At 39.5% G+C, this 144,179-nt stretch overlaps 1 protein-coding gene, 1 non-coding gene and 1 pseudogene across 5 annotated transcripts; 1 reads left to right on the top strand and 2 right to left on the bottom strand.

The window, feature by feature from the left end:
• Positions 1-15,971: 15,971 nt before the first annotated feature.
• Positions 15,972-16,044, bottom strand: Trnak-cuu. Its single transcript has one exon. It is a non-coding gene; the product is annotated as a tRNA-Lys (tRNA).
• A 10,927-nt stretch (positions 16,045-26,971) lies between these two features.
• Usp25 (ubiquitin specific peptidase 25) lies at positions 26,972-134,306 on the top strand. Of its 4 annotated transcripts, XM_037209660.1 has the most exons (27): positions 26,972-27,418; positions 49,814-49,891; positions 53,425-53,569; positions 57,684-57,767; positions 65,931-66,054; positions 69,231-69,393; positions 73,864-73,950; positions 79,193-79,330; positions 82,669-82,745; positions 89,542-89,615; positions 93,434-93,582; positions 95,591-95,718; positions 96,032-96,127; positions 97,241-97,402; positions 97,965-98,191; positions 101,244-101,314; positions 102,225-102,453; positions 103,907-104,107; positions 108,052-108,191; positions 112,717-112,833; positions 114,878-114,973; positions 122,948-123,126; positions 124,212-124,290; positions 128,250-128,329; positions 131,366-131,489; positions 132,445-132,640; positions 132,937-134,306. In XM_037209660.1, exons 1-27 carry the CDS (start codon positions 27,374-27,376, stop codon positions 133,107-133,109), a joined length of 3,462 nt encoding a protein of 1,153 aa, XP_037065555.1. In that variant the 5' UTR covers positions 26,972-27,373; the 3' UTR covers positions 133,110-134,306. The 4 variants fall into 4 exon arrangements, with proteins under 4 accessions (XP_037065555.1, XP_028730614.1, XP_028730615.1 ...); XM_028874781.2 differs by lacking the exon at positions 57,684-57,767; XM_037209661.1 differs by lacking the exons at positions 112,717-112,833; positions 114,878-114,973 and having other exon boundaries at positions 26,974-27,418.
• LOC114696831 lies at positions 41,469-42,058 on the bottom strand (annotated as a pseudogene).
• Positions 134,307-144,179: the final 9,873 nt, after the last annotated feature.

Below are 144,179 nucleotides of genomic sequence, written 5' to 3'. Positions count from 1 at the left end.
CACTCATAGCCACAGCAAACAATACAACCAGATTAACCTAAATTTCCATATTCCAAGTCTATTTTAAATCAATCCCTACCCTTTATATATATATATATATATCATGTCCATCTTTCAACAACAACAAAAACCTACAAGGCCTGCTAAAAGTTAAGAAAAGACAGTCTGAAGAGACAAAGAAGCATTAGGACCAGGATCAGATATGGCAATTACTTTGATACTATCAGATCAAAATTTTAATGGGGAATAATGTGCTGAAGGTTGTGATGGAAAAAAATCAGGTAATCAAGGATAAGCAGAGTGATGGGAAATCTAAGAAGGCATCAAAATGAAATGTCAAGAATGGAATCAACATTAAAAGAAATAATGGATGAAGAAATTGAACTTAATAGATCCAACATCTATGGAAAGACTCAACGAGCTTGAAGGTAGATCAATAGTCATAATTTAATTAAAGAATCAATGGCTAGAAGAGACGTTAAAGGTTGCCTACTTATTTCCTTTTTGAAAAATGGCATTGACTCTCTCTCATTCATTCATTCTCTCTCTTTCCCTCCCTATGGAAATGTTGCTTACCAAAATCACTGCATCCTAGTTTTAAGGCCATACAACATACAAATCCTATATAATTATTGAATTGGGATAATTAGTAAGATGAGCTTAGAAGATTGCTCAGTGGGAAGAGTTCTACACAAGCTTGAGGACTCGAATCTGGATCCCCAGTGAACATGAAAAGCCAGATGTGACACTGCTCACCTATAAGCCAGTGCTGAGGACCAGAGACAAGCAAATCCTTGGGGTTTTCTGACCAGCCAGTCTAGCCAAAATGTTGAGGCCCAGCTTCAGTGAGAAAAATACTCAAAAATATTTCAAAAAACAAGTAGAGAAGTGATTGAGAAATATATCTAATGTCAACTTCTGGTCTCCATATGCCCACATGGAAAAATGCACCCACATATACAAGTGCACATTTGCATGCACGCACACATGTATAAGCGCGTGAGCACTCACTCACTCACACACACACACACACACACACACACACACACACACACACACACACACGCGCACACACACACACACACACAGAGGGAGAGAGACAGACAGATAGGGAGACAGAGACAGGGAGACACACACACACAAAGAGAAATTGTGTAATTCCCCCAGTGTCCACATAGACTTGGAAAATAACTTTTTAAATATTTTGTAGTGTTTTACTTTAATGAATGCTCCATATTCTTTCTGCTGTGTGCTTTTCCCAGATCTATGACTGCTTCAGTCTTTTCTGGGGTTGGGATCAGTTGTCAAGCATTGGAATGAAGAGCTCTAGCTACGGCCTTTCCTCCTTGGACTCTAGTATTTTGTGTCACTCCTGGCAGTGTCTATTTCAGCTCAGCTGTTCGTGTTTGAACATTTAGGTAACTTGCTTCCAAATATTCATGGCACTGAGCTATTGAAGGTCAAGTTACTGCTAAGTGGCTCTTTTGTAGTGGTATGCTATTGGAACAAGAGGTCATCAGTTTCTACTTATTGACATTTAAGCTAATTGGTATTTAGGCACCTAATCATATATTTTTCCATGCTTATCACTACCATATCATGAATGAAGTTTTATACTGCTGTAGACATGAACAAGAAGTGGTACCTGCCAATCTAGTGTCGTCAAACTGTACCTGTCATATTGGAGTCACCTTGAAAACTGTATCAAATTCTGCCAGTGAAGTCATCTGAGTCAGGGCCAAGACCCCTACATCTTTAAAGGTTTTCTCAGTTAATCTTAACTGAAAGCAAGGCTAGAACCACTGAACTATATACCAAGAACAATATCCCGCAAATAACTTTTGAAGAGATAGACAAGAATGTCACACATACACACACACACACACACACTAATGAGAGTTCAGAGGACAGATAGATCATATCATATCCAATAAAAACAAGCAATGATGTTCTGTGAGCTGAAAGGGTTGGAAAATATTTGGAGAGGAAAACCTGACTGAACAGACATGCATTCCTAGCCGGACAACAAACACTATGATGAAAGAAAGGAAGAAAGGCAAACATACATTCTTGCCAAAGACCTTTGTGGACATTGTAAACAGAGACCCAGAAGTGGACACAATTAGGGCTGATGAGTAAGAAGATAAGAAAGAGATCAAGGTCCAAGTGAAAAGACCTTAAACACCTGGATTTCAGGATATTGTTGGTATGAAGTAGATCTGATTCAGATTTTATTTTATTTAAATATCCAGAAATACAAGGGCTGTTGTTCCCCAATTTAAAAAGTGAGCATTTTTAATATATTGAAAATATTTTGCAGCTCCTTCTGTGATTGCCACTGTTTGTCCTTTAGCAGAAGTGATCTTCATCATAAATGTGGGTCTGTTATTCTTGGGCATTTATTCATCCTCAATCATATAGACATAGTTCAAATGGCTATAGATGTTTATCTTCCTAAACAAAATGTATTTTCCATGTTAAAGGTGTGTTGTCACCTATTGAATGAAGCAAATACATATGGCATAGTGGAGAACGGGCATCAGGAAGTTATTCTTAGAGAAAAATGTGTCAGCTAGGACTATTTGAAACTGGCCAAATAGAAAGAAGAATAAATATCAAAGAACAGGAGGGAAATCTTAGTGTCTTAAGACTCAAAAATGAGGACTCAAGATGAGTCAAGACAAGGCACAGACTTTGGTCCAGAGATTAGAAGAACTATGTGGTGTTGACAAAGACAGTGAGTCATGGAGGAATGACTGATTTCCAGGAGTGGAGCTCTTTGTGGAATGTCGTGTCCTGGAGGCCACTGTCTCACAGTTGAGGCAACCTGCTCCATAGCCTCGGCTTTGCCTCTGTCATTCCTAATTCTCTCTTTGTATTTTCAGCAGCTTCTTCACAGCCTCTAGCTTGGGTTAGCTTTTGCAAAGCATGCTCCTCTCTGAATGTTTTCATTCCCTTTTGGAGTAGAAGCACACAAACACTCTAGCTTTCAAACACATGTGAGAGCTGTGTCTTAAGCTCTCAAGGTAACTCTCTTATTGTCTACGATTCTCTACCTCTCCAGCCAACATGTCCAAAATTAGACCTACCAGATGAGTTCATTCTCTTTTGCTTGTCATCTTTGTTACTTATTCCTTCAGCTTTACTTTCTATGAAAATGGTCTTCTGTCTTTTTTTTTTTACCTACTATAGAAATACAGGAACATTACTCAGCCTCCTCCCTAAACTTCAGCTGTGGGTAATGAGAACAACGTACCAAGCAAGCCTCCACTATTGTACATTCATTTTCTCCCTTCCATTTTATTTCTTTCTGTCCCAGTATAATAATTTCTGAATTCTTTACTTCTCCATCCATAGTCTTTGGAACTCTATTTGATACTTTTTATCTATATGTTCTAAGTGATTCTAAAACAAACAAATGAACAAAAAACAAAACTAAAAAACAAAAACTAACAAACAAACAAAAAAACCCAAACCTCTATCTGATGTTCTTTGCCTGTGGATAAAACAAAACAAAACAAAAGCTCTTAGGACTCTTCATTATCTTCTGCAGAAACATTCTTTGTTACTTTTAGCTTTTATTAGGATTCTACAGAGTTGTCTCAAAGTCAACTAGTGATAAGTTAGAAGTTAAAATTGCAGGTGGATCCTTTGGGCAGACATCAGAGTGAGTTGATAAGCAAAAGATCTCTTCTTTTACCCCTATTTCTGAGTTAATTTAATTCAGCAAATATTTACTGTGCAATCACCATGAGCTAGACATTCTTTTCCATGCTATTACCTACCAATTCTACTAATTCTTCTAAGTCGCGCATGCTCGCCATACCATCATTGACAATCTACACGCGGGAGACTGCTCTAGAGATACTGTGTTATTTAAGACACATGATGTGATCAAATGCAGAACTAGAGCTTGCGCTCATGTCATTTGACTCCCCAAGTTTTCCCAATCCAAGTGGATTGGATGGGCTTGCGGGAGTGTAAGCCTCATCACCCTGTGAGACACAGAAGGCATCTGCCTCCACTCTGCACCTACTTGGGCAAAATCCAGTTCCTTCTTTAAAGTTAACTGGTGATTTGAGGGTTGATAATGCATTTGACAAGCTTTGCTTACAAGTCTGGGTTGTGGTCCATTGTATTGGCTTATGTCTTTACTGAACACACACACCAATGATCCTTTTTATGGACCTGTTAGAAATGGAAATAACTAACACTAAACCTTACTTGTTCACTTTTTACTAAAGAGATAAAATTAAAAGGAACCTCAAAGGTGTGTTCTGAAGGCCCCAGTAGGTGAGCTGAAATCCCCTGCCAATTTTTCTCCCTGTGTGATTGCTTCATCACTTGTCTTACATCTAATGTCTGATATTCTAAGCAAGAATCAGATAAGAAAGGAAAACTTTCCTGATTAGGGGAAATGTGAACCTGTATCTCTAATCACCTTTATTATGAACAGTTACTGGTGTAGATGAGTATGATAGCTCCTGAAGAACTAGGAAGTTTATTTTCAAAATATCCCCCGTCACCTGATGGTTGTCTAAACAACTCACATGTGGAACTAGCATCTATACAGGCGGAATGAGCAAGGAAGCTAACTGATGTTGCCTTGGAGTCCAAGTAGCAGTGAGCACCCCAGTCAGGTACCACAACCTCAAAAGTGATTTGAATTACCTTGTGTCTACTCAGTTCATGGGGGATGAGAAGTGATTTGGGGATTAACAGTAAATCATTCATCCTCTAGAAACTTATTCTTGGAAGTTTCTGGGTCAGCCTCAGCCATGGCTCCCTACTTCCTTGGGAAGTTGTCTCAAGTACTTTGTGGAGTCTCTTTAACAGCATACAAAACACAAAACTCCATCAAGCAGTAACAAGAATCCCATGATTTACTGCAGATGTCTAAAAGGCAGGGAGAAAAATCATATAGCATACTACCCACAGAGATTTATGTAAAATCCTGTTTACACCAAGCAGTTCTCGCTTTCTTCCCAAATAAAGAGCTTTTCTCTCCTCTTTCTGTCTCTCTATTTATTCTTGTCTTTTATTCATGCCATATTTAACCAATTCAATTCATAGCAATTCCAATTCTAAACGTATAATGTATATAAGAAATAAACGTTGGAATAAAAAAAAATCTCCTAGTAGGTTTTATTGTCTGCCATATCCAACCACATTCATAAGACCCTGTCAAACAAAATCAGGTCACTTCCAGTCAAGAGAGGGGACAGATGGTAAATTCTTCAGAAAATATGTTCCTTCATAGTGTCACATTTTTCTCTCACGGTGGTACTTAATAGTTTCTATAGAAGCAAAAACAAAATCCTTTCTAGCCAAAGGCTGAGTGAATATGTCACTTGTCAATCAATTTTCAGTTACTACAGCAAATACTTGAGAAGACGCAAAGGCAAGAAATGACTGCATTTCTATATAAAAAAGAAATGGAAGTATTTTTTTTATCACTGTAAGTATAGAGTTCATTTACAAAAAAATAAGGCATGGAAATGTGAGTAGCCATTAGCTTGTTATTTTGTCCAAAACATAGAAGATAAACACTAACCTTTGCAAACACAATGAATATAGTTTTTAAATGCACTCTTTTTAGTAAAGAATAAAGCATTACACAGACAATAACAACAGTCACTTCCACAAAGAGAAGGCAGTGTTTTCCGTCTATGAACAGCTTACTTTCATTTTACAGCTATTAGCTCAAACCTGGGCAATCACACTACTGAGCTTTTATTGATTTGAGCACGGACATAAGAACACATCAAATTTCCTGCACTTTTAGTTCTCAAATACAATATGTATACTCAATTTCTAGCTTTATGGTCCTCCCTAGGTGGAAGTCTTGTCATTAAGTTTTGTTTTGTTTCTCTCTGTTGTTTCTAAAGGAGAGAATAGTAACATTGAAACACTGAAACTCAGAAACCCATGCCAAGTTGTTTTAGTTTATGTGTAGCATCAAAGAGCTTTTCTATTTAATATTTAAATACATTGATTAATATTTAAACACTAAGCTACTTTTGCTGAGCAAATTCTATCTAAAGTAAAGTAGTGAAGTGTAAAACTAGTTTTCTTTTACCATATTTTTAAACTACAATTTGGTAATTCTCAGACACAAAGCTTTGATGTGTGCATGTGCCAAATTGTATGGAAGTATGTGGGTGTCCAATCATTTTCAGTCTGTTCGATGTAAAATCATTTTCAGATTTATTTTTTGTCCTAGTTCAACAGGCAGTAAAACTAGAGGAAATACTAAAATGACTCTAACCTTTTTCTTAGTTCCATGTTCTTCAATAAAATAAAATTCACCAGGGGAAAATATCATCCTCGTCAAATTTGAATTGTTAGCCATGAGTTATATTGGCTTTCTGTTTCCTTCTGCTTGTCTTACAAAACATATTAATGTTTTACTGTAAACGGGCATACAGTTCAGAATCTTCAGAGTACCAACATTTGCAAACAGAGTTTTATGATTCTGTTAAGTGTATGTCTGGCAGACTCTAAAGATATAATAAGTAAGAAGATTAAAGTTTTCTGAGGAAGGGTTACTTAGATTGTCCTTAGATTTGTATCTTTTATGATCAAAGTTCCCATGTATTAGGTGCAACTCATAAGAACTGTGCATTTTAATTAAAAAATTGCTAAATTGTGATACAAATTGTGTTGGTGGGTAAGGATAAAGAGAATGTAGCTGGAATGGAATGTTCTGAAAGCAAAGAGATCATAGCACAAGACTACCTCTATGGGATACTGGAAGAGCTAAATACATGCTGCAAATATTTTGACTAGTGTCTTCAACTTGTGAAAATATTTTGAGTGTTTTAATGAATATAAAATGACCCCATTTGTTTCATACTTAAAAATGTGTGACATTATCTTTTGGAGAAAAATGGGGGAATTAGATAAAAGATATATTTTTATTCTTATATCCTCTTTAATTAAAGAAATTATTCTAATGTACATGTATCATGTATTATACACAACATGCAATATATAATACATACAATATGAGTATTAAATGAAGAGGATAAAATGTACAAGAGGCCATATTTTTCTTCTAGTCACTATAGCTTTATATACAACTGGAGTACAGCATTACAAATAGGAAGAAAAGGTACTTGCGGTTAGCATTGCCCCTTAGAAAGAAAAAGGGTAGGATGAGAGAATATTTTCATCCTTTTGAATTTTCAAAATGTGTTTCTGTATATAATTTATCTAAACATTTAAAAATAAATCTTAAATAAATAAAGTTTGAAATAATCACACCAATGATGGAGCCCAATCTGCACTAAATGACGATGCCTGGGTTCCAGCTAAAGCAATGAACGTATAGAAAGTTAACTCGCATTTGGCCCTTGCTAACTTCTTGTAAGTGATGTGCACAAGAAAGAATACCCTCCATCGTCTACTAGCGAAGTTCACACAGGGAGAAGATTCCATGCTTCCACTGACAGGGTGGTATGGTGGCATTGACTTCCCCTCCTATCTCCTCACACTGCTGTGTAGAAAGTGTTGGGAGGTAAATTTCAACATAAAGAGATTATAAGAGCGTTCCAATTCATGTCTGCTTTAATTTTGTTGGGCCAGTTACAATAATGGCCAACAATATGATAATCTTGCCAATTTCTCAACAGGGCAGAAAGATAAATTAATAATAGTCTAGCTACCCACCAAGCTAAACTTTCAAAACCCAAAGCTAGGAGACTGGGGTTTAGGGATATATTTTTCTCATCTTCTTTTCTTCCATCAGTATGTTTTTTTCTTTCAGGATGCACGTGTTTAGGGGATGTATAGATCATCTATGAAGCTTCGACATCCTACCACTTTATTCTTCGGGCCAGTGCTATAACTTAGATTGTTTTCCATCTCAAGGTCAACCTACATTGTACACAGCTTGACATCTGGCTTCCTGTTTCTTCTGTTTATGTTCACTGAATGAGCAAGTGAATGAATGAAGTTCCTTTTGTAATGCTCTCTTTTTTTTTTGTATTTAAGCCTTTTTGCTATTAAACTTCCCTCTCTAGCTTATTCCAAATAGGAAGAAGTTGTATTAACTTACCCAGCCATATTTTCCTTATAAGTGATGGTAGCATTGAATAGTCTAGTGAAAGGGTACTTCTTTGTGACTGGAGAGGAATATTTGTGTTAGTTATTCTTCTCATTGCTATGACAAAATACCAAATAAAGTGACCTAAGCAAAGAAGGGTGTATATGGGCTGGGAGTTAGAGAGTATTTTCTGTCAAGAGAAGGGATGGCAGTAAGAGTGACTAGCTGTGGCACCAGGACCATGAACAAGCTGGTCACATTGCATTTGCAGCCAGGAAGCAGGGATAAAGGTTGGTCCTTTACTTCCTTTCTCTTTTTCATTCAGTCTGGAACCTCAGTCCATAGCATGTGCCACTCACATGCAAGGTAGGTTTTCTTCTATCCTCAATTTGATGTCTTTAGAAATAATCTCATATATATGCCCAAATGTGAGTCTCCCAGATGATTCTATATCCCATCAAGTTCAAAGTCAAGACACCATCATGGAGTCCATATGACCCATTCAAATTAATCTATCTTCCTTCATAAAGCATTATAAAGACAGTCTTCATTTGGGATCCATTACCTGTTACTTGGAAATTTTTAGAGTATAAATTGAATGAATTTTCCATAGAAACTGTCCATATTGCAGGTACTAAAGAAACAATTGTAGTATACATTATAATCCTTAGGAAATCTTGGCTTCATTGCTATGAACAACAGAAATCAGTTGTAATTGAGAAAGTATGTTGGTAACTGACAGAGGAAAAGAAATAAAGGGAAAGTGGGTAGGAACCTAGAACTCCAGCCAAAGAGATAGTTAACTGTCAGTCACCAGTGCCCTGTGTTACTGTATCTCTGTCTAGATGAAGGAGACCACACTGGAAATCCTCATTCCCTCATTACCACGGCGTTCTAACTCCCTACTATTCCCACTCCTATAATGAAATTAAAACAATCTGTTTTTGCCTCACAGGCTATAGATTCAGTATATTCCGAAGAGCAGCTGATTAGTGGAATTCATGCAGGATTCTCAGAGAGCAAGTACCTGGCATTTTTGTTTTCCAAGGCAGCAGAGCCCTGTCTGTCACCACACATAAGATAATGATCAGTTACCCAAACTTGATGTTTGGATATTGGACTGCCACCATTAACCAAACATTATCCTTGACACAGGAGCTAGAGAATGTGGTCATCTTTCAGAACTAGGCTAAATTTGGGGTATTGTGGACATAAATTGTATAGTAGATATGAATTTTGGGAAGGATGTCAAAGACAGAGAAAGCAAGAACATCAAAGTAATTTTTTAAGGCTAAGTATAGGATCTATTTTAGCAATGATTATATATAAAGAAAAAGGTGGAAAATGGTTCTGGAGACTTTGTGGCTTCAGAGAAACCACACTGGTATTCATAGCTGTGCTTGCTACCATCCTAACAGAGTGAGGGGTATGCAGCGTTCATGAAGTGTGGCCGCCATTCTCCAGAATGCCTTTAACATGAAAGCAGGGGAAAGAAAACCCATTCCTTAACCTGAGTATCGGAAAGGCTGTAGCAAATGGCTTCCTCCTCAACACATGGATGTAATTCAATTAAAAAAAAAAAGAGAGAGAGACAACGTTATTGCCTTTTCGTTTCTACAATGAAAAGATAAAGGAAAAATAAAAACGTTAACATTTTCACTGAGCAGGCTGTGCCCTGAGGATTGTACCATCAATTGGATTAGTTCATTCTTTCTTGACCAAAGTGCATGTCAGACGTCTTCCTTCTGTGAAATCATGCTTTCTCGCAAGACCCCAAACCTGCTTGAGCCTGTGTCTCCTGCTTCTGGGAATTTGTAAACAACTTACATCGTGCATTCTGTTGCCCTTAGTCCTGAACTGCCAGGACAAGAACCCTGCTGAAAGAAAATACTGTACATTCTGGCAGAGTCACGTACTCCTGCTTCCTCACCGCTGCCTCATGTCATACTTTGATTCCATAGCATTGATTCTATAGCAGAGTTCCCTTTAGAGCTCTTGGGGGTATTTTTAGACTTTGTCCATGGTACTGAAATGTGAAGTGCCAACCTTGCCATATGTACAAGTAGATAGGGTTTCCTTTTGTTTTTGTCGAATTTGTTTGAAGTACTAGTGAAGATAATTCGTATTTGTCTTGTTTGGGGAATAATTACGGCATTCCATGTGGGAAAAAGTTAGCGTTTCATTATCTGCTCTTTGAAAACAGAAAACACAGGGGCTGGAGAGATGACTCCATGGTTAAGAGCATTTGCTGCTCTTCCACAGGACTGAGTTTAGTTCCCAACACCCATAATGGACAGCTCACAACACCCAACCATGTCTAAATCAATCTCCAGATCATGTGACTTCCTCTTCTCACTTCTGTGCACAGATGTGAAATCACCTTCAGAGGAAAAAAGACAGAAACAGAGAGATATTTTCAATGACTTTTTGGGATTATATTGCATTATTTCCCCCTTCCTTTCCCTCCCTCTAAATCCTCTCATATATCCTTCCTTCTACTCTTTCAAATTCATGGCCTCTTTTTGCCTTAATTGTTGTTATATAATATATGTATAGACATTTATATTCTTAAATAAAAATATTGAAAATGTAAAACACATTTGAAGATCCAATAGGAGGGAGAATAGAAAACTTTAGTGTAAGAATGTGTATCATCTTGCTATGTACTGCTCTGCATAAACAAACTCTAAATCAATACTACAACATGTCTGTTCAGTTTTCTTTCAAATAATCATTGCAGGTGAGACACTGTTGGAAAACCTATGCTTCCCCTTAAGTCAGCCTATGCCAACTCTAGATATTACATTAGGAATACTTATTTTCTTATTCAGTAAGTATTTACTGAAGCATTATGATAGGTATAAGTTTTAATGTGACTATACGTTTGCTGTGTGGTGTTGACAAGTCATTGAGCTACTGTGAAGACTAGATATTCATGTTTGTAGGACAGAGATAGATAGAGTATGTCCCGCCTTTTCTCCTAGCTTGGTTAGAGACAGTGAAATAAGATACACTCTACGTTCAAGTGAATTTTATATGGTACAGAATGGCAATGTGAAGTTATTCAGTTGGTACATTAGAGTAATACAGTTCTAACAAATGCATTTTTATTATATGTATTAACCATAACTGTCTTATTATTTATCAAGCAATATGCTGATTACTTGTCAGAGTTAACTCCTAACTTCCATAATTTGAGTACTATGAGTGTGACAACTTAAAATAACATCATCATACACTTAATTTGTCCTCTTGCTTGCAGAATATTTGCTAATAGTTCATCTTTGATCCTTTCAAAAGTAGAAAAAGCAGAGTGACATTCTCTATTCATTTTCCCGTGGATCCATTTCAAAGTCTCCACTTTTCTAGAGCTATGAGATGGTCCTTAAGCTTAGAGCTCAACTACTTTCTGGTTGGTGTGAATAAGAATAAGGATAACACTTGATGCAACTTCTTTCAGAATGTCTTTTATGTATTCTTTCACAACTTCACACACATAGACAATGAATGTGGGTCATATCCACTTTCAGTCCCCCTCTCACTTCCTTATGACCTCCTAAGTCTTGCTCTCTTACTTTCATGTTCTCTCTCTCTCTCTCTCTCTCTCTCTCTCTCTCTCTCTCTCATTTTTTAGATTTATTTATCACATATACAATGTTCTGCATGCAAGTATGCCTGCATGTTAGAAGAGGGCATCATATTTCATTATAGATAGATGGTTGTGAGCTACCATGTGATTATTGGGAATTGAACACAGGACCTCTGGAAGAGCAGGTAATGCTCTTAACCCCTGAGCCATCTCTCCGGCCACTCTCCCCCTTTTTAAAATTAACTCGAGTCCAATTAGAGCTTTCGCGAACATCTAAGTGGGGCTATTCATTAGAATATGAGCAATCTATGAGTAATCATTCTCCTGAACAAAAATGGTTTCCTCTTCTCTGAGCAACCATACATTGCCAGTAGCTGTTCACCTATGAGTAGAGCCCCAGGAGCCCTCTCCACTCTCTCTAGACTATTGACTGGCTTGACCTTATGCAAGCCTTGTGCAAGTAACTACAGCTCATGTGAATTCAGTATTTCACTGACCATGTCATGTCCAGGAGACAGAATTTCACCGAATCCTCCCCATCTTCTGGCTTTTTCTGCCAGGATCAGATGTTCTCTGAGTGTTCTACTTAGGACTGAGCACTTAATCTCAACACTTTGAACTGTCAGGAGTGTTTTCCTTGACCACTGCCCACTTCAAAAGGAAATTTCTCTGACCAAGGTTGGGAGCAGCACTAATTTGTGGGTGTATTTAGAAGGCAGTTTAATAACATTTCTACTTAGTGAAACAACAGTAGCACCCTACCCTGCCTTCAGGACCTATGATCTCCCCAGCCATGAGCTTTTGGGCCAGGTTTACAATATTAGACACTAACATCCTGCTGTGAAACAGTCCTTGAATCCAACAAGTACACTTTGTGTTGTCTATATACTCTCTGGGGGCATGATCAAACTCTCACAGTAGCCTCCCTCTTAAATAGAAATGAGTCCTTTCCTCCCATATACCTACCAGAAGCCATCAATCATGGAGAGCTACACTCCAACATCTCTGTCACACTTAAGAGTTGTCTTCAGTGGCTTCCTATACTATTACTTTTTATGGGGGGCATTGGGGGGGATTTTCACAAATCCTTTCATATGCCTCCCTCTCAACTGTGTGTCTGTTGTCATCCATATTGATAGGAATTCTAGCCACGCCCTCATGATTGCGCATGCCCTGGTGAGACACTTAGTCATTTTGTCCTAGTCATTTTCAGGTCGTTCATCCTACACAATCCATGTGTGGCATGATCACATAATTTTCGTGCAGCGTGATCACGTAATCTATACACATGCATGGAGTAGCCACGTGGGCCCATGTGCACATGTGCAGGGTAGTCCTTCAAAGGCGGCTCCCATGTACCCTCCCCCTCTTCAGCATATGTCTTTTCAGCAGGCCTGACCGTGCATTCTGTCCTGTCCGCTCCCTCTTCCTAATAAAATTCTGTGAGTGGGTAGATCATGAGCCTTCACCCCACCGTTTCTTGAGACAGAACAGACTACAGACAAGGCTGCCGGCTACAGTAGGACCGTAGGCCCAGACAAGGCCTTTGGAGGCCTCTGGGACCTGGACATCAACAGGGCTTCAGGTGGCACCGGAGGCCACTCAAATCAGTCTGTTCTCTGGAAGCAGCAAGGTCTACAGGCCTCCACATGGCCTTCTGTGGTAACACAAGACATGGACATCGACATAGACCCTGGTTATAGTAGGGCCATGGACCCACACATGGCCCTTGACTGCAGCAAAGACACAAATATGACTATAGCCTCAGCTGGTCGATGTCCACATGGCCCTCAGTGGCAACACGTGCCATGGATGTCATCCTGGCCTCCATTAGCCAGGCTGCTGGATCTACTACCTGAGTGCCTGCCCGGTGCTTTACTTCATTTTAATATAAGTATACTTTATGAAAAACACTTGTATTTTATTTAAAAAAAAAACTGAGAAGAATGATACTGTTCCACATTCTTGCAAATTTCTATGGAATTCTCCAATCTGCCTCTCCCTTTGATTGTTTTGGGCTGAAATCTGGTATCACATAGATATTCGGAATGCTTGCATCTTGCTAACCTGGGAAGAGTTTGAAGATCTCCAAGAATCCATCCATCCTATTTTTAGAATGTCTGCTGACAGTATAGAGTGTTGAAAAGTTTGAATTCACAGAGACCTCCTACCTGTGGTCAAACTGACCTAACAGGTTGTAGGTGTGTGCCTGGGGGCAATTTCCTTCAGTCCAACCCAAGGCAGTCTTTCTTCTGTGCAGTGTTTTTAAGTCCAACTTCATAGGATGGCTATAAAGGTTAAATAAAAAAAATAAAGGACTTAGCACATGTCCCAGAAAATCATAAGTACACTAAAGGCTGTATCTCATTCTCAATGTATCACAGCCTGTTTACTGTATTACCTTGAAATGAAAACCTACAATAGCTTTCCTAATTCACAAAGCAGCAAGGCCAATCTTAGAGAGGAGATTCTGAAAAGTTGGGCGGTCTAATTTTAAAATATGTTCTACTGTATGTAGATTGGGTTTGTTAAGTGTATGTTCTCATACACTCAAAAGTGTCTATACCACTATTGCTGGAAAGTTTGGGGAGTCCTGTCACAGTTACCAAATGTTCCTTGAGAAATTCGGGTTCCCTCTTAAGGTTAAAGTTCTTGCTCTCATTAATACGAACACACACACACACACACACACACACACACACACACACACACACACACACAACCCTATAAGAATGAACTCAAAAGGCAGCCTAAGGACAATTTTATTGGAGCTTAAAGGCAAAGCTCCAAAGCAGGCAATCTCTAAATACTGGCAGCCTGGAGGGGAAAGATGGTGAGGAAGAAGAATGAATGCCCTAGTATTTGGTACACAATGGCATGGAGGTCAGTCATAGGACAGACAAATAGCCACATGGTTAGGCAGGGAGCTAGAGAAAGGGAAAGGGAGCCAGAAGTACCAGAAAGAGCATCCTTGGGCCCTGACAATGTCAAAATGAAACAGAAACTTGTACCAGGCAGGCAGACCCGACAGAATCTTATGGCAGTTTATAAGGACTAAGGGGTTGGGATTCTGGTAAAGAAAAGTACAGCACCTCATTAAAGGAAAATATTTCTTCTGCCTCTTTAGTGTGGCTTAAGGTGAACCTGCCTTCCTGAGGCATGGTACCTCAGTCAAATCATTGACTTGCCCAAGTGGAATGCTATGTTCCCTCCTGCCTAGGCCAGAGATTTCATTCTCTCAAACCATAAAGAAATCCCTCTGATGGGATTTCAATGCTATTTGAACAGCATGGTTGAGATGTCTATGTTTTCAATTACCTACAGTTGGTTATAGTCTGAAAATATTAAGCAAAATGCTCTGAGTATTGTGGTAATGTATATTACTATATGGTTTTGTCTTGCACAGGAGGTGAGTCATTTATTGTTCTAATGTATCCATACTGTATATGCTACCTCCCTGTTAGTCTCTGAGTAGATATCCTACTTGTCAATCTACACCACCCTGGTATCACAGTACTTGTGTTCAAGGGCCACAAAGAGCAAAAGTAATGATGGGGAGAATTCAGTCATTTAAAAGAGTCTAAATGAGTTTTTTTTTTTTTTTTTTTTTTTTTTTTTGGTTTTTTGAGACAGGATTTCTCTGTAGCTTTGGAGCCTATCCTGGACTAGCTCTGTAGACCAGGCTGGCCTCGAACTCACAGAGATCCACCTGCCTCTGCCTCCCGAGTGCTGGGATTACAGGCATGAGCCACCACCACCCAGCACAATGAGATATTTTGAGAGAGTTATTTACATAATTTGTATTATAACATTTTATTTCTATTTCCTTAAGATTATTATCAATCATTTACTTACTTTACTTACTCTACATAAAAGGAGACTAGTGTAACATGATAGTCCAAGCTAAAAGTTATGGTGGATTTGAGTAGAACTATCAAACTAAACTTTACATTAACAAATTCTGTGTAATTTTAATATAAAAACATTAGACCAAATTAATAAGCATAGACATGTAGTGGGTAGCCATTCCAACTTGGTTCTGGAAGTTCCAACCCCCATTGAGACTCTGGCAACTGTCACGCCTACGAGGCGGGGCGAGGGGAGGCGCCTGGGGACCCGAGAGCTGATGGGCCAGCGCTCGCTCTGGGCGCTCTCTCGTGCCGGGACGCTGACCAGTGCAGATTGACTGTGTAGAGCTCCGGAGAACACCGTTGGACTGCATTACACCTTCCCCAGACCCTGCGACCTACCCATTACTTAATTTGTGAGTTTCGCCATTAAATAAATATCCTTTTAACTACGTGGAGTGGCCAAAATAATTTCTCCAATATCTGGCGCCCAACGTGGGGCCCGAACCCACGACCCTGAGATTAAGAGTCTCATGCTCTACCGACTGAGCTAGCCGGGCTACCCACTACATAGACATTAGTGTATTGTCAGATTCATATCTACTTTTATAAAATGATACAAGGTTTACCCACTAAACAGTTTCTGGAGGCTAGAAAATAGGAATGTAAATTTTCTTATAATTTGCATTATTTTATTTATAAAGTCATTTAAATTATGTTTAATGATCACTCAATGTGGTATAAATGTCATTATTCTAAATGAGAAGCTACATAGCATTTCTAACTAATATTCAAGGCTCTTTTGCCTACATGGTCCTATATCTTCATAATTCTATAACCTTAACATGTAGTTTTAAAATTTTTATGAGATTTACATACTAGTTTTATGCCTCTTCTTCTTATCCAAGGTACAAATACTCACCAAGGGTCTGAAGGAGGAGCTGCCCAAGAATTTCTAGGCAAGGTCATTTGTACATGATCTGACTTATTAAACTATTACAGGAATTTCAATGGCACAATCCCCTCTTAGACTGCCAAGCTTTTCAACTGACCTCACTTAACCCCCATCATCTCTTGTTTTCCTGGAATTGTGGTAGTCAATACCAGCTGCCTAGGTCTTCTTACTGCCCATCTGCAGGTTTTATCTACCAGAGAAGGTGCAAAATATGCCTTACTTACACCTTTCTGGGCTTCAGAATAAATTGACAAAAGACAGATCAACAAGAGGGAAACTATATTTAATTAAGTACATGGGAAAGATAGTCCCAACAATCAGGAGAACCTAATCCTGTACTGTGTCTGATTTAAGCTGACCCAGATGATAGTTACTCACACAGCATTTAGAGCCAGGAAAGAAATAAGGACACAGGTCTTTGGAGGTGGCGTGTAGTGATACAGACAGAATCCAGGAAGGCCATGTAAGGTGGATGAAGATTATCATAAGCCAAGCACGGTGCTACATACTTAGAATTCCAACACTTGCGAAGGTGAAGCAGGAGGATTTCAAGACACCCAGGTCAGCCTATTCTGGGCAACATTGTGGGTACAAGGCCAGCCTGGGCTATAGTAACACCCTGCTTCAAAATCAAAACCCACCACTGCCACCACCAACAATTTATAAAATGGTTGTCTTGTTCATATAAACTCTCTGCCATGGGTTGAATATGAAGCATCTGCCACAAGGAGAAGCGTTTGATCTATTGATCCCTGGTTGGTTGCACCATTTTGGGAGCATATGGAGCCTTTAGAAGATGGTACCTTGGTGGAGGAAGTAGGTAGCTGAAGATAGGCGTGTGGGTTATAGTCGCCCTGGTTCCAGCAGCCTGGCATCCCTCCTGCTGTATGAGCTCTGCCATGCCATCCCTGCTGTGAGAGGCTGTCATCTCTGGAGCTGTGAGACCAAGTAAGCCATTTGTCTCCTTTATGAGGATGGTAACTAATAGACTCCCAGAGCATCCCTCATTCTGACACAGCTTCCTGACTACCGTAGATTCCCCGCATAGGCGTCCATCTCTTCTACAAAAGGAAAGCTTCACAGAGAGACTCCTGTGTCTGCAGTTTCTCAGAATAGCCGGTGCAAACCGTGCCAGCAATGTATTTTGAGGAGCATTCTCTAGTCTCTTACATCCAGATTTGGAAATGGTTTATTTCATGCCTAAACATTTATGAACTTTAATATACCAAGAAAATCTTAGAAATAACTTCAAAGGGGCCAATTAGCAAGGGGTTCGATCATGTTTGTGAAGAACCAAATAGGACAAATCATGATGAAAAGCAAATGTTGAAAGAGATTTTGAAAATATTTGAAGGGCATGAGGGTGGAACCTCTGCCTGACTCCATCTTCTGCCCATGAATGTGAATTTCGGTGCAAACGATAGTTTGTTAGACATTAGGAAGACATAATTACATTGTGTTCAAGATGTAAGGCTCATATCAAGAAGCTGTTAGACTCTTGTTTATCAGTTATTTTATTTCTGAATCATCTGTTGGTCTGTCAACTAAAAACCAAGCATTATTTTATTTTCATTAAAAGTTTTTACCACAATAGATCTTTTATTGCCATAATGAATCAAGATTGTTAGCTTAATATAAGCTCCCATTTTCCCTGATTTCTCTGAAACACTGAGTTCCAAATCTGTGTTCTCTGAATTACAATTTTAAAAACTTCAAATAAAGAATATTTTTATGCTTTATATTTTTTCAGTTTCTGAGTTTGTATTGATTGATTAATGTATTAGTCATGTACTTATTTCATGTCTGTGTAAATCAGGTTTCAGTGGCTATAACAAATACTTAATGCATATATATAATCCCAGTATTTGGGAGATACAAGATCATGAGTTCAAGATCAGCTTAAGTTATATAGAAAGAACCAATAAAAAGGTGAGGAAGTTTGAATGTGATTGGCCCCCATAATCTCATAGGGAGTAACACTATGAGGAGGTGTGGCTTTGTTAAAGTGGATATGGCCTTCTCAAAGGAAGTGTGTCAGTGTGGGGGTGAGCTTTGAAGTTTGCTATGCTCAAGATACTTCCCAGTGTCTCAGTGGACTTCCTATTTTCTGCACGATGGAGGACTCTCAGCTACTACTTCATCACTGCATCTGCCTGCACACCATCATGCTCCCTACCATGATGATGATGGACTGAATCTCTGAAACTGTTAGCAAGGCATCCCAATTAAATGCTTTTCTTTATAAGAGTTGCTGTGGCCATGCTCCTCTTCACAGCAATAGAAATCCTAACTAAGATGAAAGGTAAGGTTTATTTTTGCTCATTGTTTTGGAGGTGTCCATCCATGATCAGGAAGTCTCACTGCTTTTGAATATCTATCATGGCAGGACATCTTGCTGTGAATGTGTGGCAGAGGAAAGTGGTCACCTCACAGCAACTGGAAGAGGGAAGAATGAAGACATATTAGCCCCTTTGATAGCATGTCCTCAATGACCTATCATGGTCCATTAGAACCTGCTATTAAATGTTTGCACTACCACTCAAGAATGCAAAGACTAAACCTTCAAATCAGGATCCTTGAATGTCATTCCTGATCCATGCTGTAGAATGTCTTACAGTTTCTGAGCATCTTGCATATATGGTCAGTTACTAGCTCAGAAGATAACCTACTTTATATTATTATTTTCATTTTATAAATAATGTTTGGCAGTAGTAGTCATGCTTCAAAACACAGTTCTATTCCAGTAGCTGAAACAGGATAACCTGATCCAAAGAATTGTGGATACTTTTTCTTTAGGAATGGATGGATGATGGCAGTTAAGTTTGCTATTCAACATTCCATCACGGGGACAAAAATTCAGAAGTAAGCAATTTATAAGTAGGAAAAATTATTTTGGCTCATGGCTTCACACCACAGACAGTTGGCTTGTTGTTGCGAAACACATATGGTAAGATAGCAATCATGCTGGAGGAGAAAGCATATGGTAATACAGCAATCATGCTGGAGGAGAAAGCATATGGTAAGGTAGCAATCATGCTGGAGGAGAAAGCATATGGTAAGGTAGCAATCATGCTGGAGGAGAAAAGCATATGGTAATACAGCAATGATGGCTGGAGGAGAAAGCATATGGTAAGGTAGCAATGATGTCTGGAGGAGAAAGCATATGGTAAGGTAGCAATCATGCTGGAGGAGAAAGCATATGGTAAGGTAGCAATGATGCTGGAGGAGAAAGCATATGGTAAGACAGCAATGATGCTGGAGGAGAAAGCATATGGTAAGGTAGCAATGATGCTGGAGGAGAAAGCATATGGTAAGGCAGCAATGATGCTGGAGGAGAAAGCATATGGTAAGATAGCAATCATGCTGGAGGAGAAAGCATATGGTAATACAGCAATGATGGCTGGAGGAGAAAGCATATGGTAAGATAGCAATCATGCTGGAGGAGAAAGCATATGGTAATACTGCAATGATGGCTGGAGGAGAAAGCATATGGTAAGGTAGCAATCATGCTGGAGGAGAAAGCATATGGTAAGATAGCAATCATGCTGGAGGAGAAAGCATATGGTTATACTGCAATGATGGCTGGAGGAGAAAGCATATGGTAAGGTAGCAATCATGCTGGAGGAGAAAGCATATGGTAAGGTAGCAATGATGCTGGAGGAGAAAGCATATGGTAATACAGCAATGATGGCTGGAGGAGAAAGCATATGGTAAGGTAGCAATGATGCTGGAGGAGAAAGCATATGGTAATACAGCAATGATGGCTGGAGGAGAAAGCATATGGTAAGGTAGCAATCATGCTGGAGGAGAAAGCATATGGTAATACAGCAATGATGCTGGAGGAGAAAGCATATGGTAAGGTAGCAATGATGCTGGAGGAGAAAGCATATGGTAAGGCAGCAATGATGCTGGAGGAGAAAGCATATGGTAAGATAGCAATCATGCTGGAGGAGAAAGCATATGGTAATACAGCAATCATGCTGGAGGAGAAAGCATATGGTAATACAGCAATCATGCTGGAGGAGAAAGCATATGGTAAGGTAGCAATGATGGCTGGAGGAGAAAGCATATGGTAAGGTAGCAATGATGCTGGAGGAGAAAGCATATGGTAAGATAGCAATCATGCTAGAGGCATGTACTGGAGAAACATGCTCCACTACAGTAGCCAGGAAGCAAAGCGAGAATTGAGTCAGTATCCTGTCACCCCTTCCAGCGCATACATCTTTGATAGAATGATAACTACTTCCCAACAGTAAGCCATAGAAACTCTACCACCTCTCAATAATATCACAGAATAGGGGACAAGCCTTCCACAGGCGGAGAACATTCAAGATCCAAATTACAACAATAAGTTAATATAGAATTTATAGCATGATGTATCAATCCAATTAATCTTATCAGTAAAAACCAGGAGTCAAATATTGGGGTAAAAACCTAAAAGATCAGAAAATCAGGAGTGCAGCCAGAGTTGCTTCCTTCCTCTTCCTTTCCTCCAGTCAAAAAGGGCCAAGATCCTGTCTCAGCCTCACCTTACCACTTCCTGTCCCTCTCTCTACAGTCCTCCAAACCTCTGTGGTTGACTGGTGGCTAGCTCCACCCTCTGGCTCCAAGCAAGCTTCATTTGTCAAAACAAAAACAAAATATCACACAACATTAGCAAGAAGGCATTGCAATGGTTCAAACATGACTACCGAGTTGTGTCCTCAGCACCCTCTTGAAAAGCCAGGCATGGTGACACATGCTTGTAATTCCAGGACTAGGGATCTAGAGATAGAGGGATGCCTGGGGCTTGTTTGCAACAATTCTGGCCAAATTTGTGAGTTCCAGATTCAGGGAGAGAATCTTTCTAAAGAAAAATATTAGAGAGCAATAGAGAAGACCCTGATATCTATGTTTGACTTCCACACGTGTGTGCATACACATGAGCAAAATAACACACACACACACACACACACACACACACACACACACACACACACACACTAATTATCACCCTTAATATGGAAGTATGAAGAGTAGAGATAAAGTTTGTGTGACTCAAGATCCCAACTTACCAGGAAAAGCCAACAGAGGGAGAATGAGTTGGCTTATTAGACGATACAAGAAACGCAGTCTGAGGGGGTGCCACACAGTAAAGTTAGAGATGAAAGAAGAATAGCTTAACCTTTCCACTTTTCCCACTCAGCAGTGCACCACCTACCCTCTCATTGCTGAATTCAATCTGAAGTCACATGACTTGAGGGCATGTATGTGCAGGTGTATAGTCTCCACACTTTAAAGCAGAGTAAATATCAAGGAATGTGAAAAGCCTCAGAATGGTGTAGAAGGTTTACAGAACTTGGCCAAGATCACAGAGCTAAAGTTCTCATGTCCATATTCAAGATTTTTCTCTTTGTACACACACACACACACACACACACACACACACACACACACACACACACACGTTTACTCTGAAAATGGAGAAAGAAGTGTTGCAAAGTGGAATTACTTTCTTATGTAATTTTCTAAGCTCATGTATATCAGAGGATAATTTTAGAAGACTTGTCTTCCATTTTTTAATATATCCAGAAGAAAGGTAATGAGGATGGGTCTAAGGACTGTAAGCCATCATCACTGTGAAAGAACCACTTGGATGTTGTTCAAGATGAGGGAAACCAAATGATCCAGGGAAGAACCACCTACTTTTGTGTTATCAACCAATAAGACGCAGCCTTTCCTCCATCCAGAGCTTGCTTTAAGCGAACACTTTGTAGAGCAATAGTTTATATTAGGTTATAGTCATTCGTAGAAATTGTATGTGTTTATTTGTCAGGGCAGGTATGTTGGTGTGTAGGGATGGAGTCTAAAACAAATTGTTAGGTGCTTAGTTTTCTCCTTTTACCATGTGGGTCCTGGGGATTGAACTCAGGGCAACAGGCTTGTGGACAGGCATCTTTTTCCACTGAGCCATGTGGCCAGTCCAGGATATATTCGTTTTCAATACACAGAACATTTTCTCTGGCAAAACTATTTCAGTGAAAATGTCAATACTGGTGAAAAGAAAAAACAGGCATAGAGTGACTACCCCTTTATGTGGCAATGTAACTCTTAGCAATCTAAGAGATTATGAGTTGGGCAGACAAAGGATATGTGAAGGCACAAGGGGATGGTGTATAGTAATGTAGTATACTGAACATGACTCTTCTGGAAGGGAGTGAATTCCCAGAAGAGTTATATATTGAACTGCTAGACCTTCTTACTTCAGGATCAAAATGTCTGAGATAAATTCTGTAAAGAAGTTCAAATGTGTGACTGCTCATCAAGGACCATTCAATATAACTGATGTTCTTAGGGAAACGTGTAGGCATAGTAGGGTTATGTGAACACATGGACAAAGAAAGTGGCCATTGAGAAGCTAAGGGAAGAAGCAGCAAGACAAACCCATACCAAGTCTGACCTCTGCTCTTAGATTTTTACCCCCCAAGACAGTAAAAACATTCATTCCCGCTGTCTAGGAATCTCAGTCTGTGGTCATTTGTTGTGAAAATCTTGTAGAATAACACAGTAGCAATGGAGATACTGGTACAGTGTCACAGTAGCAATGGAGGAACTAGTATACTAACACAGTAGAAACGGAGGAACTGGTATAGTGATACAGTAGCATCGGAGGAACTAGTATTGCGATATAGTAGAAACGGAGGAACTAGTATAGTGATATAGTAGAAACGGAAGAACTAGTATAGTGATAGAGTAGAAACGAAGGAACTAGTATAGTGAGAGTAGAAACGGAAGAACTAGTATAGTGAGAGTAGAAACGGAACAACTAGTATAGTGATAGAGTAGAAATGGAGGAACTAGTATAGTGATACAGTAGAAATGGAACAACTAGTATAGTGATACAGTAGAAACGGAGGCACTAGTATAGTGATACAGTAGAAACGGAAGAACTAGTATAGTGATGCAGTAGAAATGGAACAACTAGTATAGTGATACAGTAGAAACGGAGGAACTAGTATAGTGATACAGTAGAAATGGTACAACTAGTACAGTGATACAGTAGAAACGGAAGAACTAGTATATTGATACAGTGACATCGGAAGAACTAGTATAGTGATACAGTAGAAACGGAGGAACTAGTATAGTGATACAGTAGAAACGGAAGAACTAGTATAGTGATACAGTGACATCGGAAGAACTAGTATAGTGATAGAGTAGAAACGGAGGAACTAGTATAGCGACAGGGTAACAACCGAGGTACTGGTATAGTAACACAGTACTGATGGCGGCACTATTGATAGCTAGAGACACTAGCAGCGACATGATTCGTCAGACTGACGGGCATAACTAGGCTGTCAGGACCACAGACCGGTCAGTAAATAAGCTCCCTAGCTGCTCCTTGAGTTAATAAGCCTTCAGGTCTGTGTTAGGTGGACTGTTCTCCTTCAGGTCCTGGTCTACGAGTATTCGATCTCCCGACCGCGTCATGGTGACATCATGTCTGCTTATCGCTTTCTTTAGGTGGGGAGGAAACTGCTCTACATTAGTGTATCTAAAGCAGGAAAAGAATTCTAACGCTTTTAAGGTAGACTTGAGACTCTCATTCTTCAAATTTACATCATGAACTGAGCTGTTCTTTCTTATGTCTTATAAATATCCCTGCAAACATAGTAGGCCTCTCCGTATCCAGAAATTGATCTCAAACCTTGCCTAAACAAAAAGAAACGTATAGTTAAGCTAGAAGAACAATTTCTTGGTTCACACATGTATACACAAAATACAATAATGAATGTTGTTAGAACGAACTATTGTTCGTTTCTCAATAGAAAAAGTAGACTTGGCGTTTATCCTTAGTTTATTTTGTGCTTATGTGATAGAGCACCTGAGACTGGTAAATTAATTATATATCCAACAGAAAGTACTGGCTTATAGGCCCAGAGTCTAAGAAGTCTAGGACAGAGGCTCATCTTACTTCTCCCAAGGACCTTCTTGCTGTATCATCCCATGGCAGAAAGTGTGTGTGAGTGTGTGCGTGTTTGCGCATGCACGTGCATGTGTGATATGTCAGAAAAGGGGCATCTTGTTCTTTCATAATAATCACAATAATAATTTGTTCCCCTAGTAACAATATTAACTCACAATAGTAGAACCTTTTTGTCTTAGGTCCTGCTTTCCAATCATGTTGTCCTGGACATTACGTCTGTACACCTTTGCTGAGAAATATTCAAACTACAGCATGATTAGAGGCTGTATTTTCATTTCATATGTTATCTACCATATTATCTTTTCAACAGAATATCAATAATGCAGAGCAATGCAGGCGCGTAGGAGTGCTTACGTACTGTTCCGTGAACCCACAGGTCCAGCGAACCATGCCTAGTCAAGCAAATGTGTGAAGAGCAGAACTGCCAGGCACACACATTTTGAAGATGAGTCAGTCCTCAAGTGGGTTTTTAAACCAATTTATCTTAATTCTTAAATTTCTGTTTGCCATTTGTTACAACTGCAGGCTTTCTAAAAGGTAACACATATACATTAACCTGAAATTTTTACCGCAAAATCTTATAGTTGGACAATTGACAGTGTGTTTAAAAACAACAACAAAAACACTAAGACACTTTCAGAAATGACCTGGAAATGAATGTTCTAAGTCGGTCATCAAACTTTTATTTATCTATTTAGAGTTAGGGATTTTAAAAATGATTACTAAAGAATGGAACTTTGAGGGTCATTGTACTGTCAAGTCCCTGAAATTAAAGTTTTTGGCAATATTTTTGTTTTGTATTGCTTTTCGAGACAGGGTTTCTCAGTGTAGCTTTGCGCCTTTCCTGGAACTCACTCTGTAGCCCATGCTGGCCTCGAACTCACAGAGATCAGCCTGGCTCTGCCTCCCGAGTGCTGGGATTAAAGGCATGCACCACCACCGCCCAGCATCTGGCAATATCTTTAAAAAATATTTTAATAGTTTTTTTATCGTTAACTTTAACTTTTTTGGTATAGTGATTCTGAAGATCAAATCTAGAGACCTGTGCTTCCATGCTCTCTACTGTTGAGATGTAGCTTCGTCTCAGTTATATTTCTAATTTCAGAAGGAAGAACCCGACTTTCTAAAACTGTCTATGGAGAAACACGAAGCTGCACTGTGAACGAGGAGAAACCAAACTGTGGTCTCCAACCATGGAGAAGTTCAAGAGCATTCTTAGACCCACACTCGCTGGGTCTCAGTGGTCTCAGAAACAACCCATGCTCTGGAATTCTTGCATCATCCCTAAAATTCTTTGCTTCCAACCATTTCACAACTTTTATATTCTAGCAAGGGTGTAGGATCATTAATGAGGTAAAAAAAAATTGTAATTTGTCAAACTAACATGACAAATACAAGGAGTCAAGGGAAAAAAATCACAGGAGATGGTTGAAAACATATGAAAGACAGATTAAATATGAATATGAAGCACACAGAGTTATTACAAGGCCTTTTCGAGTTACTATGATTATACAAAACCTGGCATTTCATGGATCCTTTACCAAGCTTGCTTCCCGTGCCATGGATTAAATTCTACCCCGGTTTGTATGTGCGTTGTGTGGTTGTATTTGGGACCATGGACTCATTCGTTTGCCCTTCTCTGGGCTGCACCCTCACCTCTGTCCCTAGGCTAGCTGGTGAAGTTGAAGATATTTGTCTCCAGATTGCTTTCCCATTGTTCGGTTTTTCTTACAGTTCCGTTTACAGTAGACTCTTCCACACATGGTAGTTAATCGTTTGTTTAATTTGGCAACAGGGATATTAGAATTCTGCATCATCTAGGCATAATGTTGTTTGCCTTATGTCTATTCATTTATATTCTCTTCGGTAAATAAACCTTAAATCCCCAGAGTCTAGCAGTGACTGGCACCCATTCCTGTACATGAAACAGACACAGAATGTCAATACCGACGTATGTAACGATTAGTTAAGGAGAAAAGTACAGCCCAGAAGGACTTCTAACAGCTCTCTGCTTATCTGACTTTCTTTTTCTTTTTTTCTTCCAGCAGATTCATTGCTTGTGAAATTCCTAGAAAGGCGTGCGTGACATAGGAAGTAGCTGGAGTTCTGGGCCCAGCCAGGTTTGGGGAACCTTCCAGGTAGGGTGGGACACTGTTTACTTTGGAGACTCAGTGATAGATAAGAGGGCGATCTGCTCTACCCAGCCTAAGGCTCTAGCCCGGGGTTGAGGGTCAGAGTGTCCGAGTTTAGCGCAAAGCCAGGGGCCCACCCACAGACAGTCCCCTCCTGGATGGGCGGTTCTGGGAGGCCGGTCCGCCGTGATGGGCGTGGCCTGGAGGCAGGCGGGGCACTCCAGGGGGCGGGGCAGCGGCAGAGCCCCTCCCACACTCTCCTTTTCCCCTCCCCGCCCTCCGCAGGTCACAATGTAGGGTTAGGACGGGTGGGGCGGGGCCGCGTGGGGGCGGGGCCGGCTGGAGGGCGGGGCCGGGGGCGGTGACGGCGGCGGGGGCGGGGCGGGAGGCGGAGTCGCGGCGGCAGCGGCGGCGGCGGCGGCTGGAGGACAGCGCCATTCTGGCCGGCCGCTCCCTCCCTCCGTCCGTCCGTCCGTCCGTCCGTCCGCTCGCTCGCCACCGGCCCGCAGTGGTGCCCGCGGGAGCCGTCAGGCGGAGCCGAGTGCGAACGGGTGACGCGGCCCCGCTGGCTCGCTCGCGCTTGCCCTCGCCTGCGCCCATGGGCCGGGCGGCCGCGGAGCAGCGGCGCTGAGGAAGCGGGGCGCGGAGGACCTGGAGGCGGCCGCGGTGGCGCTCTCCGGCAGCGTCTCGCCGCCGCCTGCCCGCGGGGCCCGCGTTCGCCCGCCGCCGCCGCCACCGCCTGCGCGCCCGGCTAGCGCGGGGGGAGCCGTCCTCCCGGGCTGTCCGCGCTGCTGTCCCGGGCCCGGTAGAGCACGGCCGGAGGGACCGCGGCGGGGGCCATGACCGTGGAGCAGAATGTGCTGCAGCAGAGCACGGCGCAGAAGGTGAGGCGCCTCGACGGGCCCGCGTGGCCTCCCTCCCCGCCCGGCTCGGCCACCCAACCCCGGGGGGTAGGGTGGGGGGGTTGTCGCGCTCGGTCCCGCGGGGCTGCGTGCGGAGCGGGCGGTGTGGTGTGTGAGTGTGTGTGTGTGTGTGTGTGTGTGTGTGTGTGTGTGTGTGTAGCCAGAGGCTTTCCGTCCACTCCCTTCTGCAGATGACTCTTCCCCCCAGAATCGACGGCGCCCGCGTCCCCAGAGTGACCCCCCCCCCCACATTCCTCCAGGGCTCTGCCAGGCTTTGTAATTAAACTTTTTCCCCTTCGCTTCCTTTCCCGTGCCCCTTTCCTCCGCAAGAATGTCACTTGTCACCCCTCTTGGACAGTTTCTCTTTGGGGAGTTGGTGTTATTCCGGGCCTGCTGGTCTCATAAGAAAAAAAGAAAAAAGAAAGAAAGAATATCTCCCAAGCCGAGTTACCTGTCTTCCAGGTCAGGTACATCGACCCAGGGTGGACTCTATACAAGTAGAGGGTTCGATTGGTTATTATTCTTTTTTTTTTTTTTCTTTTCGTTTTCTCCTGAATGTTGAAACTATCTCTCACGAAAGGAGACCTTTATGGTTGTTAGTGAAATCTTTTGTCCCCTAAGTTTGACCTTGCTCTCTCGTTCATTCACCCTTTACTCTTGAATCAGGAAGACACTCACGTAAGGGGATCCTCGCATCTTGCTTTTAGAGTAGCACCTTGCTGTTTTAGATTTTGTTTTAAGGATTTTAAAGGCTCCATCATAACTTGCTCCATGCCCTGAAGAGTAGTTGGTTATGACTTGTTCTGCTCCCCACCACACTTCTTATTGCTGTGAAGAGTATTTTGAACGCAAGGGTAACGTTGGCTTAGTCGTGTTGGAATTGTAGGAGCCATTAGGTTTACAGTGAACAGCCAAAGCCGAGTTTGGCTCATCCGTGAGTAATGGATGCCACACCCTGCCTAGTTTTGACACACCATACTTGCAGTCTACCTGTGCTTGTCTTTAAAAGTAGGGCCTGTTGTACTAAATAGACCATGTGCAAACAGCCTGCTTTTTTTTTTTTTGTCCTGAGAATAGTTTTAGATTTTGTACTACTCGAGATAACTAAAGATGTTAAAAAGAATTTGAGAAAGCAACCATAGTGCTTTGTTGTTTCAGGCACTTATGCTGGTTGAAAAAGTTGGTTTTGAAGCTTGTTTTAGTTGATATTGCTTGTAAATCGAGAAGATCATGGCGGACTGTAATGAATTTGTGGCAAAACAATTCAAGACTGAATTAACGGATCAAACAGTTTGCCTCCTCACCCTGTGTGCTGTATCTTGAACACTATAATCTTTAGATTTTGATGTGGAGTATGTGCTGGAGTGATGACTGGAAGGTCACGTGATCTTAGGAATACTAAGCAGTAGACCCTGTCATTTTTTAAAAATTGGTTTTGCATTTTAAAGTGTCTTTATTTCAAAGTGCGAGATGTTGCTGTTCTTCGCTTCTCTTAAACTTGAAAATGGCAAGGAATTGATTTATTGTTTGTGTTTTTTGTCATTGCTCATCTTGACTAAAATACTTCTTTGCATAGAGTCAGATAACTATCGCGATGGCTCAGAACTCTGTACATAAAGCTGTAGAATCAAGAATCGAGTTACTAGAAGGGATCTTGGTTATCAAGTCCAATATTCTAGTTTAATGAGCTTCTTCTTCCCAAAGAGAACATTCTCTAGTTTATTATTAATTTTTTTGAACGTATTAAGTAGGTTAGATTATTTCATTGACATTAGGGACAGTTTTTTGGGCGACATCATATAATTTTATACATCCATCGTATTTGCTCTTAATGGTGTTGGAGATCGAACCCAGGGTCTCTTGCATGCTAGGGAAGAACTCTACCAACTGAATGACATCTGTAGTTTCTTAAATGTGTTTCTTTCCCTTGTGAATGCACTGTTACTTTGTTACCAGTATGAGAACCCGTTCAAACAGTCTAGTTATAAATGCTTGAACTTATCTAATTCAAAGTTGAAGTCTTAAAACTATGTTCGGAACTAGGAAGTGTACTTCATTCTAGGAAGCAGGACAGGAACTTTCTACTTTAGAAGAAACAAAAGTGAAACTGAAGGCTCTTAGAAGCTTCATGGACTGTCAGGAAAAGAGGGGGTGTTCGGAGCACACTGTGGGTAGACACAATTTTAACTGCTTTTCTCTTTTCTAAAGAGTAGGTAGGTCTGTTGACAAATTTTAAGGACGTGGCTATTACAGTTGCTGGAATGGTTGTCTATGCTTTTAAGGTTTTTTTTTTCTTTCCTTTTTAACTGTAAAGAGCTGTAAGTTTTTTTTAAAGCTACAATCGACAAAACTTAAGTGTTTTATTCACCTACTAAGTAACTCGTGACAAGGGGCTGTGTCTTCCCTTCTCTGCTTAATTGCTGAAGTTTGCCCAAGTCAGGGAGGGAGTTTGGAAATGTTTGAAAACTGTGGTGAGGCCGGATTTTCTGAGGTTGAGATGTTACAGGTGAGCATTTGGCAGAACACAGAGTACAGTTGAACCTGAGGTTATTTTGTTCTTGGACCTGTCTCTTCCGCCCTTGGGCTGGATGTTCACCTCCATGGAGGATCTTTAGATCTCAGAAGAAATTTGATACCTAAATTCAAGTTCCACAGGCAGGTTCCTAAGGGGAGGATTGGAACTTCCTCCCAGTAAACACTTACTTCTAAGTGAGCAGGGTTCCCCTTACTTGTAAGTATCCTGGTGAGTGAGTTGTCTCTGCTATTGCTCCATGGGGCCTGGACTAGTTCCTGCACGCAGTAGGACTCGGTAAATATTTGACAAATAAATTTGTAAGTGAATGGTTCTTAGAAGGCCAGCAAACAGCAAGCACAGGGAATTCTTAGCTTCCTAGTTGTTGAGAAACAATGAAAGCTTGAAAAAGCATCCCGGCTAGGAAAAGAAGCAGCAGAAGAAAAGGACAGGATGTGGATTAGGTCTTAAACCACCCTTCTGTGACCTTGGGCAACTCATTAAATGTCTCTTAAGTCTTGTAAAGCTTTAAGCTTTGTGTAGACACGAGAAACTTCTTCAGATCTGAGTGTTTGGTGGAGCTAAGCAAGCATTTCTCTCTCTCTCTCTCTCTCTCTCTCTCTCTCTCTCTCTCTCTCTCTCTTTTATGTAGCATGAGGATATGTACAAGCATAAATATCCTCTTCAATTTAAAAGATCAAGAAAATAAACAGATAATTCAAAAATTGCTATCAGTGTTCACCCCGTGCATAAAAACAAAAGCAGTTGTCAGAGAAAATCTTACTAATTTGCCACAAGAAAAATGTTAATTACGTAGGCATGCCCATCAGTGAGAAAGCTGCGGCAGAAAGAGTCTCAATTCAAGGCCAGCTGGCTACATAGTAAGTTAAACCATTGCTGTTGAAAGAGAGAGAGAGAGAGAGAGAGAGACAGAGAGAGAGACAGAGAGAGAGACAGAGAGAGACACAGACAGACTGGGGAGGGGGAAGAAAGAAAAGGAAAAAACCAACATGTTTCTACACTTCGATAATGGTTACCAATCATTTTCTAAACCACAATTCAATACCAGTAAAGAAGTTCACTAAAAATACCATCTTGGGGGCTGGAAAACTAGATCAGTCAGTAAGATGCTTGCTGCCTAAACATGAGAACCTGTGTTCCATCTCCAGCACCCACGTATAAGCCAGACACAGCAGCACACATTTGTAACCAAGCACTAGGAAGAGAGTACAAGATGGATCCCTGTAGCTCACTGGCTACCATCCTACCAGAATCAGGGAACTTCAGGTTCAGTGAGAGTTTCCAAGTCTAAGGTAGAAAGTGATTAAGACAAACAACCAGCATTGGTACCAGCTTAGTATTATATGTGCATGATATGTGTGTTTAATCGCAGGCATGTGTGTATCCTGGCAAGCATTTGAAGGTCAGAGGACAACTTTGTAGTCAGCTCTCTCCTTTCCCCTTTGTGAGGGGTTCTGGGAATCCAATTCAGGGCTCTTGGCTTGCAAGGCAAGTGTTTTTTACCTGTTTAGCAGTCCAGCTGGCCCACTGCTTATTTGACCATAGTTCACACAGTCCTTAGTTTTCTGTGCAAAAGTGATATGTATTCAGCAGAACTGGATTTTGTGTTTTTTTCCCAGGCTAGGAAAATGCTGTGGGGGGTATATGTCTGTCTTTCGCTGTAAGGGTATATGTCTCTCTTGCGATGTAAGGATATATGTCTGTCTTTCGATGTAAGGGTATATGTCAGGGTATATGTCTGTCTTACGATGTAAGGGTATATGTCAGGGTATATGTCTGTCTTGCGATGTAAGGATATATGTCTGTCTTTCGATGTAGGAGTATATGTCTGTCTTGCTATGTAAGGGTATATGTAAGGGTATATGTCTTTCTTGCGATGTAAGGATATATGTCTGTCTTGCGATGTGGGGCGGCAGTGAACCGTAGCTCACACTCTGTCACTCAAACAGAAATGAGTTGGACTTTATGGAGTGCTGCTTGCTGTTGCCTTTTGGATACAGATATTAAGTTTATGTGAGCTATTCAATACTGTATCAAATATGCTTTAAGTTGGATGCTTTTTTCTAATTGAAGGGCAGTGTTCCGTGTTTTGAGCATGCTAAACTATGATTTGGGGCTGGTAAATTTAGGCTAGTTTTGGTTTTCCCATGGAACCATATACTTTTTCTTCGTTGTGCAAATCTATCATCTTTCTGCCATCGATATGTTTTTGATCTTCAAACGTCTTCCATATTCCAGTTTTATTTCCTTTTGCTGTTGAATATTCTCACAGATGTGGTTACATGGAGATGTTGATATATTTCTGGTTCTTTCTAGTTTTCCACTAGGCTTTTTTGTTTTGTGACACTGTTATATATAGATGATTGTCAGCAAGCCTTTGAGTAGGTAGACATATTTGTATTTGTCTTGGGCAAATACACAGGAGTAGAATTGTTAAAAATACTCTCAAATTGTTGCCCAGACACTCATACATTCTTTCAGCTGTCTGTGAGAAGTCCAATTGGTTTACAATTTCCTCAAGACACGATCTTTTTACTCTTTTATGTTTTAGCCATTTTAATGACTATAGTGACTATCATTAGTTTGTATTTCCGTAATGACTAACAGGTTTTGAGGTCTTTTTTTGGCGATTCTCTTTTGGATGATGTTTAAATATTGTTTCTTATATAGTACCCGCTTTTCCATTGACACAGGTAACAACAGCTGAGTATTTTTCCAAATTGAAATGGTAAAGTGTTGAAGGAGTTGTTAAAGGTAAACACCAAGCATGAAGTTGTAGAATCTATTTTATTTTTTTAAAGCCTGTCTGATAAAAAAGGGGATTGCTAAAAACTAGGAAGTGTGTTCTTTGCCATGCCTCCAGTCCAGCGTCAGTTTATCTCTTTAATAGTTCATTGCACATAGACTCTAGGAATCTTCATAATGCATATTTTATTACCAGTGTATAAAATATTTTCATAGTGGATGAATTGCCACATGTGTGCAATCGCAGAACCAGTCTAGGCTACGTAGTACAACCCTGTCTTAAACTATCACTGTTTAAAACAAACAAGCGAACAAACAAAACTGTTTTTACGTAATTTAGTTGGTGTAGACGTTTGGAAAGAACTTGGAGGAACAATGATAGGTGTGGCATGAACTGTGGAGAGATATGTGGGGCAAAGATACTTTTTGCTCCATCTGAGGACAAGGAGAAGACTGAACGGTCAAGCTCCCACCGCATCTGTTGGATTTTTATTGTTGCTGTTCAGTGGGAAAGGATTGGGTATGTGAAGGGCGTTAGGCATCAGGGAGGAGGTGGTTACAGAATTGAGAACTAAGCTCTCACTGAAGCAGGAAGGGTATGTATGTTTGGAGAAGGACCACGGAAGGCTTAATGCTCCATTAACATCAGTGGGAGCAGCGACTGTACAATGGTGTCTGTAAAACTTAGCGTTTAATTTCATGACACAGTACATGGGTGCTGTAAAAACCAGCTTGGGCTGGAGTGCTGAGCTTCCCTGCCCTCCTCCAGGGCCTCGGAGCTGGGTCTGGAGATCTCAGCCAGAAGTCCCTCAAGCCTTTCCCTGACCCTTTAGGAAAGTGGCCCAGTGCAGCCTTGGTCAAGAGGGTGGAAAGTAAACTGGAAGCAGCTGGAAGGCTTGTGTCTTCGAAAAGGACCTGTAGCTCAGCACAGCTCCGCTGGAGTCAGCAGGCTTTCTGCAACCTGGAGACTTTCTGAGCTACCATTCCCGTTTCCGACCTAGCGGAGCATCTGCTTCAGGCTACCGATAGCACCGCGAACTGGAAGAATGGAGGCTGCCTTTGGTGGCTGGCATGAGAGAGAGGACACCATGAACCCGAGCTCACGGAGAGCTGTTGCCGGGCCAGTAAAAGCAGCGGACCTGGTGGCCAGTCTCAGCTTTGGACTGTCTGTGTTGTGAGATGGCGGCAGGACTCTCTGGGGACACCCACAGAGACGCTCTCTCGGGTCACATGGTCCTGTGCTATCTGATGTGGTTCTAGGGCTGCAGGAGCTTTGGCTGTTGGATCTTACCATTAGCTTATGTTGGGCTTCCTTGGGGCTAGCTTGGGCACACCTCATGAGCTGCAGGTTTAGGGAGAAGACGATGTTGCATTCTAGGTGACGTGCTGTATGTAAGTGGTGTGCCTTGTATTCCTTTATTTTCTGGGGGAGCAGGTAGACATCTGTAGTCTTAATATGGATGACATGGGGGACTGACGGATTAGGGCCTCTCCCACTTGTTTTTCTCCCCGCTTTCCTCCTTTTCCCTACTTCCTAGACACTTTCAATTTGCCTATTTCTTTCTTTTTTTTTCTTTCTTTCTTTCTTTTTTTTTTACTTTTGCGCTTAGTACTTAATTTTTATTTTAAGAAAAATTTTATTCATTTTGCATACCAAAGATCTCCCGAATTTGCCTATTTCTTTTACATTTCTTTTATTTAAATTTAATTTCAGTCTCCCGTCTCCCTCCCTCCCTCTCTTCCTCTCCTCACCCCCCTGTGTGTGTGTGTGGTGGTGGGGTGTTTGTGTTTGGATTCACACATGCCATGCATGAATGAGGAATCCAGAAGACAGCTTGCAGAGTGGCTTCCTCTTTTCACCAGCATTCTGGGGACTGAACTTAGGTTGTCAGGCTTAGGGACAAGCATCTTACCCGCCGAACCGTCTTGTTGGCCCCATTTGCCGCGTTGTTACCTGGGTTATGTACCTTCTTCATTTTGAGTTTTAGGAATTCTTTGTGTACTTTCCCTGTTGTCTTGTGTGACTGATATTTTAATTTTCTTACCAGTTTCTTTGAATTAAAAAATTGAAATGTTCTCTTTTACTTCATTTCCCTTTGACTAGTCCCTTTAATTACGTTTGCTTTTACTCTCTTCCCAGTTTCCTTCTTCCATGTTTTATTTTAGCTTTGACGTTTCTCTATAACCCATCTGACATTGTTTTGTATCTGTGCTCTGAGGTATAAGGTTCATATATGTATGAAAACATCATAAATTTTGTATATTAATATATGCTACAGACAGATTGTCAACATTCACTCCATGTGGATATATAATTGTTCCAGCATCTTCGTTTTGAAAAGATGGTCACTGATCTTTGAGTTAAGGTAGTAATTTTGTTATTTTTTAGTAATTTTTAGTAGTTTGCTTCTTCCTGTATTCCGTTCTTACCCTATATAATGCCACAAATACCATGTTTTCAGAATGTGCTTTGAAGTAGGTTGGGGAAGTTCTTTGTAGTCTTTTTGTTTAAAGAATGTTTGACCTGTTCTCTGTGTTTCTGCGTCTCCATGTAAAATTCTAGTGTTCTTTCTACAGTTAGACCAAAAGCAAGGTAGGAGTTGTGAGTAGATTGTGTTGATTATAGAGATCCATTCTGAGTGCGCAGACTCTTAAGGACTCCTCTAGTCTAACAACATGCTATACTTTCCCATTAATTTAGATTTTAATTTCTTAATGGAATATCATTGATAGATCTTGGTATGTCATTTATTAGAGTTGATTTTTTGATACTATTCCAGATGGCATTTTTATTTAGGTTTGTATTTTAAGTGTTCCTTGGCAGATAGATTATAATTGATTTTCGCATAACCTTTGTCCAGTGACCTTGCTAAATACTCTCACTAGTTTCACTAATTCTAATAGGTTTCTTACTTTATGACTTTCCTGTATGTATTTTGTTTGTGTGCATGCGCTCTCTCTCTCTCTCTCTCTCTCTCTCTCTCTCTCCGTCTCTCTCTCTTTCTCTCTCTGTCTCCGTCTCCATCTCTGTCTGTCTCTGTCTCTGTGTGTGTGTGTGTGTGTGTGTGTGTGTGTGTGTGTGCGCGTGCGTGCGCGTTCTGAGTTTTTTCCCTTGCTGTTTAATTGCGTTCTCTGGAGTCTCTGGGGAAAAAATATTTACTCGGCATTCTTGCCTTGTTCCTTCTATGTGGGAAATGGTGTCTTGTACTGTGTGATCTTTGCCAGAATTCTTTTGAAAGGTATATTATTAAGGTTGAAAATGTTTTCTTCAATTCCTAGTTTGTGAATATTTTGGTAAAACTCTGTTTGTGGTCAACCATTTGTGTTTCTGGACATACCACAGCCTAACCACGCTACCATTAATGAATGATTTGGTTATCTATTTGAGTTCATATAGAGCATTCTGATTCTTTTTTTGTGAAATTCCCATTTTTCGTTTGTTTTTTACATTTTCATTCTGATGTGAAGAAGTTCTTGTAGTCCAGCTTCTACTTGGGCTAATTTTCTGTTTTTATAACAAAACAATACCAAGCCAATTAAAAGCAGGAAAGCTTTGCGCTGGCCCCTGCGGTCCATGGTTGGTCGGCCCTGTTGCTCTGGGCTTGTGTACATCATGGTGGAGTGTCTGTCAGAGGCAGCTACGCAGATTATGGTGGCCAGGAAGTAAAGAAAAAAGAGAGGAAGGAGTAAGGTCCTTTTCCCGGGCATTTCCTCCCACAGCCTGGCTTCTGCTTGGCTTTGCCTCTTTCCTCCTCCTCCTTCTTTCTCTTCTTCTTCCTCCTCTTCTTCCCTTCTCCTTCCTCCTCCTTTTTTGTATTTTGAGAAGGGTCTCTCTGAATAGTGGTAGCTCTCCTGGAACTCAGTCTGGTGACCAGGCTGGCCGCCGGCCTAGAACCCTCAGAGATCTGCCTGCCTTTGCCTCTGAGTGCTGGGATTGAAGGCCTGTGCCACTGTGCCCTGGCGTTGAGCCTTCCTATTAGCCTCCCGACCCTTTGTATTCTCTTTATAGTGAACATTTAGAAATTAAAGTTTCTAGGCAGTTGTTGTTTGCTCAATATGAATCACTGAAACAGAAAAAGACATAACTATTGGATAGGACTTCTAGGAGCCTCTAAAGTAAGTCTCTCTGTGCGTATGTAAAATATTCTTACGTGCTATATAGAAGATTTAGCCGTTAATAAAGCATACCTGTTCTGTTATATGCCTACAGTTGAATCTTTCTGCTTCCTACTTTGTGGTTTCCATCTTGGAGAGATTGTGTATTTTACAGTTCATGCCCATTGCTACCAAGTATGTATATTTACATAGTTCTGGAGTCCGCTTGGTTGCCGACTTTTCTGCATAAATGTACAGTCACTGGTCAGTATCACATCTGTCTTTTCGTTTATTCTTTCTTTGTTTTATGCATGTTGAGAAACACACACAAAGCTTGTATTCCGTGGTGGTGTAAAACCAAATTGCACGTGTATCATTAGCCAAGGGCTAAGGGAAAATGGAGGGAGAATGGACAAGAAGACAGGGATGAGGTGGAGTGTTCCAGATGCACAGGGAGACTTCAATTCTTAAAGAGAAGCTTTGAATTTGAAAATAGCAAATGCAAAGAAACCTGAAATGACCTAATGCTCCTTTCACTTCGAGCAGCTCTGAGAATTGTGGCAGAAAAACAAACAAGCAAATCCTTGTTCCTTTCCCTTCCCTTGGTTTCTGGCAGAGCCCTGAAAACTCTTGGAATTGCCTTTTTTCTTTCTTTTTTTTCTTTCAACCTTAGGGAGATGACTCATGGTGCTTGGTGGATAGTCTGGATAGCTTCAGGATGGGGGCCGTTTGCCAGAAAAGCTAACCAGTGACTAGAGAGTTGGGACATTTGAGTGTCACTGCTACCTCAAGGGAAGGCACAGGGTCTGCAGGTTGAGCTCCATCAGTCGTGGCCAATGACTGAATTACCTGTTCCTTAAGAAAACTCATTTCTGATATGCTCTTAATTTAGTGCCCAGTAAATACTGTAGGAGAGTTCTTAACATGCATGGTTAAATTTCACCTTCTTAGATTTTTTTCCCTAGACATTTATTCTCTAAAGTTAAATTTTACCTTCCTAATTCTTTTGAGATTTACTTTCTTAGAAAACATAACAATATATTATTCGAATGAAAAAAAAAATAAGGACCATTTTCTAGTTAAGGTCCAAGTAGGACATAAAGAAAACACAAAAATTTGAGTAAGGAAGGTTTAATATAGTGCAGTATTGAAGAAGAACAGATTGTTGACTGCTAAGAGAATAAGAATTAGAAAGAGTTAGTAAAGGAGTGGGGAGGGCCTCATGGCATGATCCTTTAGTACCAGCTAGTCAGGAAGTGAGGCTAGGGAGCAGGGGCCTGCCTGGGCTACAGAATGACTTGAAGAACAGCCTGGACCACTGAGGGAGTCCCTGTCTCAAACATTGAAGAAAAAGGTGCCCCAGTGATGACTCAGTTGGTCCAGAGTACTGGCTGCTCTTCAGAGAACCTGGCTTCAATTCTCAGCATCCGCCTGGCATCTCCTAACTTAGTCCCACGGGATCCAGCTTCATTTTCTGGCCTCTGAAGGCACCAAATGCACATGCGCTGCACAGACATGCATGCAGACAGAATACCCATGCACATAAAATAAGTAAAATTTAAAATAGTAAAAAAGAACTGAAGATGTAATCTAATGGTAAAAAACAAAAAACAAAAAACTTGCCTGTCATGTGTAAAGCCCTGAGTTCAATTCCCAGCACCCCTTCCACCCAAAACAACAGAAAAAGGAGGAGTCTGGAAGAGTGGAAGAGGCCTTTTCTAGGAACCTCAAGCCTTTCCGATTTCCTTCCTTTTTGTCTGCAATTCTTCTGGGCTAGCCACCATTTTAGTCACTTAAACAAATAATGCGCACAGGGATCCTCAGAATGGCTCAAGCATGCTGTAGGACCTGCAGCCACCAGGTGAGGCTGTTCTCTGGTTTGGGCTTCCCAGCACTTCAGCAGAAGTTAAACAGACCATGCCGCCAGTGAACCTGGAGTTCACCGATTGATTGCCCCAGGCTGTCTAACTGACCATCTGATGGATTCCCTTGGCTCCACCTCCCCAGTGCCGGGTTACAGACGCAGGCCACTGCATCACTCCTTTGGGTGGGTTCTGAACATCCATGCTTAGGTCTTCATACTGAGACATCTCTGTAGTGTCTAAAGCGTGCTTATTTCATTAATATAAGGGACTTTAATTTTGCACTGTAAATGAATTATGAAAATGTAATTCATAAATTAGAGATACATAACATTTTAATTGAATAAAAGAGCTATATCAGCACCAAGAACAAGCTAAAAGCACTTATTTTACTTAAACCACATATATGGAAGTTAAAATACATGACTTGATTCTCAAAATTTTACCTATACGTTTTCTAGAATGTAGGTGCTCTAATTTAAAATCAGACCGTGTTCTACAAGATTTTGCCAGTTTGGTTTTTGGAACTGAATATGTATGATGTTCCCATAGAAACCGTGTTTGTTCCTGTAGGGTTCTTATTTGGTCCCCAAATGTGCTTAATTTTGTAGGCACTTAGGTTATAGTGCTGCGTAATAACATTCATTGGGAGAATTGCATTGACAGTTTTTACTTGTGATTGTTTTATCTGCCATTTAATAGGGGTGGAGAACTCAAGAAATGGTGTGGGCGTATTGCAGATAGGACTGAAGGACTGGGTGGCAGGTGCAGATAAGAATTCTTGGGTGAGAAGGATGGAAACATACATTTATCTAGGACTAGCTGTATTCATTACACTTTGCTAGCATTTTCCTATAGATCAACACATGTTTCTTCTTAGTTTTTTTTTTTTTTTAAGTAAGAGGGTTAAATGTAGAACTGCTGGCATTTCGAAGGTTAAATGGATATGGTGCACGCACTGTCCGATTTCTGTGGAGAGGCATGGCCTGTTTAACTTCTACTACAGTGCTGCGAAGCCCAAACCAGAGAACAGCCAGCCTCACCTGCAGGTCCTCCTACAGCTTGCTTGAGCCATTCTGAGGATCCCTGTGTGCGTTATTTGTTTAAGTGACTAAAATGGTGGCTAGCCCAGAAGAATTGCAGACAAACCCAGTTCAGCTCAGAAATCACCCATACCTTACTTGATTTGCAAATACTTGGGAAAAAAACCAACCTTGCAAATGGCCATATTAAAGGACTGACTGGAAGCTCTCCCCAAGCAGCCAATACATTTACATAACAAGGGGCTTTTCAACTGGGTAGACCAAGAGAGTTGAGGATGGAACTGTGAACCAACATTTCCTTGTTTTACCTCTGTGGTCTCTACCACTTCTGCTTTGGAATGAGCTAATTTATGAGGTGTTTTTGATTAAATAAAGGCTTTGAAAAGTTTCATGTGCCCCGGTTTAAGCTTTTAGCACTTTTAAGTATGATTGATAGTACCTAAATCAGAAAGTGAAATGTCTGAAATTTTGGAGAAAAAGTAGAGGATGATGGAGAAAGTTGTCTTACCAAGTGAGCTTTGGTTTCTGTGTTCTGGAATCTAAGATTTTGAAACCTTGCTTAGTATTTCGTTAGTCCCTCTTTCCTGGGGGAGCGCAAGCCTGTGAACTTGAGTTCTTCTTTGCAAACCCTGCTATATTAATTTTAATTAATATTCTTATATAATTTAAATAAATATATTCTAATTAAATAAAATAAATTCAATTAATTTGAATATGTGTTAATATTAACCATGCTATATTAATAGTAACATTGATCGAGCCCTTGGGTGTCAAACACTGAGTGAACTAGGTACCAGGAGAACAGTAATGATCGAAATAATCCTTCTCTTAGTTGGACTTATTATCTGGCGATTAGCCTTTCTATATTATATTAAAATTTATGTAAATCTGAAGAAAAATCGTAACTTTGGGAGATGATGAGAGCACACAAATCTTTGCATTAGAAAAGAGAATGATGTTCTGTAGATTCCCAGTGATGGAGAGAAGGGAACCCGGCCCGGCCAGTCGGGTCATCAACAGGGACCTAAAGGGAGGGCCGGCAAATGAGAGGGACAAGAGATACAAAGAATGAGAGCAAGACAGGACGTCTGATCAAGCTCCAAAATTTTATTTTTCTCTCAAGGCATATATAGGTAGGCAAAGGGGGTTGCGAGCAGGAAGGGACTTAATTATGGGGGTTGCAAGCAGGAAGGGACTTAATTATGGGGATTGCAAGCAGGAAGGGACTTAATTATGGGCTGTTCGGCCAGCAGGAAATGTTGCTCTGAAGGTTATCTATCTACCCTTGTCTAACTGCCTAATTGCTTAACTGCAGCTCATTCACCTGATATCTGAGAAGAGGTTCTGGTACCTGTGGGAAGAGGTTCTGGTGCTATGGAGACTTAAGCAAGGCCTAGATCTAAGAAAAGAGGAGAGAAACCCAAATATGGCAGCATGTGTGTCAAGGGTCACTTAGGCTTATGGCTCCTGTCAGGAACCAATGTACACGTTAAGGCTAGACACAGAGGTAGAGATCCCCGCATACACTCTTTACCAAGTATTAGCATTTTAAAGGGGCACTGGAAGCTGGGGAAAGACTTATACTCAAAAAGAAGCCATAGCTTGTTCTATCTGAAGGGAAATGGAGGTTAAAATGACATATTATAAAAAAGCCTCAGGAAATGAAGATTTTTCTTTTCTTTTTTGTTCCTTCTGTGGCCAACGACAGGAAGGTTTGCAGTTCAGAAAGTGGTATGCCAAAGACCATGCTTTGGTAGAAACCAGGTTCCTCTGGCTTAGCCTTCCTTTGGCTTTCTCACACTTCCCCAGAATCCACGATGCTTTTAGCCTCCCCGCCTCCTCCACTACTTCCTTCCTTCCTTTTTTTTTTTTTTCCTGTATTAAACATGAGTCTTTATTGGCCCTGGCTAATAGAGGAGAATGAAGTGGGTGGAACCAGTTCCAGGCTGCCATTGCTTCATGGCCTTGGAGATGATGGAGAACTCACCCAGGTGGTGACCGATCATCTCTGGCTTGATTTCCACTTGGCTGTAGGTCTTGCCAGTACAGGCCCACCATGCTGCCTCCCATCTCTGGCAGGATGGTCCTGTCACTCAGGTGGGTCTTCACCACCTCAGGTTCCTCCATGGGTGGCTCCTCCTTCTGGGCCTTTCTCAGGCCCTTGAGTATAGTGAGTGCTGCTTCCTTCACAGGCCACAGTTCAGGTACCAGCTCTGGATGTTTTGGTGCAACCTGCATCAGGACATGTCCAGCAGGTGGTCTAGGTCCGTGCTGTGGTAGGTGAACTTGGGAAAGGTCGGCTTCTTCATCTGTTCCACTTCCGACATTTTGCCTGCTGCTTGGAAAAGGAAGCGTTCCTCCAGGTTCTCTTTAATCCTATGTAGCCCATGCAGGCCTTCAACTTGAAATTCTCTTAGCCTCCCACGTGCTAGGATCAGAGACCTGTGCTACCATGCCTAACCATCTTCAGTCCCTTACTGAGTCTTCATCAACCAGAGAAGACTGAAGTCATGTGCAAAGTCTGAAATCGGTAAACACACCTGGGAAGACTGTTGTCATGTGGTACCCTTTTCAGTCTCACAGACAATCATTTACAGACCATTCTTTTATTTAAGCCACCTTTGATACCTTTAAGTGCTCATGGGAGGGTTCTGGGCAAATCTCCTTTGCCCTTACAGGGGCCATGTTATAGATCTGAAGTTCTTTCAGTGACTTCTTAGTTACTATCAGAAACTGAGACAGCAGTTTGCCGTTATCAGGCAGATGTTTTATGGGGGAAATCCACACGTGGCTCCTCACTCTAACTAGCAGTAGTGGAATGAGTAATCCTGATGGTGACAGGCAGCTTAGGGAGGTCTGCCACTCGTGCCTCACCCATAAGCCTCTGAGGTTTGAGTCTTCTCTCTACTAGGAAATCTGAAGACTTTGGTTTCTAGTGGTCATTTTAAAATTTGCTGCCCCGAACCACCTTTGAGGGGACAGAGACCTCTGAGTTCCTTTCTTTTGTACTCAACAGAATTTAATTTTGGAAATTGAGGAAAAGGACCAGTGACAGACTTAAGAGTCATTCAACTGTTAGTCCATTTTTTTTTCCTTCTTGTAGTTAGTAATGATTTGGTTTTATTTATTTATTTATTTATTTAATCTAACATTATCTGAGTATTTCATGCCAGCATAACTGTAGTTTTGTACAGAGTTTTTATTTTTTTCACTTCATTGTTAATGAATGAGTTGAGAAAATTTGGAAGAGACAGGAGCTGTGAAACTTCAAAGACCTGTTTGTTTCCTGTCTGCATGTGTTCATCTCTTGAAGAGACTTCAGGGTGCTTCAGTGAGAATAACTTCTGGGGGAGTGGAGCACACACTAGGATTATGAACTGGCAGCATTGAGAAAACAGTATTTTGTATGGCAAGGGCCTGCTAAACAATTTACCCCCACCCCCCACGACTAGTGATCCCCACTCTGCCATTCTCAACAGTTACACTGATGTTAATCATGGCGTCTCTAAGTCACCAGTGTGCTGACTGGGGCCCTCCTGCTCTGCCTGTGGAGAACTGAGCTGTGACGAGAGACTTCTAGTGTTAGCGGTCCCTGGCCCTCGAGTCCCCAAGGCCTGGGGGCTGGACTGGTACTATGTGCCCCGAGAATTAGGGCTTATTGGAGTAGGCGTTAGAAGCAGAGGTCTTTGGCTTTAGACGTGCAGGTTGGTGGCCTGCAGCTGTGGTTTAACCACCAGTGGCTCCAGAATTTAGCAGCTGCTGTAATCCTTCGTTTTCAGCAGCCGTGAGTGCAAAGAGCAGACACCAGAAGGCAATCAGTGCCTGCTAGTGTGTTAACTCCCGGGTGGGCTGCCTCTGGTGGGACCTCAGTTCCCGAAGAGGCTAGTGTTCCAGACCTGGGACCTCTCGTGCTGGGACATTTGGATCTCCGTTGCAGGTAGTGTTACAGTTCTTAGGCTTAGGGTGCTGGATTCTTGGCTCCTGAGGCTTCTCTCTCCTTGGCCTCCCTCCAGTGAGGAGCGCCTGCACTGCGGTTGGTTTGTCTTTGGCTCTTTCGCTCACTTAGGTTCTGTCCCTGCCTGCTTTCTGGAACTCTGCAGGCCACTTTCTGTGGCTGCTGCCACCTTGTGTTAGCCGTTCAGTGTACTTGACTGAGGAAGAGGTAAAAACTGCGAAGAAGACTCCTGCCTGGGGAGAAGCATTGGTAGGCAGTCTCTAGTTAAACCAGCTGGTAGCACCAGAGAAGGACTCACTCAGAAAATGAATCCAGTACCCTAGTGCCTATCTGCAGCACTGTAGGTGTGTAGCACGTGGTGTGTAGCACAGTGGTGTTTGCACCACCCACGATGCTGGCCTTCATGGAAGTGCAAGTTGTTGTTTGTGTCAATCAGGCCTGCTTGTGGTCCCTTTCTGGTTTGGATGCAAGCGGCTGCAGGGTCCACTGGGGTCCACCGGGCTGGTTTTGCTGAGAGTGCTGTTCCACGGCTGGTACAGACTGGGCTGCTCATAACTGGAGCAGGTCTTCCACTGTGCCTGTCTGTCCTGGTCCTCTGCAGCTGTTGAAGTGATCGTGGAGTTACTGTATAATGTCCAGAAAAGCTGGGCTGCTCTGAGCTCCTCTGCTTGGTTGCTGGGAACCAGGTTTCCTGGCTGATGGTTCTTGAGGCTGAACACTGTTAAGGGAGGCCTCCACCATTCTGCTCTCCTTTTGATAGTTTGACTCATTCAAAGAGCATTACACGGGTATTTAATCATAAATAGTAGTACCAAGTAAAGCTCAAAACAGAACTAGCAATTCTAAAAGCACACACCAAACGTTTAGTAAGATTTAAGAGTGTCTGTTGCTGTTTCACTCAGGCCGCAATATTCCGTAGGTGGAGTCCAGTGATCTCTTCATTTCTAACTGACACATTGAAAAGGCCAGCATCACGTAGTCAACTGGAGAGATAAAGGATAGGCATTGAAGTGCCCTTGCTTCCTTATCCTTGAAGTGCTGTATTCTGCAGTAGGAGAGAAGGATGCCATTGTGCAGTGAAAATAACAAGGAAGAGGATGGAGGCCTGTGTGCATTTGGCATCCGTGCTTATTGATCTTTGTGGCACTCACAAACCACCGAATGTTTTGAATTCTCTCGTGCCCTTTGGCCCACCAGTGGGAAGAAGTGGAACCTGCTGTCTCCCGCTGTACAGCACCTAAGAAATCCATCCGAAGGAGGCCCGTGGAACTCAACAAGGGGCTTCAGACATAGGGATTGGAGTGAGTCCACCTTGCATCGGAGCTTGCTAGAGGAGAGATCCGTATGCAGTATGCTTGTCGTGATGATGAGAGTGTATCAAACCACAGGGCTGGTAGACGGGAAGTGTCTCAGTTACTTGTCTTGTTGCTTCAACAAGACACGTGACAGAATACAAGGAAGGACGGGTTGGTTGGTTTTGGCTCACAGCTTTCGGAGACACAGTTCATTGTGGCAGAGGAGGTATGCTAAGAGGAACAAGAGTTGACTTGTCCCTTTGTGTCCACAGTCAGGAAGTAGAGAAAATAACGTGACCCAGCTTCCTCGCTCTCTTTAATTCAGTCCAGGACACTAGCCCATGGAAGGGTGCTGTCCATTTAGGGTGAGTCTTTCCAATTCAGCTAACTTAATCTGGAAAAATCTCTCACAGGCACCCCAGATTTTGTTTCCATGGTGATTCTAAATCCAGTCAGGCTGGCAGACGAGATTAACCGTCACAGGAAGAGGAAGGTGCAAACCCAACCAGACAAACCGGAATCCTAATCGCACCAGAAACGGCAGCAATATAGACACAGCGGCAGGAGATGAGCGAGGAGCAGGCAGCTAGTGACAGAGGGACACCTTGGCCTGCCAGGTGGCTTCTCCTGCGGTTTCTCCATGGCTTCCCTCCCCACCTCTTGTCAGTTTAGCTAAGAAAATCGTCTCTAGCTTTTCTCCCACTCACTTCCCCTTTTCCAATTTCCCATCAACTTATTTCCTCTTTTGTTCATTTTCAGTCAAGATTGTGAAAACATAAATCATTGTGGAATTTTGGTAATGTACCAGACTGACTTCTCATAAAAAGCAAGACCCTGACCATATGTGGCAAAATTCCAAAGACTCTCCTTCTCTCCATACGTTTCTTCACATTTTTTATTGAACCTGTATCAGGCAGCTATTGCCATAAAGATCACCTTAGGATTCGGTTGCATACCAGGATATGCATGTTCTCTGATTTACTGGTGAGCCGCCGAGTGGCTCTTTTCCACATCTGCCTCAAATTGTGTGTGTGTGTGTGTGTGGGGGGGGGGGTTGGGATTAAGTGCCCACGTCCTCCATTGAGGATTCTGTAGAAGTGTTAGAGGAAATTCCAACCATAGACCTCACCCTATTTCTGCTTGCATGCAGTTCTCTATTGTGCCATTGATAAGTGTCCATCTTTTGTGCCACGGGTAAATATGTCTTTAAGGAAAGGAACAGAGAGTAGCATTCATGTGTTTATGTATTATTTGGTATATTACCATTCTAGCACAGTTATATTTTATAGCCGTGCATTCAGCATTAAAATAAGAGGTTGTTTCTTTATTCATACTGCTTTTAGGTTTATTTGCATAAAATCACTTGAGGCCCATTGTAAAGAACCAGCCTGCCTCCATTTTAGGCTTAAAAGCATCTAATAATAAAGACAGACTAGGTTCATTCCTGTTTATGATTAAACCTCTGTTTTTTATGGATTGGGTTATGCCCCACCTGTAACCTTAACTACAAATGGTTCTGTACTGCCTGTTCCAGGAATGGCAAGAGTGTCTTTGTTTCAAAAAGTGATTATAACTACTTTGCAACCCTAAAGGTTATATGACCCCTATGATTACCTTTTTTTGTGCACCTGTTGTGTTCTGTTTCCATAATCCTACCTATTTCCCCCCCATTTGGAAATCCTCTATCCCCAAGCTCTATAAAGCCTTCTCTTCCTCATCAAATGCTGATCTTTCAAACCCTGCCTTAGGGGGAGGCAGTCCGTTTACATGAATAAAAAAACTTGCTTTAATTAATTTGGTCATTGCTATTTTAGCTTTGGCACAGTGACTGTGCCTTAATCTACTGCCATTTCAACCATCAATTGGGACTCGGCAGTTACTGGCCTGCTTCTCTAGTGAGCGTCCCTGCCCTCAGTCCACAGCCCATGGGAATTCTGTTCCTGCAGGCACGGGCTCTGTTCCTGCCGCTAAGGGTAGCTTTAACTAAATCTCATCATTCTCTTTGTAAATAAAACTCGAGATCCAATGGCTGGTATGAAAACCTGCTACCTCAGAGGGCTTGAAAAGCACCTAGCTAACCTTCTTTCCTTGCTGGTGTCTCCCAAAGACAGCGAGCGCCCTTCCACTCAGCCAAACAAACAAAAGCCGCACCCGCTCCACACCTCCCTACTCCTTCTGGTGCATCTCTGTCTCTTCCCGATGCCCTCTCGTGCTCTATGTTTACTTTCTGTCAACTAGTTGCTAACTCAGCCTCCTGACCCAAGGTTCATTTTATTTAACGAAAATGCAAACTCAGGGTTCACAGTGTGATCGAATATCCCCCAGTGGGCCATGATGATTTGGGTCGATGGTCTTTCTCCCCATCTTAGAGATTAACAGTTCTTTCTGGACCAAGTCTCTGGTGGGATCTTGGCCTTTAGATTGTTACGTATACATTAGGTTGTCTTGTTAACGTTCATGTTTGACAGCTGCTGTCTTGCTTCAAGGACATTTGGATTATTTCACTTATTCCAGGACTGTGAAGATTAACCATGAACATTTCTACAAAAAACTGATTCCCCTAGGATATTTAGTATTCAATCATGAGATGCATGACTGAATAACTTGCCAATGAGGAAAATACTACTTATGTAAAGAAAAGGTTGAGTTTGCAGGAGCGGTACATTGCAAACGTGAATTGCAAAAAGGCCTGTGGTATTTTCTTAGCATGTTATAATCACTCTACTAAGCGTTACATTAGAGAAAAGAAATTTCTGTATGATGTGTTTATATATCTTTAACTTCTAGTTCTGGCTGTTGATTCCATTCAGTTTTATTGCTGTTTTTTTCTCAATGCAAATCAACCAAAGAGTTGATAGGTCTAAAGAGAATATGGTTTTCTTATTTCAGCCTATAAACTGGTAGTTTGATTCTTTCATTGAGCTGTGGGTACTTCCTGGCACTTTCTATACTTTCCTGTTGTATTTTAATATTTACTGTATTATTAGATAACCTTGTCATCTTAGCTACTTAATACAGTTTTTATGGAAAAAAAGTTCCCTGATGGCGTGGGGGATCCACTCAGTGTCTGGTCTAATGCTTCTTCCCTTTGTTGCTTTCTTTCTTTTCTTTAATAAATCTAGCCGGGCGGTGGTGGCGCACGCCTTTAATCCCAGCACTCGGGAGGCAGAGCCAGGCGGATCTCTGTGAGTTTGAGGCCAGCCTGGTCTACCAAGTGAGTTCCAGGAAAGGCGCAAAGCTACACAAAGAAACCCTGTCTCGAAAAAACAAAAACAAAAACAAACAAAAAAGAGTTAATAAATCTTCAGTTTTACTTTTAAAGTGGCTTTTACCTTTTTCCCAACTCCTCTCAAGGTGTGAGTGGCTTGAAACTATATTCTGCACAATGAGGCCTTAAGTGGAAGTCTTAAAGTTTTTGAAGAAGACAGGTCCCTTTGCTCTAGGCTAGTTTTCCTAGAATTTTAATGGATGTTGCACATGGGGATACTAGTGGAAAGAACTTCCAAGGCATTTTCCCCCGCTTCGAGCCATTTGAAAATCAGTTGTGGACATCTTATACTGTCACTTAAACTTTTCTGGTATATTCCTAAAGAAAAAGATGTTCTCCTACCATAATACAAGTCAGGAATGTGATACTCATCAATGTCATCCACTCAGAACCGTCACCCATGCGTCCTCATTCATCTCCACTGACACTCTGCAGGCCATGCCGTAGTGTTGGCCAGCCTCTCTTGCTGCATTGTGTGGCAATACCTCTGGATTTCCCTTATAGCAGAGACTCACTCTTCGTCTTTGGTGCTATAGGTGTCTCAGCAGATGATAGAACAATTCATTTGCTCTGTGTTACTTGTTTGAGGCTGTTTGGTCATTCTTCACCTGGATTGAGGTGTTGTAGTTGTGACATACTGTCACAGGTTACAGTGTGTCAGGAGTTGCCGACTGTTCTTTTGGCCTGTTACCAGGAATGTTAGCTTTGATTTCCTGGTTAGTGTGGACTGTCAGATTGCCCATTACAGAGTAGCTTTTTCTCTTTATACTCTGTAGTTTGAAACTTTGAAGATAGTCCTTTTCTCAGCTAATGTTCATCCAGTAATTTAAGTGTCCCTCAAAATTCCCAAGTGAACTGGTACTGAGTTAAGGGTAAGCCATTTTGAAGTAAAAATTCGGAAGACCTACATTATCCTGGGGACTAAGCTTGTTTTCCATCTTACATATTCTATACTTTATTTTAAGAAATGAAATACACAGACACGTAGTGGGATTGTTAATGGAAGATCATTGGAAGCTTTGGTAGGGGAGTCCTGTTGTGCTGTTTGGTTAAGAGATTTGCTGGAGGAGTCGGCTGTAAGGAGAAGGGAGGGAAATGGGTCAAGCCAGTTCAGCTTAGGATCTTTATGACAGATCCTGCGGAGAATCGGATGATTTTCTTTTCATTGACTGCATCCTAGGACTCTTCGATGTATTTACTGGTTTACTGCACAGGCTGTGAAATGCAGTTCTCCTAAACATCCCACTTCTCCTCAGACTTAGGCCACAAACCAATTGTTCTGTTTTTTGCTGAGAGATACCGTCTGAGGAGATGAAGATAGGGTGAAAACCGTTAGCTCAGTGAGGAAGGCTGCTTGGGAAATCATGTAGAAGTTGAGGTCTAGAAATAGGAGAGTAGAGTAAGGACTCCCTGGAGTGTGGCATCTCGTTGGGAAAGAGTGGGGTTTTTATTCTGTATCTTTCAAATTCTACTTTGTCTCTCCTCTTTCTTTTTTCTCTCCTTTTAAAAATAAAATCTTTTCTTTTTTTAAAATTTCCGTTGTTCCTAATATAATAATTTTGATTTTCTTTTGCCCTCTAGCACCAGCAAACATTTTTGAATCAGCTGAGAGAAATAACTGGGATTAATGATACCCAGATACTGCAACAAGCCCTGAAGGTATGACCTTTGGTTATAGCTTAAATCTGTGGTATATTTTGTCTCTGTTGTGTGCTGTTTTAAAAGCTGAGTCTCTTAGTTAAGGCATACGATAAGAGTAGAGAGAGAGGAAAGCACTTTCTGATAAAGCAAGAGCTTCATTGAATGTGCTGCAATTCTAAGCATGGAAATTTTCAGTAACTAGATGTTTCATGGTACCTTGGAGTGATGCATAACCTCTCTATAGTGGCGACTTCTCTTGCAGGTTAGTAGGACGTAATCCCAGTGTTGAATAATAATTTTAATAACAGTAATAATAACACTAACATTATTATGTCATTCAACTGTGTTTTCAGATGAGTGGGGCTCAGTGGGTTTGTTAGACTAAGAGGTGAATTCAGGAGGCTCTCAAAGTATAGAATCAGTAGAGTCTAAAGCTGACATCATTCCTAGCCTTCAATTAATCGTGCCTTAAGGATTTTCAACCTCAGATTTCAGTAGTGTGTGCAACAAACCCAATGTGTCCTTTCGGTTGCAGCCCAGATACACCCTCATTTCCCCACGGGTGCTGAGATGAGTCAAGTCCCTTGGATAGTTCACAGTGAGAGTGAGCAAGTGAATGGAGTATTTGCTTGAAATAGAACTGTATTTGAGCTCATCTGTATGTAACATTTTTATCTCTGTAGTCACACATAGCTCCTGAGCCTTTGTAACTTAACTATGGGGGAAGAAGTTGAAATGGCCCCTGATTCTGAGCCAGAGGGTCTTTATTTCTAGAGACAATTCACTTTTTTTAAATGATTGTAACAAAAAGCATCAATGATAGTGCTAACAAATGTTTACTAAGCCCCAGACAGTTTGGACCAGGCAGTTTCAGTTCCTTATGTGGATTTGCTAATGTGTTCTTATATTTCCAAAAGATCAATACTTCCATTCCCCACTTGGAAGATGAGGAAATGGAGATGTTAAGTAAGCCACCCCACATCACACACACCAGTCTGTGGGAGAGTTGGGAGGGAGGCCGGAGCATCCATTCTCAGGTGCCCGAATAAGGCTGTGTCCACAGCTTTGCTGGGAGCTTTGCTTTGTCTCACTTGCCAGAAGGAAACTGATGAAGCACTGTTACTGAGGGTGTTGATCCAGAGCTGTGCATGCTGTTGTTAGAGGAAGCGAGGGTGCAGCCTCAGTTCTTAGGAGCCTGACATTTAGATGCTTGCCAGTCTGTCTTTCATTCTGATAAATACATGACTAACCCATTCCAAGTCTGTTTTCAGAAAGTGCCTTGCCTAGATCACAGAGGATGAGGCTGTAGCCCATCACTTTGCCATTGGAGATTTGGAGGGAACCCTCTCCATTTTTTAAATTTGGGAAATATAGGTCAAATTAAGTCTTGTCCACATTGCTTTGGTGTAAGTGGCTTTTGTTCTTCACAAACTTTCTTTTTAATTTTAATGCTAGAGTAAATAGGGCACTCAAACCCTAACTGATGGCCTGTATGATTTTTTAAGGTGTTTAGTAATGAGTTGATTCTCTTAGCAACATACCAACAAGTCCTGTGCCTTGGGAACCACAGTCAATGATATTACCATCTTTAATTTGAAAATGCTTTTAGTTACTTTTCTTAACCCTGTGGCCAAATACCCAACAAAAACAACTTGGGAGGGCTGGAGAGATGACTCAGTGGTGAGAAGTCTTGCTGCTCTTGTGGAGGACTGGCTTTTGGTTCACAGCACCCACATCTGTTGGCCTACAAACCATTTGTAACTCCAGCTCTAGCGGGTCTGACCCCCTCTTGTGGCCTCTGCAGGCATTGCACTCATGTATGCATTCACACACATACACAGACATACACATGCCACACACACATACACATCATTTTTAAAAAGCCACTTAGAGGAGGAAAGATTGGGTTTGGTTCATGGTGGGGAGGTCAAGGCAACAGGAGCTTGAGGCTGCACACTCCGATCCTGGCAGAGCCAGCAGCAGAGTCGGGACAAGGGGGGCTGAGTTATGCGTAAGTCCTTCTCTGTGCAGAGGTCTCTTTTCTCACTCAGCCGAGCTCCGTAGAAAGTTAAACAACTTCTCAAATGGTTGCCATCAGTTGGGTACTAGTATTCAAACACAGGAGCCTGTGAAGAACATTTTATATCAAAACCATAACAAGAATCTATACTTAGCCATACAAACTAAATAGTCTCCAAGTTGTAAAATTCCCCTGCTGTGTTTGGGGTTTCATTATATGAAGCAGGGCATTCAAAACACTTAGCACATTCTAGACACCTAGTAAATGCTTTGTCGACGTTAGCTGTCATCACTGCAGTCCATTTTATGAGCAGGGTGCTTATCTGACAGTGGCTGATTGTAGACGTGTATCTTGGATGAGTCACTTAAGAGTCTCACAGCGGGCACAAAGGAAGCACACTTTAAAGCTGTGTGGCCTTCCTAGCCCCTCTCCTTTACTCCCTGCCAGAATGAGATTTGGGGTAGGTTTTGGCTCTTCTTTCTCTTGGTTTGTTGATAATCTTGCAGTGATCTTGATTGCTGTATCATGTCTGACCCCTCCAGTATTAGCAGTGATCTGAGACTCTGCTGCTCCCATTTTCTTTTCAATACACAGCCAATGCAAGCTTTTCAAAGTCAATGTCAACACAGTGTCCACAATGCCCTACTGGCTTTCTGCTTAAACTGCCAGGCCTTCTGCACCCTGGCTGCTGCTATGGAGATGACTTGGCTAACAGCTGAGTTTATTGTGCTGTCTCACTTAGCTGTCCTGAGCTCGGATTACCTTTTACTTATCAGTAGCCTCTTAGGGAATCGAAAGATAAAACTGGGCAAGCCTCCTCTTACTGCTGTTCAGCCTTCCGTTACTTCTAAATGAACTTTAGCATATTTTGGTTAGCTGTGCTTTCGATGAGCACTGGCGCGCGCGTGCGTGTGCGCGTGCGTGTGCGCGTGCGCGTGCGTGCAGAGTTGTCAGTATTTTTGCCTGGCAGTTCTCTGTGCCTCTCCACATGGTCAAGCTCCAACACCTCTGCTGTCCTAAGAATTCTTGACATTTTGTTTAAGATTCTTCTAGGTGCGTATCCAGTATTCATGTTAAAGGAGCTATATTTTAAGTACTCACTTTTCACTCTTATGGCAAAACCCAGAGAAAAAAATTCTTGATTACTCATTTATTTAAAATTAGAAGTTCATTATTGGATTTTTCTAAATGAATAAGAAAGTAATAGGAAATTAAGAAAATAGAGAATTGATTTATCTTTGTAATAGAAGTTTTAGTAATGAATATCAAATAGTGAATGTAATTTTAAGAGAATTTATTTATAATTGTAATAGAAGTTTTAGTAATGAATATCAAATAATATAGTTTTAAGAAATGATTATTGAGATAGAGTTTATGGGTAGTGAGTTTTTACTATTTAGAGTTGCATTAAAATAAGTTTAAATCAAAATGATTTTTGCTACAAAATATTACAGATAAAATTACATACATTTTGTGTGATTGGATGCCATTGCTTCAAAATCATTGGCTCTTCCCTTCTTGATATTTGAAGGATAGTAATGGAAACTTGGAGTTAGCAGTGGCTTTCCTCACTGCCAAGAATGCCAAGACCCCCCCACAGGAGGAGACGTCCTATTACCAGACGGCACTTCCAGGCAATGATAGGTACATCAGTGTGGGAAGCCAAGCCGACGCAAGTAAGTTTTCCTTAATGTTTTATAGGCATGGATTGAAATGTTTTCTTGATATTGTGTTAATTTTACCCATTAAGCAGAGGTGAAGCATAAACAAAAAATAATGAATATAAACTTTTATTAGTGACATTTTTTTAGATTAAAGGCAAGAAATTTTATTTAAGTTATATATCCTTTTATGAGTATCTCATATAGAATATATGGGCTTAAAATATAAAACATCTGTGTGAATTATAGTCTCAAAAAGTCTTGACTTTTAAGTGTGCAGTCATTTGTCAATTTTAACTTTCAGTAGAAGCCGAGTGTTGCTTTGAGGGTGTAAGTTTGTAAGTTTACTATACTATAACACATACACATACACACACACACAAACACACATATGCACACACAATCATTCCTCTCCCCCCCCCCCAAAAAAAAACACCTGGGAGAGATAGAGACACCATGCACTCTCATTTGTACCTTAAGTGAAGATATATGAGAGATTTACACTCTCCCTTGCACACTTAAGTCAAAATATATGAGAGACTCTGCCCAAGGCCCTAGCTTATCATTCGCATGTGAATATTCTCATGTCGCACTCAGAATTTTTCACTGTATACTGATATCCCCAATCTGTTAGCATGGTAAATAAGGGGGATACAGGAGATATTATTAAAGTGCATGTTTGGCCATGGTTTTAGTCTTAAGCACCTTGAAATACCAAACTAGTATATATAAAAGGTAAGCACTTATTTTTATATGGTATAGATCTGAGGCATGAGATCACGAACATGTTTGAGGAGCATTTATGGCTTCCTTCTGTGGCTGGGAAAATTAGGAAGAAGCAGGGAGAGCCATTTCCCTTTCCCTTGTCAGGCAGGTAGGAGAAGTGCTGCTTGCATGAGATGGACCTCCTTGCTTCAGTCAAGTTCAGGGTAAACTGAGGTCTGCCCTGTCTTCACCTCTAGCACCAGTTTCTCCTATTTTCTCCCTTACTTTATGCTCTGACAGTAATACAGAATGAGTCCAAGTTCCCAACACCCAGTGCCTCTTTCTTCCTCAGAGTTTGCCTTTTGGTCAAGAAGCGTCTCCCACCTTCCCCTTTCTAGTCTTAGGTTATTTTGGTCTTGGCTTAGCAGCTGCATGCTGGAAACCACTCTCCCTGCCCTCTGGCTTCCAGCATCCAGAGTGTGCCGTTAACGACTGCCACTTGGAAATCATTTAGTTGAACACGGATGCTACTCAATTTTGCACAGAAAAGTCTTCTTCAAGACTAATGAAAGGGAATAAGAAAAAAGTTGAAAAATGTTTTGCTGTCGGAAGAAGCTGGGAAGAAGGGAAGGGTTCTCAGTACACAAAGGATGTGTGTTTGAGAATGACATCCAGCTCTATGGTGGAAAAAGGAACTAATTACATCATAGTTTTTTTAAAAAAAAGAAAACAGAAGGAAGAAAGCCAAGTGTAGTTTTTACTGAAGCCAAATAGTTAGAGATGCAAATTGGCAAATAGTCCAGTTTTGTGCTCTAGTTGGAGAGGTCAGATTTTAGAAGGACACTTGTGAGCTCTTGCTGTTAGTGATATGTTTCTGATGCAAAGATCAGTGGACAGAGGGAGAAACACGGAACTGGGAAGCTGTCATAATGGAAGGCACATTTGCTGTGCAGAAAGAGAAAATAGTGCTTAAGCCAAGTGATAGCACGTGCCAAGACTAGAGAAAATGCTAGCGGACCCCAATGGCGACTTGAATAGGTTCCCTTGGAGAGAGCACAGCCCATGTTCAGAAGGCAGATGTCTTCTGATACACTGTACAAGACTTTCGGGAAGGACCAGTGAAAATGCTAGCGGACCCCGATAGTGACTTGAATAGGTTCCCTTGGAGAGAGCACAGCCCATGTTCAGAAGGCAGATGTCTCACGATACCCCCACCTACGTGTGTGTGTGTGTGTGTGTGTGTGTGTGTGTGTGTGTGTGTAGCTCTAGAAAAATATCCTATAACTTTACTGTTCACTTGGAATAAAGGGTTGATAATTGAAGTTTCTCGTTGTATCTCGGCCTATTGTCATTTTGGGTGCCTAGTTGGCTGCTGTGGTTTCACTATAAAATGTGCTGTCCTGAGCGGGAGGCTTGCTGGGGAGTGTCCATTGCCTAGACTAGTGGTCATTGAGACACAGATGTGTTGAAATTTAATGGAGTGCTTGCATAATGACCCTTTTGGTCACTCTTTAATGCCATTTCTTTGGGTTGCAGTAGTTGTATCCTGTTTGTGAAGTTATTGAAAGCATAGCAGTTGTTAGGAAATAGTCTTGATTCAATAAGCCTAGTAAGCCTAGTAAGCCTATGCAGTGAGTAAGAAGAGATCCACATTCAGTCGATTATTGAAAAATACCTTTGACTCTGCAGTTGTTGTTGAGGAACGAAGGAATTCTTGTGTATTTTCAGTTTGTATGGGTTGTGAACTTGTGCATGGAAGGAAAGTTGCAGTTGTTACAAATGAGTGTGTAAGTGCGTGCAGACTTGCTCACGAAACTGAGTGTAGAAGGAATAACAGTGGCAGAATTCTCAGGGTGTGGAATTTCTCCAGGGACTGATGTGATTGAAATGTTTCACTTTGGAGCACTTTCTCAATTTTATTTGAAGTACACTGGTATCTGAAACTCACACAGTTTCTTTCAAATATGGCAGAGTTTTATTTTCAATAAATTATTACTTTCTTCTTTCTTTTCCTCAGCCAAAGCTTGAGGGTGAATAACACAAAGATATCTCCACAATAGACTGCTGCCAATGGTCGAGGGTAAATAAAATCACGTTCCCAGCCTGTCAGCTGCTGGTTTCAGTGCTGGCAACAATCTCTCCTCTGACCTGAAAAACTTATATACTAACTGTACCAGTGCAGTCATGTAAGCTGGCAAATAACTCTTTGTACCCCAGTGTCTCTTTTAGAGAAAAAGAAACCATAATCTTTTCTAAAAGTCCTACGTGGGGCTGCAGTTGAATTTTTAGTCCTGCATCTTCTGACTAGCAAAGGCAATTGGAAGTTACACCACTTGATATGAAGAACATTTACACTTGTGCCCCCTCCTGTAATATTGAAGAAGTAATTATCGTTTCAATACCTTTAATAAGAAAGCCATCTCATATTTCTAGTTTTGCCTCTTATTTTTGAGAGAAAAGTTATAATTTCAAGGAAACTTTACTCAGAACTTCAGTGTTACTGTACTGGGTGTCCTTTTGTAATATTCTCTACTGTAATTTAACGCCATATTGCATTCTGGGAAGAGGCTCAAATTATTTGCAATATATTTAGCAAAAAATGCTAGACCTTTTCATAACTTGTATAATCCAGACCGTGTTAGATAGCAAACTTTCAAAAGAAAATTTCGCTCCCAACTTAAGTTTGGAATGAAGCTATATGAGATCTTTTTTCTTTTTATAAATATTTTTATTTTATAATTAATTTAATTTTACATATCAGCCACGGATTCCATTGTCCTCCCTCCTCCCACCCTCCAGCCTTCCCCCCCCAATCTACCCCCCATTCCCACCTCCTCCAAGGCAAGGTCTCCCCTGGGGAGTCAGCCCAGCCTGGTAGATTCAGTTAAGGCAGGGCCAGTCCCCTCCTCCCTGCACCAAGGCTGAGCAAAGTGTCTCAGCACTGTGTGAGGTCTTTTCAGTTAAAAAAAAAAATAATGAATGTTAGGGGTAGGGAGACAGCTTGCTGCACAAATATGGGGGCCTGCATTTAAACCCCCCCAAATCCACATAGAAAGCCTCTGTGTAACTCGGTGCTGTTGGGACAGAGACAAGAAGATCACTGATCCTTGCTGGTTTCCAGGCTAGATCTAGATTTAATGACAGACCATGTCTCATGGGAATATTGTGGGGTATAATTGGGCAGGATACTGACATGAATCTCTGGCTTTCTGCACACATATCAGCCCCTATCACATATACAACTAAATTGGACTAGATTACCGTGCATGATATTGACTATTGTAATTGTAATTGAGTCAAAAGAGAAACTATGATATTTTTGGGTCTTGGCACACACTGTCCTAGCCATGACTATACATAGTTCTGCCCAATTTGAAATTTAAAAGGAGTATTTTTATACCACGACTATTAAATTGTTTTACAGGACAAAAACAGTATATGTCCACCAGAGCAAGATGCACTACAGGTGATCAATCAAAATATGGATCAAAAGATAAGAGGGATTTGGGTAGGTAATCATAACATAGAAAGTAATACAGCATTATTAAGCTTTAGAAAACCTGGTTAATACATTGACATGAGTACTAACTGAGTAGTAGCTCTTCAAACATTTGAATCGCAGCAGGTGCCTAACTTCCACAAACCTGAATCACATTCAAAATGAGAAACCTTTGAGGTTCCTCCCTAGAATTTGGATAATGGCTAGGTTGTTTTGCCAGGGTGATTTCAAGACCAGATGGTGATCAGTACAGTGCTTCTGTTCTCACGTCTAAGGATTTTGTCAATGGACTCTTACTTTTTCCCTTCTTCACATTCATTAAAAGCTAACTGTAGGTAGAAAAAAAAAGCCAATTCAATGAAAGTTAACACTCTGTCTAGAAATTTTTATTACATAAAACTATTTTAGTCATTCATCAATAGTCTAAGTTAAGCTTAGAAATAGGTTAGAACAGTGTGGCGATGTGCAGCTGGTTCCATGCATTAGGTTAGAACAGTGTGGCGATGTGCAGCTGGTTCCATGCATTAGGTTAGAACAGTGTGGTGATGTGCAGCTGGTTCCATGCATTAGGTTAGAACAGTGTGGTGATGTGCAGCTGGTTCCATGCATTAGGTTAGAACAGTGTGGTGATGTGCAGCTGGTTCCATGCATTAGGTTAGAACATGTGGAGATGTGCAGCTGGTTCCATGCATTAGGTTAGAACAGTGTGGAGATGTGCAGCTGGTTCCATGCATTAGGTTAGAACAGTGTGGCGATGTGCAGCTGGTTCCATGCATTAGGTTAGAACAGTGTGGCGATGTGCAGCTGGTTCCATGCATTAGGTTAGAACAGTGTGGTGATGTGCAGCTGGTTCCATGCATTAGGTTAGAACAGTGTGGTGATGTGCAGCTGGTTCCATGCATTAGGTTAGAACAGTGTGGTGATGTGCAGCTGGTTCCATGCATTAGGTTAGAACAGTGTGGTGATGTGCAGCTGGTTCCATGCATTAGGTTAGAACAGTGTGGTGATGTGCAGGTGGTTCCCTGCATTAGGTTAGAACAGTGTGGCGATGTGCAGCTGGTTCCATGCATTAGGTTAGAACAGTGTGGTGATGTGCAGCTGGTTCCATGCATTAGGTTAGAACAGTGTGGAGATGTGCAGGTGGTTCCATGCATTAGGTTAGAACAGTGTGGCGATGTGCAGCTGGTTCCATGCATTAGGTTAGAACCGTGTGGTGATGTGCAGCTGGTTCCATGCATTAAGTTGCTTCAAGCCGGTTAGGCATATTCTAGTAGATGTGGACCATGGGAAGGCCTGTATAATTTTTTAAATTTATTTCATTCCTTTTCAGATGAAGCTTATATTTCCTAGGCTGATGTTGTACTCAAGGTCTATTTCTGTTTTTGTGCTGAAAATTTCCTGAGTTTTAGGAGAGAATGATAGCCATGGGCCATCTCTATCTTGTAATTGTTGACTAACATGGAATATATACTTCAGTATTTTTACCATCCCAGTTGAAAGACAGAAAACAAATGAGAATTTTTGAATGACTCCTCAAATACTTTCATTTTCTTCCTTTTGGATGCTACCATTACGAATTTAGTAGCTGTTATTGGAATCAGAAGTATATATGGAATAGCTAAGCTGTTCAGTATAGTTGCCAGTAATCAAAATTAAGGTTAAATAATGTTGAAATTTATAACATCTCATATTGTAGAAAGTGCTGTTCATACAGTACAGTTTAGAGACTGTGCATTCAGCAGTCAGAAAAACAGAATAGTAGTATTACAACGTGGAAATTAGTAAGTCAGAGTAGGGAAGCATCGGAGAGTGGAGAAGGCACTTTACACATGTATGTCTATTTATATTAAAGTCTTTAAAATGTGGTGTCTTCTCTGTCCTCTTTGTAGAAGTTGGGAACATATATTTACATCTTACTGCTGTCACTATTCATAGCCCAGTTCTAAAAATGACGTTTTCTACTTGGTATTAACTTTGAGTTGTTTTGGAACATAAATATTGATTTATCAATGCTTTTAGAACCTGTGTAAGCCGTTGGAAGACAGTCTGCTTTTGCTCAAGGAGGATAGTGCAGAAGACTAATGCTGAGTTCTCAGAAGTTCACAAAAAACAGAAGGGTTGGGCCAACGTGGTGCCATGGGTGTGGCTCGGCTTGGGAGTAGCAATTACTATTTTAGGTCCTGTCCTCAGAGAATGCTTTCCGGGTGAGGTCACATTTGAACGAATACCTGAGGGAAGTGAGGAAGGAGTCAGAGGGTTGTGTGAGAGAAATGAACCCCAGGCCCCGCTGAGGCTGGATCGTGTTTGGCTCATGAGAGCAGCAGTGAGATTGGAAGCCTATGAGGCTGACTTGGGAGGCTCAGTGTTCAGGTCCCTCTGGTCTGCAGTTCCCAGTGAGTACCCATCCTTTGCTTCGTGGGTTGCTTTTCTCTGAAAACAAGCCACGTTTTCAGTGTACAGTGCTGGTTTTGCATTCCAACGTGTTACCTCAACTGCATCTTGTCCTGGGACGTGTTCTTCCTCCAATTCCTCCAATTCCTCCAATTCCTTTCCTCTTCCCTCTTGGTATTGGGGATTAAACCCAGGACTTTAGCACAGATGAGGCAAATCCTCTAACCTTGAGTGCACCCCCCAGTTCTCTTCTTCTTGTTCAATTTCATGTCTCTCAACTCTCCACATGGAGTTCTTCCTGCTTTTGACTCATGTCTAGGAGTCTTTATTGGTGACAAATATAAAATTAGTTTATTAAACAAAACACAACATTTCCTTGGACTTAGCTTCATGTAGATAAAAAAATAATGAAAGAGCTTCATTTTACCTTTTCAAAATAAATCTTTACATTGTCATTCAACTAGATTTTGGGTTAAATGATGCATTTGTTAAAAACACACACACACATTTAAAAAAATATGTCTTCGTGGATAAGTGAATTATAAACTATGCAAGCACTGAAGGTGTGTGTAAAAACCAATAGGATACATGATGCATGTATTTGGGAGTTCGAGAAACACTTAGTGTTAGTTCTTGGAGAGCAAACATTTATAAAGATGAGTATCATGTGCTGTATTTCTGACTTTATAGGAATTTATTTTGTTTTGGACAGTCTTAAAAATGTGGATAACTGCTTAGATGATCATGTGATTTACTTAAGTGGTGTCCAAACAGCCTGTCTATTTAGCACCTTTGAACTGTTCTCACAGTGATACAACAGGGAAGGTAGGTAACAAAGACATTTTCAGTGTTTTCCCAAAGTCTTGCCATGGTGCAGATACAAATATATAACATGCTGCTATATGGATGGAATTTCTACCAAGACTATTTTGATTTTAAATTTACTTCTGCAATTACCAATTGTTTATAGCCAAATTAATTCTCATCTCTTTTCAATAAACACACAGAAAATACCACTTTTCATTATACAACTGGTAACTCTGTGCATCTAATGCATTTGTTGTTTTACCAATTCCTGAAAAAGAAATTCAGCAAGGCCTAAAGCTGGAGTTTTAAGCTGGTCTTCAGTATATGCCAGAACCCCACAGAGACAGGCTCTTATGCCATTGAAGGAGTGGGTTTGCTAGCCAGAGGAGAGCAAGCAGGCAAAAAAGGCAAGCTTCCTTTTTCCATGTCCTTCATGTAGGCTGCCAGCAAAAGGTGTGGCCCAGATTAAAGGCGATCTCCACACCTCAAAAGATCTGAATTAAAAGTGGGTCTTCCCACTTCCAATGACTTAAGAAAAAAAAAATCCTCACAGGTGTACCCAGCCATGTTGGTTTTAGTTAATTTCAGGTGCAGTTAAGTTGACAACCAACAATAGCCATCATAAGGAGATAATTAACTATTTATGAATACAAAAATAAATAAATCCAGGTTTAACATTAGAATGTAAAAGTAATGGGATCACATGAAGTAAATCGTAATTGCAGTAGCTTTATAAATAAGGAGACGTTTTCCTTTGCTGGAAGAAAGTGTCAGTCAAGGCTGATAGTATCTGATCTCAGCTAACCTTTTCCAACATTAAAATGTACTGTTGCCCAATGCCAGGAGAGGCAGGCTCCAATTCCCTTCTGCATCACACTTGTACTTCTCTGTCTTCCTGCCTGGGGGACTAGAGATGTGGAGAGAGACAAGGGAAACAGGGACAACTGAGTGTGGTCATTTCTAGCCACAGCAGTTTTAGCCTTTTTTGCCAGTGGAAGGAACAAGTGTCTTTTGTTCGTGATGCCGTTAGGGCAAGACAAATGATGTGAATTGTGTGTCACGACAAGGATCAGAAAGCAGGCCACAGTGGGGTGGACCACAGTGGGGTGGACCACAGTGGGGTGGGCCACAGTGGGGTGGGCCACAGTGGGGTGGGCCACAGTGGGGTGGGCCACAGTGGGGTGGGCCACAGTGGGGTGGACATGTCCGCCCAACCAGAGCTGCTGCTCTCCTGTCCTGTCCTGGCCTCATCACAGAGATGATTGGCACACAGGGCTTCTTGACATTTGTCTCCTGTTGGTCACGTGACTGGGAGTTATCTTTTGTCAACTCCATTGTAAAAACTAGATTACAGGAGCCCCAATCCTATGCAGCCGAAAGTCTTGTAGAATGTGTCTGTGGTGTTTTTTAGTTTGTTTGCTTGTTTGTTTTTGTTTTTTGTTTTTTTGTTTTTTGGATTTTTTTCTTTTTTATTATTATTAAGAGATTTTCTATTCATTTTACATACCAACTACAGATGCCCCTCTCTTCCCTCCTCCCGCCCCCAAGCCTTCCCCTCCAAACCACCCCTATTCCTACCTCATCCAAGTCAAGGCCTCCCCTAGGGAGTCAGCAGAGCCTGTTACAATCAGTTGAGGCAGGTCCAAGCCCCTCCTCCCTGCACCAAGGCACAAAGTTTCTCACCATAGGCACTAGGCTCCAAAAAGCTGGCTCATGCACCAGGGACAGGTTCTGATACCACTGCCTGCCTGGGGGCCCCCTAAACAGTTCAAGCTAAACAACTGTCTCCTCTATCCAGAGGGCCTAGGCCAGTACCATGGGGCTCCTCAGCTATTGGTGCACAGTTCATGCGTTTCCACTAATTTGGTTGACCATCTCTGTACATTTTTCCATCCACTCTGTCCTTGTTCCCACTTGAACCTTCTGTTCCTCTATGTTCTCATCCCCCATCCCTTGCCCTCCATTACCCCCCTCACCCCCAGTTTGCTCATGTAGATCTCACCTATTTCTCCTTCCCAGTAAGACCCATGCATCCTTCCTAGGGTCCTCCCTGCTAGCTAACCTCTCTGGAGCTGTGGGTTGCAGTCTGGTTATCCTTTGCTTTACAACTAGTATCTACTTATGAGTGAGTACATACCATGTTTGTCCTTCTGAGTCTGGGTTACCTCACTCAGGATGATATTTTCTAGTTCTATCCATTTGCCTGCAAATTTCATGATGTCATTGTTTTTCTCTGCTGAGTAGTACCCCACATCTGACAGAGGGCTGATCTCCAAAATATATAAAGAACTCAAGAAACTAGACATTGAAATACCTAACAATCCAATTAGAAAATGGGCTACAGAGCTAAACAGAGAATTCTCAATGGAAGAATCTCAGATGGCTGAGACATTTGAGGAATTGCTCAACATCCTTAGTCATCAGGGAAATGCAAATCAGAACACCTCTGAGATACCACCTTACACCTGTCAGAATGGCTAAGATAAAAAACACTGAGGACACTTTATGTTGGAGAGGATGTGGAGCAGAGGGAACACTCCTCCACTGATGGTGGGAGTGTAAACTTGTACAGGCACTTTGGAAATCAGTATGACAGTTTCTCAGCAAATTAAGAATCAATCTTCCTCAAGACCAAGCTATACCACTCTTGGGCATATACCCAAGGGATGCTCAATCATACCACAAGGACACATGCTCAACTATGTTCATAGCAGCACTATTCTTAATAGCCAAAACCTGGAAACAACCTAGATGCCCCTCAAGGGAAGAATGGATTAAGAAAGTGTGGTACATACAATGGAGTGTCTGTGTTCAATACCATGGCACACTTCTGATCTTAGGACTCCTGTAAACTCACATATTTACAATGGACTTCAAAGAGCTTTGATTGGTTGATAGAAAATAGTGTCTGAGTTAGAACTTAAAAATTGGAGAAGCTTAGAAAATCAATTCTTACTAAAGTAGCAACCTGTTTTGTTGATATAAACATTTTTGTATAGAATGTATTTCTGAAACAAATTAGCCAAAGGGTCCATGCATTCCTCTGCTGCCAGTGTCTTGTGTCTATGGTGTTATAGAAGAGCTGGGATCTCAGATCTGTGTTGGAGGGTTTGCATTCTGTTGGAATAAGTTGCTTTGGTTCTTTTGTGTGAAGAAAATCTGGCTTTATACAGATGTTCATTTAGGGAAGGGAGGAATGTTAAACTGGTTATTCAAATAATGATGGATATTCTGTTTAATAAACCAAAACTTGACTGTTTTTAATTTCCTGAGGGTGAGTTGCCATGTGAATCCACAGTCCCGTTGGTGTCAGTGCTGGTTGGTGATTATCAATTGCCTTTCAAATGGTGCTGTTATATATTAAGATCTACCAATGTCATGCTATTTGAATGGATGGATCTATTAGCCTTACATAATTCTGTAAAACTACATTGATAATTGTAGTTCCATCTATATTATGACCAGATACTATGTTAAAATGTCAAATTTGTTAATAGTTTCTGTTAAAAGTTTTACCAGAAAAGCCTTTACATTCTGAGACACTATCAGGATCGTAGTAGTTGAAACATTTTTTTTTTTTCTGAATGAAAATTCTCTATCAGTCATTAACAACAGTTGCTCTGCAATGACTGATAAAATTGAAGTTTGGGTAATCATACTTTGTAGTATGTCATTTGCTCTTTCAACCAAAAAATGGTGTTCTATGAAAAATACTAACTTTGCAGCTCCAGCATTGGACAAGCATTTATAGTATGCTTTGCCACATATAAAGTTTGTGCATTTTTAGTCATTAACAATTTAAAAACCTTGAAAATCAAGATTCAGTGTTCAGCAAAATTACTTTTTTTTGATCAAAGTTATAATTCTTAAGAGACGCTAATTTTTTTTAAAAGTATTGTGTTTTTTTCTAAGTAATAACAGGAATTCCACCTTGGTACTGGTGCCTTGGTCTGTATCAGCAGTGTAAATATTAACAGCAGCAGACTGATCACGTAGCCATATTATTGTGATTATATTATTTACCTACAGCATTTGTCATCCCTTCTTTTAAGTGTCTTTAGGGATGAAAAGATAATTTAAAAAACTGATTGTGGGTCAAAGAAACATGAGGTTTAAGAAATGAAAGATTTTGACCTGGAGCCTGTGTACTGTTCTCTGTCCTTACACTGTTGTTAACATTTCTCAGCTCTTGTGGGCTAGGTCAGCTGCACTGAGCATGTTTTACTGATGGTGATAGTAGTTGTGGCTTTTATTCATTGCATACAGAAGTAGAATCCAGTATTCAAGCTCTTTTTAAAGAAATGGAACAAGTATATTTGTTTGCATACCTCTGTGTAAGTGAAAAATCTTGTTTTCAATGAAAAGAAGGGCATATGGCCTAAATTAATCATATAGTACAGAAGAGTAAAAAACAAAAAGTGACAGCTCTTTTCATCTCCTTTCCTACTTTTCATTAGAGCTAACGGTGTCATACACACACACACACACACACACACACACACACACACACACACACACACGCACACATGCACGCGCACATGCACGCGCACGCACGCACGCGCACACGCACATGAACACATACATCCTTACCCTGTGGCCAGTCCATATGATATATATACAATCAGAGAGCACCAACGTAAGTGTTTGGTAGTGTTTATTTTGCTTTTTATTGATAAACCATTTTCCCAGCAGGCTTTCTGCTTATTAGCTTTTAATAAAAGATTTCATAGTAAATAAATAAACACCAAGATTTCTCTTCTTTTCACTGCTTTTGGTAGATTTTATAGAAGAAACTATTAATTTTCAAAGCTAGTTCATAGTAACCATGTTTGGATTGTGAAAGATATATTCATGTATAAAGCAGAGTGTTAGTTCAGTACTGCTTTGGTTTGTCAGGGTTTATTGGGCATCTGTGGGGGGAGTTCACTGTCATTTGTGTGCCTTGGTTTTGAGAAAGCTAGTTTTGTTTTTCAGATGTGATCGATCTCACCGGAGATGACAAAGATGATCTTCAGAGAGCGATTGCTTTGAGTTTGGCAGAATCAAACAGGACATTCAGGGAGACTGGAATAACGGACGAGGAGCAAGCCATCAGCAGGTGAGAGCATGTTCACAGCATGCCAGTGTGAATCCGTCTACACTCCAGAAAGGAAAAGACAGACTTGAAGCTTAAGAGCAATAAGATACTTCATTCTAGAAAAATCACTGATATGTGCCTGTATTGTTTTTACATTTCATGTAATCAAACTTCCTTAGTTCTGAACCTTTTAATTATGTATGAAGTTCATAATTTTGTCACAAATTTATTTATTTCTTTAACTTTTTATTTCTTTTTTGTTCTTTTTCATCTATTGTCCAGTTCACCTTTAGGAATTTATCACAGGAGTTGAGTTTTTTTTTTTTAATAAGCTAATGGTAAATGTTTTTGACTTCATTGGACATATGATTTGGTACATAATTATTTTGTGTAGTGACATTTTTTATTGCCTTTGTGTGTACATAGGCATGTTCATGTGTGCTTGTTTGTGGAGGATAAAGACTGTAAAATAAAAGGTATACTTGCTGCAAATGTTATTTTTCAAATGAATATATACTTCTGTTTACACCAATTTATATAAACATATTAATATGAAAATATCTAGAAGCTTAAAACCCAGATTAGTATCTATAATTCTGTCATATGTTTCCTTGATATTTTGGTTGTGAGCTTAGCTTTTTTGAAAATTACTAAATATTTATTGGGTTTATATTTAAATTGCCACCTTACAAATGTATATTGCTAGATTATGATTCTTTTCTCTGGTTGTAATCCCTGCTACTCATTTACTGGTTCATTTCTTTGGAATTTTTGAGACAGGGTTTTATTGTTTATCTGATGGTGACCTTGAACTCATGATCAGAGTTCATGGTCATAAGTGTGTACATTGATGAGTGACAGGATCATTATATTTTACCTGGTTACTTATTTTTGAAGTACTGTGGCTCAAAATTATGTCATTGACCATGTTAGGCCTATTTATTTATTTATTTATATTAAGAAATATTTTTTATTCATTTTATATACCAATCAAAGATCCCTCTCTTCCCTCCTCCCACCCCTCCAGCCTTCCTCCCGAAACCCACCGCCCATTTCCCTCCTACAGGAAGGTAAGGCCTTCCATGAGGTGGTACATTTATCAAAGGCAGGTCCAAGTCCCTCCCCCTGCCTCAAGGCTGTGCGAGGTGTCCCATCATAGGTAGTGGGCTCCAAAAAAGCTGCTCATGCACCATAAGGGAATGGGATGGTCGAGCTGGAGCAGGGAAGGAGTGGGAGAGCAATGAGAGAGATACCATGATAGAGGGAGACCACATGGGGACAGGGAGAAACCAGGTGCTAGCGAAGTTCCCAGGAATCCCCAAGGATGACCGCAGCTTAGACTACTGGGCCTAGCTTTGAAGAGCCGAGCCTTCTCTGCAGCTTGTGTCAGTGTTTTCTAGGTCAGGCACTATATAGTAGTATGTACTAGTTAATTCTGGAGAGAGTCCCAAAAAGCTGCGCATAGACAGGTTCATCAGGATGTGGTCACAAACACCCAGATGTCATCCCGCAGGTTAACACCTCCATGTGGTCCCTTGCTAGAGTCAAGAGACAAACGTGGGGCGTGGGAGGCTTCTGCCAGCACACTGTGGCATTCCTTTTACAGCGTGCTCTGGGGTAGGGTGTGAAGACTATCAAAGAGCGCAAATTGTGTAGCGTGCTGACGTCTAAATGCAGTGTCACAGCCGCTGAGTGCTCTGTACTGTGCACAACTGTAGATGCTGTAGTTCAAGGACTGGAAGTACACTTCATACTGGCTTCATCACAGGCATGCTGTTGTCACCCTAGGCCACTAGGCGGAGGGAGGTTCATCTCCATTGTACTTTCTTAGGACCACTGTTGCATATGTAATGTAATCCTGACCAGATTGTCACTGTGTGTGTGTGTGTGTATGTGTGTGGGTTTTGTGTCGCTAAGGATTGTGATTATCACTGTTGCCTATGTAGTGTAATCTTGACCAGATTGTCACTGTGTGTGTGTGTGTGTGTGTGTGTGTGTGTGTGTGTGTAGCTAAGGATTGTGATTATCACTGTTGTCTATGTAGTGTAATCTTGACGAGATTGTCACTGTGTGTGTGTGTGTGTGTGTGTGTGTGTGTGTGTGTGTGTGTGTATACCTAAGGATTGTGATTACTGTTAATCCGATTGAGGTTTTGTGTTTGAAATCTTCTTAGGAAATAATCTCAACTTTTTTTTCTTATTGTACTTCACTTTATCTGGTGGTTACTGACACCATATTCTTTTTTAATTTTTAAGAATTTTCTTTTTTATTTATTCTCTGTGTCTTTCACATCATGCATCTCCATCCCATTCATTTCCCTGTCCCTTTGTATCTATCCTCTACCCTTGCAACCTTCCCCAAAATAAACTAAATAAGATAAATTTCAGAGAAGAAAAAAGGAAACCTAATCTCGTCATGGAAGCTGCAGTGTGACACAGTGAGTCACTAAACCCTTTATCCATATATCTGTATGTGCAAGTGTTCGTAACAGAGGCATTGGTCTGGTTCGAGGCCTCTGGTTTCTCCTACACTATTGATGCTGGGCCCTCACTGGGACTCCTCTTGGATATCCTGTATTGCCTTGTGTTGTGGAAATCCTACAGCTTTGCGTCTGCAGGACTGGTTCCTTCACGTGCTCCAGCAGATCACAGATGGAGTGGATGTTGGGGTGGGCTAACCATAACCCTGGTTCTGCACCTGGGTAGTTTCACAGTCGGTCAACCTGCCAGCTCTCCCTGATCCTGACCACCAGGGTGAACTCTCCTGCATTGCCCTGGCTAGTTCACCCCTTGCACGGATGATCAAGGGGCGGGGCCACTTCCCCTGCTGTCATGTCCTCAGGGTTAGTTCTCCCACATGTACACCTACTGTGTTGCCCAGGCATGGCATACGGGCCACTCTCCCGAGTGCTGCAGTTGATGAGGGGTAGGGACAACTCTCCTGCTCTAATGACCTCAGAGTCAGCTCTTCCACCTCCCCTGCCTCAGGTGTTGATGGAGGGGTGTGTGTGGGGGAAGGCCACTGCCATGTTCTAATGACATCATATGCTTCATGAGTAATGTCAGCATCACGTATTACTTCGCAGGACATGTTAGAGCTGTGTAACGACGTCTTCAAGTTCACCCACCACATGAAGTTGCTTAGTGTGTCTTGTAAGAGCGTCAGTCTTTTTCAACATTCTGTTTTCATTTCTTAAGGGTTCTGGAAGCCAGCATAGCAGAGAATAAAGCATGTTTGAAGAGAACACCTACAGAAGTTTGGAGGGACTCCCGAAACCCTTATGACCGAAAACGGCAAGACAAAGCTCCGGTTGGGCTGAAGAACGTCGGCAACACATGCTGGTTTAGTGCTGTGATCCAGGTAAGGGTTGAGGTTCAGCTCTTAATCAGGAGGCCTGGGGAGCAGTGGTGTGGGCCGTGCTGTTTCGTGTATGGTTTAAGTAGAAGTTCAGGCAGGATTTCCATGTATGTGCTTTAGTGGGTTGATCGCAGACTTGCCTAGCCCCTCTTGTCTTTGATTCCCAGTGGGACTTTTGTTCTCTGTTGGTAGATGAGTTCTTGCCATATAGCCCAGGCTAGCTTAGAACTTAGGATCTGCTGCCTCAGCTTCTGAGGGCCGAGGTTATGGGTTTGAGACATCACACCTGGCTAATTAAAAGTTTCTTTGTCTTAAAATAGAGTCTCTTTTTAAAAACAAATTTAATTTTCAAATCAGCTCTTAGTAAGTAGCCCAGGCTGGCCTCGGTCTCCTGGGTGCTCGGGTTACAGGCCTGTAGCACAATGCCTGGTTCCACTATGAGCCTTTCAACAGAACACAGGTTAACACCATCCATTTCTGTAAGATTAATTTCTCTTGCTTTCTTGCCTTTGTAATTGCTGCCTTTATTGATTTCTGAAGAGGTAGAACGAAGGTAATTTTGTCGGTATTTCTCTGAAGGTTGAGAGAATAATTGTAACCAAGGTAGGAAATTAGAATTAACTATTTTTGTGAATCAGATCAGCTTATTTATACATAAGGAAAATATTTATAAAATATACTATTATATTCACAATTACAAATTGACTCTTTGAAGAGGCATTTTGTTTGAGGCTGGTGTTGATGTGCAAATACATCACAGTACATATGTTAGAATGCTGAAAAGAATAAATATTGATAAATCAAGATTAACACATTCTATTTTTACCTTAAAACATCCTTGTGGAATGTTTTGTTAGCCTTCTCCAAAATAGGAGATGTTTGTAAATACACATACTCACTGTCTTCTCAACTAGGAATAATCATTTTTGAAAATATATGTAGTGTGAGCTTTGATTTTCAGCTTTTGTAGAATAATGACAGTTGTCATAATTCTTTTTCATTCTTTTAGTATGAATAATCAAATTTCAAAATTTAAATTAAACCTTCTTTGAATATTTTGTGTTTAGTTTCATAAGGCCATTAAAATGCAGCTTGATTGTTTCCTGTTCCTAATAAGGACTTAGAAATCACGGAGCATATGTGCCATTTGCTTTTGTGCTCAGAAAGACTATTTTGTAGCTTCCCGAGTCTATGTTTTCATGCTGTGCACAGTGACATAAGTATCTCGTGCCTTTCATTTTCTGTCAGCTCGTTGTCATGGCTAGGGGACTAATCTGTGATTTCACCTTTTTTCTGTGAAGTTAATATAGGTTTTAGGCCACCAGCACCTCCGCTTGCTCTGTGGCACATGGGCCATATAAGGAGATTTCCTTTGGTTTCTGGACTTGCCACCGCTAAGAAAGTTGGCTCATTCCTTGGTTTTCTAGTACATTAGCAGTCTAAGGGTACCTGGATGACTAGGGCTTCTTAGACAGTAGGCTTCATTGTAAATTTTTTTTCACTTATGTGCCCAAAGCAATAGATAACAGTTACGTGATACTTGGAAGTCCTGTGGGCCTTACCGTTGTGTCTTCGGATTGTCCTCGTAGATTGTTTCTCTTCTCTGTGTATTAGTGAGGTTCTGTCCATGGCATAGTTTAGAGGAACAGATGTGAAGCTGTGATTGAGTGTTTCTGGTTGTTGGGGTGCCTTCTTCCCAGCACTGTGTGGACAGTAAGGCTTCTCGCTCGTCAGGCACTTTTCATTGAGAAGTTCAAGAAGAGGAAGTCCCTACACACAGCCAGCATTTGATAGTTAGATAAATGCTCTTCACTTCTCCTGACAATATTCACTGGAAATTCCCATTTGAAGTGATAAATTATTATTAACAGAGCCACGGAAACCCTGTTTATGTTAATAAGTTCTTTTACTGTCTCAGCTCAAATGTGATGGGGTAACCATCCATCTATCCTAAGTTCACTTGGTGACCAAGCTTTTGTGTGTGTGTGTGTGTGTGTGTGTGTGTGTGTGTGTGTGTGTGTAAGGAACATACCAAAAAAAGAGACCATATTCTTCCTTAATACAAAGTAATAAATTTATTAGTTTAAAATTTGTTATTCTATGATAACAAATTTAGGTATTAAAGAAGATTTAACTTCTTTAGCAGAAATCTAAACACCCACTCAGCACAAATAAATAATCTTCTCAATTTAGAAGTTTAGGTTATCACAACCTAACAAAAGTGATTTTTAGGGAAGACATGAAAGTTCATACCATGGCAATCTGCGGGTAGAAAACATCATGTATTCAATTGTGTTTTTTTACTGTATTGCCAATGTTCACCATTATTTCCAGGAGCTATTATTTTATGTTTAGTTATGAGACTCCTTTCTTTTCCCTTTTCTGACATCACTTGATTCTCAGGTGTGAGCTGAGATGTGACTACTCACTCAGAAATGGCACTTTTTGTTTACTGCTGCCTCCATTAGCGCCCAAAGCTTTTGTTGGAATTTGCAGGGTTGATTGGAATTCCTTCATACTGACTTGAGTGCTCTGTGCATTTTTAGTTCTAGACTCTCCCAGGGTCTAGAGACAAGATGGAGGTAACTGTGTCACCTGCTCAGAGCTGCAAACAGCACTTGGAAGTGAAAGGAACTGGACTTCTAGAATCCCTTACTTCATAAATCTTTATAAGATGGAGAAAAAGCAGCTTCTTTACTTGCATACCCACACCAAAGGAAGTTCTTACTGCTCAGAATCAAGGAAGACATTGGAGTGCGAGGACAAAGCATGGCTGTGGGATTCTCATGCTTCCTTGGCAATTTTCTCTTAAGATCCCTCACAAGAGTGGTAGAGACTCCCCCTTAAGCTCTAGCCTATTTCTTCAATTGCAAGCATTCTTCATCTACCACTGAACTGAGAAGAGGTGACGTTTTCCAGGTGCCATTTCTCAAGGTCATCTCCTTGTCACCACCCTCCTAGAGTGGAGCAGCATTGCTAGTCTTTTTTTGTCTTGAAATGCTCCAGTGAGTCTTTGCTGCGCATCCCAGCCATTCCTTGTGTTTATCAAGAGGTGTATGATGTCTGATGATTTCTCTTCTTGATGGTTCACAAATCTGAAAGCTCAGCTTTTCTGTATTCCTTTTCCTTGTTTGATTTCCTTACTCTTGCTACTGTGATCAAAACCTTTTGTTGGATTAAGCTCTGGTTTTAAAATGCTGCCTTTCTGCTTAGCTTCTCATCTGCAGCCTTATCTGTATCTTTTCTGATTTATACCCCTCCTTTCATCCTTTTAATCCTCCAGCATATGATGATAATTCTCATGGAAGAAGAGACTGCATATTTTACCTGTCCTTCCTTCTTTGTCCCCTAGTGTTGTGCATGCCAGGGGTATTCCATAAGTACTTATGAAATGTGTGAATCAATGAGCTGGGCTAATGGCAAGATCCCTCCTCAAAGGAACAAAATAATAACAACAGGAAAATGAATTATTTTATCTGCTCATAATGTTTAATTTAAAAGATCCTCACTGGGTGTGGTGGCACATACCTTTATCCCAACGCTGTAAAACGCATAGGATTAGTTACACATATGTAAAATATTGATAAGGAAAATCTTACAGAGATGCTCAGATGAATTTATGTCTGTTAAGTATGTATTCTAGTCTGTAATATTGTATATTCGTTTTGAACAAATGTTATGATGTCATTAGTGGATTACAAAGTACCTTTTAGCAAGCACTCAAGATCATCATGTGTGGCTGCTAAATGAGCTCAGTGGTAGAGAAAGTCCAAGGCCTATATTGGGTTTCCAGCAGCTAAAATAACCATCAACAAACCCCATGCTAGAAAGCCTTTCATGAGTGTCTAGTCTACTATGTACTTTTGCATTATTCTATTTTTATAATTATATATTTGTCTCCCAGGTTTTGTTTTCTTGGCTATCAAGAGAATATGTAATATTTTGTGTTTTTTTCACCTAGTATCTGGTGATTACGTTGATTTGTACTTAATTTTTGTAGGTAATTAATCTGAAATAGAACACATCAAAAAATTTCTTCACTGTATTTTATCCAGTTTAGGAAAAACTTCATGTTAATGACATAGTAACCTAAATAGTTTTTAATAAATGTAATACTCTGTGTGCTTTAAAAATGTCCTTGTACAGTTTTGTGCTTTGCATGTAGGATAAGTGTTAGTTAGAAAGAATAAAATACTGATATAACATACTAGCCAGGGCACTTGCCTTGCATACACAAGGCCTTGGGTTCAATTCCCTGCAACTCCCATCCAAAAATATTTTTAAAATGAGAATACTGTTTTAAAATATAAAAAAATAGACTTTTCTTGGGGAGAAAAATATCCATTCTTTTGCTGGTTGCAGCCCTTCTTTATGTAAAGAGTATAGTTGTCAGGAACGAGTCTTGATAACAGTGATATTCACAATTCCATTACTAGAATTTTCTCTTAGATATTTTAAATTGTTCTTTTTCAGTCATTATTCAATCTTTTGGAATTTAGAAGATTAGTTCTGAATTACAAGCCTCCATCAAATGCTCAAGATTTACCCCGAAACCAAAAGGTAAATTTATAAAAGATTTTAAAAGCTGAATACTTACAGTCTTTATGTTCTTTTCTCTTTAAGAATTTTGGGAGCACTTACTTACTCCATCAAACCTGAAACTGTTCAAATTTTCCTATTATGTCATTAATCTCTATTACAGTAGTTTCCTATCTACATATCATAAATGGGAATTTTCTTCCTCTGTGTGTCCCAATAGCATACCAGTTCCATGTGGCCAGTTTAGGACCCCTCACTCATAGGGCTGTCGAATTATAGTACCCCCGTAGGCTGCCCTGTACAATTGAAGGACTTTCCTCAGTGGACTCCTCACCACTATTGTCAGTGTCGGCTTTTCTTTTCACTTGATCATCCAGAAGAATCCTTTAAAGCTCAGGCACGAGGTGTGGTGGTCCAGGGCAAACCCATCCCTCTGTGTTGGAAGTCAGTGGTAGGCAGAGGGAGGTTGAAAAGAGCAGACTCCAGGCTCTGATGCTTGGGTTTCAGTTACGGGTCTAAAGCAAGTTGCATTTCTGTTGGGATTTCCTTATCTGTAGAGTAGACAGCAACAGTAATTATTTCCTGGAGATGCTGAGGAGTCTAAATGAGGTAAGCATGTAAAGCCCCTATAAAAGTGTCTGCTATACAGTATTTTTGCCTATTTTATTTTTTATAAATTTTATAATTTTAATCTTAATAAAATTGGACTGATTTGCATGCATACATTTATACTTAGTGGAAGAAAACCATTGTATGGGAGGATGATGTACTCTGGTGCAGGTCCTGGGTCATTTTCTGTAAAGAGCCAGTGGCCTTAAAGAAATGGGCTCTAGAAACAAAGGAGGTGACGTTTTGGGTTTCAGTGATGTACTGAACTTTGTGTGACCCATTGGTACAGTGATAAATTATTAAGTTACATTATCCTTTTAGTGTTTAATTTTTTAAAACCACTTTTTCTGCAAATCCATGAAACATTTATAATGCACACTAGAGGAAATAAAACCTGTACTTCAGCCAACTTTTAGGCCACAATCTCTGGGCTGGATCAGGCCAGTGAACAACTACTTAAAAAAAAAAAGAAGGAATCAAGGCAATTTAGCAATGCCATACTGCTAGAGAAAATAAGTAAATGTCTTCAAGTGTAAGTCTTTCCAAGGGAGTTTGGACTGCTGCCTCTCTGTATCATGTTAGTGTACCAGTTCGCCCTTCTCATCTCTCAGTAGAAGCATGTATAATTTATATGCATTAGTTAGAATTACTTCCAACTGGGTACTTACGGATGCTGTGCTTAACTTTTGTTTCTTTTATTTTACCATTTTATAGAACTTCAATCCCTTATTTTTCATAGTTTGATAAGACCAAATCAGTTTGTAACTTTATTTAAAAAGAATTCATTGTCTGTGTGTATATACCAGAATTACTTATGGAAGTTCTTAGGGTACTCAGCTATGCTGGCCAAGTGTGTAATGAGCTCATGCTGGAGGAGTGTGTAATGAACACATGCTAAAGGGGTGTGTAATGAGGGCATACTAGAGGAGTATGTAATGAGTGCATGCTGGAGGAGTGTGTAGTGAGTGTATGCTGGAGGAGTGTGTAATGAGGGCACACTAGAGGAGTGTGTAATGAGTGCATGCTGGAGGAGTATGTAGTGAGTGTATGCTGGAGAGTCTGTAATGAGTGCATGCTAGAGGAGTGTGTAATGAGTTCATGCTGGAGGAGTAGTGTGTAATGAGTGCATGCTGGAGGAGTGTGTAATGAGTGCCTGCTAGAGGAGTATGTAATGAGTGCATGCTTGAGGAGTATGTAATGAGGGCACACTAAAGGAGTGTGTAATGAGTGCATTCTAGAGGAATATGTAATGAGGGCATACTAGAGGAGTGTGTAATGAGGGCACACTAGGGGAGTGTGTAATGAGAACATGCTAGAGGAGTGTGTAATGAGTGCATGCTTGAGGCGTGTGTAATAAACATATGGTAGAGGACTATGTAATGAGCTCATGGTAGAGGAATATGTGCTTAGTGTGCCAAGTGGAGTGTGTAATGAGCACATGCTAGAGAAGTTTATTTCTTGCAGTGTAAGGAGAGTTACCATTTCCATTCTTTGAAAGGCTCTTATGTAGAAGGATATTGTGAAAATTTGCATAAGCTTTGATAAATGAAGGTCTTTACTATGGCATGGTAACAGTGGGAAACTGTGCTTGATGCCTTTTAAACCGGTGTTGGAATTGTAATTGTCAGTCACTGGTTTATGCTAAATTCACTCGAGATAATGAAAGATACTTTCTGTTTTAAATGTGTAAATGTAATATTTGCCATTGTCTTTTTTTTTTTTTTTTTTTTTTTGGTTTTTCGAGACAGGGTTTCTCTGTGTAGCTTTGCGCCTTTCCTGGAACTCGCTTTGGAGACCAAGCTGGCCTCGAACTCACAGAGATCCGCCTGCCTCTGCCTCCCGAGTGCTGGGATTAAAGGCGTGCGCCACCACCGCCCGGCTTGCCATTGTCTTTTAATAGTGAATTTACATTGAACTCATGACATGTTTACTGTTACAGTGAACTTGAAATCCAATGTGTTAAGATACAGACTACACCTGGGATTGCTTTAATCATATTACAGGGACGCCATTTGCATGCACTGCTAAGAATATCTTTTAAGCAAATAAAGCTTCCCACAAATATTGTGTGCATTTCAAATAAGAGGCAGGACTTCCTTAAAAAGTCTAGTTTATATTTTCGATAGAGTTTGTTCATCTAGAATTATATACTCCCTTATTTTAACTATTGTTAAGTTTAGTGTATAGGATAATTGTTATCTGAAAAATAATGGCAGATCCCTGTCTCCCACATACAGATATTCTTTGAGCTGAGAATTTCCAAGCCCCCCAAAGTTTTTATAAAACAAATAGAAGTGTGTAGCTCCACAAGAATTTTCACACCAGTGTATGCATCAACGGAAGAGGAGACTGTTGGATTAAAATAAATTGTACTTAATCTACAATAAAATTCTACAAAGCAGTAAATTGTAACAAATTACTAGTGTGCACATATATGTAGATGAAGCACTAAAAAGTATACTGATCGCACAAAAGCAGTCTAAAGCAAATGCCTAGAGGATAATTCCATTTGGGTAAATGTCCAGAAAATGCAACATGACTGTTAGCTGAGATGGCTAGGGAGTGACCACATTTTGGGGTGGTGAATAAATAGGTTTGTTATCTGGATGGTGATAATGCATATGCAAAGCTTAGGAAATTGTGTTTGTTTTTAATGGTGTATGTATTGTACATTAATTATACCACAACAAGCCTGTTTATAGTAGTGCTCAAATAGTTTTTATGTGTGCCAATGTTTTTATGATTTAGTCAAATGGAGTAGTTGCTCTGTTTTATTGTATAATGCTATACTTTTTGGTAGACAGATTTTCTAGCTGCAGGTATTGGCCAAGACAGAGATGTTTCAGAATATTTTACTTTCCAAATAATCTTGGCAGAATTTCTCTTAATTAAAAAAATATTGTGCTAGGTGGTGGTGGCGCACGCCTTTAACCCCAGCACTCAGGAGGCAGAGGAAGGTAGATCTTTATGAGTTCGAGGCCAGCCTGGTCTACAGAACTGCAGAGAAGCAGAGTTCCAGGACAGCCAGAGCTGCACAGAGAAACCCTGTTTTGAAAAATCAAAACAAACAAAAAAAATTGTTTCATTCTTATATTTGATAAGGAGTGTCCTCATTTGTCATGGACTGAGTGATAATGAAGAAGTGGATGTTAGGAAACAGGATATTGGGGGAAATTGTTGTGTAGATTAAAATTAATATTTATACTTTGAAAACTTACTTATACAGGGCAGTTGAAGAAAGAGTTAAAGACTGAACAAAAGGTTATTTTTTTTCATGTATACGTTTTGTCTTTATTCTTATTCCTGTTGATGGAACATATATTTAAATAAATGTCATTTGGAGTTCTTTATGGCTTAGAGATTTCACTTTAGGATTAGTTTATGAGAGAATGGTTCAGGGGTGTGTGTAGTTTGGGGATTAAATGACAAGGCTTTGAATTTCTTCCCGTTTCTCAAGGCTCCCTGTTTAGTGCATTGAGAGAACAATAATTTTTCTGTAGATTATATTGCTCTGAACACCAGTTATATAGAACTATATTGATAGTGCTATAGTAATGCCAATCATGGAAATTAAAACCCTTCCCAAATTTAGATAATATCTTGAAAATTTATGATAAAATTATTGTTGCAAAGACTATTATGAGAACTGATTTTCCAGTTTGCTGCCCTAAAGCATTTCACCAAGTTCCATACATTTCATGATTTTTAAATGTTTTTGATTTAAAATAAGTAGTGACTAAAACTCATTTTTTTCCCAGAAGGTTGGATATAATCAACCAGTAAGAACTGAATACCTGTTTTGTGTAGCATAAAAGAGAAGAGACATTGAAATTGTTGAGAAATCTGTAATCCCAGTGATAATAAAATCAAGATTTAATGTTAGGGCTTGGTCTGATTAATGATTATGTTAACATTATACTTATTAAACATTTAAATTGAAAAATTACAAATGAATTTATTCCAAATCTTATAATTTACAAAATGTATTAATGCTTTTACTAATAAAGTATAAAGTAACATATATAGACATCTATCTAAAAATAGACATTAGTTTTTATTAGGTCATTAAGTAAGGATTAGACACAGGCCTAATATTAGTTAAATGATTAGAGTCATCGTATGAGAATTGACAGTGTAGTCCTTATTCAAAGACTCATCCCAGGAGATGGAGCGTTTGGAGGCGTTGTTGACTTGGAGGGGTCTAAAGCACTCCTAGATGAGGAGGGTCTGGTTTAAATGGGCTCATTGGAGAACAGCACTCCGATGGTGCCTGGCGAGTGCTGAGCTCTCACTGATCATTGTTGGCTCTTCTGGTCGTCCTTGTCGGCAGCAGCTGCACCCTGATGAATGGGAAGATTATAATGAACGGACTTAAATGAGCTGGATATTCTTGGCTGGGTAGTGACATAATTTGCTATGAATATGTGGTATTTATGCAGAAATCGTGAGGCTGGCCTAAGGTCCTCTGTTTTAGTTCTTAACTCCTTTGAGTTTTGTAGCTGACACTCCTTTTCAATTTGATAGAGTGCCAGATCTGCCCTAATAGATTTCAGTTACCGTCTGGTTCCTGTTGAAGTATCTGTTGACCAGTGAATAGTTTGCTGATTTCGTTGGGGATACTGTTTTTATTTTTATGTTTTCCTTCTCTCTGCAGGAACATCGGAATTTGCCTTTTATGCGGGAACTGAGGTACCTCTTTGCACTTCTTGTTGGTACCAAGAGGAAATATGTTGATCCATCTAGAGCAGTTGAGATTCTGAAGGATGCCTTCAAGTCAAATGACTCACAGCAGGTAGCCTCCTGTCCCTTTTATTTGACTGTTTCCATGCAATTTTATAGATCTTTATGACACCTTTTCAAGTGTATCTGTTGATTTAGGATGACATCACTAAACTTTATTAATAATGTCTTGAAGCCATTGAAATCATTATTTTCTTATTTGGAAAGCTTTTAAACTAAGCAAAACATGACCAAATTGGAGGTATTAAGGTAAATGAAGTTGTAATTTATAGAATGATGGAAGTTGATAAAGAAAAGCAAAGCCGGGCGGTAGTGGCACACACCTTTAATTCCAGCACTCGGGAGGCAGAGGCAGGCAGATCTCTGTGAGTTCGAGGCCAGCCTGGTTTACAGAGTGAGATCTAGGACAGGCACCAAAACTACACAGAGAAACCCTGTCTCAAAAAACCAAAAAAAAAAAAAAAAAAAAAAAAAAACCAAAAAAACAAAACAGGGAAAGAAAAGTAGTGAACAAAATAAAGACTACTATATACATATATAATATATAATGTACTATATGAGTACCTGGTGTGTGCCTAGAAGCTAGAGGAGGACATTGGATCCCCTGCAACTGGAGATGCACATGGTTGTGAGTCACCGTGTGGTGCTGGAAGTTGAATCTGGATCCTCTGAAAGAGTAGTTAGTTCTCTTAACTACTGAGCCATCACTCCAGCCCCTGCAAGTAGCCATTTCAACAAACGTATGATGACCCAAGTGTAGGATAGTATATGTGGGTTTCATGCCCCTGCCTTTGCTGATCGGGATTAGTTTCCCTGGATTGCCTGTAAGGGTTTTTGAAAAATACTGCTTCAGTCATTTTTCTTGCTTTTAATGGTTATATCATGGTACCCTTTTATTAACATTTGTTAAAAACAATATTGTGGATGATTTCTTATGGAAAAAGAGCCATGTCTGCACACCAGTATTGCTACTTGAAAAGTCAGATGGGTTAAGAGCACACAAAGGAGCACATACATACGGCTGTAGAAAGTAATAAATACTGGAGAGTCCGCGGCGCTGAAGGGACATAGATGATACTAGAGAAAGAGGGCCCCAGAGCCCCGGCCTGTGGGATTCAGAAAATGGAAATTTAGAGCAGGATTCAGGAGAAAAAAAATACGTGTTTCTGTCTTCTAGATTTTTCTTTTTAAAAAATTTGAAGCTGTATAGAAAATAAGCGCAGACACAAAGTGCTCACAGCAACATTTCTATTGTGGTGTTTTCCCTTTAAAATTTTCTCCCAAAACTACCCAGTGCTCTTCATGTGTTCCGTCTACTTGGCTTCCTCACTCATTCTTTCTCGCTGCAGCAATACTAACACAAGCTAAAAGTAATAAAATGATATTCCTGAAATGACCCCAAAGCCCCCGCTTTAGAGCACTGCTTCCGGTCCTGTGTCTTTGTTCATTTGCTCAGTATTAGCTTACTGCTCTAGCCTCCAGGCTGTGATTGGTGGCTGTCCTCTAGTCACTCTTGGTGTCAAGTGAGTTTTACACAAACTTTCGTGCTTTGACATGTTCTCTTCCCTGCTTTCCACGTGTACACCCCCCCACCCCACTTTCTACAGAAGCCCAATGATCTTTTGGTATCTTTGGTACTTTGCTGTTCTGTGCTCTGAACGCTGTGGAGTGAATACCTTTGCTTTGTGTGGACCAACTGGTTTTATCGTTGTGGCTTCTTTTTTTTCTAGAGGCACAGGTGTTATTTTCTGACATACACATTAGTGAGTTAGTGAAATACGTCCCAAGGCACACGAGTATTGTGATTACTTTTAAAGTCTTTTGTACTTGTGTTTCATATTCTCCCCGAATATGTCATGTTTGGAAAAATGAAGCAATTTTATGGGAGATTCTTTGGTGTATGGCAATACTGTCAATTTTAATCATACTTTTCTTAGAGTTTAAGATTTAAGTTTCTTAAGATCTCACTTGTTCATCCTAGTGAACTTTGCTAAATTTTCATTGTATAATTGTAAATTTTAGATTGATTACAAAAAAAGACAGGATAATTCTTTCCAAGACTTGTGATAACTAGAAAACTTTGTTGGTTCTTTTTAGCTACAGTCTTTAAGATGAGTAAAGTCGTTTAAGAACATTTATACATTAAATCTTCTGGCTCAGGAACAATAGAAAATTATTAATATACCATGAGGCCAAGGGTTTAGAAGTACGATTCTGCAGAGCCACGCTCTCTGACAGGAGGAGCATCCTTCCTCCCTCTATCATTTTTTCTGGTATCATTTGACCCTGGGAGGCTAGTTTTGGTTTTTACCTGTTTTCGTTTTTACCTCCTGCCTTCTCTTGTTCTGTGTCCCACAGGGACGGCCACTATTGGAGTTAGGGCTCACTTTTATCTAAGCTAAATTCACCAGGAGATTATTAGTAATTTCTACAAAGACCCATATTCGGTAAAATTTACTCTCTGAGGTTTTGAGTAACCTTTTTGCTGCTGTTTTACCCAGGGTAATAGAACTGGACTTGGGTGCTGAGCTCAGTCCCGTTTCCTCTGCAGCACTGGAGTCGCTACTCTTCCTAGATTTTAGCATCAGCATTTTATAGATGGATTGGTTGACCTAAGCACTAGGTGGAAAAACATAGGCAGTTACTTTATTCTCGAGGCTCCTTTGGTTAGGGAAAGTTACCTATGTGGACTCTTCTATCTAGTCTTGATACCATGAACTGAATACCTGGGGTAGTTTTTCTCTTTTTAAACCTATTCTATCTTCCAAGCAACATTGTGTAAGTGGTGGTAGTGATTATGTGGGCCAACACTTGCTCCTGCTTTTCCGTGTTAGGGGATCAGCCACCAAAGAAAGGGACAGCAAAAGGTGATATTTATTTATTTCTGAATGTAGAATTCACTTGGGGTTTAGAGAATTGTAGACTAAATTATTGGACTTACTAATTGCTAAAGTTAAGAAATATCTTGATAAAAGTAAATATGGATCAAAAAGTATATATGAATTAAAAAAAACAGTTGTCAAAAGCACTAGTCTTTTTCTAAGAGGAAAGATGATGATAATTTTGTATAAAACAGAGAGTCTGAGTGAAAGGAAGTCTTTCATTTCATGGATTCATTGCAAAGCATCTAGGGAGGAGGTAACTAATATTTTGTTATAAATTCATTTGTTACATTGTGTGTGTGTTTCCTAAAATGAAATCTTGTGACTATAATACTTTTAAAAATATTGATTTGTTTTATCCTGGTTAAATTATAAAAATTTATTGCACTTTATGGGACACAGTCACAGTCTACTTTGTGAGTCCTGACTGGCTGTAAGTTTTATTTCGCAGCGTGTAGCATTTTTGTTAGTAGGATCAAATATCAACCAACCCTTTTTCTTTCCACAGCAAGATGTGAGTGAGTTTACACACAAGTTATTAGATTGGTTAGAAGATGCCTTTCAAATGAAAGCTGAAGAGGAAACGTAAGTCACTGTGATGTTTAATGACGGGCTTTTAAAGTCAATAAATGACAGTTATTTTGTTCTCTTGGGTGCAGTACAGATATCCAAGCAAGAGAGACTTTGGGCATCGCAGTGTTATCTGTGTTATGAACAAGCTTTTGGAAGTTGTGGGGACACAGTTTGGGTGACTGCCAGCTGCTCCTATCAGATCTGATATGAGATTCCTAACAGTACTAATCTTACAGCCATGTGGTTTTCCTGGATTCAGTTTTTCATGAGGAAGAAGGGGTTACCTGGGCATGAATTTCCAAAGACTTGACTTCATCTTAATCCTTTCCTGAGGACAGGATGAGCAATTCCCCTCCGTATTCATGCTGCTCATTAGGTGTGATCACAAAGCCTTGACAGTTTCATGCATGCATGTGGGGACTGTGGAGGGTCAGTGTTGGGTGTGGGTTCTCAGGTGCCATTCACCTACTGTTTAAAAAGAGGCTCTCTCATTGGCTTGGAGTTTGCTCAGTCTCCTCAGGCCACTCTCCTTATGTCAACTCTTCTTTCCCTTATGGGGTTCTTTTTTCTTGTTTTGTTTTAAGATTTATTGTGCTTCTTTGATAAGTGCTTTGCCTGTATGTTTATATATGCACCACATTATGTGTCTAGTGCCTGTGGAGGACAGAAGAAGGTATCAGATCTTCCGGAATTAGAGTTATGGGTGGTTTTTAGTCACCATGTGTGTGTTAGGAACCAGATCCAGGTTCTCTGCAAGAGCAGCAAGTACTGTTGACTGCCAGGCCATTTCTGCAGCTACCCCTTTATGTGTTTGGTTGAAGCACTGAGCCATTTAGATTGCTTCTAAAAGTTCCAGTCATGGAATCTGCAACATGCCCTGAACATTATGTAGAACATAGGCAAGAAATCCTAGGCTCAAAACCATTGCTTCCTTCTTCCAGTTTTTCTAAGTATCTTCCTTCTTCTATTTTTTTCTATTTTAAATTCTGTTCAGCCTCATTGTCTTATAAAGGCCATGATACCATGGTTTGCAGTGAATTATAGTGTGAGATGTCCCTATCCATTAGAGATGTACTTAAATGTTAAACCCTCCACTTTGCTGATCATTTTTTTCCAAATGACATTTAATTGATCTTTAAAGCAAAATTTGGAGGAGTTATACCCAGAAATGAGATTATTTTGCCTTGTGTATACAAATCAATTAATAAAAAAAATGTCCTAGTCTTTTCATTTATATGGGCTCCATAGTAAGCTGTGCCTGCACAGAGCTGGGGTGCTCATCTGCAGGTCATGTTCTTTCATTGAAATATCTCTAGTTATCTCAGCACCACAGATATTGAGCTGAGGATGCTTAAATTGTAGATCCAGAGGATTATTAGGACACACAGAGACAGCTAGCACCAGCATATTACCTGGCCCTTTGATCCTGTAGTGCTAATCTCACAATTTAATGTAATTCTGACTTATGTTCTTGCCAGAAAAATGGCAGAAATTTGAGGTGAAACAGAAGCTGAGAAAACCCTGTTGGCTTTAGTTCTGCAGAATGCCAGCCATTAGTAGTGAGTGGCTTGTAGGCCACTGTCTGAAAGTACACCAAGCTGAGAGAATCTTACTAAGAGCTTCCTGTGTAGTACAGTGCCCAAGTTTAATCAGAGAAGTGTCCTATTGCCATAGGTTGTGATTTACTGAGTAGTGTGCTATGAAGAGGAGACAATGGAGTACAGAGCCCTAAATGGAACAGCTATACCACCTCCTTCAAGGTTCAGGGGACATCAGGAAAGAAGGGGAGAACAGACAGAATGGAAACTCCAGAGGGCTGGGAGATATCCAGTAAAAGGCATTGTTTTTTAACATGATAGAGCTTTTGTACTCAAGAACTCAGTGTTCTGGTTATCTGCACATGATCGCACCCATCAGCATTTCATCATGGATTTGATCCCCTACCCCATCTTGAGGAGTGTTTGGCACCTAACAGTTGTTGGGGAGAGGGCATCATTTTCTTCGGTGGTATAGCCTCTGATAAGTTGCTCTTTCTCCAATAAATAATCTCTTATTCTCTGGCAACACAGTGTAATTATCTCCAGTGGGTCACATACAACAAGATGCCATGAAAGTCAGGTGGGACTTAGTAGAAAGAAGCGCTTCAGTGGGAGAGGAAAAGGGATGCGAGGAATGAGGAGTGAAAACCAAAATTCATTATATAAACTTTAAATTGTCAAAAATTGAAGTTAAAAAGAAAATATTCAATATTCTTATATCTGATAAAATCAAACATACTCCTGGTTAAAACAAAAAATAAACAAATAAATTTAGCACCAAGTCTGAACTATTTGTGGGAACAAAATGAAACATTTGCAAATTGTCTTAGTCCTAGAAAGGCATTTGAGAGTTGCTTTCTTTTCGGCTTGTTTAGAAGTTTAAGGCATTGGCCACCTGCCATCAGGTGTCCCTTTCCGTCCATTCAAACTCTTAGGGTGCGTTTTCCTTCTGAGATCTTTATCGCCCAGCAGCACTGAATTGACTAGGAATTTTTAGATAACCCCTTTCTGAATGAAAATGTCTCTAGCAATGTGTTTTGCTATATAATTGCTTAGACCTGTAACCCCTGCCTCCAAGGCTGGTTTCTGTCTTCATCTTAGCTTCATTTAATTGCTTATCCAAAACTTCCTATTCAAACTTCAGCACTGAATCTGCTCTTGATGATTCTGAGACCCATGACCTAGCATCCAGTGACGAGAATACCTTTGCAGTACAATTCTGGGATTGCTTTTGGCATGTGTCCCCAGTCTTGACTATATTTCTTGATGCTTCATCTTTTTTTTTTTTTTTCTAAATGACTTAGGTGTATGCATGTTTTGACTGAATGTATATGTACCACGTATGCGCCTAGTGCCTGTGGAGGCCAAAAGAGATTGCTGAAACCCTGGGACTGGAGTTACAGGTCAGGGTTAGGTGCCATAGGGATGCTGGGCAACAAACCTGGGTCTTCTGCAGGAACAGAACAGCATTCTTAACCTTCTCTCCAGCCTCATGATGCTACATCTATTAGGGTGTCATATATCTTTGGAGTTCAGTTGCATGCATATCTACATTGTGTGTGTTTGTGGATCTGTCACATCCCTTCTTTTAAGAAGTTATGATGGCTAGTTTTAAAAGTCAACCAGAAACAACTTACTTAGACTTATCTCAGGAGAGCATTTGACTGAGGAGTTATCTAGATCAGGCTTGGTGTCTGAGCAGGTCTGCACGGTGTGGGGGTGGGGGACTGGGTGTGGGGTGGGGTGGGGGAGTTGTCTTGTTAATTAACCTTGTTAATAATGCCTACTATGCATGTGGGCAGCACCATACCATAGACTGAGCTCTAAACTGTGTTAAGCGTGAAGAAGGCAGCTGATGGAAGCAGGCACATGAGTGCATTAGTTTTTTTGTGGTCCTGACTGTGGATGTGTTGTGTGTGACCAGCTATCTCAAGCTCCTGCCGTGGGGACTGCCCTGATGTTACTTGGAATTATAAGCCAAATAAACCTTTCCTGCCCTAAGCAGCTTTGTGGCTGGTGTGTTCTATAGCAGCAGCAGAAATGGAAATGAAACAGAAGACTTGAGGTAGATTGTAGCGTTTTGCTAGCCTCTGCTGCGTACAGAGCCAGGGCTGCTTAATAGGGCCGAGGGCGTGCTTCCTGTTCATTTGCTCTTTGCCCTTTCCGTTGGCTGTTGGGGTCACATATTGTTTCCTCACAATGACAATTAGTAGAACTGGAGTTAGGAGGATATCCAAATCATCTTTCACCTCCACTTTCTTCCTTTGTCCACTCACGTGATTGACATGTGGACTTCACCAGCACTCTGCTCCAGGAAGACTGTGGTAGCATTCCCAAGTGTGGGATCCCTCCATGACTCTGTTCCCTGAGAGGCTGTTTCTTTTCTAGGAAAGTGCATGTTTCTTGCCCTTTATTAGTTAGCCTTCTCATGCCCAAAAGCAGTTGAACATAAAGTTAACAGAGTTGAGCAGTCATTTTATTGCCATCCGTTAACAGTTGTTCTGGGAGGTTCCTCGGTGCTTTGGTGTGGGACCCTGAAATTCCTAGTTTTTCCTCTCAGGTAAACATCATAGAGCATATTCTAAAGCACACTGCTCTACCTCCTTGTATCTATAATCTTCCATCTTCCACTCTCCAGGTTATATCTGTGCTTGCCTTTTCCCTAAAATGGTCAGAGTTTTTTTCATTTCTATTTTATCTAAATCTTAAATTTCACTGGAAATCTATCCTTCTTTACTTCTCAGAAGTTCTTAGTTCTTTCTGGTTGTGATGTTAAGCTGATTTGAGCCACTTTGCTGTGCCCATCTTGAGGAACATTCTCTGCTGTGCCTGTAAAGCCAGAGTATGAGTAAATGGATAGAGGGATCCTGTTTCTCCAATGGTGGGAAGCAACCCATTCCCTCCAAGTTCTCCATCCATTATCTTTGTGCCAGAGGCCCTATGCAACTAGGGAAGCACTGACTGAAGCTTTCTCCTCATGCCTTACCTGCCCTAGAACCTTGTGTTCTTTGCATTATGACCCCCCTCTCACTCCCACAGTTATTCTTAGTGTTTTGGTCAGTGAAGAATCTTTTGTCTTTGACAGTGGTAATAGACTCATTTTCTTCTACTTGCCCACAAGTGACAGGTGTGTCTCTTCTAGTAGAACTTTCCATTGCTTCTTGACTCCTCTTCAGTTGTGTGTCCCCTGTTTCTGTTGATGTAACCACGTTATTGATGTAAAATATTGATGTGCATTTCCGGGGTTCATCAACTCTGATTGGGAGTGGAGAGCATCTGGGAGGGTGCAAAGAAGAGCACAGCAGACAGTCCTGAAATGTTCCTGCTGACGCCGTAGGGAAAGCCGTGCTATCCTTCAATGCAGAGCATGCCAGAATTCACACAGGCGCTCTGAAAATAAACAGTGAGAGTTCAGAACCAGACACACCTAGTTGCTTCTGCAAAGTTATCAACTCAAAAGGCATCAGATAGGTTGTTACTCTTTCCAGGAGTTAATTTGTGTGATCAGAAAGGAGAGAGGCCTAGAATGTTGATTTTCTACATAGAAATGTTGATTTCTATTAGTAATTACATCTAAAGAATTAGAATTTTCACTTTTGGGATGTTTTCCATATGTCAAATCAGTCTCTAGAATTTTGGTTATCACAGTTTAGAGAAGTCCTTATTATGAAGATGCCCAGAGATTAAGTCTTTGTGCTATGTAAACACTGTGATTTGATAGTCAAATACAATTTAACTGCTGGGGCTATATAATAGTATTGGTGACACCAACCCCCAAACAAGTGACTTAACAATGAATGCCCACAAGTCTCCAGTGTGTATAAGTAAGGGTCTCTGTTCTCCGTATGCCCAGGGCTGCAGGCCAGCAGGAACCTCTGCTAGGCATAAACTTCAGTAACCACACAGTATGAACCTGGCAGTGAAACTGAACAAGTTCAATAACTGACCTTATTGTAGAATGAGTGGGAACACTTTATACCCTTAGGATGGCTGCTGTCAGAGTAATACCAAGTAATGTGAAGTCAGGAACTCCTTTGTGCAATGGTGATATATGAAATAGTATAACAGCCACAGAACATACATAGTGTGGTAGTTCTTCAAAAGATTAAAAATAGAGTTACCGTATTGTCTGCATCTTAACTTGTGGGCATGTGTACTAGTGCATTGAAAACATGGTCTGAAGCAGTCATTGTATACCCAGTGGCCAAATGCCCATTGATAATGAGTGAATAAAACAATAGTGTATTATTCAGCTTCCAATAAAAAGGAGTTCTGATATTTCATAAAACATGGATGGATTGGACCTTGAAGACACATTAATTGAAATTAAATTAATCATGGAAAAGACAAACAGTAGGCCCTTTACCTATGAGACATCAACTTGTCAAACTCAAAGAAAGAGAAGTACTACTTGCCAGGTGGGATTACTGTAAGGCCCTGGTGAGCCTTAATGGGTCTAAGGATCCTGTGATGACCTGTGTAACACACTGAGCAAGAGACTGGTGTTTGTCTCTCACTTTGAAAATAGAACTTCACAAGTTGGTTTTATTAATTTAAACACAAAAGTCATAAAAAATTCCTTTGTACAGTTGTGGACACAGCAAAGTTTGTATAGGCCAGGTTAGAGAGTGTCTTTTAGAGGTGCAGAGTGTAAGTCCTAAAGAAGACAATGTAAAAACTGCCGGGTTTCCTTGCTTTCTTCAGACAAAAAGGCCGAATCTCCTGCTGAGCAGCTTGACTGTCTGAGCTATAACCTGAGGGAAGGATGCCTGGAGGGTGGAGCCTGTGCCTGGAGGGTGGAGCCTGTGCTTGAGAACCGGGTGTCCGGTCCCTTCACGGGGGCCCTTTCCTATGTGAATGTGGGAAATGACTTCAAGGAATCTATTTGGATTAAACATTCCTTTCCCTTCCCAAGAAGGCCAGTACTATACAGGCTTAAAGTATGGGTTGGAAATGTATAGAGCCGATAAGGAGAGCCAGCACCTCCTGAGCATGACGAGCTTCTCTTCGGAGCTGGCCCCAAGCAGTAACTCATTCAGCCCTCGTATGTATCCATCCTGCCAGCTCAATTCCTCTAATTATCCTTAGCTGACAGGTGAAGAGATTGAAGAATAAATTCAAGTACCTTGCCCAAGGTGACACAATAAATAAGGGGCTGTGTGCGTGATAGCCATGCGAATGTTACCTTTGAACGGTTCTTTCCGTCTTTTCTCAATTATTTATAGATCTGAAAGTTATAAGCATATTTCTATCTTTTAAACATGCTTTAGGGATGAAGAGAAGCCAAAGAACCCTATGGTGGAGTTGTTCTACGGAAGATTCCTAGCTGTGGGAGTGCTTGAAGGTAGAGTTGCCTGTTCACTTTATTACAAGTCAAGATGCTATCTGTCCATTGGCTCTTTGGGCTTGACTGTGTTTGTTGGTAATCTCTATTTGTACCTCATCTACTCCTCCAGTAGCTCTTGCTGCCTCCTTCCTGCTAATCCTTTGCACAGAGGGCCCAGACCTGACTGAAATGTATGTTCACATTGCACTTCTTCGTATATTCCTTTCAGTGAATGGGTCTTTGTGATCCTGAGGACTTCAGACTGTGAGTTAAAGAGAGCTGATGTGATCCCCCCAAAATTATGATTTTCTAGCATGTCACTTTCTGGATTTTAAGATTAGAGATGTTCAACCCAGGATAGGGAATTAACTCAGTGGTAGAGTGCAGGTGTCCTGGTTTCTAGCCTGAGCCCCTGGAGGAAGAGAGAGGGAGGAAGAGGGACATGGGAAAGGAGGGGCTATAACTAAACCAATCAACTGCAGATATTCTGTAATTGGAAAACCCCACAAATCTGGAAACACTTAGGGCCTCAGGCAGGTCAGATACAGAACTTCCAACCTGTGCTGGAGTTGAATAACCATCTCAGTGTAGTGGTCCCTTTTTAAAATTTGAATTTAGCGAGTTGGTGCAGCGTGTTTCAGAGTGATTGTAATATCCTTACACATTTTCAAGAAATGAAAGTATCCTGCTTTTAAATATTGGTGGAGAGTGATTCTGCTCATTGTAGCCTGCATATTTCTTTAAAAACTAGGCTTCTTAAATTTGCTTGAGATTTTTCTTAAAAAAAGCATGGAGTTAGGCTCATTAAATGTAAGTTTTCCTAATATTTGAAATATTTGATTTTCAAGCTATATACTTTTTACATTGTTCAAAGTATAATGTTTATGAAATTGTCTTTCTGTAATGGCCTAAATAAGGCAGATACAAACTGCATATTAGGCATATAAAAGGTTACAATGGGGTAAGTGCACTTTTTCTTCAAATGCTAAATAAACATTAGGAGTGAATTATGCAGTCCATGACATCAGGTTTTTTTTTTTTTTTCCATTCTGGTTTATCTGAAGTGGGATGGTGTAATTCAGGAAGTAGGTCTACTCAGGCTGGGAGTGGGCACTGCAGTACCCCTCAGAGCACTCACATGTGAGGTGCGAGCCTTCATCGTGGCTGTTACTTCATCTTGGCACTTAGTATTAGGAAGTTACTTCATAGATACTGTGCTAATTGATGTGGTTTAAATACATTCCTACTTGGACTGTGTTTGTTACAGTGAAAATCATTTATTTCAGATCACTTTCCTACCGTTTTCACTTCTCACCCTCATCCTCTATTTGATGCCCATGGTTCCTTGGTGTTGCTTTCTTAATGTGTTTTCCTGCAAAGCATCCTCAGCATTCGGAGCTTCTGTTCCCGTGACCTAGCTTTGCTCCTCTCAGGCCTTTCCTGTTTACACTTCCTTTTCCTCCTGGTGTTCACAATCACTCTTACAAATACCAAGTCTGCCTTTCCCCCATTCTCCCTGGCACCAGCGCCCTGACTCTCCTGACTCTTTGTTCATCTCTTCACCTCCTCTCCATGCACTGAGTACCTGAGTGTCGCTGGGTAAAACTTCCACAGCAGGAGAGTTGTAATGGATCGTGAATTTTCAGTGATAGCTGGGGTAAAGGGAGGACCCCAGAAGTGAACTTCATGCACCCGCACTTTAACCTCTTCTGGAAAACTACACTGGCCTCCCTCCATTTTCCTTTGGGGGTGTTTTCGTTTCCCTACTCATTTCAAGCCTAGAAAACTTTTTTTTTTTTTTTTTGGTCTCCTCATTATCTGAGAAACAGCTTTCCAATTTTCATAGAATTATTTTGAAGCCTGTGAAATCTACCCAACACTCTGAATTTAATTCCAACATCTTAATTTTTTTAGAAGAAAATCTTTCCCTCTGTGTATGAACTTCGGACTTCATTAGCTCTATCCACTTACACATCTACCATATTCTTTTCATTATAAGAATATGGAAGGGCCATTCTTCTATGCTCATAGATTCTGGGTCTCTTGCTCTTATTTCTACTTACTCCATTCACTCCCCTTTCTGAGTCTTTAATTTCTCTCTCTGCCTTGTACTTCACCAGAGTATTTCCCTGTGTTCTACTCCTTCACATCACAAAGATTAAAAAGAAAACATATCATGTTCTTTTTGGAATACCTAGGCATCCGTTCCTACTCATAGTTAAGTTCCTTCTAGTGAGGGTGCACGTTCACTTGCCTGCTCTTCCTTATTTCAACATACCCTGCTTTAGTTGCTGGTGCCACAACTCTGAAAAAGGTAGATCTTGTGAGGCTATTGATTTCCTGTCTGTCAGCAAATCCACCGAATCCAGTTCAGTTCTTATACTGAACTCTTGTAATCTATTAAGGCATCAGGCATTAACTCTTCCTTCTCTTCTCTTAATCTTGCCTTTTCCTTAAAAACAAACTTCTCTAGCCTCTGGGACACTACTTTCACTTGTTATTTTTTCTGCCTCTGTGGGTACTTAGAAAATGGTGTGTGTGTGTGTGTGTGTGTGTGTGTGTGTGTGTGTTTCTATTGTATATGAAGGTAGGTTCCTCAGGACTTAGTATAGGCTCCCTTCCTCTTCTACAGTTCCCGAAGCCATCGAGGCTATAGTTTTCACCACTGTGATTTTCCACTATCTAGTCAGCAAGGGGTTCAGAACTTTGCATATCTAGCTCGTGAAATGGAAATCTCCTGGCCACTCTGAACCAGTGATTTCTACTGCTCCAGAAGAGAGAGAGAAAGCTGTCCTGTACTTTGTGTTCAGTTCCTAGAAACCATCCATTGTCCATCCATGTGAGGGCTATGGGAATCTCTAAGCCTCATCTTCCTGTTGTTCTGTCTGTGTTCTGTCTAAATGCCAGCCAGCTGAGCCCTATTCACACTCCATCTTGCATATTAGTGTAAGTGTATGTGTGTTTCCGCTGAAGCAAGTCACGGGTCTTCTGATTTCTAGTTCACAGATTTGACTGATCTGTGTTTCTATTTTACTAAGACAATGAAAGAAAATCCTAAGCAGGACTGGAAGACATTATAAATCTTTACCCCCACCTAACTACATTATATCTGTTTCTCAAAGATGTTCTTATCTTCCTTTGGTTGCTTAAACATGCCATGTTTTGGAGTTTTAGTTTCATAATTATGCTGTTCCTTGGTCAAGAATATTCTACCATCCAAGGATCTGGCCCAGTTAACTTGTACTCAGTGTTTAAGTTCAAGTACATTGCTTTGCTGTGGGAATATTCATTGTCCTGCTATCTATCCCTAACACTAGCTTAGCTCTTTTATACTCTGTTATTGTAGTTTTAGTCAATATTTGTTTATAGCAATCATTGGTTGTTATAGCAACTAAATCATTGGCTGGCTTATGACAAGAAATGGCTGTCTGTGATGTCTTCCAATAAAGCTAAATTACTGTCACACACGCATACGTGTGTATACACACACATCCAGTGCTAGCACAATGTCCTATCTTAAGAGCTCATATACATGTGAGTTAAAATTACAACCTGTGACTTGTGTACGTGTTTAAACCAGTGGGAAAGCTCTACTAACCCATTGTCACACGTGCATGTATATAGTTATATATAAAATATATATGAGTGTGTGTGTGTGTGTGTGTGTGTGTGTGTGTGTGTGTGTGTGTGTAGGAAAGCTCTACTCAACCATAGTCCCTGGAGCACAGTCATTGATGCTCTTTTAAGTTCAGGAAAGAATCCATATGTATACTTACTTTTAATAGCTGAAAGGCCAAATTAAGGAACATTAATTAACTTCTCCAACCATCCTATAGGAAAAAAATTTGAAAACACTGAAATGTTTGGTCAGTATCCACTTCAGGTCAACGGGTTCAAAGACCTGCATGAGTGCCTGGAAGCTGCAATGATTGAAGGAGAGATTGAGTCCTTACATTCAGATAATTCAGGAAAATCAGGCCAAGAGGTGAGTTCAGCCTTTGCATTGTCCTCTGCCTTCCTATTCTCTTTTAAATGGTTCAATGCAAATTTAAGGTTCTAATTACACAGCTGCTAGTGATGGAGAAAATACTCAAAAGTATGTCTGCATTTAATTGTGATAATTTAGATGTATTTGTAAAACTTGTACAGAATGTATGATATGTAATCTATGTTAGATTCTCATCTAAAATTTTTCTCTCTCTCTCCGTCTTTTTCTTTGTCATCACCGTTTAGTATTTTGATGCTTTTCCATGAAGGTAGTGGTCATCAGCAACATGAAGTTATGGTCAGTTTTTACATAGGCACATATTAATTCATGAACACATATTGCTATAATTCGTCAGGTTCTGTAGAGCAAACCACATTCCTACAGAGCAGACATCCCTGTTCTTATGAGATTGCTATTTGATTGCATAAGGTAAAATGGAAGATTCTGCCTTTTTCATGAAAGAGCTAATTGAAAAACACCCAAAGACATGTTTATCTACATTGCTGTTTTAATTTCTAAATCCACCAATTTCTCTCTCTAGTACTATCCATGTATCCACCCATCTATGTTCATCTATTGGAGAAGGTGTACAATCTGTTGTAGAAAACAGTACAAATCATTGTCTTCCTAATCAGTCACTGTGAAGCAATTGTTGATTGATATCTGGCCATAAATTCCATGTATGAAGATATAGTGAGCTTCATCTGTATTATTTCCTGTTGCATTTTTAGTGGATAGAATAGCGACTGTGAATCTAATAACATAATTCATATAAAATGCCTCAGACTTTTAACAAAACAATTTGTAGTTAACAAACAGCTGCGTAAGAAGTGCAAAATGATGCTGGGCTATTGGTGCATGCTTTTAATCCCAGCACTAGAAAGGCTGAGGCAGGAAGATCATGAGTTCAAGGCTAGCCTGGGCTCTTTATAGGATTTTAAGACAGCCTAGCTTGTGAGACCCTTTGCCCACTTCTCCTTCCCATACTCAAACCCAAAAAAGAAGCATTATATGATAATGTTCATTTATATTAATAAGAACTGGGTTTATAAGCCCCGCAACAAGCTACTATTAAAGGAAATGCCAGCACCTACTTTACAGTGTGTCAGAGCCTCCAATGCCATAAAAAATGGCACCACACACTTCTCAGTAAGTGTGCATGAATTTAAATCTGAACCCTAACACAGGAATAAACATTTCAGGCTTAGCAAAATGAACTGAACCTGAATCTTGGTGTTGCTACTTAAAAATATTTGTTCTATCATTTTACATCTCCGTATTGGTTTGTAAGTATAAATATTCACCAACTTAAACAAATAGTAGGCTTTTATAAATCTTGAAGTTTACATGAAAACAGATTTTTTGAAGTTTTGTTGAATCTCATGTGTGTATGTGTGGGTGACTTCAGAGCAACAAGAAACTTAACACATTAAACTAAACACTAGTTTGTATTTGACTAGTATAATTTGCTAATAACAAATCTTTTTCATAAATTAGTATAATGTATAGTTGTAAAATTCAAGGTAAAAAGAGGAAGAAAAAAGAAAAATATGAAAAAAATAGGCAGATAATATTTTCCCAATTTCATGATGAGAACAGTGGGCATTTATGTTAGATGAGTATTTTTTCCCTTTGAGTCAAGTTATGGGATTTGACAAGTTCATTGCTGTCGGTAAGTATCACTCAGCATAAGACTGGAGAAGGCAGAGCTCTTGAGTCTTCATGGAAACAAGTGCCCTTTTCTTATGGCTGGGATTTCTAGTGTCAACAGTTGTGGAAGAAGAGCAGTGTGTAGAGAAGGGTTCCCTCTGTCCTCTTATGTGTGAGACCCACTGTGGGGATGTCCAGCGGCTGGGGAAACGTTCAAAAGGAGGGTTCGCTGTAAGGCAAGCCTTGTCCTCCCTTGTCCCTGGTGTCGGATGGTGATGTCAGCATGTGTTGTATCAGCATCCTTCAAGTGCAGTGGAGAAGACAGACAGTGACTCTCAGTGTTGTTTTCTTTCAGCATTGGTTTACAGAGCTGCCGCCTGTCTTAACGTTTGAACTGTCAAGATTTGAATTTAACCAGGCATTGGGGAGACCGGAAAAAATTCACAACAAATTAGAATTTCCCCAGGTTTTATATCTGGACAGGTATGGTTTATAGAACATGTTATAGTTTTGCAGCTGTTCAGTGCATGAGGGAGGGGAGCTGTGTAGAGAATATGTTATTCCTTTCAATCAAAGCTCTACTGATTCATGGTAACTTACTATTTGTCAAGGGACTATGCTCATTTTCTCTTATGAATATATGGTTACACATGCATATTAGGATTTTAAATAGGTTTGTGTTTTACATATGATCTTATAAATTTTCAGTTGATCTTTTGTAGTGATAATTAGATTTAATACTCTGTTTCTGAAATATTTGGAAATACTAATGATCACTAATTTCTTTCCTTGATAGGTATATGCACAGAAACAGAGAAATAACAAGAATTAAACGTGAAGAGATCAAAAGACTTAAAGATTACCTCACAGTATTACAACAAAGATTAGAGAGGTATTGTAACTTTCATGAAGTTATGATAGGAAAGCATGTGTTTGGTGACTATCTAGATTTTATTTTAAATATGCTTTGGAAAACTCATAGTGGTAGTCATAGATAACCATTCTGGATTTAAATTTGGATTAAATGTTTTAGAAACTAGATTGCATCTCTAATAGGCTTTAGATGATTCTTTTGGAACTTGAAATTAAATATGTGATACTCAGCTTTTCCTCTGGTGCTGTAAGGGGAACCGAGGGATTCTAGCACAGAGCACAAGATTTGTGTTGTATGGAATGGCAGCTGAATGAGAAGATTCAAGCTCTAGCCTCATTGGCCTCCCAAGCTTCATAGAGCAAACTCACTCAGGAATAAGATCGCCATGAGGGGAGCTCAGGCAGCTCATAGGAGTGGAACCGGAGACAGTGCTACCAAGTACCCTAAGGCAGGGGCTGTGTGTGCAGATGTTCTCACATCCACAGGACTGCATTGCTTCTTAGGAAACCCCATAAAATGTAGAATGTGGGTGTTGTGCACCCAGATGAGTCTACTGGCTCAAATGCGCTTGGAGTAAGTCCACTTGGTGACCTACTGCTTTTTCTGAGTTCCTCTCATTTGCTTTTAATCTTCACATTAATAACATAAAATGTTGAGTGTGAATATATCCTATTTCCAGTGGGTTTTATTCTTAAAGGTTCTAGTACATGTGAAAAGTGCTCACAAGGTAAACAATGGTAAAAGTAACTACCTTGATGCTGAGGCCAGTGTAGGATTCAGGGAAGAGAACATTCGCAGATGGTCCATCAGTTTGTCTTCCCACAGATCCACAGTTTAGAACAGCATCTTCCCACTGATCCACGGATTAGAACAGTATCTTCCCACTGATCCACAGTTTAGAACATCGTCTTAGGTGCATCCATACTCACGGCTTTCCGTCTTGATCAGCTTTGCTGTCCTTCCTTTAAGAACGTTTAGTGCATTTCTTTAATGTATATTCAGTTTCATCTTCTTCCTTAGAAAGCATGCGTTTCATTTCTGATTTATTGTCTTGTTTCATTTTATAAGTCCTACTTCAAAAACCAAATATGCTGACAATATAGATAAAACACTGATATATTTTATTAACAGATATTTAAGCTATGGTTCCGGTCCCAAAAGATTCCCCTTGGTAGATGTTCTACAGTATGCATTGGAATTTGCCTCTAGTAAACCTGTTTGCACCTCTCCTGTTGATGATATTGATGCTAGTTCCTCAACTAGTGGCTCCATACCATCACAGTCTTTACCAAGGTAATGTTTTCTAATACAACATGCTACTGTGACCTGCATCCTGCAATGCATTCAAGCAGGGCTTTATAAAATGTACTTATTGTGATTAACTTCAACAAACCTTCTAAAAGGGTAGATTCACTTAGAAGATTATTCTTTATTATTTCAGTAGTTCAGTGGTTATCGATTGAAATTCATAAACTTTTTCCTGTTGAAAATTATACTTTGCAATGTTTCAGTCTGTAGTTTTTGAACCTTTTATGATATGTGAAACAGTTCTATTAGAGTAGAATTTGTTTCTGTTAATGTAAGTTGGTATTAGCAAGAGATCTTTAATTAGAGCATGCATTAGATTTCCCATTTAAAAACAGAAAGATAAATCTTACTTTACAGTCACAATTTCATCTTTATGAGGCTTTAGTCCTCAGGTACTAAATGTTTCATCAGGATATTAGATCTGTGTCTTAAGATCGTTTCCTCTAGAAATTATGAGAGGCTCTGATGCTATCTATGTATTAGGCCTAGTCTGCTCCAGAGTTTCAGTTTGGAAGTTTAATCAGTAGTGTATTCTTTGAAAATACAGCACAACAGAACAGCAGGGAGCCCCTGCTTCAGAACTGCCCAGCTCATCACCTGCATCAGGTGCTGCCCTGTCCTTGAGGACAGTGATACACAAACCCTTCACTCAGTCTCGGATACCTCCAGATTTGCCCATGCATCCGGCACCAAGACACATAACAGAAGAGGAACTGTCTGTGCTGGAGAGCTGTTTACATCGCTGGAGGACAGAAATAGAAAATGACACACGAGGTAAGAGCTTCCCATAGTGGGCTCCTCTCACTTCAGATGACGTCGGACACTGATAGGAAAAGCACTTCTGGATTTCATACTTAAACACTAGTATTTTTTGTTTCAATCTTTCCTGAGAAGATTTTATGTGAGAGAAACTGATCTGGCTCTCCAGTTTATGCTGTGAGTGTCAGATTCACAGGGACCAAAGGGTTTCCTCAGATTACTTAGCTGATTAATGATATAACAGATGGTCTGATTTGCAGTCTAGTGTTCTAAATTTATATCAAACTGGCATTCACAGCTACTCCATTGGTGAAATGTCACAGAGCCTCAGAATTTGTACTGAAGTTTTCTACTTTCTGATTTTCGCATAATGGAAAGGGGATAACTTTCTTTAGGTGTAAGAATTTAAAAAGCAAATTTTCATTTTTGTTTGCTTTTTTCTAAATTGTACTTGAGATTGAACCTGGAGGTTTATTCATGCTAGAGATGCTGAGCCTTAGAATTTTAATTTTTAAATCTGGTCTAACAGATTTGCAGAAATGATCCATGATCCCAGTGCCAATAAGTATGATTTTCAGGGCATATGCAGCCAAATAAGAAAAATAAGGGTTTTATGTGTGGGAGTGTTTGTGCATGAACACATACTTACTGTACTGCTGAGTTACCTGTCTTTCTTAAAAGAAACTTTGAACTCATCTCTTTATTTTTTGGTTAAAATATACTCTTTATTTTAACAAAATAATATTTCATGGTGGACTATAGTATAGTTTTTTTTCCTTGTCAAAATATGCCCTACTAACTCTAAAGTATTATTTTATATTAAAAGGATAAAATTACATTAAACAGTCATAATTGTCTTATAGTCAAACTGACTCTTATGGATAAGTAAATAGTCACAGTTTAATAGAGCAAATAATTGTACTGTTAGCGTTAGTAACTAGAGGGTTTGTCTTAATATTGTAATATCATATAAAATAATTTTAATATTAGAATTTGCTAAAATTAATTAAACATCGTGTTTATTGAATACTGTAGTAAGTGTTGTATAATTTCCTTCTGGACATGGCAGATGGTGGACACTAATAAACTTTTGACAGAAAGGTACTGCATCAAGGGACAAAAGGAATGAAAGTTTCTGAAATATTATTCAGTGACAGTACACATGGAGATTAATGACCACAGGCACGAGAGAGAAATCATTGGCCCCTTTAGTTCACAGTAGCATAAATAACTAAATAAACATTTGAAAAGTCAAATTGGTGTTCCCTACCTGGAAGAGGAAGAAAGGATGATGAGAAAGGATTCACTCTTTGTCATTTTAGATAGATGAGCTTGAGGACATTCATGTCATAAGATCTTGTGGATACCATGCTGTGGGTCAGGAAGGACTCATTTACTCCACATGTTTTCTGTCTTTAATTTCTATTGCTACAACATACTAACTTTGATTTTTAAATTGCTGTGTAGTATCCCAACAACATACAGGAACAATGTATTTAATATCCATGTGTTAACTACATACAGTGTTGGCCTACTATATATACATATATATATATATATATATATATATATATATATATATATATACATACATAAAACATACATATACACATAATAGTCTTCAATAAATAGAGTATTTTTTTAAGATAACATTTTTCAGCTAAGGTACAGTGTAGGTTTTAAAATTATGACTCTGTTTTAAAATAGTTCTGTTTGAGAGGGTACTCTCAGGATATTCCCAAACCCTGGGGGTATTTTACTCTGCAGTAGTCTGGTAGGTCATAAATGTCATTTCAGTTTCTTGATTACTTTACCTTAATTATGATTGCATTGAGTGTTCATATTTTTTAAAATGTCTTATTTATCTCATTTTTTTTCATTTTGGAAACATTTTGGACAGTTTATTATATACCAAAACTGAAATGCTGAAAAGTATTATATACATTGTTTATTCCCTGTAACAACTTGTGAAGTAGTTCATTTACCTATATTTTGTATTATGCATTTTTTCCAATTCTTATTTCTTAAAAGATGGTGTACTCTATTTGAGACATTAATCTTTTTGCCCACAGTGCATGCTATAGGTAGTATTTTCCCTGTTTGTCATTTGATCTTTATGCTGGTTTTTGTTTGGCTTTACTGGTTATTTTTCTCTCATTTTTCATTTCTTGTGTGTGAGTGTTTTGCTTCCATGTATTTTGGTGCATCACTTGTGGGCAGTGCCTCTGGAGACCAAAAGTGGGCATCAGATCCCCCTAGGATTTGTCATGGGGGTGCTGGGAATTGAACCCAGGTCTTCTGAAAGAGCAACCAGTGCTCTTAACCAACGAGTCATCTCTGCAGCCCTCTTTTTTTTTTTTATTTTTGTAACATTGATTAAAGTTTTAGATGTTTGGAGGGGGTTGATTTTATGTTTTTCCTTTATGGTTTCTTGATTTTCTATCAGGCTAGAGTAGGTCTTCCCAGAGTGTGAAGTTACTAATATCTTCTAGTAGTCTTTTCTGACTCCTTTTTGGTTCTCATCAACCAATTAGTACTATATTGTGATTGTATGATATTTTAATGTATTGATATAGTTACTTCTGTTATCCCGATTTTGAAATTAGGAGACATGTAGCTGAGGACACCCAGTCTTTAAAGAGTTTTATGGGATTCTTTTCTGCAGTTCTTAACTACACTCTATTTCCTTTGGTTATTTTACTGTTGCAGTCACTTATGTGTTCACAAACACATGGTGGATTTTTTTTCTAAAAAGTCTCCAGTGCTATGTATGGGGTGGTGAGTGGTAATGTTCTTTGAAGGCTTTCTGGTGGTTTGAGTGTGGTTTGATTGCCTGGTCTCTGCATACTTCCTAGATGAGTTCTATTTTTGTATTTTTAACTGTATCTCTGTGCTGAATAGCATCTCACTTCACACAGACTCCAATGGTAACATCTTAAAGAATAGTTTAGGAAACTTTTCTTCTTCTCTAGTGTAATTACGAGAGAACCTAGGTCCCTCTCTTCTTACTCTCAGTAGAAACCCACATGACATTTGTCATCCATTAAGTCACATCTTCTGTTTGTAGATCTACAGGAAAGCATTTCCAGAATCCATCGAACCATTGAACTTATGTACTCTGACAAATCCATGATCCAAGTAAGTGAATGCTGAACTACCGTCATTGTTAGAACTGTTGACATACATTAACTCATCTTTATATTGCTTTTAAATTATGTGTTTGTTTGTGTGTATTTTGGTGCCTTTGGAGGCCAAAGGTGTTGAATAACTTTAGAGTTGGAGTTGTGAACCTCTGCACATGTGTGCTGAGAAAAAACTCAGGTCCTCTGGAGGAGCAACCAGTGCTTTTGACTGTTGGGCTATCCTTCCGTCCTCTCACCTCCATCTTGTTTATCTTATACTAATTCCCATTACATGTTTTGTCATACAACTGGGAGATATCTTATTATAATATGCAGTATATTTGGTATTATAGTATAAACTAATGGGAGAGAATTTTTGATAACATTTTTAACACATTTCCTTCATGCTGTACCTAGCTTACTTTACAAAAAAAAAAAAAATTTACAAACCATTTTCCAAACATCTTAATTAAAAAAATTGTCTCCATTGGGAGAAAGCATGACCATTTAAAGATACATAATTTTAGGAGAACTCTGAAGCTCAGTTAAACTTTAACTTCTAGCTAGGAGTTGTAGCACACACCTTTAAAGCCAGCACCCAGGATGTTGAGGCACATGGCTCTCTGTGGGTTCCAGGCCAAGGAGGGCTACATGGAAAGTTAGCCCCCCACTAGCACACACAGGCATATTTTCGGCTACTTACACGTTTTAGATATATTTTACTTCATTTAACTTCTGTAGATCCTGCTCCCAGATAATTTGCATGATTGTTTGTTCTGTTGTTTTCCTCAAAAACTTGAATACTATTTAGAAAACGTGCCCCACCCACCCAGTTTTCCTCAAATAGGCAGTTTTCAGATTTCCTTGGAATAGAGTATAAAAGACTGTACACTTGAAGTTCAACTTTGTTTTCCTTTCCATGTTAGGTCCCTTATCGGCTCCATGCTGTCCTAGTTCATGAAGGCCAGGCTAATGCCGGGCACTACTGGGCATACATTTTTGACCATCGTGAAAGCAGATGGATGAAATACAATGATATTGCCGTGACCAAGTCATCATGGGAAGAACTAGTAAGGGACTCCTTTGGTGGTTATAGAAATGCCAGTGCATACTGTTTAATGTACATAAATGACAAGGCACAATTCTTAATACAAGGTAAGATGCTGTATCATCACTGTTACTATTACTTAGAGATTACATGTTTATTTCTACATAGGAGTGTTTTACCTGCATGTATTAAAGGGCACTGTGTCAGAGCCTGGTGTCTGTGTGCCCACCAGAAGACAGAGTGGATCCCCTAGAACTGGAGTTACAGACGGTCGCTGTGAGCCACCATGTGGGTGCTGGGGACTGTACCCAGGTCCTCAGGAACAGCAAGTGCTTTTAACTGCTCAGCCCCAGAGTGACGGATATTTGAATAAAGAACTTGCTGTGACTGTTTGACTGTGTGATGAATTCACGCAGAGGATGGAGAATATGATAAGAAGTATTCCTTGGTGACAGATGTGAGAAGCTGGATTGAGGAAGTAATACAACCTTAAGCTAGTTAGACTTTGGTAATGGGATCCATGCAGTCATATTGTACTCAGAGCTAAATAGTAAATGGAAATCTGTTTTCCTCCATAGGTGAGAGCTCTTTGGTTACTGCATCAACACATTAGCTGACATTTGACCGTCCAGCCTAGCACAGAAGGCTTGTGTTTTCTGGCTTGGACATTTCCTCCAGTTTCACTCATCACTGCCCATTTTGAACTTTAGCTACTTTACTGACATTTGAACTTCACATCATCTCCTCTTGCAAAGTTTTTTGTAACTTTTCCAAACCATTTGTTCATGTGGTCTCAAGCAGATTTCTTCCATTGGACAGTTGTGTGTGTGGCTAGCCTTGCACACTGTAATCTGCTTGGCGCAGAGCCCAAGTCCCTGGGAGTCTTCTCATATCTGTTACTCTAATATGGGCTTTGCATAAAGAAAGCACCCAGTAAAGGCTCTGAAGAGATGCGGTCAACTTCCTGCTGTATCCCCTGCCCAGGCTGTCCGTTGCTAACTAGATAGAGTTTATATTTTATGTATAGTGTGAGTTGACTATTTAAGTAGTAGTTACACGTTGTTTCAGAACATCTTCCTGCATTGGTAAGCTTCGTAGGTTTACGTGCTTTTGTGTTAGAGTTAACTCTTTAACATGAAAAACAGTTTCTGTTCTCTGTAGATAGAGCCTAACAAAGTCATGGATTGCTTCTTACTTCTATAAAAAGGCTGCTTTCTGAATAATCGGAGATTGGATGATTTCTTATATCAGCAAAAATGATATTATGTCAGTGTTAGAGTCACAAAAGATCTTAATCCTATATTGTGTCTCATCGTCACTTTTGAGACTCTAGAAGTTTGTGTTACTGTCAAATCCCTTAGGTCATTTTCCAATAATCATGCCATTGTTTGAGCACTTTTTGACTTTTAAAGAAAATGCGGGTAATATTGTTTGCTATAACTACATGTAATAACTAATAGTCTACAGTTTATATTCCATTTGAAAATGCATTCTATTTTGAGCTTTGCATTTCCCCTTTAATCCTTAATTTTATAGTAGTTTTTGAAATATGATTTGCAGAGGAGTTTAATAAAGAGACTGGACAGGCCCTTGTTGGAATAGAAACGTTACCACCAGATTTGAGAGATTTCGTTGAGGAAGACAACCAGCGATTTGAGAAAGAACTACAAGAATGGGATACCCAGCTCGCCCAGAGAGCATTGCAAGAGAAGCTTCTAGCTGCTCAAAAGCTGAGGGAGGCGGAGTGTTCTGCAGCTACAGGTTTGTCCATTTGTATTGTATTTTATTATCAAATTATAACATTGATTACTATTGTGTTTTATTATAAGATATGCTCACGGATATGTTCAGTAGTTGGGCCATGTGCTCATTACCCAATTTTTTTTAAAAAGACAAAAATGTTGCCGGGCGGTGGTGGCGCACACCTTTAATCCCAGCACTCGGGAGGCAGAGGCAGGCGGATCTTTGTGAGTTCGAGGCCAGCCTGGTCTACAGATCGAGATCCAGGAAAGGCGCAAAGCTACACAGAGAAACCCTGTCTCGAAAAAAAAAAAAAAAAAAAAAAAAGACAAAAATGTTAGTCAAAACTAAGTATTTAAAACGATTTTCCAAGCTAAAAATGGTATATAGTCCATGAAAACTGGCACATGTATAAGAAATCAAAGCATGAAATGTAACTATGATCGCATATGAAGGAGCAATAGAATTTAGTGAAGGTCTGGCACTCGCTGTACCCACCGGTCAGAGCTTCCTTGCTCCTTGGCCCACAGCACTGCACATCATTACCCTTTTCAAGATAATCACTCAGATTCCTCTGCCTGCTTTGAGCCAGTGGCTGTCCTCTTGGCGGGAAGCAGGATAGCTGTGATTAGGAAAAATGTAAATGAACTTACTGGGGCTATTGAGAAAGAGTGCTCCAGAGACAGTACTAAAACACCCACATTTACTTCATAATACTGGGATAGCAATGTTAATTCGGGTTCTTTTCTTTTTTTAAATTGAGATTACAAAATAGGGTTGGGAACATAGCTCAGTAGCAGGGCAATAAGATCAATACCCAGTTTTTACAAAAGATAAAATAATTCCAGTAAGAACTTCCTATGATGACAGAGGTGATTCTCACTATAAGAAAAACTAGAATTGAGACTACTTAAAGCAGGAGAAGCAAGGAAGGAGAGAATTAAAAGACGTTAATTCCCACTGTACCTAACTATTTCCTGATTGGGACTGTATGTCCCTTGTCCCTATCAAGGACAGGGTAGAGACAGTCCTAGACCACTTACAACTAGACAGTGCATCTCTTTCTGTAAGATTTCTTATGGGTAGCTTAGGCTTTATACTTAGGACTTAACATAAATTTGCCAAGAAAGTGTCCTCCTGGGTTTTCCAGTTTCTTTTCACCACACAGCAAGAAGAATGGCCGACAGAACAGTGAGCTTAGCACACGAATGGCAAAGCAAAGAATCTGGCCAGACCCTGGTCTAACTATCAGGCCAAGAGCTTCTGAGTATTAAGCACCTCAGAGTAAGAATAACTTTTTGATGAACACAGTCAAATCTATTATAGTTCATGGGGCCAAGGTTTCCTTATATGTAGAAATCTGATTTTAAAAAAATTTATGGATAACATTAAATAACTTTGACTGAGTGTCATCCAGAACCACTATCTCTGGCTAGACTAAAACAACTGACATATATTTATATATTTCAGGTGTTTTAATTTCTCAGGAAATCAAGATAAACCTATAGTCTATTATATTACAATATATTAAATGTAATGCCTATAACCTTCTATAAATGAACTGTGGACCCAATATACACACTTGGGAGAGTTCTGCCTATCAATAAAGACGTTTTTCAAGATAAGCCAGCTGATTTGTGTCTTGAAACTTGTACCCAGGATTATTTTGGGAAGGAAATGTGTCCAGGCAGAAGAAATGGTTTATGGAAAACATTTTTAAGGATCAATAAAAGACTCATAAAAAAATCTTGATATAAATCACATTAATAAGCAAATTAAAAATTTAGTACAACCTAAGATGGGTTATAAAAAACTTGGCAGTGAAAATAGATTGGAGTGATCTTGAAAGGTTTCATAAAGTCTTTGGGATAGTCAAAGGATCTTAAAAAATGGCCAAAGTCATAAATACTGATAGCAATGTCACTGTTGTAGGAAAGTTCCCTACATGTGAGAGCTATGAAGAACAGGGTGAAGGAGCAAAAAGGGACTAGCAAACCAGTCCTAGAAAAGTAACCAAAGAACCAGTGATACACAAGGGAAAAAAGAGATTTATTACCTTGACGTCCTAGGAGCCATACTCACCACATGCACGCTGACAGAGATAAAGAGAATTCCTAGAGAGAGATCATTTTCTCCATTCTAAGAATGTAGTCAAGCACTCCCTAGACACAGCCTTGAGAGAGCAATGTTATGCTGGCTGTGAGCAAACAATTGGGGAACTCTTGAGTCTTTGTATTTCCGGGTCTCTAAACTCAGCTGTATGACATTGAGTTAAACTTCAAGTTACTCCATAACCGCAAGGGGCATTACTTTGTTGTATTTTAAGATTTGGCAGTCCATGGGATGCTGTCCATTCTCTAGTGGACGGAGCTCAAGGCCCATGCGCTATGGGCAGCATTAATTGGACATAGTGGGTTAAGAAAAGGGATGGCTTGGAAAAGATTTAAATACATTATATTCATGTCTTAAATTATCAGAGTAAATTTTAAAAAATTGCCATTGTCTTTTACTAAGGATGAAAACTAGCAAGCCAGTATTGAAATTTCCACAAAGAAAAATTAAATTTGGAAAGCATTCAAAGGACATATACTACATATGTTCATAGTGTTCATTAAACTAATGATGTAGATATAAAAAAGGATAGCACCTAGTCCCTGCTGTATGAGAACAGGACATTACCAGGGACATTTACTTTCTACCAGATCTTATTATTCTTCCGTTATTTTGAACCTGTAAGCCTGATTTTATAGAAAAGTCCAGCCAGAGAGGGTTTTTTCCTGTTACATTTACATAAATTTATGAAACCTTGTGATATATTTGCTAGGCACTTTGACAACATTTTCTACCTATAAATTAGTTTCTTGTTGTGCTTCACTTTGAATCCGACTATGCTACCCACGTCGTGAGGAATCAGATACTTTTGTGGACTAAGAATAGAATCAATGCAATAGTAATTCAGGAAATACTCTTCCCTGCTTTCGGATCCTGTGTTAGATAAAAGTCTATTGCCATGAGGAGTAAGATGTATGCCTCAGAATTATCAGGAGATTTGCAAAGAGCATACTCTAGAGCCTTCCTAAATTATTTTCAGTTGTGAAGAACTTTTGTCCAGGACTATAAGGAGTCCTCTTTCCTCTTCTTCTCAGTGCTGGAGTTACAGGTGTGAGCCCAAGTCCACGGTAACGTTATTTTAATTTAAATACATGCAGAATATTCCTTTACACTGTGTGAAGACATGGAAAGGAAACAGGAGGTGCAAGAAGAAAGAGAAGTAATGCCATGTGGCAGAATGTAGATTAACACTACAAAATGTATGCTCTGTTTCAGAGGAGTTTACGTGTCATAATTGAGTAAGGCTAATATTTCAGGACAGTTGTTTATCTCATTATTAATAGAGAAAATTTAGTGCTTATGCCATCTTCTTGTTTGTCTTCATAGTTTTCAACGTAAGTAATTTGTTTAATCTGTTATAGTATTTTAGAATCTTAAAGAGACCTGGCATGTCAGTCTCTTGGGTGTGCCCTAGGATTATGAATGAATAGTAGCGATAATGAAGGAAACTCTGTTCAAATACTCTAGCAATGGGATTTTCTCTTTCCTCCTTGCAAGCTTTTCTTAGTAATCAACGAAGGAGCCACTTACTGACATTTCAATAAAGATATTTAAATAAAAAAAATATTAGTGTCTTAGGGATTCTATTGATGTGAAGAGACACCATGACCACAGCAACTTCTATAAGGGAAAACATAATTAATTGGGTGGCTTTGTTTTTGTGTGTTTTTTTTTTTCTTTTATCTTTTTGGTTACTTTTTGTTGGTAAGTTCTTGCAATGCATTGAAGCTCACATTTGACAGCACAGACTTAACTTGGTTATTGTCTAACTTCTGAATTAGAAATAAGCTCTTGGTCTTCATATAGAGTCTTGTGGTCTATGGTAGATGCATAATTATTCCTTTCTCTTGAAGCACAAGCAGGCGGATCAGACTATTTAGATCAGCCATCAAGAAATGACTTCTCAAAGCACTGGAAAGAAGACACCATCCGAGTGATCGCCAAAGCATCACATGAGCATGAAGATAAAGGTCCTGAGACAGTTTTGCAGTCGGTAAGAACAGTTCGGGTGGCTTTGGAACACAGCATTCCCACAGTGTAGTGGAAAAGCACCTTGACTGGGAGTCAGGGGGTGCTCTGGCTGCGCCGTGACATGACCTGGGAGCATGGGCTGCCACTTCCTCAGCTTACATTTTCAATACAATTCTCTCCTAAGTTTCTATTTTCCTGTCAGAACAATAGGAAGACTCAGTGGTCACAGACACACTTGGCCATTTGACTTGGAATTTAAAGAGAAGTGTAAAGCTAAATTCCAGTTTTCATGTTCCCCTCTTTCCCGGTCTGTGATCTGCAAATCTTGGAATAATTAGAATTTAAGAGAGGTGTCATTGTTCCGTGGAAAGGGTTTAACGAGAAGTGAGAGTGTTATTATAAAACGAATATGATGTGCAGTTTGTGAGTGTCCTGGGCACAAATTGTCACTGTCATCTCAGAGTCGTGTAGTTTACAGTTTGTTTTATGGGAGCAAATTGAGCCCAGAAATATGGGGTTACGCCATCAGTGAGTATGAGTTTGGAAAACATGTGGCAATTTTGTACTGCAAAACCACAATGTCCTGTGGTCACCCCCACCCCAATTTTAGAAGTGAATATAACCAGCCCCGATGCAGGCTTTATGGGAGTTCCTTTAGGATGTGAAGATCGTCTTTGTAGAGAACTATAGCAAGTCAGGTACTTCAGAGGTCATGTCAGTCTCAGCAATAGCCTGCTAAATTAAGACCTCACTTAACCAAAATTCCCAATAATTAAGACATTCTATTAGCTGTGTTGTAATGAATTAAATAATACCCAGAAATTCTTTTACTTTCACTTCCAGCTTGAAAATATATTACAACCTTTCTAATATGAAAATTAATTTAAATCTATTTTGTTTTATGACTATAAGGTCTACAAATGTCTTAGAATCTGTAAATGAATTTAAGACTGGTAACTCTAAAGCTTTTCTTGGAAAGGATTTTGCTTCATGAGTCTAAAAAGGGGATCACGATAACCTGGGAACAAGGACAGACAGTGGATATGGGGAAACTCCTTCACAGTTATAAAATTTTAACTTAGGTCTTTGTAAATTGGCCCCTTGAGTTATTAAAGGCTAAGGTATGTCTTGCTTTTAGCTTGGCTTAGAAAACCAAAAACATACTTTAGTGTAATGTGGAATTATGTTTCATTTTAGTTCAGCTAATCATAAATGTTTTAGCTCACACATGTCATCATACAAGTTTGCATGACCTAGATGTCTTGGTGTGGGCATCATCTTATAAATTAGCAATGTACTGCCTCTTATCTACTTGAAAAAGGAAGAGAGACAAGAGAATGTGATGGGAAAGCTAATTGTTTTCCACATTGATTGTCTTATTAAATAGCGCCTTCATTGTCTCAGAAATCTGAACTTGTTGAAGAACTTGTAAGCATTGGCTATCTCAGCAGCTTGTGGTTCTTGGTCTCAGCATCATTGCTTAGGAACCTAGCAACCATTTCTTGTTGTATTTTCTCATTTCTACTTAGCATATATTAGAAACTACAGTGAGAAAGTTCAGGCTTTAGATAGGCATTTCTTTGACTTTTGTGTATGAATTTCACTTCTTAGTAGACGTACAATCTTGAGCAAACTTTTTATTTGAGTTCCAGTTTTCCTTCTTTCTGTAAATTTGAAGTGACTGTGTAGTTATCGTGGGATTTGTTTGTTTTGTCTGGTTTTGATAGCAGGCATCGGGGTGCTGGTCCCTTCACCTCAGCTCTAGGGGTTTCACAAATACTTAGTACCTTAAGTAGGCATGACTCCCTGTAAAACGAAGAATTGCAAGCTAAGCTATAGACATTCTCCAAATATCCAGGCAGCTTGCTTTGCAGGAGAATTGCTTTGATTTTTAAGTGAACACTTTAGGATATGTAAGACTGTGGAAAGCAGATGGCAAGAAAGAATCACTATGCCTGGTTTTAGTCATTCGCCAGTGGTCAGTCACTGTCAACTTGGGCTTTTCTCCTTTTCTTTTGTTTTAAATAGATTTTTGAGATTGCTAGCATGGTTGAAGCATGATGTTTTATGTCTTACCTCTCTTCTTTTATTCACCTAAACTTACAAGGCTATGGGACTGGACTAGGCCCTCTGCATAAGCCAGACAGTTGTGTAGCTTGATCTGCTTAATGGACCCCCTGACAATAGGATTAGGATCCATCCCTGGTGCATGAGCTGGCTTTATGGAGCCCATTACCTATGATGGGACACCTTGCACAGCCTTGATGCAGGGGGAGGGGTTTGGACCTGCCTCAGCTGAATATACCAGGCTCTGCTGACTCCCCATGAGAGGCCTTACCTTTTAGAAGGGACTGGGGGATGGGTTGGGAGGGAAGTCTCGGGAGGGGGAGAGGAGGGAAGAGGCAGGGATCTGTGATTGGTATATATAATGAATAAAATAATTTCTTAAGAAGAAAAAGAACAGTTTCTCATGTTACAAACTCAGTAAAAATTTGCTGAATATTGTCCCACTCAATAACTGAAATTTTGTATACTTACCTAATTCCATTGTATATTTGTTTCTACTTTTACATTATTATAAACAGGCCATTATACTAAAAAAAGTTTCTACACATTTTACATGTTTTCTTAGACTAGATTCCCTGTATTTAATTATTATATTAAAGAAGGTATAATGTAAATGCTCAAAAGTGATACCTGTTCTCAAAACAAAAACAAAGCCTACTCATTTACTCCACAGTCTCTTCAGTTTTACTAAAAGAAAGAAAACTGAAACCTAAAGACAGTTTACTCTGGATTATATTTCTAGTCAGAAGTAAAATCTAAAGCTCTGAGACTTTATCACTCCCTTTTATGAGAACATTTTTACAAGATCATTCAGGCAGAGAGTTTCGGACTATTTTAATTAATTCTATCGTGGTAACTGAGGACCCTCCTAATTTTATAGCCATTGTTTTGGTTTTGTTAATTTGTTCACTAGGAGGCTTGAAATAATAGAAAATGAAAAATAAGCATTTATTTTACTTTAGTGCACCCTCAACTCCTTTTTGATGAAAACTATTCTGAGTCCGTCTGGGTTGATTCGAGCAGTTAACCCTCTCCTTCCAGCACTTAGCAGTATCAACATTGTGCAGTATCAACACCTAACAGGAGCAAGGGGGGCTTGTCTTTGTTACCTCAAGTTCCCGCCCTTGGCTAGTTGTTTTACAGGGACCCGTAGGTATTTTCTTGAACTTTGTATTTTCTCATGATTTTTTAAGGTTCATTTCATTTTTAATTACATGTATATGAGTCTCTACATATGGGTTTGTGCACATGAGAGTGCAATGCCCACAGAATCCAGAAAAGCACATTGGACCCTTTGAGTTTGAGTTAGATGTGAATGGGAGATGCCACACGTGGGTGCTGGGACTTGAACTCAGTTTCTCTGCAGGGGCCGTATGTGCTCTTTTCTGCTAAGCCATCTCTTCAGCCCCCATTCTTTAAAATGATGCCATTTAGATTGATTAGCTTGCAAGAAATTCATCACGAAAGTCCCAACATGGATTCTAACTTACTGGCTTACTTTCACTGAATGGAAACCTTGCATAATCTCTCAAATACTACAAGTATTAATAATTCTTAATTACAACAAACACATCTCTATAAAATATGTGTGATAGTAAGACTGGTTTAAAACCACTGCAATATAAATTATTCAAAGTAATTTGATAGAATAACGCAATGAATTTGGCAATATCTGGCATTTATAACAGCTGTTAAATACTAGGCAACCATGCAGGGTGGGTATTTCCTTTTGAGAGGATGAGAATTCAGATAAGTAGAGCACCCTAAATGTATTATAAAAATAACACCTTTAAAAGAAACATTTCTTTTAAAAAAGAAATACTGTTCTTAGCCATTCTTGTGTTTTCATTGTTAAGGTCTATTTGAATAATGATGGAAAATATTTAAAACATAATTATTTACCTATACTTCAAATAGAAATAACAATTTGTTATTGTTATTCATATTTCAATTAGAACTAATGTTTATCTTTGCTAAAGAACGTTCTGGTACAGATGGCAGTGACTGAAGCCAGCTGCCTCAGTTCTTTTAGCGCTTTTGACATCAGCTGACTGCGGTATAGAGGACGTGCAAGTTATAAACCTGTCGGTTAAATAGGACTGTGTGAAAGCTTTCCCTTTGCAAACTCCTGGGTTTAGAGCAGCTCCTAATCTCATTTTCACAGAAATAGCAGGAACGTTTTTGGGGAGTAACGAGGGCTGTTTTTTCTCTGCTGTAAATACTACTGTTAAAGGCGGTGCTGGTCTTTTTTATTTTTTGAAAAGCTACTTTAAACATTTCATTTGGAGTGCAAAGAGAAAGGCTACAGTTTATATTATAATTTGATTGATACATTTGCCTTTGATGTTTACCTGTAAGTGGTTTCATTTTATATCTAGTAAATATGGGTATTTTAAAAGAGATTATGAGTCTGTGCCTGTAAAGAGAATGTGTCCGTTGTTGTCTTTTCTAATGTGCATACCAATGATTTTCTTCCGCAGAAACCCGAAAATGCTACCAGCCCACCACCACCTTCTAAGCAGGAAGCTGTAGAGGTGGAGCTCCCTCATGTAGGGCGGTTCATGACCGAGTCAAAGGCGGGAGGGTATGATGACGAGGTACCTTGATTGCAGTGCTGTGCACCGTCTGCACTCACCCTGTAGGCATCACCGTTTGCACTCACCCCGTAGGCATCACCATAGCATCACCGTAGGCATGCCTGCAGCCACGTTCCATCGCTGCGTCGCTGCGTAACATTCAGCTTCGCCTCCTGTGTTGTGAAACTTACCAGTTACTAACAGAGCTCGGAAATTAAATGTAACATGAAGAAGTGCGCTTAGAGAATAGATGAAAGAATCATTTTGTTTCTGGAACTTTATTATCCAGGAATAACTTCAGTTTACTCTCAGGCTGACAGACTGCAGTAAGATTCACTCGACTGCATAATAAACATTTCGCATTTAAAAGTAATTGATTTTTTTCCCTAACCTGTTTCACTTGTATAATTTCTTTTATACTTTGCCCACCATTGCCTGCCACCAGAACAGAAAGCCCCACAGCGTGGTTACAAGATGGACAATTGATGTTTTTGCTGCTCTAGACTCAGTCTGTCACAGCGAATATGATGGCTGGTGGGCATCCCTGAGTGCCTAGCAGGGCTTTCTTTTCCACCCCACCCCACGCCGGGTCTTCCCACTTCTCTTCTGATTGTCTCATCTTCTTAGCTGTGCCACCGACCTTCAGGCGCTTTTGTTTCTCATGTGAAGCTCTCTTTCATCCAACTGAAACTGAGATGTTTTAGTTCATTAGAGTGTTGCCATCCCTTTTCTGCATTTTCTCTTGAAACTCTTTAAATGGTTCTTGTCTGTGTTGGAGAGAGGGCCAGAGAAGCAGTTTTTGAATAGTGACAGAGATAGGGAGGTGGGAGTGATTGAGGAGCAGAGAGATTTGTTGGATACCACAACGTTTTAGTGTTTGTATCAGTGGATAAGAACTGAATGTGTGTTAAATATTTTTTCCAAATATCATTTATTCCTCCAAAATGTATTCCCGAGTTTTAATTGTAATTTTGTAAGGAATAATCATCAAACTTCAAGTGTGATAAAGCATTGGTATCACTGTGCCAATATGAGAAAGTGTGTCTCCTGAAGGACTAGATTTAAAAGCTGGGAACTGGCAGGGGGATTTGAGGGTTGGTATAAGCAGCCAGTGAGTGGTGGGCACACTGCAACCCTCCGTGTATAATCCAGAGTCAAAGTGAGAGTAAGTTTTGATGAATTGGAGGTAATGACCATAGGGTCGAAATTACAGTGAGACAGCTTCATAGTACTTAACTTCAGAGGTATTTTAAATACAAACAGCCAAGAATGAGCCAGTTTGAGAACAACAGTACTTAAATATTATAGATAGTATTAGTACTGTGTTACATTGTTCTGTGTTTGCTCTTGAAAATTATCCAAACTCAATCATTTTAATAACAGTACTAGTTTATTACGGAGCACCTAATTGCTTGTTTTCAGTGTGAGCTAATTTCGGCATTTGTGAAAGAATTGTGATTACTCAACACTATCTTTCGTGGGAAAGCTTCTGTTACTGACAGAATTGAGTGTTGTGATGTAGTTGGCATCCTTGCTTAACAGTGCATGTGCCTTAGACTTTTTAAGATAAGCTGTACGGATGGAACGCTGTTGCTTACAGATAGACAGGTTGTACAGTTGTACAGAGGTTCCTATCCCAGGAGTGGGAGAGGGATTCAAATGGAGTTCTTCACAGGCTCACCAGTTTTGAGCAAATGTACTGTTCATTCATTTATTTACTAAGAGTTGGTGCTTTTTCCTAAACATTCTTGGAAAAGCATTCACTTTTCTAATTCGTCCAGAAGGGGGAGCCATTCTACAATTCTCAACTTCAGAGAGGATGCCTTTTTGCAGTTTGTACAAAGGCATCCTGTCCGCCAGCTGTACCACTGCACAGATGACTGAGTGATGCTTCTGCTTGTACGTCAGAACACAGTCGCTCTTTTATAAACGCATCCTTTGATTTGTAAACAGTAGAGAATAGGGGTTTTAAAGTTGCATGTAAATAACTCCTTTCACTCTGTTGTGGGTTTTTGTTTTTTGCTGTTAACCTTTCAGAAACTCTTACTTTCAATTTCTATGGCAGATCATGATGACACCCAGTATGCAAGGTATTATCATGGCGATAGGTAAATCGAGGAGTGTGTATGACAGGTGTGGTCCTGAAGCAGGGTTCTTTAAGGTACTATTAACATTTTCGTCTCTAAAAAATGTAATGTTTTACAGCATCTTGTTTCTTTAAACAGATTTCTGTTTTCTTATTTGAATCATGACAACCTAGTGTTCTGGGGGCTGCTTGTGTGTAAGATTTTAAAATCCTTTTCCCTTTTTAGTGCAGATAATTAAAGAAAATCAGAACAATTGATCTGACTTACTACAATAATATGTCTTATCTGCTGTTAGTAATTTAATCAAGAAATTAAGGATTTTGAAAAGCAGAAACAGGGACTGTGCAGTTGCTTCTGGTAATGGTTTATTTCTTCCTTAGAGTTCAGACAATGGGTTGACCAGTATTTAAAAGTGTTTCCTTTAATTTTTCTGTTTGCTTTAATTTTTCTATTTGATACTAAACCGATTCTTTGGTGTTTTCTGAAAATTATTTATTCATGTATTACCTTTTGCTTTTTGTTCTTCCCTGTTTTTTCTTTGTTCTGAATTTTTACTGTTCTGGTCAGCTCAAGGAACAGGAGGCCATTGAGTTGATTCTATTTCACCGTCTCACACCTTCCCTCCTAAGTATGTGAGCTCTCCAAGGTTTTGTTATTTTTTTTTATTTGAAAGATGAGAACACTGTGGTGTGTTTTTCTTTTAGATTTACCAAACGACTTCATGGTTTTTTGCTCTGTGTTTTTTTTTTTTTTTTTTTTTTTTTTTTTGGTGTGTGTGTGTGTGTGTGTGTGTGTGTGTGTGTGTGTGTGTGTGTGTGTATGTTTCCCCTTCTTAGGGCTGTTTATTTAAAAAGGGTCGGTATTAAGAATGTCACTTTTAGCCGGGTGGGGGTGACATAGTCCTTTAATCCCAGCACTTGGAAGGCAGAGGCAGATGGATCTCTGTAACTTTAAGACCATCTTCATCTGCAAAGTGTGTTTTAGGACAGCCAGGGCTGCTACACAGAGAAACCCTGTCTCAAGAAAAACCAAAAAAGGAAAAGAAAACTGTCAGTGTCTAAAACTATCCCTTTATCTTCTATACTTCATCATCACTGGCTCTGTTTTTCAGAACCCACACCCCCTGCTAGTGTTTCTTCAGCCCAGTATAGAGAACAAAAGCAGTGTACTTACTTGCCTTCTCAATAAGTGCTTTTGAATTTGTTGGGATTATTCTATTTTACTGATATTTCTTACAAATTTTTAAATATCCAACTTGAAGTGTTAAATTGTAAGCATTCTGGCAGACTGCTCCCAGGACAAATTGATTAGTCTCTTAAGATCTCATGCAAGAGGTTAAAAAATCCCTCCCTTAACAAGACATAAAGTCCACGAGGGAAGGAGGAGGGCATTCAAAGACATTTGCAGCAGTGATTCTGTCTGGGCTCCTTACTGGGCTCAGGCCACGGATGGTACCCTTTCCATCCCCTCCTGCCTTAGTGAGGGTTTCCAGTGCTGGGAAGAGACACCAGAGCAACTCTTATACGGAAAACATCTAATTAAGGGGGCTGGCTTACAGTTTCAGAGGTTCAGTCCATTAGCATCATGGCAGGACATGGCAGCGTGCAGGCAGCATGCAGGCAGACATGGTGCTGGAGAAGCAGCTGAGAGCGTTACATTTTGCAGGAAGTCGACTGACTGTCACACTGAGGGAGGCTTCAGCAAAAGAGACCTCAAAGCCCGCCCCAACAGTGACACACTTCCTCCAACAAGGCCACACCCCCTAATAGGGCCACTCCCTTTGGGGGCCATTTTCTTTCAAACCACCACACCTCCCCTTTGTCCTTCATATCCCTTTAATTGCCCCCACACATACATTTAACTTTTGGGGGGTGTAGTTTTCTGTGTTTGTCATTGGTTCTCTCTCTACCAGTTGCTTGAGTCTTTTCTTACTGTTTATTAATTTTAAATATGTCTTTTTATTATTAAATTGTGTGTCTGAGTTTTTTCTGCTTGCATTTCTTCTTTGCATCACTTTCATTCAGTGCCCACAGAGGCCATAAGAGGTGTGAGATTCTCCTGGAACTGGAGTTTCAGATGGTTGTGATCCATCATGTAGGTGCTGGGAATTGAACTCAGGTCCTCTAGAAGAACAGCCAGTGCTCTTAACCACTGAGCCAACTACAACCATGATGTTACTGATTTTGTTTTCTTAGGAAAAAAATATTTTTACAGCTTAAATCTTCAACCTGGATTGAATTTTCTTTACTCATGCATAGCTCATTGCTTTGAAATCTGTTATTATTACCTTGGGTATTCATATTATTCATTTTTGTATTTTATGTATTTATTTCCCCCACCTCTGAAGTATTGGGGTTTGATGGACAATGAAAGGAAAAACATGCTATAAAGCAAATGAGAAGCAAGTTTGTGAGACAGGGATTGTGAGACAGTAGATATGTTGTACCTCCTAGTGTATAATAAACAGAAATACCCATATAAATGCTATACTTATACAAATTTTCAAGATACTCCTCAGAAAATCAGCAGTTTGAAGGCTCATTTGTGGCTGTTAACATGTGAGACTTGGGGGCTTTATTAGCATTTAGACATCCTTCTGGTGTCTCCTTCCCTACGTCCTGCTCTCCACCCTACTCTGATACTGCTCACAGCTCTGTGTCCAGACCTCCCCCACAGAAGGATAGCTGGAGCCTTCCAGCATGGACCTGAGTACTGAGTATTGGCATGTGATGGCTGCTCCTGCCTTCCTCTATTCCTTGAATTATATAGAGGATGTTGTATTCTTTTCAGTACCTAATTTATAACTGTATGGGAAAGATGTTTTTCTCTGTGTCTTGAACATTACCAGGAAAACCTTTCTTAAGTTGAATTTATAGAACTTTTTGATTGTGAGAGAAAACTTTAACTCTAGGCCTGAGTAAGTACTCCAAACTATGGCTTAGTTATGCAAAATGATCAGACCAATTTTATGCTATTTACTGTTACTGTGTGTATGTATGGGCACACACACATCATTACACACATGTAGAGTTCAGAATACAACTTTTTGGATCTATTCTCTTCTTCTATCTTCATATGAGTTTTGTGGGTGGAACTCAGATTGCCAGGCTTTAGCGCGAGTGCCTTTACCTATAAGACATACAGTCAAACCTGTTGGTAAATGATATACTTGCTTGACAGTGATTACCTTATGAATTATCATGGGAAATATCCTATGGAAATTGCATCTTACAATAAATAGAAATGAAGAATGCAAGTTAGGTTTGAGTAAGTAAACTGGCAAGATTCAACTCTGATTTAGAAAGAGTTGCACAGGGACCCTTCAATAAGGGAATCGACTTTGTGTATGTAGTGTGAAATTTCGAGTTAATAGACAGGCAGTTGGGGATAAGGTATTCTTCCAGGTTCCTTCTCAAGTTGACTTTTTTTTGGTAGGATTGGTTTCCATTTTAAATGGAAAAAAATCGTTAAATGAAATTGTTTAAAGAGAAGATTCCCAAGAAAGTTTAAAATTGCTCCAATGAGAAAAACTAAAATCAGAAGGATAAAAAGTAATTGACAGTTGTAAAAGTCTAGTTGCTGAAAATATATGTACATGATGGAGCAAAGGGGTCATATTGCAATTATTAATCTGGGGTTAGCTTTTATTTTCTTTGGAAGATAGATTTTTTTGAAATTGTTGTCTGCATCTATTACAGTAGTATCCTTAGGATTTTATGAGGTAAGTGAACCTCTGTATTATGGAACATTGTGCTTGATAGGGGTATTACTGCTTCACATTAATCATCTGAAATTGATATGATGTAGTCACTCCCTTTGACATCTACATGCCCATTGCCAGTGCTGCACCTTTGTTACTCTGTATATGTAAAATGTATTCTTTTACCTTATGAAAATGCTTTAAAGTACAGTGGTAGTACGTTACAGCGCAACAGATAGCCACAGAAGGAAGAGCTGCCCATATAACCAGCCATCAGGCCCTGAAGTGGAACTCCTGAGGGGCTCCGGGTCATCTCTGCTCCTTCCTGTAGTTCCCTACCAAATACATCCATCACCCTCTGTTGTTAGTGTTTGTGTTGGACCTTATGTTCTAGAAACCCTCTAATCCTTGTTCTTTTCAGTGTGTCTGCATTCACAACATGGTTAGAATTCTATGTCATTAAATGTGCTTGTAGTTTGCAGGGTGTCATACATGTAGACACAATGGCATTCCGTCATGACTGTACCATTATCTTTGTTTCCACTCGACTATTGATTGTTATAACAATTCATAAGGCATGGGCCTAAGTCCAGTGGATATAGTTAATGTAGCTATGGATTGAATTTCTGCCTGAATAAATCTTATTTTCTAGTGCAAACTTTGGTTAAGTTGAAATTAGCCTGATGAATATAAAAGTGAATAAGGATTACATAAACCAAAAAACCAGAGCTGGTATCCAGAAAGCTTCTTAAAGAAAGTGACATTTAAACAACTAATGCACACATCAAAACACGGGCTATGAATGGATTTTCTCACTTGCTGTTTGACAAAGCACATCAACTCTCTGCCAGCTGTTTGCTCTGTCTCTTTCTGGTTAGGTAGGCATATTCACTTAAACCTACTCATATTTGTACAAGTTCTTCTGTTCATAAACATACTCAACACATTTCTAACTTAAAGTAGGGGTGTGCTTTGTCTCTTCATTTGGTTTCTTCCTTTATTTTCCCATAGTATGGTGGGCCACACGTCATACACTTATATTATTTTTCTCTTTGTTTTCTATTGGACTTAACAAAATGGATTTAAACATTTTCTTAGAGAATACATGTCCATCTGTGACACAATGAGGAGCCCATGGGACTAGGATCTCAGCATTCCTAGAATTCACTCCTGTTATAGGTTAAGAAGTTGGTACTCAGGAGGACTCTGTCAGTAGGTGCCTAGTTTAAATACAAGTTTTCTCACTTAGTTCTGCAATCTTGGACAATATATTAAATTATCTGAGCCATTGTTTCATTGAGGCCTCTTAAAAATTAAAGGACATGGAGAACTTATTTAGAAATAACTTATTATATAATATCTGTCACAAAAAGCTTAGTTGAAAATGTTGGTTATAAGACTCTGATTGAGAGTTTTGTTTCTGGATATTTGGGTTACTTCTAGCTGTGATACAAATGTAGGAGAGTAAAATTGGGAAGTCAAAATGTTTGCAGATTTTACGTGCTGTTAAACAACTGTCATATTCCTTCAGGTATATTGATTTTTAGCTTTATTGACAATTGTCTGATGATAGAGCATTACAAAGTTTAATCCTTGATTAAAATGTGTTTGCTTTTTTGCTGAGCATCAGTATCTTTTCAGACGTGTTTGCCTGCTGGTATTTATGATAACTGTTTTGTCGTTTTTGTTTTTGTTTTTTGAGACAGGGTTTCTCTGTATAACAGCCCTAGTAGCTGTCCTATAACTCCCTCTGTAGCCCAGGCTGGCCTTGAACTCATAGAGATCTACCTGCCTCTGCTTCCCTAGAGCTGGGATTTTAAAGGCCTGTGATAGCACGCCTGGTGACTTTGTTCATTTTTTAATATTGTGGGAATTTTTATTTGTTCATGTTAAGTGAGATAAAATAATTTATTCATCAATAGTTTGCCAGCTGTATTTTGCTGTTTATAATTTGTATTTTACACTTATTTTGGATATGACTTTTAATAAGTGACTTTTTTCATAGATCTAAGAAATTTGCATGACTGCTTCTGAAATTATACAAATCATTAATTCTCCTTCGTTTTGATACTTGGATTATTTTAAAAAGGAACCAGATATTACTTTTCAATCTGTCATCCTTTGCCATGACTTTTAATAAGGTTTCATTTGCTTGATATTTATCTTACTTTTTACATTGTTCTTAGATGCATAAACATTTTGTTACAAAATGGTATTTGCAAGTTATGATGAACATGGATAATATATTTATATATTTATCTTATCAAAATCCTAGCTTTTAAATAAATGTTCAATATAATCTCTTCATTATGTCATTAAACTGTTCCCCCAATAAATACCTCATCACTTGCATTTATAGCTGTTTATTTCATATCTGGTTTTATCATGTTGACTATAGACCATAGTGTATTCTCAGTGTTAGAATAATGGTAAGAGATTCACTTGTTGAGTAGCATCTTACCAAGTTCACAGTCAAAGGTTTCAAGTAATGATGATTGGTACTAGAATGTAGAGATGGGGCGGTACTATATTGGATCTTATTAAAGTCTAATGAAAAAGCTAAAACAAATACCAGGTCTTTAATGGCCCCTACCGTACTTCATATTGCAAGAATGTAATGTTTTTGCAGTAGCTACAGTAAAAATAATGAAAGATTTGATTAGGAACATAACACAGAAGTGGTTTGAAGCAATCTATCATGTTCCCTTGACTCCAGTGGCACTTGTGTAGACTCTGCTGGATGAAATCTGTCCATTTCTATCAGTAGTTGAGGAAGTATGGATGGACTCTGCTGGGTGAAATCTGTCCATTTCTATCAGTAGTTGAGGAAGTATGGATGGACTCTGCTGGGTGAAGTCTGTCCATTTCATTCAGTAGTCGAGAAAGTATGGATGGACTCTGCTGGATGAAACCTGTCCATTTCTGTCACTAGTCGAGAAAGTATGGATGGAGAGCATCATGACTGGGTTCACCTTGGAAAATTAGAAGACTCACACTGAGCAAACCTAGGAGAGAAGCATATAAAATACCAGGGTGGATAATGTATACAGTTTTCTTAAGTTTAGTGTATATTGGTTGTTAAAATTTCACGTGCCTCTTCTCACCCAAAATTGGGAAAATAGGGCTTTTAAAAGACATCTCTGTGCAAAGTGCATATGTGCTATTTAAACACACAGTGACACTGATAAGCTTATATGTCAAAATATATTTGATTTTTAGGGTGATATTTAAGCACAGCAATAAGACTTGACATGTGTATCTGAAGAGAAAGGTCGTTTTTCCCCTTGGGAAAAGTATTTTGAAATAATTTGTTTCACTATAAAAAATGAATATCTGAATATCTTCTTTTATTTTTAATGCTTGTTATGTAGAAAGGACTGATTAACCTTTTAAGTGTTATGTGGCATAAATAAAATATTCAATAAACGTTTTTAGTTATTTTTCCTCTAAAATATAGCATCATAGATTATAGGATTACTTGAGGAAGTTATGCATAAAAAGAAAGTGACGAGAAGAAACTAATAAACCTTTTATTAATTGAATAGATTTTTTTGTAACGTGTCTTGCATGCAGCCTAAAATACTTTATGATTATCAGACTTAGAATTTAGATTTAAAAATGAATGAATATTTTGAAAGTGTTATGTTTAGTTATGTGGGCTTCATGTGATGAATACAGCTGTATTTGATATGTTAGTCTACACATATTTATAGTTCTAGATCATCTAGACTGTGCCTGTATGCTGAAAGATGTATTAATATTTTGTGTTATTTGTTCTCAGTTTTGAAGTATTTTATAGTTATAAAGGAACATGTGATGCTATAGCATATATGATCATTATTACTGTAGTAACAACATTGAAATACTGTTGTAACAAAACAACCATTTTGAGGTATTGGAGGCCCATGGCCGTACTGTGAGTTGTGGCAGGGTACTTGTGGTAGTGGAAACGCCTCCAAGAGCCCGGGGATCTCTGGACTCTCATTGCCCTTTGGGTATGTATCTAGTGCAACAATCGCAGCACAGTGGAGAACATCACAGCATCTCTAGTGAGGCCTCAAGACAGACGTTGACTAGTCTCTGACCCCACGAAATGGATCCCACTGTGAGCGAGATGCCCTGGTTTATCACTTCTGTGTGTGGGAACATAGATGATGGGATAAGGAAGGCCCTATGGAGTTAATTATCTAGAAAATTCTTTTAAAGTGTGGTATATAGGGACTCTTCAATGCACCAGCTTACTTACCCATTAAAAGGTAAAAATAAACATTTAAATAATTACAGTTATAATAGTGAAGAACTTTAAATTATAATTGATCAAAACTTTTGCTCTTGTTTTATTTTCTAGGCAATTAAATTGGAATATTCAAGGCTGGTGAAGTTGGCTCAAGAAGATACCCCTCCAGAAACAGATTACCGTTTACATCATGTCCTGGTCTACTTTATCCAGAACCAGGCTCCCAAGAAGATCATTGAGAAAACGTTACTCGAACAATTTGGAGATAGAAATTTGAGTTTTGATGAAAGGTAATATAAAAATATAAAGCATCTAATTCACATGCTCATACTTTTCCTATTGTGCTGGTTTTGGTTTTGGTTTGCTAGTCACAAGTGTAGGTGTGTCTGTGTACAAAAACACAATAAATATAACACAAAACTTATCTTCCATTAATTTCAATATTTGCTTTGCCATTTCTCCCAAATTTCTAGGTATGACCTTTTAAAGTCTGAACTGAAAGTAATTTGGGTAATGTCAAATTATCAATAAAGAAATAACTCTTCTATGGAAGAAAAATATTATTTTTCAACATCTGTTCTGGGCAGATTTTAGGTCAGATAATTTTGTTGTCAGGCTTTTATGATTTATCCGATGTAGCAAGGCTCTGACCTACACTGTAGGAAGCCAAGAAGGCCCTCAGCTTAGACAAACATAGCCCTCTTCCACATACTCCCAGTAGCTTCCAGAAGTCGGAAGGTGACATCAGTGGAGAGAAATGTCTAGCCATCGAAAATTCTTTGCTATAAAGGAAGATATAAAATAGTGAATTTTGTTTACCTACAATTGTTGTCAGAATATCTAATGAAACCCTAATGTTAATTTGTTTTCTAGTTAATTTGAGTTTCATCAAAAAAGTAGACCTCAGATATAAAGGTTCAAGTTAATAAAAGTTATTTTTCTTTACTTATCTTATTTTTGAGACACTATATAATGCTGGTTGCCTTTTGGAATTCACTGTGTAGACCAGGCTGGCCTCAAACTTACAGAGATCTTCCTGACTGACTCCCGAGGGCTGGAATTAAAGGCGTACACCACCACATCTGGCCCTTTTTTAATTCTCTAAAAAAATTATTTGTGTTTGTATTTATGTTGGTGGGGAGAGAAGAGAGACATGCCTGCTACCGTGCATGTGTGATGGGCAGAGGACCACTCTGGGCAGTTGTGAGATCAGCCAATTGACCCTACTCAGGTCCTCGAACTGTTGGGCCACTGCACTGGCACTTGTGGAGACTTTGTTTTTATGTGTGTTCCATAGTTTAGTTTTATGCAACATACTTTGACAGTTTTTATGGATTTTGTTTTTGATTTAGAAATGTATTTCTTATATTTGAAGGTGTCAAAACATAATGAAAGTTGCCCAAGCCAAACTGGAAATGATCAAACCTGAAGAAGTAAACTTGGAGGAATATGAGGTAGTGTGCTTGGGGGAAATACTGACCTCTAGTTGATGTATTCCATATTCTTCATTGATTTCAACATAGCACAGGCTGGATTTGTATAGATGATAAATAAAAGTTATATTTTAAAGTTAATACTAAGTTAATTCTTTGATAAATAATTTTAAGGTGACTTTGGTACAGTTGCTTATAGACCAAAATGTTTTAAAAAACATCTTTGGCTTTTATGTTCCTACATCAGCTAGTTTTCAATTACTTTTATAGAGAAATTTTCTGCTTTAAAAAGTGTAATAGATTGCATTAGTGTTGAAAGGACAAAGATTTATGAAACGCCTACTAAGCATTCTTCTAAGCACTGCAAGTGTATTGACTGACTTAATCCAGATAACAGCTTATGAGACCGTGGGACAACTGCCCAGAGTGCTCCTCTGACCTCTACACATATACCACGGCAGCCATGTCTCTCTGTTCTCCCCACCAGCACACACACAAACACAAACACATTTGTTTAGAGAATTCAGAAGAGCCAGAAATGAGGGTGCATGCTCTTATCCCAGGTAGTCCTATTACTGGTCAGTGCATGAGCACTTGAGGTACAGAGACAGGTGTTGTCTGAGAGTATGCACACACACACACACACACACACACACACACACACACACACACACACCATGGCTTATCAGATTTTTGTGTGTGCACAAAATCTTTTATTAACATTGGTTTGAGTATATATTTTAATTGACCAAATTCAAGCTTCTAGTATTTATTTATGCTTTTTAAATTAACACTATTTTTGAATGTATATTAAAATTACTTTTATGTGTATTTTTTGTTAATCTTTGCTCTCATTTACAAACTTTATTTTGATTACATTTTTAAATTAGAAGACAAGACAGTGGTTTCATTATACAGTTTCACTGTGTGAATAGGTCTTTGCTAGGATCACATTTGGTCTCCACATACTCTTTCTCATCTATCCATCTGCTGGTATTACATGTTTGGTTTTTTCATCAAGGTTTTACTTCTGTAGCCCTGGCTGGCCTGGAAACCACTATGTCCACCACGCTCACATAGTGATCTTCTCCCTAACTCTGACTTTTTTATTTAAAAGATTTATCTCTCTCTATAGGTATTTGTCTATATGTATGTCTGCACCCCAGAAAAGGACATCATATTGCAAGGGACTACAGTTGTAGACAGTTATGAGCTGCCTTGCGTTTGCTGGGAATTGAACTCAGGACCTCTGGAAGAGCAGCCAGTGCTCTTAACCACAGAGCCATCTCTCTAACACCACCTTGCATTTCCCTTCCTAAATACCCGTATACGCTTATGCTCTGTCTTGTGTATATTACCTGACTATATTTCCATATATTTAATATATATACTTTCCTATTTAAATGTAAATTTTGAATATGAGAGAAAGATGCTATTTTGTCTTTTCTGTTTCATTTGTTTAAAATGCTGATTTCCAGTTCCATCTAGTTCCCACAAATGTCATAATTTCATTCTTTAGGACTGAAAAAAAGCCAGTGTGTGTACACTACCCATTCTTTAGCCATCCGTTAATGGGTGCCTAGGCATAGTCCATATTTTAGTATTGTGAGTAATACTGCAGTAAACGTGGAGGGTTAAATGTCGCTGTGGTGTGCTAATTGATATTCCCTTGGGCATGTGCCTCACTCAGAGTGGCAAAGCTGAATATCACGGTAGCTTTATACATTTTCTGAGGAAGCTCAATACTGATTTCCTTATCAGCTCCCTATTTTACATGTCCAGCAGCAGGATGTGGGGGTTCCTTTGTTCTTGCACCTTTCTCGTTACTTACTGCTCTATGAACTTACTTACCTTAGATTTAATAGGTAATAACTCATTACAGTAACAGAGAAGATAAAAGTATGCATCTTTCAAGAACATTCTCCCATCTACTAAAGGGTGTTAAAAATAAAAAGCACAGAAAATATTGCAAATATGTAAGGTAGTGAATAATGAAACATTTACTTCTGTGACCAGAAAAAAAGTCAGTAATATGGCAAATTAAGCAAGACTGAAAAAGAAAGTTATCTTTATTTGCACAGTTTTATGTAGATACTGAAATAACAATACAGATTCCAAAAACTTTAGCTTTGAAACATAGAAATCTTGTTACCTACTGACTTTTATTTCAAAACAAATAATTAAAAATGAAATTATTTTTAATAGCATTATTTTTAGTAGCATAAATCTATGAAGTACGTAAAATTAAATTTAGAAAGATAAGTACATAAAATCTTGGAAGAAAATTATAAAACTTATTTGGAGACAATAGAGACTGAAACATACCCATGAGATATTTCAGATACTTGCTATTGAAAATGTACTGGTTTTTCTCTAACATAGTGCATAGATCAAATATAATTTCCATAAAAAAATCTAGCACTTTGTCTAATGGAGCTTAATAATCTGGTTGGGAAATGCAATGTACCCTAGACACCCTAAAAATGACTAAAATATTATCAAGACGCTGTCTTCATAAAACCTTTGTAATAATATCCTGTATGAACATGTATCCCAGAAATAGCAAGCAAGTTTTTGATTAACTGAAGTGCCTTTATTAAGTAATTCTGAGGAATGAAACTGGATATCATCTTTACTTCATGTATAAAATCCACTTCAGGGGGGCTGGAGAGATGGCTCAGAGGTTAAGAGCACTGACTGCTCTTCCAGAGGTCCTGAGTTCAATTCCCAGCTACCACATGGTGGCTCACAACCATCTGTAATGAGATCTGGTGCCCTCTTCTGGCCTGCAGTCATACATGCTGTATACATAATAAATAAATCTTTAAAAAAAAATCCACTTCAGTTGAGAAAGCTTTCTGTATAAGGCTGTCTACAAGTCAAAATGAACAGAAAGCCAAAGAAAATTATTTACCTATAAGCAAAATGTATTGAGTACAGAGTTATGACCAGAACATAAAATCTGGAGCAGTGATATTTCAGAGTATGCTTTCTCATGACCCGAGTTTGTCATGTTAACTGTTGATTTGTGCCTTTTTTAATTGGTTGATCTCTTCTGATTCATACTCATGAGGCTTGCTTTTTAATTGTTTTGAATCTGCAGTCCTTTCTCGGGTTACTTCCAAAGATAAGATCACTCTATTTGTATTCTGAAATTTCACGTTCTTTCCAACTGAAGAGTCTCAATTGTATAGGTATTTAAACGGCACATCTTTTAGCTTCTAAACAAATCTCATCCTTTTGTTTGCTCTCAATTCAGAATAAATCAGCAAACCTTGACCCACGTGCCTGTCTAGCTCAGCATCCATGCTGGCAAGTGCTCTTTTCCTGGAAGAGCCTGTGACTGCTCACACACTGCAGTCCAGAGTGTTTCTGCTGTGGGGGCTACCTCGGCAGCAAAGCCTCCTCCCTTTGCAGGGGAGTTCACTGCTTGAGTTCTAAGGCAGCTCCTGAGTAGGTCACATGATACTGGGCCAATTATGTATGTTTGTGAAGATCAGCTAAGAGTATCAAATTGAAATTTTGTTTACAGTGAAGGGCAATGTAGAGAACATTTCTCTCTCCATTTTTTTTGTCAAAACTTCCTTTTAGATGAATCCAATATTGATTTTATTGTTTTTTGAAATATTTTTATTAAACATTTTAAAAACAAAATTCCCCCCATTCCAGTCTTTACTATTACAACAATTTATTAGTAAAATTTATACTGAAGAATGTTTTATAAAGAAAAAAAAGCAATTTGATTATCCTGCCATTTTATTATTTTATATTTTATATTCTTTATCTTTTCTTTATCATCCACGACTAAATTACTAAAATGTTTTTATTTATTATTATACTGAGGTACTATATATATATCACTGAAGTTATTTTAATTTTGAATTCATTTCTCCTCATTTGCATAACTCAGAAAAGTGCATTGTTTTTTAAATATTCTTACCATAGTTTTACTCTTTTCACTTTTAATATGTTATATACAGGAGTGGCATAAAGATTATAAGAAATTTAGAGAAACAACTATGTATCTCATAATTGGACTAGAAAATTTCCAGAGAGAAAGGTAAGATAGATTGGACAAATATGGGGGAAAAAGTTTGTTCTTGTCATTAATTCTGTTCAGTGATTGTCATGCAATGCAAATTATGCAGTATACATTTTAATGAACATTTTAGTTTGTAACAATTTTGGATTACAGAATATTGCAAATTTAATACAATTAGATCACAGATCCTTCATATAAAATACATTTTCTTTTCTATACTATACTTTTTTATAAAACTTATCAAAAAAGTGACATTTATGTCTTTTTTAATCATTTAATTAAAATTTTTTCGTCAATAGTTTCACACATGAACACATTGCATATTGAACACTCCCACTACCTCCCCTCCCATCTCTCTCCCCGTCCTCTCCAGCTACTTCCCACCAGTTTGTCTCAAGCATTCATATCTATTCATTTTGTTTTGTGACCCATTGAATTACCAGGGTTGAGTTTGACCATGATTTGTTGTGACCATTGGTTTGGATTTGTCCACTGGAACCTAGTGGAACATAATTTTGTGTGAAATCCATTCCTAAAATTTGGAGAGTCAATGAGCTGCTAGCTCAACATGTAGAACTAGTTAGTTTCCCTGAAATCTATCTGGGACGTTAGTGACTGTTATACTTCTTCTTCATCTAATAAACGTAAATCAGAGGTAATTCTTGTGCCTTTATCTGAGGCCCCAGGTACCATATAAAGAGCACCTATGATAGAGCGGTGTTCAGTGATGATGTGCTCCTCTAGTGTGCACAGGCCTAAAGTTTACACCCATCACACACTCACAAAGGATCAAGTTTATCTGTAGAAATTTCTAAATAATACACATATTTAAAATCAAAGATAATTTGTAATAATTTCAATTTGTATAATTATGAAATTGTTATTTTAACTTTTTCTTTTTTATCGAAGATAGTTTTTAAATAAAATATATTGTGTTTATGAATTACCCTCCCCCACATCTTCCATATTTTCTCACTCACCCGAATCCACACCCTTACTTTCCTTCTTTTATTAGAATAGAAATAGGTGTCTAAAAATAATATTAATAGTAATAAAATAAAAATATATCAGTATTTTAACTATTATTAAGAAAAAAACTTTTATGTACTTGTCATTTTTCTTCTGTGATAGCTTATTCATTTCTCCATATATTATTTAATTTCTATCTTAGTATCAACTTACTTAACTTGTGATTTTTTGTAAGAGACTGCTTTATTTTCAATGCAGTGTCTTATTGCAGCCAAGCAAAATGACTAACCTGTCTGTCTGTGTGAATAACTGTAGAAAGTTTATGGTGTGCTTTTAATGACAAGCGGGCATTTATTTCTAGAATGGAACTGCTTAATACAGTGTTACCAACCATGACTGGCAGTTTAAATTTCCATAATTATATATTCGATTTCTTAGGAATACTGGCCACCATCTTCAACCCACTTGTGACCAGTGCCCACTCTAGGTAGTAGAGTGCTTTCCAAGTACCTACAGCTTATCTAGCCATAGATTTCTAGCCCAATAGTGGTGCCGGTTAGGAGTTTCTTCTCGCAGAAGCCACTGAAGTCCTATCAGAACGTGGTTGGTTACTCCCGTAGTGGTTGTGCCACTGTTGCATTGGGAGGCCTGTCTTGCTAGTCCAGTTGTTGTGATTGTGCCATAAGGTCTTGCCATCAAGTTTGGGAGTGTAGCCAAAGGGTACAGCCTGTAGTGTTTGGGGCTCTGCAGAAACCTCAGTGGTCAACAATTCTAAAAGAAACAACCCATACCAGGAATTCAGTTTATTTATTCTCTTCTGGTGTTTGGTAGAGGCATTGTTGCCCTGCTGTAAGGTAACTCTGTTTTAAGAAGTGTGTGTGTGTGTGTGTGTGTATGGAAGCTGTGTAGTATGCCTCTTTATGTCTTTTTCTAAAGGTCTTTGGTGTTATTCATCCCTCTCCATACTTGCTCCTCTCTGTTACCCCCATTCTCCCATCTCAGTTTGACCCTTCCTAATTTGTTCCAGTAAGTTTCCAAATTGAAAGTATGTTTCCTACTTTCAACCCACCCACCATTTCCTGTGGGCATTTTCTCTTTTATGTTTTTCCTCAGTGGCCATAAATTTGTGTATACATAAAAAAACATTGCATGAGCTAAGTGATACTTATAAGTGTAAAGTAAACAAAAACACAGTCTTTTCACAGGAAAATACTGTGTTAAACACATTGATTATTGGCTTTCACATCAGTCTTAAATTTGGGCCACGAGTGGACAACATCAAAACCCAATATACTGGAGACAACAGAAATAACTACTGAAGCCTTCAGCGGAGGCCTTTCTCCCATTTTTTATTTTAGTTCTTTTGTTTTTCTTTTAAGATGTGTCTCCTGCCGCCAGGTTTTGCTCTTGTTAAAAAAGTGTGTTTGTGCATTTCATGCACTGGATTTTTTTAAGTGTCATATAGAATAGACATTTAAGTATATTCTTAGATTATTTTATTATGGGTGTCCCCTTTTTCCTTGTGGCCCTATTGGCCACCAGTCTCTAAGGACAAGGGACAGAAGCAACAACAGATGTGGGCCTGTGAGCCTGTGAGCATGACAGATATCTATCTCTCTGGGAGACAACCTCGGTGAATCTGTTAACTTTATTCCAGAGTACAGAATGGTAGCTGGGGGATCACCTAATTTGCATTAAACTGTACACCTATCATAAAGCTCCCAGTACAAGTCCTAGACTATCTTTGGAAGCACGGTCCTATTGTAACATTCCAAGCACAATGTCTACTTACCATATGGGCAGCAGGAGGAAGGCTTCTGTAGGGAAGTGTGTCCAGGGTCTACTAGAGATATAAATCAGGCATCCAGGCCTAGAGACAATCTCCAAATAAAATCAGGTAGAGAACTGGGGTGGGGATAGGGGGTAGGGATGGGGGGTGGGGGGTCGTTGTCCATGTTGTAGAGTTCAGAGAGAGCTCCTAAGCCATGGTAGACTCCAACCTCCGACTAGCAGGGCCTCCTAGCATTTTATGATTGTAGATTGTTTTATAATAATGAAATACTAATATCATGTGTTTATTTTAAGTTATATAGACTCCTTGCTGTTCCTTATCTGTGCTTATCAGAATAATAAAGAGCTCTTGTCCAAGGGTCCTTACAGAGGGCATGATGGAGAGTTGATATCGCATTACAGAAGGGAGTGTTTACTGGTGAGTATACATAGAATGTGTTTGCTTTGGCCACAGGCTGGACACGTTTTCTACATTCTCACATAAGTAATTGACTATAAACACTGTCAGGATAAAAACTGTGGTATATCTGCATAAAATGTTTTTTAAATGAAAGATGATTGCTTTCATTATATTTCCAGAGCTTATCATTATTGCCACTTTTTTTTTTGCTGAATCGTGAAGAATAATATTCTATATAGCAAATAACTAGTTTCCTGAGACTTATAAATCATACTGGATTTAGTTTGCATATTATCAAAATTTCATTGAACATGATGCCCTTATTTGCAGCTGGTAGGTTTTTCCTCAAATATTTCAGTCTCTTTAAAATATCATTATTATTGCCGATTTTTAAATGTTACTTTGAAAATGTTTTTCTCTACTTTACATAGGTAGAGCTCTTGACTGATGCACATGGTATTTATTTATTAGCTAGCCTTCCTGTATGACATCATAAATCCCCCCAAATTTATTTGATGGCATTGAACTCACTATTAATTTTGGCATCACTCCCTTCCACATTGTAAACCATTAAATACTAATTGTTTCTCCTGTTTAAAAATAATGAGAAAAACCTTTCTAGGTTTGTAATATGCATTAAGTATAAGCAAAAGCATTTTTAAGTGGATTTTTGATGAAATATTTTCTTTTAGAACTATTCATTTTACATTAATTTTAATGTGAAGTGCTGTCTTTGCAGTTTTTAATGAGATTGTGGAAGGTTGCGATTTTCTTTTTCTTTTTTTTTTCTGTTGCCTTTGTTATGTACAGAGGTTTTCCTAAAAGATTTGTTTTTGTGTATGGTATCATTATACCTGACTGCTATTTGTCCTAATACTGTTTGAACATATTTATCATGTCATCTGTAGTGCAGGTACTCCTTTCTTAATTGTAAGATGAAGTAAAATGTGTTTTCTTCTCTCATTCCATTAAGAAATTAAATGAGCAAGCGGCAGAGATGTTCGAGTCTGGAGAGGGCCGAGAAGTGAATAATGGCTTGATTATTATGAATGAGTTTATCGTTCCTTTCTTGCCCTTGTTGCTGATGGATGAAATGGAAGAGAAGGATATCCTTGCTGTGGAAGACATGAGGAATCGATGGTGTTCCTACTTAGGGCAGGAAATGGAATGTAAGTTGAACCAGTGCTGTTAAGCACCCGGGGTGGGATAATGCAACAGAAGATCCTGTTTGATCCTGTTTGATCTTCTGTAGCACTTTCCTCTTCACACTGGAGCCATTTGCCTCCTTTACAGGCTAAGATGTGCCCAATTCTGTTGCCATGTCCTTTTAAAAAACATCTCATGTCCCCCAAATGGCAGTAATTCCGTGTACTTCAAAATGAATCTTCTCCTATAACAGACCTACTGTAGGCAGCTCTTTAATTTTCCTTTGTGTTTAGATGGATCTAATTATTTGTATTTGCAGCAACCCTCCAAGAAAAGCTGACGGATTTTCTGCCCAAGCTGCTTGACTGTTCTACAGAGATTAAAGGTTTCCACGAGCCACCAAAGTTACCTCCCTATTCTGCCCATGAACTCTGTGAGCGATTCGCCCGAATCATGTTGTCCCTCAGTCGTACTCCTGCTGATGGAAGATGAACTGCCCACAGGTCCCACATGCTACAGAAGCTCTTTTCTTACCACATCTTCCTGTCACGGGATCTGCTTGCTGCTGCTAGAGTTTTTAACTTTTTATTTTAATAACTGCAAAAGACAAAACGACTATGCCGACCTTAACGAGACTGCAAACAATAAAGCCGCGAATCGCATGGCACTCAGACTTTGTTTTATCTGGAACCAATGTCTAATTACAAATCGATTGATTTCCTGTGGCAGAACAATGCTTTTGCCACTTTCTGTTGCAGTATTGCCTCTCAGTTTTCCTTATCAACAGCTTTCCATTAGTCTGGAATTTCCAAGACTAAGCCATTAAGTGTTCAGCACTGTGTATGATATCTACTATTTGGTAGCTTGTAAATGAAATCAAAGAATAAAGTTTTATTTATGGCTACCTATGTGTTTGTAAGCAGGTATATTGCATAATGGTGTGTATTTTAGACATATAAATGAATTTAGTCATGGGGTTGACATTGGGTGATGCATAGAATAATAGCCCTTTTGTTTACTATAATGGTACCATATTGGAATTGTACTAAGTATTTAGCACCTCAGTGTGTCTATATCAACTGAATTCTTGGACCTACATATGTTGTATTCAGTCAAATTTTCACTGAAATGAGTGACTGGGTTTTAAGTCAAGCTGCACTGAAACTTTTAACCTTTTCTTAGATTGAATGTTTGTTCCTTTATGTATGTGTAAATAATATAAGATGATTATTTCAAGAGAAACCTGATAACAGTACTTGAATAAGGGCTATTGTGAAATTTAAAAAGAAAAATGTGCACATATACACACATACATGCACATACATGTATTCTTCATAATGGAGGGCAATGTTTTTCATTATATAATTATTCTATTTTTGTAAATTATATACTACTTTAATTGAAAAATGTCCTCTACTAATCAATGCTGTGAATGAAATTGATACTGTTTAACTAGGAAATATAAGAATCTTAACTTTTAATTTGCCTCCGTTTTTTTCAAAAAAGGTGAAAGATGTAGAATATTTTATAGATGGAACTACTGTTTTAAGATCAATGAAGTGATATTGTGAATGAAAATCTAGATTAATGCTTTAAAGGTAATCATGTTACCACCCATCTATTTTTGAATTTATAAAAATTCTTTATAAATGATACTTTGTTAGCATAGTAAAATATATAAATATGTTATGTGTATATATGTTTGTTGTAGCGTCGTCACAAAACCAATACTTTCTACAAGTGCCTCTCACAAAAGATTCAATAGAGCAGTGGTTCTCAACCTTCCTAATGCTGCAACCCTTTAATATGGTTCCTCGTATTGTGGTGACCCCCCCACCATAAAATTATTTTGTTGCTACTTCACAACTATAATTTTGCTACTGTTATGAATCATAATGTAAATATCTGATATGTAGGGTATCTGATATATAATCCTAAAGGGGCTGAGACCTGCAGGTTGAGAACCACTGAAGCAGAAGAAGATGAAACAATCACTTATGTGATGATTTTGCAAAGGGAATGTTGTATGGCAAGGTAGCAATGAGGAGGCATCGGGACCCTACCTGTGTAAAATTAGATGTTGCATATTGTGGGTATCAAAATGTGTTTGGCTTTAGAGTTTTTTACTGAATAGACTTCTGCACTAGTCTTTATGTCTTCTTAAAAGTCTAGAAACTTCACATGTGCTGTTGCAGTTTTGCTAGTTATCTCATATTTTCTGATATCCCAACAAAAGGGTGAACTTCTTTATATTGATGTACATAATGGCCTACCAAGGCACACAGTAGTCAAATACCATGTGGAAATGTTTCTGTCAGGAGCATATCCAGGGGATCGTGTAGTTCTTATGCCTGTGGTGAGTATTAGTAGACTTAGTTTGTACTTGGAAAAGAGCTCATGGGCTAATGAGCTCAGTGGGTGAGGAATGTGCCAAGCCTGACGATCTGAGTTCAGTCCCTAGCACCCACGGGGGGAGAGGGAGCATTTACTCCCACAAGTTGTACTCTGAAAACACACAGACATGCTTGCACTAAAAAAAAAAATTAAATAAAATATAATTTTAAAAATGACTTTTTTCATTCCTAGGATTGAGTCTGAAATTACTTAGCAATATAAATGAACTTTATCCATACCTGGACAATCAACTTGTTTTCCTAGGGGCATTTAATATATTCTCATGGTTTAGGTCATTGAAATTTCTTTATTAAAAAATTAAGTATAACTTGAATTAAGTATAACTTGTAGTTTGTGATATAAGAGTTGGAGCCTGGTAGAACAGTTGTCCATGGAAAGGTCAACATTCAATCCTTGTCATTTTGGTTTCTGTAGTATTCTCTTACATTTTCAAATATTTGTGGTAGAAGTCAGTTAACCAAAGAAGACTTATACACACATGGTCTATGGAGACCAGTAGTCATGAGTGAACCTAATATTCTGGGAATATTAAATTCCAAGTTATAAGACACTGTATTTAATGGTACTAGTTCTCAAAATGTCGGCTCCAAAAACAGTGTTCAGCATGTCTGGGATCATGGGAAAACTGAAAATCCTTGAGCCCCACCTCATAACTAAATTCAAAACTCTCTGCTTGTGCCTCCATAAATTTTTACATGTATTGAAGTTGGAGAGTCATCCCATGTCACAAAGTAGCATTTTGTGTATCTTAATACTAGTTGATTTCCACCCTCTTTGCATTCTTAATTGCAATCCTTCTATATTTGTTACTAGTAGTTTCAGAGAAGTGATGGGTTTTTTGTTGTTTTATTTTAGATATTACTGGGAATAATATGAATTTTCTCTCTATTTGATTCTCCAGGAGTTTAGTGTCTTTGTTTTTTTTTTTTTTTTTTATTCAAATTTGTTGATTTGCTTCCAGGTTCTACTCTTAGCCCCCCAAATTAAAAAGCAAAAAAGGTCTCAGGGATGAGTCACTCTTCTTGAATTTTTTTTTTCATTTTCCATTATATTGTTAGGTAAATTAAATGTCTTTTGCAATGGCCATGATCCAGCTTCCTCCAGAGTGTGTATATTGGTTTTCTGGGGCTGTGAAATAAAGCACTGTGGAAGTATATTTGCTCTAGAAATTTAAGATTAAAAAGGTAACAAGTTGGTTTTGTGGGATACTGTCTCCTTAGTACCAGTGTCCACATTCTCTGTCCCAGTGTGGCCTTTTCCTTGTACACCCATGTCTCCAGGTTCTCCACTTTAAGGACAACTCTCATGTTGGGTGCTAACACAACCTTCATGCAACTTTATTCACCTCCTTCAAGGCTTGATCTCCAAATACACACACACTGAAGGCTGGAGCTTTGACGTGGAGTTTAGTAGGCCACATTTCATGTCATACAGTATGAAGTAGCTGGGTTTTCTTCCTTTCTTGAAGTAAGGTTAAGGGTAAGGTTGTTGGTATTTTCCTTTAGCCTGTGTTTTATTTTCTTGCTACTTTCACTTTATTTTAGGAACAGTTAGAGCAATCTAAGTCAGAAAAAGCTAATCTGGAACTCAGCAGTTCAACATTTTCATTAAACACATTTTTTTTGTTATTGTTGAATGAATGAATATAGCACGTATTGATGGGTGTGAGTGTATTTTATTAATTCCATCATTAGTTTTCCACATTATATCTTTGATATGCTTCCAATAGGGGTAATATTTTTGTTCTTACATTTTTCATGTTCCTTCCCAACTCCCCACTCTACCCTCAGCTGGTATGTTTTTTCCATGTTTGGATTATACCAGCACAGATACGTGTGATAACTTCTGTTTTCGTGTGTGTGTGTGTGTGTGTGTGTGTGTGTGTTGAGGTGAGGGGTCATTGGAGACTGGTCCAGATGCAATATATGAGAAAAGAATAAATTAAAAACATAATAAAAGGGAAGACCCAAGTTGGGCATTTTTAAAAAAATTGTAGTAGCCATCTATTTTACAAATTCATTTCAATACTTTCCACAAGCTAGTTGGGCTCCCCTCTCCTGTTAGCTTTAGAATTGTTGACAATAAAAACACTAAGTTAAAAACAGTGATGATAAAGTAATAGAAATGAGTCTTGGTTGGGAGGGGTGTCCCCCACCCCCCTACACACACTCAGGAGGCAGAGATAGGGATGTCTGATGTCACCTTGTGCTGTATATAGGGGAAAAGTCTCAAAAATAAGCAAATTAATGAATCACTATCAAGGCAGGATGTGCAGTGGAACACACACACACACACACACACACACACACACACACACACAGGCACCAGTATTGTCAATATCCTAGTTGGGCTCCTCCCAGTGAAGGCTTCAGACCTTCACTATCAGGTGTCTTACTCAATCAGCTCCTCTGACGATTCCTTTCCCTTGCCAACAGAATTGGAGAAATGTTGGTCTCCCTTCAACTTCATACCTCTCTATGAGTAAATGTATGGTTGGTTTACTTTGTCACTGTTTAAGTCCTGTTACAGTATTTTCGGACAAGCTTTGTGCTTGTGGGGAGGACTGTAGATGTAACCAACTGTCTTATTAAATAAGAAACACAGAACCAATGTAAAAGAGAAAACCAAGAGGTCAGAGCTCAGAGCTAAAACTTTACCCTTCCTCCTGCGGTGCTCCTACTTCTCCGAAAGAGAGCTACTTCCTGTGTGTCTGTCTTTACATAGTCTTTCTGTTCTGCCTTCTCATTGGTTGCAAACCCAAACACGTCACTGCCTGTAAGTACAGCCCTCCAGGTCTTAAAGGCGTGTGTCTCCAATGCTGGCTGTGTCCTTGAACACACAGAGATCCACCTCGCTCTGTCTACCAAGTGCTGGGATTAAAGGCGTGTGCCACCACCGCCACGCTCTTGCTATGGCTCTAATAGCTCTGACCCCTGGGCAACTTTATTTATTAACATACAATCAAAATCACATTTCAGTACAAATAGAATACCACCACAGAGGACATCTTGGGTAACTCAGTATCCTGAAGATGAAATAAATCAAACCAGAACCAAATACCTAGCTGAACTAAACTTCTGTGTTAAGATGGCCCATTTCAAGGATGCGCTTGCTCTTCTGCAGAAGCAATCCAAAAGGCCTACTTTTTTTTTTACCCCATAGAAGTCTCCAACCTTTAGATTATTCTTTAGCAAAGTATTATATTTTTTTCTCTAATTATCTACAGTTTCTCTAATAGTGTTAACTTGTGCATCAAGCACACATGAGACACTTTGTCACTGTTTAAGTCCTGTTACAGTATTTTCGGGCAAGCTTTCCTATTTAACAGGCCTATTACTCTACATAGTCCAGGATGTCCTTGAACTCATGGGTCCTCCTGCCTCAGCTCCCTATCTTCGTATTCTTAAAATGTTTTTTAGGTGATACCTGACTTAATACGTGGGATAGTTGCTCCTCTAATTTTTTTGTTATTTAAGTGGTTGTAGTCCTACCCCTGAGAGACTAGTTAATTAAGGAGTGTGAATGAGTTAGATTTTGCTATGACTGCCATTCAGTGGGACAACAGGTCTTGAGAATGGTTTGTTTTCCCTAGATGGGAAGCATGCCCATTTTTCCACGTGTTCCACCTGAAGTGGAAGCTGCATCTAGAGGTTTCTCAATCATTAATTTATTGCCCCATCAGATTTTTTTTTTCAGTTTGGTGGTGTTGATTACTGTTGTCCTGATTTTTAAGGTCTGTAACTTCCTAAAACAGATCTCTTCAGTTTATTCTTGTCCTGCCTATATTCTTTATAGTTCACAAGTCGATGTTTTCTGACTGAAAACTGGTTAGTTTTTTTAGTGGAATGCATTTCTATTGTTTGGCCATCTCATCAGATCTGGATATTTCAGACAAGATCAGGCATATTCATGGTGGTAAAGCTGTAGACATTTCGGAATATTTCAAAGGTTCTTTAACCATTGCACATCCAAACTAAACTCTTCATTATTCCATGGATTTGATTCCCTTATATATCTTGGTGAATGATATAAATCTAGAAATGCAGAAGTTTTAAAAAAACTCAACCTCCACCGATGCCCAATGTTGACAAGGCAGCTTTAGCCTATCTCCCCATCACGATAGCCCACTGGGCCTCTTAGCTCTGCATCTGGACTATTGGATTTGCTGAAGAGTAGCTTCCTGCCATTGTCTTTCCCCCTGTCATCCAGCTGCCACACTGCCGGCACAGTGGTCTTCCTGTGGGGCTTGTTTTGTGTGTCTGCTTTCTAGCACAGGACCGAACTCCTCTAGGGAAAGATGATACTGTTTTATAACGCAAGCACCCACAACCTAACAGAGGCCGGTTCACTTTTACATCTTCTTCAGCCCTCTAGCCATGGAATCTGTACTGTGTTTGAGTCACGCTGAGCATATTTCAGTAGTCCTACATGAATCTTGGCTACTATATCCTTTTTACAGTATCCTCATCTGAATGATGCTGCCCTAGCTCTTACTGGTATGGGTATCTCCTTTTTTGGGGAGGGGGATGCTACTCCTTTGTCAAGCATATTTAGAAGTGCCGTGGGAACACATTGGATTTCAGTATCATTTCCATCCTGATTCTGCCATAAACAAGTTTACTGCCTGTTCAGATAGCACATTTAGTCGCAAGTGTAATTAAGGAATGTTGGAGTAGACATAGAGTAACTGTAAGTATAGTGACTTGAGAAGGTCACCCAGACATACAAATGCAGGATGTAGCTCATAGTCCTAAGAGAAGGGAAGTGAAAGGAGAAGATCAATGTTTTCAGTACGACAGAGCTTCAACAAGGCATTTTGACATTGATGTTCAGCCCTGCTAGGAAACTCACAACTGGACCGATTATGATAACACTGTAGGATACATCGTTTGGATAGTTCTTGAAGTCCTGAAAGTTATTCAAAACTACAATCAACTGTGGTGTTGGTTGAACACTGATAGAATCAGAAACCGAGAGAAGGAAATGGCTATGTTTTTCCTACCTTCCAATTTCCCTCTAGCACATGGGCAAAACCTAACATGAAGGTAGCATTGAAGATTGTTGAGGACGTGTGGCTTAGAGGCCCCGCCCCAGCATCCAGAGCAGAGAGCAGCAGGGTGCAGTTGCAGCTAAGGCATGGTAAAGAGCTTTACACTAGTTCCCTTTTTATATAGTGACTCCTAAACTTTATGTATTCGGGGACTTGTGAATTACCCGTGGGTCTTAAAGTGTACTGGTTGTGATTGAAAACTTTCTGTAAAATGAAACTTATAGGTCTATGTGATGGGATGTGTGTGTGTGTGTGTGTGTACACACACATTGCACTGCATTTTTAGGTATATGGTTTTTGTCTGGGTCCACAGTGGAGCACTATACACATGCTCAGGAATGTAAGCCCATTTGCACATCCATCTGCTCATCCATAAGTCCAATGCCAACATGTTCCATGAAGTCTTTTGGTGAGTATAAAATAAAACCAATATCTGAGGCAAAGGTGATCAACCAGTTTTACCTGTCTATCCAAATTTGACATCTTCCTACGTACGTGTAAACATGTGTGTTGTACACAGCTGTTTCAAAGAATTCTTCCTAAAGAATTCTTAGAATTCTGTTTAAACAGTTCTTAGAAAATGTTTTCAAAGAATGCTTACCAAGCTTCATGCTTGGGTGAGTTGGCTTAGGGTTAGGGATGTATAGAGCACCTTTCCAGACTAGGAATGAAGTGGGAAGCAGAGTAGAGCTTAATGGGAAAGCTATCAATAAAAGTAAGGAAATAAAATAGACCTTGCTAGAACAGAGGGACGGGTGGGGCAGGATAAGAGCGTGGAAGCAGCTGCCTAGAGTTCAGCTGGCTGTGGCTCTGGTAGACTAGAGTTGGAGAACTGCCTTCTGCCCAGAACGGCCTCTGCCTGAGGCAGCTGCCTGTCTTCTGAGACCAACGAGGAGTGGGGGAGACTTTAACCTCACTTTATTTTTATTAGTTTTAACATTGTCATCAGTCAAGGCTGTTCTATAACCCCAAACTCAGGAAGGTGGCTTTACACAGGAAAAACTATTCAGGGACATTTGTTATTGTCTGTTTACCCTTCAGCTTTGCGTCAGCTATATACTGCTGGCTTTTAGCAGCTTGAGCAGGATTTAAAAAAAAAGTCCAAAGCCCCAGCTGTCTCTGAGAATCTGTCTCCACCAATTTCCAAACTGCTTTCCTACTCCAGCATGATACTGTAACAGGAATTGCTAATCAGTCTTATTCGTAAAAAATCGGGAGCCAGATATTGGGGTGAAAGCTGAAAGATCAGAGGAATAGAACAAGCCAGCCACAAGTTCTGACTGCTAGGAAATCCTGCGCCCAAGAGAGCTACTTCCTGCAAACTCACACCTTATATACCTTTCTGTGCCCTGCCATCTTACTTCCTCTCTCCACCCAACTACGTCACTTCCTCTTTCTGCCCAACTCTATCATTTCCTGTCTGTCTGTATAGCTCTCCAGACCTCTATAATTAACTAGTGCTGGGATTAAAGGCGTGTGCCACCATGCCTGGCTCTGTTCCCAGTGTGGCCTTGAACTCACAGAGATATGGAGAATGTCTGCCTCCTGAATGCTAGGATTAAAGGCTTGTGCTACCACTGCCTGACCTCTATGTTTACTATAGTGGCTGGCTTTGTCCTCTGATCCCCCGGCAAGCTTTATTTGTTAGAGCACAAATAAAATATCACCACATGATACCATGAAAATAGTGTAATGGATGCAGATATATTTCATATATATATAATATATATGTTTCTTACTGCTGTACTGTGTCTAGTTATACAGGATATGAATGTGTTGTCATATAATTATGTAAGTATAATGCAGGCTGCTATGTGTGTCTGATTTTTATGCGTTTGTCTTTTTTCTAAATGTGTGACCTGTGTCTAGATCACAAAGTATACACTGCACCAGTGCTCTTGGTCCATCTTACACCGATACCCACAGCTCCACGGGTACTGTTTCTTTCCAACATTAAGTAACACAGAATAGTGTTGGTATTTAATATGTTCCAATGTTGCACAAAATTTTTACTGCATAATGACAGTATTTGAATATGTGAATAGCTCAGTATTCACGTATTTTTCTTTTAGTTTTCATGTTTATTTACAGAAGTATTCTTGAGGAATGATTAATTCCTTATTATACATTGCAAGTAGTCTTCCAGTCACTGCGAGCTTCATTATTGTCCCTTTATATCTGCTTTCATTTTTTATGTAATCAAATCTACTGAGCTATTTTATGTTTCTTGTCTTTGGGATAATACTGAGAATGACTTTTCCCTGGGCCAGAACTATAAAAGTACAAGTGTATCTCCTGATATTTTATGATTTCATTTTGTGTGTGTCTTTAACACGTTTGACAATTAAATTCCATTAAGCATCTCCTTCCAAAGTTAATTGTCATAGTACAATTCATAAAGTAATTTTTTATATTTAATATTTATAAGTGCATCAGTTCTAATTGTCTTTTTATTTGTGCAGGTACCATTTCATTACTATTCTTCTATATTTTGTCATTAGTTGAAAATATTATTACACATTTTCATGTCTAATTGTTCAGACATCACTCCCAAGAATTCTCCCTTAATAGCCATTTTCCTTTGACGTTTTCTGTCTTATTGTGTAGGTAACTTTGACGTGGTTTAATCTTCCTGTAACTAAAAGCCCTGTGAGCCCTGTGATGGTAGCTGTAACCTGTGGCAACAGAACATGGGACACACAGAGTTGCTCAGGCGTTCCTCTAATGGCTGCTCCTAAGCCAAAAACTTTGACTTCGTTTTGTTTTCTGTTAGTGTCTTGTGATCCATGGCAGAAGTCTCAAGGTGCCTCCCTTCACTATTCTTTAGCTAAGTCTCCCTGCAAGCCTTGTAATGTTTTTGTGGCTTCTCAAGAGAAAAAAAAATAGAAAGAAAGAAAGTGTTCCTGGCATAGAAAAGTATCTACCTTTTTGGCCTCAGAATCTTTTTCATACTTAAGAGTTATTAACTTCAAATAAAATTTTGTTTGGGAGAGGTACAGTTTAGGTCTGTTGATATTTATCATCATAGAAGTGAAAATGAAAATATTACTTGGTAAAAATATTATTGTAAAAACATGTCAGCCTTTATGATAGCACAAATATCTATTTTAAGTGAGCAGTAGCTATTTGCCTGCCTATTCTTTTACAAGCTGGTGTACTTATATCTAAGGCTGAGAATTTACGAAAACACAATACTAATTTATAACTGTCCCTGTCTTTATAGTAATTCTGAAAGTTATTGTGTCTGCCTTTCCATTACAACACATAAAATTAACTGAAAAACTGAACAAGCAAGGACTAAGATATTGCTTATTTTAAAAATCTATGGAAATTGTTTTTCACGGTTTCATATAATTTCCTGAAATTTTAGATAATTTCTTATGAAATGTCCTCAGGGTAACACGTTGTTGGAACCTTTAAATTCTTTTGATTGATCAGGTAAATTTTACCCAGTGTAAATGAGAAGAGAGCTGTTTGTGTATTTGCATCTAAATTTACATTTATATTTGTGGCAGGAAGGCTTCTTAGAAATCTGTTATGGGATGGCTAAATATTAGAAATCTTTTAGATGCTAGCATAGAGGTAAGATCTCCCAGTACAATTAATTTCTCCACATACAAAATTGAGCAAGAAAGGTATTTTTAAAAGATAGTTTTTGATTTGTTTGTGTGTAGGTACATGCATATTCCAGAAGAGGGTGTCAGATCCCCTGGAGCTGGAGTTACAGGCAAGGGGGAACTGAATATGGCCTATGGGACTTCTGCAAGAGCAGTATGCACTGTTAAACTGCTAAGGCATGTCTCCAGCAGCAAGAAATAGAGAAAGTCCCCTGAGCTGGGGATGTGGCTCAGTAGAAATGTTTGCTTCTGTGAATGAAGCACTGGACATGACCCCCAGCACTGTAAAACCACAACAAAAAGACTCCCTACAGATCATGAATGTAGAAAAGTATGTACTGACCAAAGATAGCTGCTAGATACAAGAGGATCGTGTCCACTTAACAAAGCCATGAAAAGTCAAGTTGGTAAGATCATTAAGCCATATTCTTTGAAATGTTCCTAGATTGTTGCCTAGAAAGTAGAGCCGATAAACGGGTT

Source organism: Peromyscus leucopus, chromosome 12 (assembly GCF_004664715.2).
Source record: "Peromyscus leucopus breed LL Stock chromosome 12, UCI_PerLeu_2.1, whole genome shotgun sequence".
Classification (NCBI taxonomy): Eukaryota; Metazoa; Chordata; class Mammalia; order Rodentia; family Cricetidae; genus Peromyscus; species Peromyscus leucopus.
This window is presented reverse-complemented; position numbering and strand designations above follow the sequence as displayed.

Excerpts from the sequence above, each read along its gene's own strand:
- Usp25 (XM_037209660.1), top strand. The coding sequence starts at position 27,374 with ATGACCGTGGAGCAGAATGTGCTGCAGCAGAGCACGGCGCAGAAG. Across the intron at positions 89,616-93,433 it reads AGCTGTGGGAGTGCTTGAAG|GAAAAAAATTTGAAAACACT; the intron begins GTAGAGTTGCCT and ends ACCATCCTATAG. Across the intron at positions 93,583-95,590 it reads CAGGAAAATCAGGCCAAGAG|CATTGGTTTACAGAGCTGCC; the intron begins GTGAGTTCAGCC and ends GTTTTCTTTCAG.